The 130,640-nt window shown below is 40.3% G+C and overlaps 2 protein-coding genes across 7 annotated transcripts; one reads left to right on the top strand and one right to left on the bottom strand.

Moving 5' to 3' along the window:
• Positions 1 to 9,045: 9,045 nt before the first annotated feature.
• RAG2 (recombination activating 2) lies at positions 9,046 to 10,629 on the bottom strand (the record flags this gene model as incomplete). Its single annotated transcript, XM_079930132.1, has 1 exon — positions 9,046 to 10,629. One exon carries the CDS (start codon positions 10,627 to 10,629, stop codon positions 9,046 to 9,048), a length of 1,584 nt encoding a protein of 527 aa, XP_079786258.1.
• A 354-nt stretch (positions 10,630 to 10,983) lies between these two features.
• IFTAP (intraflagellar transport associated protein) lies at positions 10,984 to 100,395 on the top strand. 6 transcript variants are annotated; one of them, XR_013829313.1, is made up of 8 exons: positions 10,984 to 11,105; positions 27,719 to 27,873; positions 48,271 to 48,425; positions 49,674 to 49,745; positions 51,036 to 51,102; positions 61,944 to 62,083; positions 85,794 to 85,868; positions 100,296 to 100,395. XR_013829313.1 is itself a non-coding variant. In XM_079928229.1 (8 exons), exons 3-8 carry the CDS (start codon positions 27,732 to 27,734, stop codon positions 70,267 to 70,269), a joined length of 735 nt encoding a protein of 244 aa, XP_079784355.1. In that variant the 5' UTR covers positions 11,032 to 11,105; positions 14,709 to 14,783; positions 27,719 to 27,731; the 3' UTR covers positions 70,270 to 73,125. The 6 variants fall into 6 exon arrangements, 5 of the variants coding, with proteins under 5 accessions (XP_079784354.1, XP_079784357.1, XP_079784358.1 ...); XM_079928229.1 differs by lacking the exons at positions 85,794 to 85,868; positions 100,296 to 100,395 and adding exons at positions 14,709 to 14,783; positions 70,111 to 73,125 and having other exon boundaries at positions 11,032 to 11,105; XM_079928228.1 differs by lacking the exons at positions 85,794 to 85,868; positions 100,296 to 100,395 and adding an exon at positions 70,111 to 73,124.
• The last annotated feature ends 30,245 nt before the right edge of the window (positions 100,396 to 130,640 follow it).

Genomic DNA, 130,640 nt, shown 5'->3' with positions numbered 1-130,640 from the left:
CTGCCTATGGTTGTTTTTGCCCTCACGGTTGAGATTGTAATATACTAGACCCTGGTTTTATATTCAAGTTTTATTTTTGACAATGCCCACTGTAAATGCAGCCACACACTCTAGGGAAATTCACCACAATGAGTGGAGTTTTTGTTTTGTTTTGTTTTGTTTTTAAGTATAGACTGAGACGAGACGTGCAATGCATTTTTCTCCCATGAAACCTGATTCTACAAGTTCTCCTGCCAACCCACTGAGGTGCCCTGCAGGGACCAGTGATAATGGCTGATGAAAATTGATGAATGGTCAGTATGAGGCCAAAAAGTGCTTTGGGATTAATAAATATGTACCAAGAAGCAAGAGCAGGAGGAAAAGATGCCTTTTCCTTCCAGGTGAACTGAAATTTAATTTTGCTTCCATTTGTTTTCACAAAATATAGATGAAGATAAAGATTTTTTTGGTTGAGCTTGTGGGTCTCGCATTAGTTCAAACAGAATTCAGATTACACACAGCTAGGAGGTAGAGTTTGTAAGCACCAGTGGTGGTCGGGAGAATGAATCATCATTTAGATGCAAGTGATTTTTTTTTTTTTTTGCGGTACGCGGGCCTCTCACTGTTGTGGCCTCTCCCATTGCGGAGCACAGGCTCCGGACGCGCAGGCCCAGCGGCCATGGCTCACGGGCCCAACCGCTCCGCGGCATGTGGGATCTTCCCGGACCGGGGCACGAACCCGCGTCCCCTGCATCGGCAGGCGGACTCTCAACCACTGCGCTACCAGGGAAGCCCTGCAAGTGATTTTTGCTTGCAGATATGTATGTGTCTTCAGTTATTGCATGGGAGGCAGTACTATTCTTTCAATGTTAAGAGGTTTTTTAATAAAAGTAGTTATTTTGTCCCTATTTTATTTTTTTCATTTAACCATAGTAATCTACATAAATATATACCTCATTCGTTTTTGGTGAGATTTTTCTTTTTGTGGAATTGCACTTCACTTTATTTTCATACAAATAATTGTAAAGTTTGTTTACTGGCTTCTAAGACTCTTCTTCTTCTTTTTTTCGTGTTTGCTTTAGGAAAAATTCAGGTACCAGGATGCAATTGTTTTATTTGGTGATTTGATGCAAAGGACCTGTATTTTCATGTCAAATGATTTCAATTAAAATATGTGTTTCAATACTTATTTTTATATTTTAATATTTTCATTCCTTATTAATGTTATGGTTATTGTTAACAACTTTATGTTTAAGTATTTGAAATAAAAGTTTAAAATTTGAAAATAGTGAGTATTGTGATTTGTATTCAAATAATAATATTGAGTGCAACATTTAAAAAAATGAAATAACTTTTTTTTGAGGGAAATACAAAATAAATTTGATGATCTTATAATAAAAAGCAACAGAATGGTGACAATGAGTATAATTTATACTACTATAGGAGAGACGATTTGGTTCCAGATACTTAAGGTAAATGTAGGATGTGAAAATGAGTTGTATTTAAACTCCTTTGAGAGTCTGATAAAAATATGACCCTGTTCCCCAGAAAATTCACACATTCATATACCAACATTTTGGTCAGAGTAGTTGACTTGTCCAGGGCCACACAGATAATGGTAGAAGTGAGCTAGAGCCCAGGTTCTTTTGACCAGTTCTTTTCCTAGTGATAACAACAAAAGCAGCAGTAACAACAACAGTAATGATAGCTACCACTGACCAAACAGTGTGGTGGACACTTTGCATATGGTTTTCTCATTGGATCCTTTTGGAGTCAGTACCACTATTTTCTTCATGTTATACACATGGTCCCTGAAGCTTATCTCAGCCAGAAAATGGCAGAACCACGTCTTGGCAATCTTCCCCCTAGTTCTGTCCATCTTACCTTCATACTAGTCTGTCATCTCCACATCATCCGTGAAATTTCAAGTAACTTAGTGCCACTTTCTGGAGACTTCCAAGCTCCCTCCTACTCAGAACACAGATTTAGCCCGGCTGCTTCCATGCAACCATACCAGTTTTTTTAATACAGAAATATGTTTGTACTTGTAGGTAGGTAGCCTGTTCCCCAAAGGCCCTGTTCCTGCAGCCCCTCCCCGTCCCCCAGGATCTCAGATCCAGCATCTAACAAGTTAACTTTTGGCACAGCAGGGAGCCTTAAGGACCTGCTCCTGCACCCTCTTTTTTCACTCATTTTTTTAAAAAACTCCTATTATCCTTGCCTTGTACTATTTTTTCCCAGCTTTATTGAGGTATTATTGACAAATAAAATTGTATTTATTTAAAGTGATGATTTGATATAAATATACATTGTAAAATACTTTTCGCAATCAAGTTAATTAGCTCATCCAGTGCCTCACACAGTTACCTCTTGTGCGTGCGGTGAGAACACTTAAGATCTACGCTTTTAACAAATTTTAAGTGTACAAGGCAGTACAGTGTCATTAATATAGTCACCAAGCTGCACATCAGATCCTCAGAACTTACTCATAACTGAAAGTTTGTACCCTTTGACCAAGTATTTGAACATTACCCCCTGCATTTGAGAATGAAGCATCTTCTCACACTTTAAGGTCCAGCTAATTTCTATATCATTCCCAATACCCTTTGTAACTACTTCAGCCTATTTTTAAAACAAATATTTATAGGATGTCTTCTATGAGCAGGCAACGTGTGTTTGGCACACACCAGAGATATAGCGGTGAACACGGATGGTTTCCGCTCACAAAGAACTGTGTGGAGGTAGACATTGAATCAACTATAAGCCTAACAAATGCATGACTCCACAGTCTAGTATGTGTTATGAAGGAAAAGTACTAGGTACAATCAAAGTACAGTAAGACAATGGAATTTAAACTGGGGAATCAGAGAAGTGTCTCGGAAGAAGGAACCTTTAATGGAGACTGGTAGGATGAGTGGGGTGAGGGCAGGTGAGAGGTGATAGACCTGGGTCAACTTAGCCTATGGGAAGACTGACGTGGGAGAGTGATTGGAGGTGTTTAGGAACTGAAGGAAGGTCTGTGTGGCAGAAGCAGACAGAGAGGAAGAGGGTGCTGCATGAGTCTAGAGAATCAGGCAGATGCCTCAAAATGTAGGACTCTGTGGTTTGGTAAAGACTTTGGATCCTACCCCAAGTGCAAATGGAAACCATTGCGGAGTTTGAGGCAGGTAACTGTTGCAATCCATGTCACGCCAGGAGAGGGACACCAGTGAAATGTTTTTGGAAGGTATTAAATGTGAAAGGATTTCCAAGATTGAGAAGGTTATGCATATAAATTTAAATGATGGGGTAGCTATTTCAAACATTTTTGACATCGGTCACACACTGCCTGCTAATTCATATGTCTCACTCCCTTAGTTAGGTGACTGTGTCCAACTCTAGGCTGGAGAAGATGCAGGGAGATTCTGCAGTATCCTCAACTTGACAGCCTCACCTGTTCATAAAGTTAGCATTTCTTCCCCTGACATTTTCCCTTCTTTTTCACGGAAATTTCTTTTCCTTCCTGGCTTTCAGAATGAGGTATTAGTTCTCTTAGGAATAAGTGGGCTATATTAGATGTTTCCTGACAGAATTAGTTTTGGGAAATGGTAAATTCCAAGACAAAAAGCAATATTCTATGCTGGAATGGAATTTGGTGGCATATAAATAATTTGGAATTCTTGGCACTGTGGATTAGAATGACCGCCTGTTCTATCTAAATATACCATGATATCCATTCTAATCTTGTGTGAACTCTTTTCACTAGAAAAGAGAATAATTTTAACCCAAGACCTCACCTCGTCTCTTTCTGTGAATTTCACCATACTTTTTGTTCCCAAGTTCTATGAGATGTGATAGTTTGATTGATCAAGATATTTAGAACACAGATTTATTTCCATATCTCATCCTTCATTTATTAAAGACTGGAAAGATAGAAGGACAACTGCAGAAGTGAGTACATTTCAGTTCATATACAGTGAGCTTAATTCAAGAAACATTTTCAGAGCAACTATAATGTAACAGAAACCATGCTTGGTACCAAGGATACAAAGTTGCTTTCTAGGAGCCCATTGCCAAATAGAGAAGGCAGGCATATAAATGTCATGTAAGTGGATAAATGCTATGAGGGCAAGCAGTGGGGAAAGCGGGATGGCTTGGCCACAAACGTGAGTGCTTTGCTCTGCTTGGGCTGAAGTCTTCACTGAGAACCTCCAGATTGAATCAAATCTTGAAGGATGGTAATCATTCACCAGGGGAAAGGGTTTTCCTGACGGAAGAAGTTCAGCTTTGATGAGGAATCATGTACAAAATGGGTAAGGGGAGAGGAGGGATGAGCCTAGAGAATCATCCCATTTAATACTGAGGCATTTGGATCTTTTTTCCTCATGGGAGATGGGGAATCACAGGAAAGTTTTCACCTATGTAATGTCATTTTGGGATGATTTCTGTGGTCTCAGAACAGTCAGATGATTGGAGGGGCCATGGTGGAGGCAGGGAGACCAAGTCAGAAAGTTGTTTAAACAGTCTAAACACAAGATAATACAGACAGGGGCAATGAGTCTGCAGAGCATGGGGCTTTGTTTCTACTTTAACAGGACGCTGTTAGTACCCTTCATTATAACTTCCAGGTACTTGTGACTATTTCATCTGGTTGTTTAAATATATGCTATAGCAGGTATTGGCTTCGTGCTTACCACATCCATTTCCCTTTTCTGGGCACACAGTTAAACTATGTTTCCCATTTCCCAGCCCCTTTGCATCTAGGTGGGGACATACAACTAGTTTTTGTTTTTTTGTTTTGTTTTGTTTTTTTAATCAGTGGAATGTCAGAGGAAATAATCTATCACTTGCAGGCTGAAACATTTGCACGAGGGTGTGCCTTCTCTGTGTTCTTTCTTTTCCTTGTATCTGAAGTCTTCAGGATCCAAGATAAAGATGAAGATGGTAAAGTTGCCAAACAGAAAAAGCCTGATTCCCTGGGACACATCTTGGAGGAATGCCACTCAGATGGATAGCTTAATAAGGGAAACCTGCATTGCAACCTGCTTGAGTGAGAAATAAACTTCGTGACAATTTACTGGTGTTTGGGATTTTTTTTGCTAGCACAGCCAGTGTCAATTATCCTGACATACTTATTTTCTTATTCTCATCTATGGGGTCATTCAGAGGTTTGTTGGTTCCATTTATTCTTACATCTCTTGCTTATTCAGTTAGTATAATTTATTCACTCTATTTTACTCTAAATATCTATATCAGTGTTAAGCTAGGCAATGAATAGTTCTCTTTGACTGCCCATACTGGAATACAGATGCAACTCACTGAAGAATTTGATTCAGTTCATTTCAATGACAATTTAAGTGCCTATAATATGCCAGGCATTATGCTAAGTGCTAGGTATACAGAAATTACAAAGTATCCTATACCTTGGGTTGAACTGTGGAGTTGGGAGAACAGTAGAAACCCCAGATAAGCTTGGGGAAGTCAGGAGCAGAGCGAAGGTGCACCTCACTTTCCTGACAGAGTAGAAGAAGCAAGTGACTTTCAGAGGCGAAATGGTGATGAAGTGGTTTAGCCAGAGAAACTTGGGAAGAGGTTCTGTGACCCAGTAAAGGTGCAAGAGCAGGAAGATGTGCCCAGGGGTGGTACAGAAAACAGACAAGTCCTAGATGGTCTCACAGAGAGAACTGTGGCCACGCTGGGAAAGGAAGGGGCAGAAAGATCTCCTCATCATGTGAGCCCAGAAGGGACCTGAAAGCGGCAGAGAGAGAGAGAGAGAGAGAGAGAGAAAGGGAGAGAAGGAGAGAGGGAGGGAGAGAGAGAGTGAGAGCATTCTAGACCTTATAATACCTTGTGGTTAAGGCTGAGGTGCAACCCAGGAGTCATCTTCCAAGCTAACCTCAGGCCAGGTGGGAGTGTGGATGTTGAGAAGCAGCTAGTGAGGCGGGACAATGACCCTAAGTACCAGATACTTCACCCTCACTCGTTCCTACTCTTGACACCTCAGCGTTATATTTCTTCTGGAACTTGGAGAAAAAGTTGGGTGAACACAGAGAGCTCTAAATTTATTAAAGCTAAATTTCCAACGCACAGTAAAAGGGATGCATAATGTAATGTGAGTTGATTTATAGAAAAATAGTTTTATTTCTTGTAACTCTGAGTCTATAAGCAGAGATTTGCAAGCATTACAGCTATTAAGGAGGCGATGGCGCTCGGAGGAGGCTTCCTGGAGGAGAAGCAGGTGTCTGAACTGGGATGTAAAGAGTGGATAGGAATGGGCCAGATGGACTAGGGTATTGGCAGGTGTTATAAAGTACAGGAGGGAAAGAGTGCCCTGCAGAAGGAATGGGTTGCCCCAAGGCCCTGAGTACGCGTGAAACAACTAGGGCTGCTCACCAGAAATGTTATCAGTTCAGCATTTTTGGAGACTGAGCACAAAGTGTGAAGAGAGTAGTAAAACAGAGAGGTAAGCAGTAGGGGACAGGTCAACATGATAGGAATGAAATTGTATGTGATTTTATTGTACTGATGAAAAGCTGGGGGCCCCTGCCCTGCTCACCTCTCCCTGCGTATGCCACTCCTTGCTCCCCTTGTTTACTGTGTGCTCCCCAGACTGATGTACTTTCAGTTCCTCAAACGTGACAAGCTTCATCTCACCCTTTAGACAAACTACTCCTTTTCCACTATGCTTTCCCTCCTCCTAACACATTGAACTCATTTGTACTTGTAGATGAGTAGAGTCCCTTAAAATAGTCACGCTGGAAAGCCATATACTTATTTATTGATATTATTCTTGTGTAAAGCGTTTTGGGACTTACCTTTAGCACTCATTTGTGAGGCATATCAGAAAACCCATTTTGTTATCTCAGACTTCATTTTTGGGCCTAAAGTGCCAATAATACTGAGAGTTACGCCCTACTAGCCTTTGGACATTTGTCTGTTTCCAGAAACCAAATCCATCTCTAACTATTGAGTATCTTCAAAGGAATGAAACATAGGCTCTGACGGTGATTGAAAAGTGAGTCCTAGAAATGTTTTCGGCAAAAGCATTATACCATTGGGATAAGTGAATACTCTTCTAATGTGGTTCATTTGAAAGTTTGCATGTGCTTAGTAGAAAAGAAACCTTATTATCATAAAATCACATCTGGTGGACTCATTGGTGAGATGACTTAAAAGACCTATTTTTACAAAAATTTATGGTAAGTAAAACCAAAGTACTTGCTCTTGACACCCACCCCCCAAAAAAAACAGCTATGCTAATGAGATCTGAGCTTGACTGTAGAACCCAGTGAGTTTATAATTGAATCACTCAGATTACCATATGTTGATCTCACTGATTACAAAAAAAATATGGGTAATTGTTTTTTAGCCACTTGGTCACTGAAGACAAGTCAAAATAAGAGAACGTATATAGTACTTGAGGGAATAACCCTTTTGAACCCTGTGGAGGGTGTCTCAGTTCCAACTTGTGCTACTTCCTACTAATAGATAAAAAATAAAACAGAGAACTCCTGAGAAAATTAAACAGTATCATTTTGCCTGCAACTGGGTAACTACAAATGTTAATAATTGAAATAAATCAATATAAACAGAAGACATTTTCATATTTTATTAGTTTTATATAGGTGATGGAAACAACAAAAATCAAAACAGTGGTACAGCAAATTATTCAAAAGGTATATTCATCAAGCAATTATTCAAAAGCTATATTCATCAAGCAACATTACTGAAACAAAGTGAACATGATTTAATTTTTTCAAACTAATTTCAGTATCTGAAACATGGAACTATTAGCAGAAGAACTTTTGTTCCAGGATTTCATCTCCTGTATGGTTCATATTTCCCCTAAATTTGGCAATAAGAACTTATACACTGTGGACTCTTAGTGAAAACTGATGAATAAGAGGTTATGGTTTAAGCTCTTAGGCTAAAGTGAAATACTTTTCCAGAAAAATATTCCAGGAGGGAAGACATTTGTATCTAAGGTCATCTAATTATCAATTGATGATGCGAAGCCTCAAAATTAACAGTCCTTTTAATTTCAATTCTAGCAAGTATCTAATTGAAACTTAGCAAGCTCACTGATTTTATAATTTTCATTGGCAGCAAACTCCACATATTAACTAGACTCATAAACACACACACATTTCTTTTTTCTCTTTAAAAATCATCTACCTATTAACTTTATCAAATTCTCTAAACTTTTATTATTTGGGTGAGTAATCAATATTACTTGGGGAAATAACCTCTCCATGAGATTTATCTGGTGGTTCTTTCTTAGTGCCCTGTTTCGGAGAGCTAAGAAGCAGTGGACTGCAGTTTTCATTAAATCTCTCAAAGAATTGGTTCAAGTGCCTAGCTCTGGTTCATCATCTGTGGACCATATGATGGGGGGGGGGGTCCTTTGAAGAAAGTGCATGTGGATAGTTTGATAAAATGTAACAAACGATGTAGATTCTTTTTCTCTTCCTTCATGTCAATGGAGATTATTTATTTCTTCCTATCTATCTATCTATCTACCTACCTACCTACCTAGCTCCTCATAGCGTTTTCTGTACATGGGCATAGTCAAGTGGCCATCTTAGAGGTGTACAAAGAACATTTGTGTGGGATACAGGTGATTCAGTCTTAATTTTTGGTCAACTACCAAATTGCTATAGTTCACAAAATAATTTATTTAATTTCTTTGAGTGTTAGTTTCTTTACTAGTTAAATTTGTTTTAACTGCTCTATGGATTATTTGTTATCAAAAGTCCTATAAGGGATATAAGCATAGCTTGATTATTATTACTGCTTCTGTGTTTAAGATCCCTTGAATAAAAAATTCAGATCATAAATTCTCATTAAGATAACTGAGTAAAATATTTTCAAAATATAGGTTATAGGTCCTGTATAGGTCTAAATACAATGACTGTAGTTAGAATTGTATTATAAGCACTTTTCCCTGGCACTTCATTCATATAACTAAAAGAAAACATTAGACATTTTCAATAAACAAAATTAGGAATATAAATTTTATCATTGTTATGATTCTTTAAAATAGGTTTAAAAATTTGATGCACTTGAATCTGAAAGGCTCTTGTTGAACTAATCAAACAACCTTCTAAGAAAGGATTTCTTGGCAGGAGTAATAATTTTCCCAGAACCCTTTTTGTGGAGGGATTTCAGTGGAGGCTTTTTTAAGGGTAGAACTCTTTTGGGGGTTTGCAGTGCTCTTGCTATCTCCACATGCTCGTTGCAATAATATTTGTTGCTTCCTTCTGACAGATGGATGAGTGTGCTTTCTGCCAGATCCATACACTGGGCATGGACCCAATGCCCATCTCCATGAGAGCAGTAAATCATGGCAGGTTTGTTGAGCTCAGTTGAATAAAATGGTACCCAAGTGTTGATATCCACATCACAGGTAGGGCAGCATGTAATCCAATAGCCCGTTTCAGACTCATCTTCCTCATCATCTTCATTATAGGTGTCAAATTCATCATCACCATCAAAACTATTTGCTTCTGCACTGAAACAAAATTCTTCTGAGTCTTCAAAGGGAGTGGAGTCCCCTGGGTCTTCTGTTGATGTCTGACTATTTGTGAATGTTTTCTGATCTTCATTCACATCGTCTTCAGCACATTTCAATGTATAGAAATAGAATGCTTCTGAAACAACCTGTTTATTGTCTCCTGGTATGCCGAGGAAAATAGTTCCATTTCCCATGTTGCTTCCAAACCATATCTTGCTGTGCTTAATATCTGGGGTCCAATCTGGGGTTTCCATCTCACGAATTTCCATCTTGTTGTCCTCAAAAGAGATGATGTTGCAGACCATCCTTTTTTGATTTTCAAGCTGATAGCCACCAACGATAACAAATTCATCATTGCTTATTTGAGTCAGGATTGCACTGGAGACAGAGATTCCTCCTGGCATGACTGTGCAATTCACAGCTGGGCTACCCAGAGGGAGATCAACCCTTATTCTGTATAGGTTGGCAGGGCGGATGTTATTGGCAAGTGAATGGCCTCCTAAAATATAAATGGTATCATTTCTGGCAATGGAGACGTGAAAAGATAGCCCATCCTGAAGTTCTGGAAGAATGTATGATGTAGAACACCCAAATTCAAAATCCACCAAGAAAACATGGGGCAGGCAGTCAGCTACACTGTTCCATTTTTCTGTGGTTCTTTGGGCGGAAGGTATGTATGACCGTCCTCCAAAGAGAACACCCACACTTTTTCCGCGACTATACACCACATCAATGGAATGACCATACCTGCCTTCAGGAACATCTCCTACCAAGTCTTTCTCTGTGCAGCGAAAAGTAACTTTTTTGTTGTTCTTGCAAACAACAGACATGATATAGATCTTATCTGAAAGCTCATTGTTTGGTGTTTTCCCTCCATGGATGATGTACTGATGCTTTTCAGACTCTAAGTTGCCTTTGAATGTGCAAGTGGCTGGGTAACGAAGAGGAGGAAGGTAACAGGAGTCCTTAGAGAAAACTGCAGGCTTCAGTTTGAGATGGTTATGCTTTATATCAAAATGGAAAACTCCAGTGGGGCAGGACCTTTTGGGCCAGCCTTTTTGGCCAAAGAAGAAAACTTGCCCATCAAAATTCATTAATGAGAAGCCTGGTTGAATTAAGGCTATGTTATTACCGACTGTTACCATTTGTAGTGACATATTTTCTGATGGTGGATAGATCTTTTACCTGAAAGAATTACAAAATTTTTTTGCCTTACTACATCCCTTCATATAAAATCACTGTGTTTAGATCCCCTCACACGTAAGATGCATTTTAAGAAAAGAGCTGTCCCACAAGCTCGTAGTGGCCTGAATTCGCAAAATAGCAAAAATTCACGCAGCTAGGTAAGCAAAGAGAAACAGAACCTTCCAGCTTAATACCATTCAAGAAGCTGGGACCCGTTTTAGACATGGACTAGCGTCCCTTAGACTTCTGGGAATTGTAGTCCTTTTCCCTTAAAGATTCGCCGCTTGCCAGCAGAAAGAACTACATTTCCCAGAAATCCGTTCTCTATGGGATGCGTGGCTACGATAGTTTGTCTCTGTGGCTCCGCGAGAGGAGTCTGTTTGAATAGAGACGCCAAAAATGCGAAGTGACTAGATGGGAGCCAAGACGTAAAACTAGGGAAGAAGAGGTGAGAATGGCTGACGCAGACCCAACATCTAGCTTACGGGAAAGCTGCGGCACCGGGAGCGGCGTCAGGCTACCCCCGCCCGGGTGTTGTTGGAGCGTCTCCTGGGGACTCTTATTAACAGGTGACCCAGTAGGAAGCAGGGCTGCTTGTGGCTAGAGCGGGGTTGCCTGGAAACCGCAGCCCGAAGAGACTCCCGGCCCAGGTGTCCTCACGGACTTCTTTGGAGCTCGAGTCAAAATTGCACCCCCGGGCTTCCCTGGTGGCGCAGTGGTTGAGAGTCCGCCTGCCGATTCAGGGCACGCGAGTTCGTGCCCCGGTCCGGGAGGATTCCACATGCCGCGGAGCGGCTAGGCCCGTGAGCCACGGCCGCTGAGCTAGCGCGTCCGGAGCCTGTGCTCCGCAACGGGAGAGGCCGCAACAGTGAGAGGCCCGCGTACCGCCAAAAAAAAAAAAAAAAAAAAAAAAAAAATTGCACCCCCGGGCCTCCTTAGCTTAATGGGGCGGGGGTGTGACGGGGGCACAGAGAATAAAAAGCTATGACTATTTTGCGGAACCGAAAGATTAGTCTCTGAATACCTGGGGTGCAGGGGAGAATTTACCTGATAATGGTTTTTTTACCACTCCTGTATTTAGTCATGGAAACACAGTAATGAGACTTTAGCGGGTACCACGCCAAAGGCCATTTGTTTTCTCAGCTGCTCTTCCGGTTTTTAGAGTTCTTTTAGGGATGCAGAGAAGTTTCCTAAACACCTCTCCTTCTCCCTTCCTCCCCTAGCCCCCACTCCTCCCTCTTTTTGGATAAGAAAATAGAGTTAGTGGCTGTTATTTCAGATCTCTCTTTCCAGCCCCAGAACCTTGGAAGTAATTAGTAATTCTGTTGTAAGCAGGCATTAAGCAAAGAGGTGCCAGAATTATTCAGAATGTAATATTTGTATGATTTTTTAAAACAGGTATTTACTAGATGGAGTAAGCTTGATAAATTTAAATTTTTCTTTTTTTTGCGGTATGCGGGCCTCTCACTGTTGTGGCCTCTCCCGTTGCGGAGCACAGGCTCCGGACGCGCAGGCTCAGCGGCCATGGCTCACGGGCCCAGCCGCTCCGCGGCATGTGGGATCTTCCCTGACCGGGGCACGAACCCGTGTCCCCTGCACTGGCAGGCGGACTCTCAACCACTGCGACACCAGGGAAGCCCGATAAATTTTAATTTTTAGAAAAGTTACTACTTACCTTGGAGAGATGTCAGGAGCCTTAATGGGAAATGCACGCCCTGTTTGCAGAGTGAGGTCCTAGGCACTAAAGATTAAAGGAAACAAAATAGCACAGATTCCTTGACTTTTAAGAGTAAATTGTTAATATGCTTCAAAAACAGTATAAAACAGTGTCTAAGAGTATGGGCTCTGAAGGCTGGCTGGATTCAAATCCTGGCTCTGTCACTTACTGTGTGACCTTGGGCAAGTAATTCAACCTCTTTGTGTCTCAGTTTCCTCATCTGTAAAATGAAATAATAATTTTACCTACCTTACAGGTTGATGTAAGTTGTGGTTAGTAAGTTAATACATGCAAAGCACTTAGGACAGGGCTTTATACACTGTAGGTCATAGCTGTGACGATTATGCTTGAACTTATAAAAAGTAAGGTTGTTAATGCACAGTTACCTGCCAGTCATGGCAGATGATGGATGTTTATAATGTTGGAGATGATTAGAAGGGCTTTAGGATCTGGGAATCTGGTTAGTGGGTGTAGACTGATAATTTTTTAGACTAGTGAGAATTAGATAAACATATACAACAGAAGAGTTGGTGGTAGGTTCAGTTTAAATAACAGGAAATATTTCATTCTTGTTACCCTTTCTCTAACCCCTCATTAAATATGCAGACTCTGAAGTTGGAATGTCTGAGTCCAAATTTGGGCTCTAAAAGTTATTTGCTGTGTAACTATTTGGGGCAAGTTTTTTGTCTCTTTTTTAATCTGCAAAATGGGGATAATATTAGTACCTATTCATTGAGTTATTTTTGAGAATAAATGGGGTGACACATGTAAATCACATAGCACATATGTGATCATATATGCTGGCACATAATAAGTATTGAAGAAATGTTAATTGATGATGTAATTTATTTTTATTCCCCTTGCAAAGGTTCTTTGGACCGTGTGGAGTTTATGGTCAGTCTAATGAGATCTTGGTGGGGCTGTTTGCCTTGAAGATCAGGTGTAATTAATTGCTAATTATTCTCTTCTACTTATGTTTAGCTTACTTGGGAGACTCCTCAAGGTGTGATATTTTAATAATCATCTGTGGGTTATTAAACCAAGTGAGGAACTGGTGAATGAGAAGGATTATTACTAAGGTTATGAAAGCAAGCGTTTTTCTTCCTCAGACCATGGTGGTTTGTAGGTTCAGCAACTTGCCTTGCTTATGAAATAAGCTGGGCAAGTGTTTTATTTACTCGTGGCCTATCCAGGTATACATGAGAGAAGGCATCTGTGCAACTAAGAAAATGCTCTCCATGGGAACTGAAAGGAAGTGTTCTTGGCGCTCAGTTTGGTAAAGGAAAACCATACGCGATTACACTCAGCATGATGTGTGATGATTTTTAGAGAGTTGCTCACGTTTGGGCTGAGGGAGCACCAAAGCCTGCTTGTTGTAAACACCTGTGAAGACTGTTATTGGGATAGAAAGCAAGCTCTACAGAGGTAATGGGTCCCAGATCCCAAGGGGTGACCATACAATAAGAACACTTGCTTTTAAATGGAAAATTAAAAATAAAATGTTTTCATTGTAGCCCGTTGGCTTCATTTTAAAGTTCATAGGGATTTTGGCTTCTCATAAGTGAAAACACTGTTATTGTAGATTAAACAGAAATATTTTCTTGGGCAAGACATAAGGAATACTACCTCTTTTTGTAGCTTATTTTGGGTCCCCAAAGATTTCTGACCTGTTCTCCCTTTGGTGCCCTGCTATTTGGCTCACCTCATAATTTCAGGGCCCTAAAAATAGTGGTAAAGTTGATTACTGTTAAGATGAATTACCTCTTCTTGTAACACAGTTCAAGAATCTGTGTATTTAATTTTTAGATTATTCATTTTAAACTATGGGCAGATGACTTATGTATTTAAAGAATGAACAAGAACATTGAAAGTGTTTTCACATTATTTTGCCATACTTGTTTATTTTGCAATTTTGCTTCACTAACTTAAGTATGTCTTTACAGGAATAGACTATAGTATATTTTCCACGGTTTTACTATGACTCTATTCATCACATCTTGGTTTTTAAAAGGTGACACTAGAACTAAATCTACTGAAGTGGTTTTCTTTAAATAGGCCAGATAAACACAGGCAGATTTGGAAAAAAAAGACACTGTTCTGTGACCGAAAGAAGTTTCAAAGTCAACACATCAAAGATTCTTTATAAAGGTCAGAAATATAGGACCAATAAATTTATACAAGTCTCCCAACCCCATGCTAACATTCCTCAGCAGGGAGATTTTCATTTATTCACTGTGAAGCGAGGGCATAGTTGAGAATCAAAAAAGGGCTAATGATGTAAGGTCTGGGTTTGTAGTTTCCTGTGTCTGAACTGACACTCTTTTCCTTCCAAAGGAAGCTACTGTACTCGGAAGGATTAAATCTTGCTGATCAGTGTTGCCCGTTTTCCTGATTGCTCCAAAAGAGCAGGTAACCTCGTGTAACTGCAGTCTTTTCGTGTACGAACTAACACTCTCTTGCATGGTTAATCAGGTTTGAGGCATACAGTGTTTGACTTTTTTGCTGGCAGTAAAACCAGGATTAGGTCTTCCTTCTGACACTTATGCCAGAGAAGCATTTATGCACTAAGATTAAAATTTCAACACTGATGCCACAGAAATAAAATCCTTGCAGCAGCCTGAGACCAGAAAGCCCCTCTCTCTCCAAATTCTACATCATCCCTTCCCCATCTGGACACCCAGTCCACCTGGAACTAACATACTGCTGAAGGGGGGCATCTTTCCCTTAAAGTTGACAAACGTAGGCTCCCATATTTTAGCTCTGGTAGAAATGAAGTTATTGGACCTACCTGAAGGCCAGGGGCGCAGCTCACCCCTCTCTGAATCTTTGCCGCTAAACCAGGTATTAAATGTCAGCGCTTGGGGAAGATTCACTGACTGCTCACGCTGACTGTGGCCTGCAGAAGGATGACAGTAAAGAGAGTATGTATGTGTGCCTACAGATGTTCCAGTGAACACTGATCTAACGGGAGTAACTGACTGTGACCTTTTTTTTTTTCTTTAGATGGTTAAGGGAGATATCCAACCAGGGTGTACCCTCAAGATTTAACTGTTTCCTTACTGGTGAACAATGGAAACATAATCTATTATCTGTAAAGACCAAAAAAACCACAAAAAACTCGTAAAATCCTGATATATTAAAAACATTTTAGAATGTTTAATATGTTTATTAAGTGTTTATTATTTAAACACTTAATAAACATTAATAATATAATAATGTTTATATAATTAATAAACATTAATAATAATGTTTATTATTTAAACACTAATATTTAATGTTTAAATAATTAACATTATTTTAAAAATACTGTATGATTCGAATGGGAAATTATTTTTACTAAAGCAGAGACTACTAATACGAATATCAGTTATTTTGACTGTGAATTGCTCCTCAGTGGTCTCATTTTCTTTAATGCAAGGCTCAGAAGGAGTTCTGATTATGGGAGGCCTACCACCAACTTTGTGTCAGGGAACTGCTGTGTAACATTGTATAGTGGAATGATTAAGAAAATGGGCTTTAGAGTCAAGCTGACCTGGTTTTCTCTGCCAGCTTTGCCGTTTTCCAGGTGGAGTCATCTTAATCCTTAAGCCTCTTTTTCCCCACCTCTGAAATGGGGATAGAAATATTTACGTCAAAAGATTGTTGCAAAAAGACTAGATGAGATAAAGTCTTTGAAGTGCTTAGCCAAGGGAAATATTCCACAGTGGTCTTAAAAACTATGATAGTAGCCTCCCCATTCCCACTCCAAAGTTTCATAATCAAAGGAAGAATAAACCAAAAGGTTGAGAACAGATGAAAAAGCTGACTTAATTTTTTTTAATAGACCTAAGTTTTTAGAGCAGTTTTAGGTTTGCAGTAAAATTGTGTGGAAGGTACAGAGGGTTCCCATATACCTCGTGCCCCCCACTCACTCATAGCCTCCCTCATTACCAACATCTCCCACCAGAGGTACATTTGTTACAATCGATGAACCTACATTGACACACTATTATCACCCAAAGTTACATTAACATTCACTCTTGGTGTTGTACATTCGATGGCTTTGGACAAATGTATAATGGCGTGTATCTACTATTATAGTATCATGCAGAATAATTTCACTGCCCTAAAAATTTTCTGTGCACCACCTATTTGTTGCTCCCTCCCCTCAATCCATGGTAACCACTGATCTTTTTACTGTTTCCATAGTTTTGCATACTCCAGAACGTCATATAGTTTTCAGATTGGCTTCTTTCACTTAGTAATATACATTTACGTTTCCTCCTAGTCTTTTTATGACTCGATAGCTCATTTCTTTTTAGCTCTGAATAATATTCCATTGTCTGGATATTCCACAGTTTATCTATTGTATTTTCCTACTGAAGGACATCTTGGTTGCTTTCAGGTTTTGGCAATTATGAATAAAGCTGCTGTAAACATCCATGTGCAGGTTTTTGTGTGGACATAAGTTTTCAGCTCCTTTGGGTAAATACCAAGGAGCACTACTGATAATTCATATGGTAAGAGTATGTTTAGTTGTGTTAGAAACCTCCAGACTGTCTTCCAAAGTGGCCGTATGATTTTGCATAACCACCACCAATGAATGAGAGTTCATGTTGCCGTACATCCTAGCCAGCAGTTGGTGTTGTCAGTGTTCTGGATTTTGGCCATTCTAATAGGTGTGTAGTAGTTATCTTGTTTTAATTTTCATTTTCCTCATGACATATGATGCGGAGCATCTTTTCATTTGCTTATTTGTCATCTCTATGTCTTCTTTAGTGAGGTGTCTAGTAAGGCGTTTGGTCCATTTTTAAATCAAGTTGTTTGTCTTCTTATTATTGTATTTTAAGAGTTCTATGTATATTTTGGATAACGGTTCTTTACCAGATGTGTCTTTTGCAAGTATTCTCTGCTATCATGTGGCTTTTCTTTTCATTCTCTTGTCAGTGTCTTTTGTTATTTTATTTTTTTATAGTTTTATTTATTTATTTATTCGGCTGCGTTGGGTCTTCATTGCTGTGCATGGGCTTTCTCTAGTTGCGGTGAGCGGGGGCTTCTCTGTTGCAGCGGGCTTCTTTTTGTGGTGGTTTTTCTTGTTGTGGAGCACGGGCTCTAGGTGCGCAGGCTTCAGTAGTTGCAGCACACAGCCTCAGTAGTTGCAGCACGTGGGCCCTAGAGCTCACGGGCTTCAGTAGTTGTCGCACGTGGGCTTCAGTAGTTGTGGCTCATGGGCTCTAGAGCACAGGCTCAGGAGTTGTGGTGCACGGGCTTAGTTGCTCTGTGGCATGTGGGATCTTCCCGGACCAGGGATCGAACCCGTGTCCCCTGAATTGGCAGGTGGATTCTTAACCACTGTGCCACCAGGGAAGTCCTGTTAGTGTCTTTTGGAGAGTATAAGTTTTTAATTTTTATGAAGTTCAGCTTATCAATTATTTCCTTCATGGATCGTGCCTTTACTGTTATATCTAAAACGTCATTGCCATACCCAAGGTCATCTAGGTTTTCTTCTATGTTATCTTCTAGGAGTTTTATAATTTTTGTTGTTAACACTTACGTCTGTGATCCACTCTGAGTTAATTCTTGTGAAGGGTATAAAGTCTGTGTCTAGATTCCTGTTTTTGCATGTGGATGTCTAGTTGTTCCAGAACCCTTTGTTGAAAAGACTGTCTTTGCTCCATTGTATTGCCTTTGCTCCTTGGTCAAAGATCAGTTAGCTATACTTATGTGGGTCTATTTCTGGGTTCTCTATTCTGTTCCATTGATGTATTTGTATATTCTTTCACCGATACCACACTGTCTTGATTACTGTAGCTGACCTAATTTTAAACAATTCATTAAAAACAGTTACATCAAGAAAAATATATACCATTTATTAAGCCCATTTCCCGACCATAAAACTTTTCATTTCTTTGTGCTCTATTCTAATTTTTTTCCAAATGTATACATATTTTTACTTAGTTATGATAAGAATGTATTTAAATTTTGTTTTATCTTTTTAATGTAACATTATTTCATATATACTATGAAATGTATATTTTATTTCCAAAATTTTTAATAGTTGCCTAAAATTCCATTAAGTAAATATATCTGACCATTCAGTATTGTTGGTCATTTAATCAGGTTCTATGTGGCTTAGATGATAGAATGCAGGGATCAGAGGTAGACAGATTTGGAGTTGGGTCTTAGTTCTGCCAGTTACTAGCTGAATGGCCTTTTTGACCTTCAATTTCCTTATCTCTAAAACAGGGACGATACCTGCCTTACTGGGAGGATTAATGGATATAAACTGTTTTAAAGAGTGTACTCAGTAGATCTTGTGTAATGATGATGGTGCCATAAATATATTTGTGTAAGTGAAGGTTTTCATTTTTTGCCAAATTTTAGGATATATTTTCAGGGTTGACTTTTAAAAAACTGACAAGTAGCTCAGTTGTTTGGCTGATTCTTGGCATTTGGAATGTTGGTCCATGCCTTAAAAAAGTGTCATCATCTCTTCTGTTACTTCCATGATGACTTTTTTTTCTTTGTCTGCAAACGAGTACTGGGTTATTTCTCTAACCTGTTTATGGTGTATAATGATCCTGGCACTTGAGATTCCAGCATCAGTGACAGCTCCACAGTAAATATAAAGTAAGAAATGCAACCTAGAAACCAGGGGTAGGTTTAGGTAAGTGTTTTAGCCTTTGAATTCTACTAACACCAGAAAACAGGCAGTTTTTTGCTAAATGGGTTAGTTGTCTCCTAAAGAGACTGGAAATTACCAACATATTTGGAAATGGATTTTTAAACCCTGAGCCCTTGCCACACATTAAGAGAGCATTAGACTCGCAGTGAGCTCCTTCAGAGCCCCCCGTCTACCAGAGTCCTCAGCATAGAAACTAAATGTGAAGTCATGAACAATATTTATTGAGTATCCACTATGTATAGAGTCATGCGGAGAATTAGGAAAAAAAATCACAGACTCAGCTCTTGCCCTTAAGAAACATGCATGATAGCAGGATGAAGCAACTTTTTGATTGAGGATAAACATGTTTTACATTCTTCCTATGCTCACCCTTTCTTAAAAGTTCACCAAGAAATCACAGTTATAGGGGCAGAGCCAAATTCCTACCGAAATATATGGATTTCTTGTGCCTTAAATCCAAAGACTATGGACAATTAAAGAATACAAGTCAGTGTCATTACAGAGTAGAATAAGTTTTATTCCACAGAGGAGATAAAAAACTTAGTAATGGGATATACTGACATAGTAATTGAATGAAAAGGAAGCATAATTGGAGAAAAATAGAACGTCAGAGGTGGAAGACAGCTTCAAGTCCAGTCCCCTTATACCTACATTCAAACTGCTTAAGGCTAGAAAAGTTAAATAACTTGAAAGGGTAACATAGCTGCAGGGGTGTGTGTACATAGTGGGTGGAGGAGGGCAGGGGAGGAGCACAGTTTTGAGAACTCATGACGGTGTTTCTTAAGAAGTGCAGTGACCTCTCAAGCATTTCCATCCCCATCATATAAATGGAGAAAAAACTTAAATGACATTGTTGCTCAATGGGTTAGCAAGTGTTTGAAATGAGGTCAGTGGCAGCTTTTCATAGCATTCAAATAGGCATAGACAGGGCTTCCCTGGTGGCGCAGTGGTTGAGAGTCCGCCTGCCGATGCAGGGGACACGGGATCGTGCCCTGGTCCGGGAAGATCCCACATGCCGCGGAGCGGTGGGGCCCGTGAGCCATGGCCGCTGAGCCTGCGCGTCCACAGCCTGTACTCCGCAACGGGAGAGGCCTGCGTACCGAAAAAAAAAAAAAAAAAAAAAAAAAAGGCATAGACAATTTTTACTTCTTTAATAAGTGGCTGGTTTTTCAGGAAATAATGTAAATAGTGTGGGAAAGGGAGATGTTTGGCTTGTTGAATGAATCCCATGATAGAAGCCACAATTGAAACTAGCCAAGAGGAGAAAAGAGGAAGGAAAAGGAAATGTATAGAAGGAAGCAATCTACAGTTAGTATGATGGGTTGTCAAGAGAAGAATGTGACAAGTGACTTGTCATTTTTTATTTAAAGTAATGAATTAAATACAGCCACCTGACCAGAATGTTCCGTGATGTAAGGTGGACACTTAGTTGTAAAATAAAATGGAGCAAAATTTCAGAGGTGTTTTACAATGTTGTACTAGAAAGAAAATGCACTTAAAATTTTTATTCTTAGAGAAGGAGGGAATTTGTGTATGTTAATTTCTACCTTTGAGTATAGAAACCATGATGGCAAAAAGAAATTGTTTTTATGTTGGTGTGTGTGTATGTTATGTGGTGTACATCAAGGCAAAATTGCAAATAAAATGCTGAGAGAAAAAAAAAAATGCTGAGAGAAATTGGAAGCTAGGGAAGCACTGTATTACTTCTTAAGGCCCATTTATTATTCCATGGTCATAGGAATTTAGAATCAAAAATAGCTGAGAAATATATTTTAAAATCTTGTTTCTTTTAAGATAACGTCAGATGAAAAGGTCAGCTTTATTTGCAAGATCTGGCATTTCAAAACACTTGGAAATGAATTCCTAAAAGCAGAGTTGATTTAGTTTGGTTGGTCTACACCTGCTCCTAACTAACTGTGCAGGTGTTGCTTTAAAGCAGGCTTTCTGGTTTTGTGAAAGTGCTGTGCACTGTGCATGTGGCCGACAGGCTCCGGAGCTGGAGAAGAAGGGATGATTTTAATTGAGAGTAGATGCCTTTGTGCCACAGTAGTTATGCAGTACAGATAAAATGAGCGATAATGGGACATTGCGTCCCACGGGAAGGTGGGATTGCAATTGAGCTAATAAATCTTTTATGATTGAAATCTTATTGGGTGATTATAGAGCTCTAAAGTTAACTTAGAAACTCTACTGCCTTATGGATTCACAGCTTTATCAGGGGCCTTGAAAAAATGTGCACTGAAAAACTCACTGTTACTGTCTGTAACTCACTGAGGTAGTTGATCACATTTCTGAGGCTAGGAGATCAGTTTTGAATAAGATTGAAATATGTGTATTGTACATTTTTCTTGATAAAATGTATTAGTCTAGAGGTCAGTTAATATGCTTGTAGGAGTTTTGTTAGGGGGTGAAGGTAGGGTATTGACTTGTGATTACACGACTCTTAAATTTTTCAAAAAAGCAAATTAAGAAACAAAAAATGTTAGTGAAAAGGTATCTTTCTGCTTTCAAAAACAATGGATTTTCTGAAATTTGTCTTATGGGTATATCCTTCAGCTTCCATGTCCACAGGTAATTTGCTTTTTAAAAAAACAATAGGGAGTGAGCAGGGAGAGGCAGTTCTGAATGCTTAACTGTTGGCATTTTTGTTTAATGGAATTAATAACTGTGTAGTTGAAAACAGTCTAATAGTTGACCTGCCTCAGTGAGTCAATGCAGACGTTTCTGGGTTGACTTAAACAGCTTGGAGGAAGAGTATATTTTGGGGAAATAAAATTGATTTTATACAGTCTGCTGATGAACAACAGGGCTTAATGAATGATAGCCTCAAGAAACCCCATTGCAGTAACTTGGATGGATGATCAGGAAAGGGGGAAGCAAATATTTCAAGAGGAAAGTTTCTGCTTAAACATGTAATTTTATAGATCAGTATTATTCCCATCCTCCAGAGCTTTCTGCAAGAGGAAAACAATCAACACGCCTGAGTTCCAACATTTCTTGGTAAACTTCTACTGGGTGTCTTCTCTTTCTCTTTTCCTTAAGGTGAGATCTTTTGTCAAGGAAAGAGTAAAACAAAGACATGCGTACTTCTGAGACCTCTGCACAGATGACAATACACAACTTCTGTCTTCTAAAGCTTTGTAATCAACGTTCAGCCCTAAGCCTCTCCTGCCTCCCACAAATGCTTTCCATAATATTCACTGCAGAGGCTGGTACCTAGGGGAGTTTATATGGAAGTCCAGAGGCTTATACTGTCAGCTTTTTCGGTGATAATGGAGAATTCCATGCTTTTTAACGTATTAAAAAAGGCTTGTTGGGAGAAGCTTATAAATTGAAATGCTGTGTATTCTTAGATGCTAGAATGTATGTCTTTACCTCATCCTGATAAACTGTAAAGGAGTTTAGATCCTTTTCTGTTTTGTAAGGTGTTTTGTATTTATGCCTTCCTCTTTTCCTTTGTTTTCTTGTTCCTACTGGTAGATGTCTAAAACAATGGTATATATGCATATGTGTCTGTGTGTGTGTGTGCTTTGTCTCAAGATGTTTTGTATGTTATTGGGGTACAGAATGTGCTTGTAGTCAGACGCATGGATACATCCAACCAGGGTGAGATTGCCGCTTTTTGTTTAAGTTCCTGATGACTTCATGTATGCCTTAAAAGTCATAATCAAGCACATCTCATTACTGTTTATGATATGAGAACCACATAATACTGCTCATCAGTAGAGTCATTAGTTGACAAAAACCTCACTTACAGTTTCTTTACCAGATTCCTTTATTTGTTCTCTGTGATTGGACTAGATGACCTTTAGATTTCTCTCAACTCTGAGAATCTTTGGCAATTTCTGTCCTTGGATTTCGTACTCCTTAATATGATCTAAACGACATAAAAAGTATTATAGGATGCAAAATAGTTGTTGTTCAGTCAAGGCAGAAGCCATCAGTTCACACCGAATCTCTTCTATCATGTCGATAAATCTATACCCGTACAGTATAATTTGGTCTTTTGAGATTTGTCCATTTTCCAAAGTATAAAAGGAGACCTAGCCTTTGAAGTCTCAAGGTTGATGGTTTCATTCCTCAGGCTAGATGAATTCTTTTTAAAATATCCCATTTTACGTTTCACACAGCAGGAGCTTCTTATGAAGAAGAACTATGAGAATTTGAGAATGTGGGCTTTGATAGCCCCTGCACAACTCTTTAAAAATGTGTTATTATTTATTACTTTCAAGCATCAGTGGTAAACCTCACAATTTAAAAAAACACAAACAAACCTTTTTGCAGACTTACACCTTTCTGGGCTGTTAGAAAGCAGGTTATGTACTTTGGGAGGGGACACTAGCTCAGGGTGACTTGTTTCTTAAGGTTTATCACCCTCGTCTCTGACAGTTGTGTTTTGTTTAGCTAAGTCTCATGAAGCAGGGATGTGAAGATAAGCATCAAAGATATGCTACAGCGATGGTGATAATTCCACATACCGAATTTTATAATAATGTCTGTAAAGGAGCAGGTACCCTTTACAGGGACCTTCCTGGGACAGACACCCCCCTCCCCACCCCATGTCCTCTGCCTGCCTCTTGTTTGTAAAAAGGCTCTAGTCTCCTAGATCTTCCCTGAGTTCCAAAGAGCAGATTCAAACAGCTACTAACTAGGGAAGTGAGGGAATTTACAAACAAAGGAAGTACAAGCCCAAGTTAATTTTTTCATGATTGTTATCTTAAACCAATGCCTTGATTTATGACCCCAGACTGTCGGAGATAATGTCCTGTGGGTTCAACCAGCTGGCCCCAAGTGGACCTGAACTTGATGACACGCCAGGATCAATTAAAAACTGAAACTCCTAAACCATCACGGAGGCTCTGAGTATATAATACAATGTTGCAACCATTGCTTTTGCTCTCTCCTAGAAAAAGTTACAAAAGACAGACGTCCCTGCTATTCCCTAGCAGTGGAATGAAGGGTTGACAGTGGGGAATTATAGCCATGGCATCAGCTCCTGAATAAAGCAACTTTTCCGTTTTCACCAACACTTGTCTCTCAAGTATTGGTCTTTCCAGCAGTGAGCAGTCAAACTTGTGTTCAGTACCAGCCTCATCTAGTTACATGTCCTTTCAGAGAGCAGGTGACACTAACCGGCTTGAGTGGTCGTTAGTTTCGTTATTTGTTAGTAAGAAAGGGGACTCCAGGAAGGTTATGTGACTTTCTTGCTAGCTCCCAGTGACTCAGTAAGAAGAGAGCCATGTTCCTAAGGAAGCTTGTGGTCTCCCTGTGAAATTCAGTAGTCAAAGCAGAGCAATACATCCTCCCAGTGGTTCTTCTGGGTGCTGTGACTGTGAAAGTGTTACTTCTGATTTACAAGTGGGCGTTGTTATACATTTAGTTTTAGTTATCATCACAATATGCTCTGGGTCTTTTATGTGGAGCTTTAAGCCTTAAAACAAAACACCAAACCAAAACAAAGAATCCTGTTGTCCAAGCATGTGTGTCTCTCTCTCTCTTCCTTTTTCTGTTTTAGAAAAGTACTTTATGGTAAAAACACAAACTAATGTGAACGGTAACTGAAAAAGCATTGCTTCTTTCTAGAAAACCACTAGGATTTGCATAAACCACTTGACTGTCTGGTAAATGATTATCTGCTCTGTCAGTCTCTGGGGACTTTTAACATGAGGTTATTTATATTTTTATAGATAAGGAAAGTTCTAAATTTGAAGGTGGGTATCTTTTAAACTCTCTAAACAATGACAGCTTGTAAAACTGGATTTTCCAAAAGTCTTTAAAAAGTCAGTAAAAACATAACCTCTCCTGTATTCTGGTAACCACATGAATAAAATTAAAGGCATTGAAAGATTTTGAATTTGTGCTGTGTACAGCCTGTTGATTGTTTGCCTTTTAGTAAAGCTGAGATGTGTTAAGGCTAAATATTCAAAATACACCAATTTGAGAATTGCAAAGGAAGTTTGAAGGAATTTCTATTATCACCCTTAAAGCATCCACAAGAAGGCATTTACAGCAATATAAAACACAACCTGGCTGCTTCTGTTTGATATTTTGCCTGTAGAAGTAGATTACCTGAGAAGCCTTGAGAAAGAGATTGATATAGTACAGTGTTGGAATCTTGCTGGGATGCACTTCTGGAAGAGCAGAAGTGTTTGTAATTAAGTACATGTCCTACTGATAGTAAAATAATAGCCACCTTTGAATTTATCATTATTTATTATTTAGCAACTGAAAGCATAATATATTAAACTATGGGTTACTGAAGCCTGGCAGTATTATAGGTAAATTTGCATACACTATAACTGGTGCTTTTTCCTATATCTAATTTTCAGGTACAAATAGCTTGAAACAGTTTCTTTCACTTTGGGTTGGCACATAGCTACACTTTTTATTTTCACTTGGACTTCTACAATACCATGTTTTATCTAGGGTTGTAATGCATCACGAATTCTCTTGATTGATCTTTGGGTAATATTAGTACCTTCAAAGTCAAAGGGGTCACAGTCAGAACATGTCTTCATGTAGACAAAGGACAGAGTACTAAGAGTGATCCATTATCATCATCATCATCATCACAGCTAACATTTCTTGAGGCCCCATGTATATTCATCTAATCCTCATAGCAATCTTGGGAGGTTCTTGTAGCTTCACAATTCCAGTTTAAAACCCTTGGGGTCAGATGTCTTTCAGAATTCAGAAGTTTTTGGAGTTTAGAAAGGTAATCAGGGCAAATGCCACGTATTGCAGAAAATCTCCAGTGAGATCAGGAAAGCACCTCAAAAGCAAGCCCATTAGTATTTTTTCAGGATATGAATAGTTATACTATTTAAACAGAATAAATAAAAGTCATAAACACTTTCATATTAATTCAGGTCAGGTCTTGCCACTAGGTGACTTTGGGTATCATCTTATGAATACATTTTTGTTTTATTATTTTTTTTTCTGAGCTTTTTGGTAAATACCAAATAAAGTTAATAACAGACACCAGATTTTCACCCTTGTTTTGGAAAAATAGAAGAACATGGTGTCTATACAGTATCAGAGAACCCCTCCTTTTTATTATCCCCCATGAATTACACTGGGTGCTTAGGCTGTCATTATTCTTCTGCTTTGTGTAGATAGTCATTTTTTCTCAAAGCTGTGTAAGAATCATATTTCACACAGAATGAATGGAATTTAACAAGATGAAATATCACAACCAAAAACAAAGTTCAAACTCCGCAGGGATTGAGGTGTTGTGTCTTAGCTGACAAGCATTTAGTTAGCGAAGCAGTCAATGAATGAGCTGACCATGTGAAGCGGCACTAGCATGTGAACGTGATCTTCAGGTATAAAGCAGGAGTGTAACATTTGGAACGTGAGAGTTAGTCAAATCTTAGTGTCTCCAGACCATACCTGGAGTCTTGTCTTCATTTCTGGATGGCATATTTTAAAGGGATGCAGGCACTTGAAATCTTTTCCAGGTAGATTGATCAAAAGGGTGAAAGGACCCAAAGCCATGTCATACAAGGTACAGATATAGTATTGGGCAGGTTTAGTTGAGTCTTTTGCCAGCTTCTAGCAATATCTGACTATAGTACCTGCTGAAATGCATAATTTTAGCTTAAGACTGATGGACTGCCAGCTCTATGCCACCTCCTGAGCTATGAAAAGACATGGACCCTGCCTTTCACGGGCTCTAAGTCTAACAGAGGACACAGAAATGTATATAACTATTTACAATACAATGTGATAAGTGGAACAGTAGACACCGCTTATAAAGAGGCAGCACAGAAATTATGATTTGCTCTTCCTGTGATGATGGGAGATGGGAAGCTAAAGCTTTCAAAGAGAAACTGAATTCTGAACTGGAGTTTGAAAAAGAAATGAAGTGAATGAAATGAGAAGATTGAGAAAGGACAGTATAGGCTTGTTCAAATATTTGAAAGGATATCACGGATAAAAAGGATTGAAATTATTCAGTCCCATCCAGGGACTCAGGACCAGTTGGGGTAGGGTACAGGGAGACAGATTTAGGCTCAGTCTTAGAAGGAGGCTTTAATAGAGCTGTCCAAAGGCTTCTTTGGAACATTCAGAGTTCCCAGTGTCTGGATGTGTTAGAGCACAGACAAGTCAGCTGTTCGGCAGCAATAGTACAATAGTATGGAGGGGTATGTGTGTGTCATGCAATGATTAGAGAAACATAGTGAAGTACTTAAGGGCATGGGTTCTAGGATCACACTTCTAGAACTGACACTTCTGCCTACTGGCTCTGTGATCTGAGCTAGAATTGTTATGAAGTGCTTGGAACAGCACCTGTTACCTAACACGTGCTCAAAAGGAACTAATAAATGTTAGCCACTATTGTTGTCATTGGAAGGGTGGTTGTTTGACATATTCTTTGAAGTTCACCTTACCTTGAAAGATTTTGGGTTTCTGATTGTGTAACTGTGGTGATATTCCTGTGAATTAAGAAGATGGAAATGAGGAACTGAAGCAAAAATAAAATTGTGATAGTTAACAGTTTAGCAGTTGAGATAGGAATAAAACTCTGGTCTCTTGAACTAGGGTTTATTGCTCTACTAACTATCTTGACTTGTCCTTTTAGGGCCTTGGAATTCTTCTACCTACACATCTGGAGTATTTTTAGGAGAGGCTGGTACCGCACAGCTCTCTGTAGCTCATGTTTTTCTTTGTCTTACAGAGAAAGTGGCTTCATGAATAGGAATGCCTGCCGGATACCAGAATTGGAGGTGATGGATGAAGATCGGCACATTGAAGAAGTCTTGGACAAGTTTGTGAATTGTCACGAGCAAACATATGAGGAATTTCTGAGCACTTTCACTCATCTTTCAAAAGGTAAAATGGAGAAGTAAACTTTCTATAGCAGTTGAGACAATGAATTTTATTATAGTTTTATGTCTTTGCTGTCTTTTTCAGAAAGACTATTGAATGAGCATTCATTCATTCTATCTCTTTGATCAGGTGATTCTCATCAGGGCGTTTGCAACTGATGCATGTAAATACTAACATTTTTATCCAATCAGGAGTTGTATTATGGAGTCAGAGCCATTGAATTTGAGAACTTAAGAGGACTTGAGAAATCATTTAGTAGTAATCCCTTCGTTTTATTTTTGAAGAAACACAAGTGCAAAAAAGTGGAGGTTTTTAAAAGCATATTGAAAACATTGAAGCAATCTAGCATAGTGTAGGGTGTGGAGTTACACTGCACACTTTTGGATTCTGCCATAGCCACTTTCTGCCTTGGGGGGAGGTCACTGAGTAAAGAGGGGATAATAATAGTACCTTAAAGGTTGATGAAGGTTATTTGAGATAATCCATGTAAAACTGTTAGCATAGTGGCTAGCACATACATGCTTAATGAAGGCTAGGTATTATTTTATTGTTGTTGTTGTTGTTGTTGTGATGATGATGATGCTATGTTTTCTGTAGAATGGAAATAACCTTTTAGACCAGAGTGATAACTAAAACCCTAAAGGCCAAACCCGTGCTGTGTGTTTCTTGTGATGTGTTTGGTTGCCTCATGCAGTATTGTTGTTTTATTGAGCCAACAGTTATAAGTTGGAAATTTTACATAAAGATCTTGATTTGCTTTTTTTTTTCTGATTAAGTGAGAAGGTCGGTTACCTCTTATTTCCCTGATGGCAATATCAGCTGGAGTTCAGGAGCCCTTGCCATGTGACCTCCCTCGTGTGACACACTCTCTGGCTCTCACACACTCGAAAAACCTGTGTATACCCTGCCTGCTTCCCTCACTTAAGTGGCTCCTGTAGGCATTGAGTTCTTGCTCTCAACCTTGGGATCATGGGATCATGGGATCCACGTTCGGGAGACTGTTGACTCAGCTCTTAAGCGGAGTCCAGTGTGCATCTGGTCATGACAGTCTCAGGATACCTGACTTCATGATTTGAAGTTATAGTTCATGTGTCCTTAAAAAATGTAAAAGAAGGGTAGTTCTAATGAAGAAAAGGAAAAGTGATTCCAACCTGATTCTTTTATTGTGCCAGGTAGTGGGAATATCATTATCTATTTTGTTTACACTTAAGGGAAACAGAAAATTTAGGAAATTCTTGTTAACTTGGGCTGTGAATGATCTATTTTGACATGATATGTGGATCAAATTAATCTTGATAATGGCCAAATCATCTTTTGGTCTATGCACATGGATTTAGGAAGATGCTTGCTTTCTCTGAGCTTAATGATTTAGTTCCATGTTTTCCAGAGCCAAGCATGGCAGTATGAATGGCTGGGGTAGGGTGTGGAAGCAAGGATAAAACTGGCAGAACTAATGCATTTCGGTGTGCCAGTGGCATTTTGATAATCCAGATTATTTCGGAAATTTATTTGTAAGGCGGACTTTATTTTTGTACTCTGAAAGACTAAGAACTCCTTGCAAGGACTTGGATATTCTAAGGAGGTTATGCTGTTTTTGTTTTTGGGATAAGGGGTCTAATTCTTTTTTCAATTTTCTGTATGCTCATTCCATGCCGAGAGAAACTGTTGCAGATGTGGTGACTTCATTTTGAGTTCAGTTTTAGGCCCCAAACTGAGCTGAAATAAATGATGATACAAGTCATATAAACTGCATCTCCAAGCACACTAGTTTTTTCCCTTTCAAAATGTCCCTAGGCGCCAGTTCACATTATAAACTAATGACCTGAAAAAATTCCTCCTACAACAAAGATTTGTGAGTGGAAAAATATGTCTTAAATCAGTAAGTGTCCTTTTTTCCCCCAGAAACATTTAAATACCTTCTGAAAAGCCAAATAGTACTTAGGGTCAAGCCTAAGAGTTGAATGATAGCCAGCAGAATTGATCAGTCAGTGTGTTCTGTCTGTTAGTTCTGTTTGACGGAAGACATGAAAGCTGTTTCTTCAAAGATTTCTCCTTCTTTCCAGCCCTTCATTTGTCTTAGTGTATTTGGTTGTTTTGCTGATATGAAGTGGAATCTTTTCTGTGTTAAACTGGCTATCACCACATATACTTATGTACATTTCTTTAGTAAGTTTAGTATCTCAAGTACATTACCATTTCCACTGATTGTTCTATTTATTTTTATAATAGTTATATGCCAGAATGTTTATGGGATTCATTTTCTTTCCAAGAGTGTTAAAGGGGTCAGTAATCCTATTAAAAATATTTCCCTGGAAAAAATTAAACTATAGCCTTATTGAAGAAATTCACATTACTGCTTCAGATGCTTGGAAAACAGTTGGAAACTGTTAATATTGTACCATAACTGTAACTGTAGTACATTTATGTTGACCATGTTTTGCAGTTTTTTGTTTCTTTTTTTCTTTTTTCCAGTACGCAGGGCTCTCACTGCTGTGGCCTCTCCCATTGCGGAGCACAGGCTCTGGACGCGCAGGCTCAGCGGCCATGGCTCACGGGCCCAGCCGCTCCGCGGCATATGGGATCTTCCCTGACCAGGGCACGAACCCGTGTCCCCTGCATCTGCAGGCGGACTCTCAACCACTGCGCCACCAGGGAAGCTCTTGCAGTTTTTTTAAAAAGCAGCTCTGGTTTTAATAATCACAGTGCATAGTTGATGATGATTCCAGTGTTTTGTCAAAATGTTTAAAGAGACATATTACTTATTAGTTTTAAGCAGACATTTATAATTGAATTCTCAATTAGTGTCATCAGTTCAAGAAAGTAAGACTTAGTTTAAGATTTGTATTAGAAAATCAGCATGCAGGTTTTGGTTTTGTTCATTATCAGTGAAGACATTATATTTTTGACATTATTGTGGATAATGATAAGAGGCTGACTTTCAATCTTTGGTATTTCAGTTTCTTTGTGAATATAATTAATTTATACTGGACTATTTGTCTAAAGGAAAAATGCTTCTTCCTCCTTATCTGTTATGTTTCCATCTTTTTTTAGGTTACAAAAACACAGATATAAATAATTATACTTGATTTTCTGTTAATGCATTCATTCATTTATTCATTCAGTAATCCTCTGTGTCTTGTTATGATCTGAGTTTCTTGTTTTAGATGCTAAGGATTCAAAAACAATTAAGATATAGTTTGTGTTCTCAAGCACTCATAGTCTCACACACACACATACACACACGTACACATACACACACACCATTATTGTTATGATTTTGTGCTTCAGGTAAAATGATTAATTTCCATTAAGGTTGCCAATTTTACCAACTTCAGCTTAAAATGCTTTGGAAATTGAAATGAATCTACTGTGATTTTATGATTAACTCTTAAATAGGACTTCGTATTTCATTCTTAAAATACCTAGGATCCAGATTCCCTAGAATCCAGATTTACCTGTTTCTATATTACCCCATAATAATAGCTTTTTACTCAACTGCCATATTTATCTACCTTAACCTATTTTCTTATGTCGAGATCAAAGATCTTGTTTCTGATTTTGATGTGTAATTTTGTTTCTTGTTTTCTTTATGCTGTTCTCATTTCACTTTCAATACTTCGTGCTTTTAGCATTTTATTGTTCTTTCAACATATATTTGAAAAGAAAAAATCCTGTCATCTCAATCTCCCTTTCTCCCTTCACACTTGTTAATATTTGAATTAAATTCCCCCTTAGGTAGAACATTGTGTGTCTGAATGTTCTGGACAAACGGCTAGGCCTGTGGCTTTATAATCTGGTGGTGGTCTAGTCTTTGATTGTCCCAAACTCTTAGTTTCAAAACCTCTGAATAGGTTTCAGTTTTTCTTAGGTTTTAATAATCTTAATACTCATGAGAGAGTTTGACCTTCTCTTATTGATAAGCAGCTAACATTTGTTAAGTACTAGGTATTATGCTTAGCACTTTACCTGGGTCATCTCAATCTTCGTAATTACCTAGTGAATTTCTTTTTTACATTTTTATTTTTATTATTCTTAACTTACAGATGAGGAAACCAAGGCTTATGGTTAAGTAAATTGCTGTTATGGACTAAATTGTGTCCCTTCAAAATTTATCTGTTGCAGCCCTAACCAGTAAGGCAACTGTATTTGGAGACAGAGCCTTTTAAGAGGTAATTAAGATTAAATGAGGTCATAAAGGTGGGGTCCTAATTCAGTATGACTGGTGTCCTCATAAGAAGAAACACCAGGGATGCCTGTCCACAGAGAAAACACCACAGGAGGACACAGTGAGAAGGCAGCCATTTGCAAGCTAAGGTGAGGGGCCTCAGGAGAAACCAGACCTGCCTACGCCTTGATCTCAGACTTCTAGCCTCCAGAAGTGTGGGAAAATACATTTGTGTTGTTTCAGCCACCTGGTCTGTGTTATTTTGTTATGGCAGCCCTAACAGAATTGCCTAAGGTCATGTAACTAGTTAGTGATGACATTGGATTATGGGCCTAATCATCGTGGCTCCAGAGCCCGTACCCGGAACCATTTTGCTTTTCTGCCTTCCATACGGCATCGGGCAGTTCTCAAGGTCTGGGATTCACTGGCACGTGGATAATGTGAGCCATAGGAATGGATGTGCTACCCCAAAACACTTACACTCTGTACTTCTCCAGAGTGTAAGCTCCATGATGGCTGATTGCTTGGGGGTTTTGTTCACCATTATTATTCTAGTGTCTAAAGCAGTGTTTGGTAATGTAGAATAAATCAATGCTTAATAAATATTTGTTGAATAAATGAAACAAAAAGAAAATAAGAGAATGAAGGATGTCAGAAACACAGATAGGAGGGCCTCAGACCAAACCCTAAAGAACATACACATTTAATGGCTAGGCACAGTAGGAAGAGCCCACCAAAGGATGCCCCGATGTCATGATGCCCCGAGTTTGGATTTGATATACTTTCTAACTGGGAACCATAGTAGAATTTCAACACACACACACACACACACACACACACACACACACACACACGCATACTGCAAGGGATTTTGAAAAATAGAGGCAAAAAAGGAGAGAAGCAACTAGAGTCAGGGAGACTAGCTTAGCTAGGAGGCTGAGCAGAAATGCATATGTGGTTGCAACAGACTCCACTAGGGCCGTGGAGGAGGAAATGGAAAGGAGATAGGGCCGATGCAAGTGAGAGTGACAGTACTTGGTAACAGGTGACTGACAGAGGATTAGGGAAAAGAAACCAAGATGAGTCACAAGTGTTTTACCTGGAGATCCTGAGGCCCACTGAGGCCAAGTGACTTGTTCAAAGTTCTCATTTCAGGAGCCTTTTATTTTTTCCCTTACTGAGTGTATGTTCTGTCAAGAGCTCAGGATCTTGGGCTGGGACTTGGTTTATACTTCTGGACTGATACATTTTGAGTTGTCAGTTCAGCCAAAGGAATATCACCACTCACACTTGACAACTTCTGAAAAATGTAATTAAAAATGAAACTGGTGACAGCACATAAAACAGCATGTTTCCGAAGTTGACATGTCATTTTGGTCCCCAAAGCTATTTTGAATTTGAACATTAGAAATGCATCTTTAAACTTCCAAAGAGGGACAAAGAGTCTTTTCCCCATCTGAAGAATGAATTTAAAATCTGCTGTAGAAAAATACCGCAGAGAAAAATAGAGAAAGCAGCTGGCCCTCTTACCAATTTCAGAGCAGAAAAGGAATTTCAGTAGAGCATAAAAACAGCTTTCTCTCATAAAGAAAACACAACAACAAAAAATAATCCTCGCTGTGCAGCCTTTTGCAGTTGTTTTCTGTCTAGTATTAGATAGAGACCAGCGGGCTTAGCATTGTTTTGACACCCTTGCGACTGGCAGATTGCCTGCCAGCGGAAGTTGGAAATGAACTGACCAGCTTTATGCTTCCAGGTGGCACGTAAGCCACATTTTCTGTGCTGTTGTTATCAGTCATTTAATTCCCTACTGAATATTGAGCGGTGTTTTTAGTTCACTGGCCATTTGCAGTGTCTTTCTGTTTCCTTTTTTACGTTAGCCACATTAAGAAAAAAAGGCAACTTGGGAAGCACTTTTGCAAATATGAGTTTAACAGTAAAGTGCATTATTGAAAATAGCAAGTACAGCAAGTAGCAGTAAACTTGCTTTAACTTAAGATATAGACCACTGGGATGTTAAATTCAAGAGAAATTTGTAGAAGGCATCATATGAGGACTTGGTAATAAAAGCAACTAGGCAATTAAAAAAAAAAACCCACCTAATTAACCTGGTATCCCAGGGGAGAGAATAAGGAAGCAGTTGATTGATTGATTGATTTTTGGGGGGGGGGGTATTGTTGAAAAGACTAAAAGGAGAAGAAAAAAAGCTCATGGTTTTATATTGATCATACATTTAGTAGCTATCTGTATGTTACTTATTTATCACAGAATAACATCAAATATCACATAGAACACTGAAGGAGAAAAAAGTATTGGATGAAGTGAACTACTTTATAGCAGAGTCCTTTGGAAGAAGCATTATCAGCTGTTTAACCTTTTCTTTCTCTTTGGGGGACCAAACTGTCCCCCAGACTGTCATTAAGCAATTTTCATTTGTTTCTCTATTTCTTTTGTCATCACTGAATTACTTCTCTTCGGGAACAAATTGACAAATTATGAAACACAGAAAACTGCTGGTTCAGTTGCAGAAGGAAATTTCCCCGTCTCAAATTATGATGGATTTTGAGCTGATCAAGCCATTTTGTTTTAGAGATATTACCATAAATCTTCAGCCGCAGTTGTTACAATTCATATTAATTTTACACATGAATATTTGGTCCATAGATAGTCATTTGTCTTCTCTGCTGTAATTTAGGTGTAATTGGATAAGGAAAGAAAATGTATTTAAGTATTTACAACATTTTGAATTACAATCATTACATTTATTTTCGGCAGTGTTTTTAACACATATTTTCTTGCAATAAATATCTTTTCTAGTGTATTTTCTCAGTAAAACACACATAAGATATTATGTGAAGTTTTAAATTTGACTTATATCCAAATAAATGAATCATTTTATTTCTCTCTTTATAACTTTTCAATACACACACATATACATATATAGTATATTTTATATGTACATATAAATTCGGTGAACTTTCTTAGGCAAATGGAATTTTGAACTTTTCCAAAACACAAGCAAAGAATTACTGGTAGCCAAAGAAACTTTTAAGATGGTTACTATCAACCTTTAAGTAGCCAATTTAAACAATATTAAGTGCATGCACATTTGTTTCATATGCATTTTTCTTTAATTTTTACTTATTGTTGTCAATATGTTGTTATACTTGATGGAAAAGAGTAAATTACTGGACTTGAAACTGAGGTGGTCATAAGATTGTGTCCTTTGATTCAGTGAATGGGTACATAGTCACATCTGGATGGTTTTAGCAAAATGTTCTTTCAGCCATAGAACAATAATATTTTCTTTGAAACGGTCAGCTAAACACAAAGGGATACAAACAGGAAACTTTATTTTAACCGAACTCATGTCTTCCTTATATGAAAATCCAGCCACAATCAGTCTAGTATGAGATTTTTTTGTGTCTTTTTTTCCTTCCTATTTGGATTCATTCCAGGTGGGATAGATTGAAGTGAACACTAGTTAGCTTACTCTTTTTGCAGCCCATTGCTCCCTTAGCACAGTGAGGAACGATTGTACCATTTTCATGTTCTTTCCGGACTTAGCCTGCCTTTGTATTAGTTTTTGTAGCGTGTGAATCCCTGATTAGAAAAAAGGGATTGTGAATCAAGTACCATTTTCTCTTTTTTTTCCACCTTCTCCAAATTAGGCTTTGTGTGACTTATAGCCAGTCATCTAATTTCGGGGTATTGGGCTTAGTCCCTAATTGTAGTGTCAATCCAGTTCTTGCTAATGTTGAGGTCATTTCTGTATTGACTGTATTCCTGCTATAATTCAGGCATTGAGCTAGAATCTGGGAATACAAGATGAATGAGACAGAAATATGTTGTTCTTATTTATTTCTGTGTGCTGGGTGTTCCAAATGCTCTAGATGTGTGAAGGCACAATAGCAATCTATATGTCTGTAGACTATGTACAGTTACAGGTTGACTGCTCAGGCAATGCATAAAACAGTATCTAGAATATTGCCTTTGGTTTTCGAGTCTCAATTTTAGATTGAATAAACACTTAATACGAGTTGAGAAAAGAGCAATAAGAATACTTAGAACAGCGGATTTAAAGACTTTTTCTTTTTTTTTACTTCAGGGTTTTTTTATATTCAAGGGATGTCTTGGAGCACTCTGAAAAAAACGAGGGAGTGTGAAAGACATGTATAATTTAAGTCTGTTCTTGCATTGCTCTCATATGCCAATGTACGAGTCCTATATTATTACAGATTTATATAGAAGAGGTTATTCTACCTCATAAAGTTTGAAAACTTCTAGGAAGCATTTATTTATAAAGGAGACAGAAGAAAATTACTCCAGCTTTCTCCAACCTATATGAATAAAAGAGGTTGTCTTGAGTAGATGCATCTTTGTGTAGGCAGGCAGAAGGGCATGATCTCAAGGTGAAGGGAAATTTCTTAGGTTGGAGGAATTTAGTTTTATGAAGAATTGAGTATACTGCCCTTATATTTCTTATTTTGTTGTGGGCAGGACCAGTGTAATGGAAAGGATGCTTTTCTAATGTAGGATTCAGAAGACCTGGTCCAGGCATTTATTAACTCTTTGAGACTGCTGTCCTGCCACTTACTCTCTCTGAATCTATAAATCAGGGATAATTCTGTCTGCTTGGTGTCTCATGGTTATGGAGAGAATCAGATGAAATATACATGAAGATACTTGATAAGTTTTAAAGATTTACTCAAGTGTTATGACAATGGGGACTAATTATTATTTAAAAGAGGAACATCAAGGTTAAATATTAAAGAAATCTTGGTTATACAATATAAAAAATGTAAAATACTGTCTACAGTATTTTATATTTTAATAAAATTTTATATATTTCAGTATAGTTTTCCACATCTCTTCATTGAAGTAGTTAAAACCAATTATGTGCAGTATGTATTGTGTAGTATCTATGTATAGTGTGTATTGTGTAGTGTAACACTATACAATGCAGGGAATAATCCTACACCGGCCTCTGGTGGATGGACTAAATAATATGTCTACACATAACCTTCAGGCAAAGGTATTTATGTGCTTTGACAAAGATGAGGTATCAGAAACTTCTTTTTAATTCTGAATTTTTAGATTCTGCTCCACAGAATCTTTACTTGGGACTCTTACCTTAAGTGTATGTAAAGATCACCTGGGAGATGCTTATTAAAATGCAGCTTCCTGGGGATCAGTCCCCCAATTCTGAATTACTAGTTCTAGTGTGCAGCCCAGGAAGCTTGACTTTCAGACCAGCTTTGAGAAACACCCTAAATGAGATTAAGGAGGGGCGAGGGAAGATGGATGAATTCATCAAAATTCTGTGCTTTTGGGCTTCCCTGGTGGCGCAGTGGTTGAGAGTCCGCCTGCCGATGCGGGGGACACGGTTTGTGCCCCGGTCCGGGAAGATCCCATGTGCCGCGGAGCGGCTGGGCCCGTGAGCCATGGCTGCTGAGCCTGCGCTCCGCAACGGGAGAGGCCACAACAGTGAGAGGCCCGCTTACGGCAAAAAAAAATTCTGTGCTTTTGTATATATAGTATTTCTCTAGGAATAAGTTCCATAGCTTTCATGAAATTGTCCACACTCTTCACCCAAAGTGTAAGAACAATTATTTTACTTTAAATATAACTTTAGTTTAATGTCATCATTTTATATTATTTAAAAAAGATACTTTGACAGTGAAAAAGCATGACATGTTACAGGAATGATTTTTTAATTGAAATATAGTTGATTTACAATGTTGTGTTAATTTCTGCTATACAGCAGAGTGACTCAGTTATACACATATATACGTTCTTTTATATTCTTTTCCATTATGGTTTATCCCAGGATATTGAGTATAGTTCCCTGTGCTATACAGTAGGACCTTGTTGTTTATCCATTCTATATATAGTAGTTTGCATCTACTAACTCCAAACTCCCAGTCCATCCCTCTCCCACCCCACTCCCCCTTGGCAACCACAAGTCTGTTCTCTATGTCTGTGAGTCTGTTTCTGTTTCGTAGATAGGTTCACTTGTGCCATATTTTAGATTGCACGTGGAAGTGATATCATATGGTATTTGTCTTTTTCTTTCTGACTTACTTCGCTTAGTATGATAATCTCTAGTTTCAAAAAATATGGAACGTTTCACCCATTTGTGTGACATCTTTGTGCAGGGGCCATGCTAAACTTCTCTGTATTGTTCCAATTTTAGTATCTGTGTTACCAAAGCAAAGCACTACAGGAATGGTTTTACTTTGATCTTGCTAATCTGATACAGAGGCTAGGATATAATAGCTTACAGAATTTTAGGGTGGGCTTTGGTTCAGCATATATTCTGTCCCAAGTCTGAAGGATTATAGTGCATGTGTCTGCAGGCCAAAGTTACCCAATCACAGGGAGATCTGTCTACTTCTACTGTTGCCAGAAGAGTATCTGAGTATTTTGCCATTAGCGAGTACACAGGCAAGAGACTTGGGAGACCACCTGGGCTATGAAGGCATCTTGTTGCACGTACTTCTAGGAGATGGCCCTCCAATAATTTTGTGCTTTTGGTAACTTTTCTGCTCTGTATTTCATACATGAGGGTACTTTGTAATTTTAAAAAATGTACTCAAGTGTAAAATTTTATGATTGGGGTAACTATGATTTAAAAGAGGGACCTCAAAGTTAAATATTAAAGGAAACATGAATCCAAAATATTAAAAAATGTAAGTGTAAAATATCATATATGTATATGTATATTTTTCTTTGGTATTTCTAGGAAAGACTTCTTAAGGAGGAAGGAGATGCATGTATGTGTTCTCCCTGGATTGAGGGTTTGAAGAAAATGCTTTTCACCTTTACAAATGAATGTTTATTTTTTTGTTCATGGTAGGAAAATTAGAAAATACAGAGAGGCACCAAAACACATGCATATACAGATATACAGCAAAACAAAAAACATACTCTTTCTGCAGCAGTAAAATTTTTAACTACTCTGTGGTCATTCAGAATGAAGATTACATTTCTCATTCTCCTTTGCAGTTGGGTATAGTCATTTGACTAAGTATGTGCCAGTAAGAAGTGAGGGGAACTGATATGTGTAACTTCTGGGTCAAATCCTTAAGAAATGTGCCCTGGACTCTTTTAATTCCATTTCCCCTGGCAGGAACTAGGCAGTCATTAGAGCAACTCCTTAGACCCAAAGGTAGAAGCCATGTGCTGATTCCTGGATTCCTGGGTCATCTCATGGAACAGAGCCTGTCTACCTGCCCTAAACTGTTACATGAGAAATAAAATACTTATTTCAGCTGCTCTATTTTGATGCCTCCTTGATATAGTAGCTTAAACCACGCCTTCACTAGTAACAGAGGGAAATAGACGTCCAGGCTTCTTTCTCTTTCTTCATACTCTTGCTTGGAGCAAGGGTGTGGTGGTGCTTCATGCTGGATTATGTGGAGAAGGGTCGTGTCTTAGGAACGGCAGAGCAGAAAGATAGGAGGAGCCTCGGTTCTAGGATGACTTTGTGGAGCAGAGCAACCATATTAGCCCTGAATTATCTACACCTGTACTATTGCATGAGTGAGAAATAGACTTCCATCTTGTTTAACTGATTGTTACTTTGGGTATCTGTTTCATGTAGGCAAACCTATATCTAATTAATAAAGCCATAATCCCGTGTCTTAGAGATAAACCATGAGTGTATTATATGTCCTTCCTGAATTTTTCTGTTGATTAATTTGTATATATGTATACAATTATTAGTTAAGAATATAGACTTGTTGACAACCAGGATTTGAACCTAAGCTCTGCTACTTCCAAATTAGGTGGTCTTAGGAAAGTTATTTAATATCTCTGAGTTTCAGTTTTATTATCTATAAAATGGATGTAATAGGCTCTACCTCATAGGCTGATTCTTAGAATTAAATAATTATCTGTAAAACACACATACACATAGATGTTTGTTTATATTAATAGTACCTGAATTATAGTAAGGGCTCAACCTAATAGTTTCTTTCATTTATATATTCAGCAAATTTATTATAATTATTTTGTAACAGTGTGATCATACTATATACTCTTTTTGTAACTTGCTTTTTCATATAACCTTATGTTATAAACATCTTTCCATGTCAATAAATTTGGTTATTTAACAGTATTTTTCATGACTGCATTGTATGTAATCGTATGGATAGGCCATTATTTATTTAGCCATCCTTTTTGTTGAACACAAGTTATTTCAAATTTTTTGCTTCTATAAATGATGTTATATTGCACATCCTCATTCATACAGTTAATGCTCGTTGAACACCTAGTATGTGTGAAGTGCTGTTCACATAAGTGAAGAAAACAGACAAAGATCATTATCTTCAGGGAATTTGCATCCTGTAAGGGGGAGACAGACAACAAACAATAAACACAACAAATAAGAAAAATATCTGTGTTAGAAAATAGTAATTTCTCTGGGAAAGAAAAATAATACAGTGCAGCGTATGGAGGATCATGAGTGCTGGTAGCAGGGGTGTGAGGTTGCAATTTTATGTAGGGGGATTTGGTTAGGCCTCCGTGGGAAGGTAGACTCCGAGTGAGGATTGGAAGGAAGAGAGGGAGTTAAGCCTGCAGAGACTTGAGGGAAAAGCATTTGAGGCCAAGGGAACAACTAGTGCAGAGGCCTAGTGACAGCAGTGCCTGGCCTGGTTGGGGAATAACGAGAAGGCCAGAGTGACCAGAGTGGCCTGAGCAGGGGTGAGAGGAGGAGAAGCTGAGGTCGGGGGGTGTGGAGGTGGGGGTGGGGGATGAGGCATGGATAGCCTCGTAGGTCCTTGTAATGACTTTGGCTGTATTAGTAGTAGTATTAATTTTTGGTAGCTACATTTTTGCACCCTTCTCATTTGTGGCCTTTGGATAAATTTTTACACATGGAAATGCTCGTTCAAAGATATGAAAAAATGTAAGGCCTTGATTAAGTAAAACTTTTCAGGGGAATAGGTCAGACATTTTTGGCTTTGTAGTGAAATCTTTGCCCACATATTTAATTATTTTTTTGGATACATTCTTAGACATGGAAATGCTGGCTGAAAGATAAGCAGAATGTTATGCCTTTGAGTGAGTAACAGTTTTAAGGGGATAGATTCTGTTTCTCATAGGCAGAAGTCATGTCCTTTAACCTTCCCAATTCCTAGTCTTCCAGCCTAGCGTGGTGCTAAGCACACAGTGAGCTCACTGGGTGGAGTGTAGTGTGTCAGTCTACCTTTCAGTCTTAATCATTACATGTCCTTGGGAATGGGGAAACAACATTTTCCCTTTCAGGAATTGTGAGTAAGTTTCTGATGGAGAGGTCCCTATTCTCCTTAGGCTTACATTTTAGTGGGAAGAGACAGAGCATGGACAATTAAGAAATGTAATTGCAGATGATTTCAGATACATTTGGAGAAGAAAACAGGATCATGTTTCTAAGGCTGTGACCATATGAGACAATAAGATGATCAGAGTTGTAGCTTCAATTACTATATGCATTTTTCCCCTTGCTGGGGTGTGAAGGGAAGCTGGAACTCTGTGGTTGGCCTTTGTGTTGATTTCAGCATGTCGTGGCACCGCGTGGAATTGGATTAGTGATGGTGGTCTTTGGATCCAACTCAGTATTAGAATCAAGGGGGTACCAAATGTGGAAACAATCCAAATGTCCATTAACTGGTGAATGGAAAAACAAAATGTGGTCTATCCAGATAATGGAATAGTTTTTGACGATAAAAAGGAGTGAAATACTGACATATACTACAACATGGATGACCCTCAAAGATGTCATTCTAAGTAGAGAAGTCAGGTACAAAAGACCATGTATCATATGATTGTATTTATATGGAATGTCTAGGAAAGGCATATCTTTAGCTATAAAAAGTAGATTAGTGGCTGCCTGTGTTTGGCAGTAGGAACGGGGAGTGGCTACAGATGAGTACCTGGGACTTTTTGGGGTGATGGAAATGATCTAAAAATGTAATTGTGGTGATGGTTGGACAACTCTATATATTTGTTAAAAATTATTGAATTGTACACTTAAGTGAATTCTATAAATACACCTCACTAAAGCTATGGAGAGGTGGAGCTACTATTCACGGATACCTAGATCCTTACCTCAGTGCTTCACTGGATGAGCATATGGCCTCGTGACTCTGGGTTTGGCTGAAGAACTAGGAGGATGCTGCTTGTCATAAATATTTCCTATTAAGAAAATAAACCATTTGTGCATAGCCTTGAAATTTTTAAGTAGATAAGGACAGTGATACAAAAAGAAACAAGATCCTACTTTGTGTAGACAGTGTCACCCTGTTAGGCATTCTGGGAGCTCAGGGAAGCTGTGCTCAAATACGCTGCATCTGCTCCCACGCTGGACCAGCTCCCTTCTGTGGCCTTGACTAAAGCGGTTGGGAAGGTGAGTTTATATTATGGGATGATATATGTGGCCTCTTTGCACCAACATGTAATCCATTTGACAGGTTGCAAGCATGCTGTAATGTCTACTGCCACCATCACAGAGATTGTTTAGTTGTTGTTGTTGTTTTTAAGTTATCTGGGGCATGCCAAATTAAACTAAAATAATAATACAGATTGCCATGGGAAGATAAGGTGAACATTCTGAGATATCTAGAGGGAGGAAACATAACCGCTTGGAGATAGTGTCTTCATTTCTGTTCTAGAAACACAAAAAGAACCCACATTGTGAGCTGTTTTCTCGTTTCTTAAATCCATCGCTGAGGCTCCCTTTACTTCTCACCTGGATTGCCACAGTAGCGCCATACTTTCTAGTATGAAAGTATCTGAACCACTCTGCCGCCTTCCATCCATTTCATCTTAGAGCACAGCTCTAGTTATGACTCCCAAGGGCCTTGGTGTAGTACAGAGTTTTTGTCAAGCCCTGCAAATAGCGGCCCTTCCATGCATCGCAGAATATGTGCTCCTGCCTTGGTGGTTCTTCCTCAGGCCCCACGTGTTCCCACCTTGGGAGCTTTGTTTGTGCAGTTTTCCCTTTGTGGGATACCTCCTCACAGGGCTCACCTGCTGAAATCGTAGCCGTCTTTCAAAGCCCGGCTCAGACTCCCCATTCCTATATGAAGTCTTCTGTGATTCTCCCAAACCAATTGCGATTTCACCCTTCTCTAACTTTGTGTTCCCTTATATCCTCTGCGTTAGTTGTGTTCTATTTGGGTGGTTTGCATACCTGGCTAAACTTCTTAGTTCGTGGACTCCATAAGGGCAGGGACTGGGTCTTACCCATCTTGGGTCACTTTGCACATAGTTGATGCCCATGATACAACCTGTGGGTTGAATAAGTTGCATAACTCAACTACCACTCAGCTTTTCTCCCTGAAAATAAACTTACAGCAACTTTACACTATCCTCACTTCTTTTTTTCTCTCTGTTACGTGCCTAACACTGGACATTTCAAAATGTCAACTTACTGCTATTGTGTGCCTCATCTTAGACTTTTGACACACTTTTTTTTTTTTCTGAGCTAGGGTTGTGCATTTGTGTCTTGGCAGCTGGAGAGCTATGTCTATGAATAATGAGTCAATTATCATCCAGCCTCGGGGAAAGTACAATTATTCCTGACTGGCCAGGCTAAGGTAATCCTCTCCTCCCTGTGCCCTTTCCAGTGAAGAACATGAAACAGTCGGAATTCAGACCACTGCAAAGGGAATTTAGACAAAACATTTGTCTGCTGAATTTAGCTTCTTTGGACTTATTCTGATTTATGATTGATTGGTTTTTAAATTGCTTATTTAATCCTAAGGACTGTCGCTCCAGGGGAGGCCATATACCAAGGAGTATGTGATTAAGAAGCAGTGGAGTGAAGTAGTTTGGCTGGGCAGATGAAGGGCAAATTTTGTCCAGAGCAACATTGCTTTAGGCTAGGAGTATGATATGAAAATCACCCCCCTGACTTTCAAAGGACCCAGTCTTGTTATAAGCATGATTGCTTATGCCCTATGCTCTTGGCAGGAGGTTTTTGGCAACTACCCAGTGTTGCACAGAATTTTCCCCCCATGAATGTTTCTTTCCTACTTAACAACATATTCAGTATCTCTTCACAACTGAGAACATGCTCTTGATTTGTATTTCTGTTGACCATGGTGCAGAAGAACGGACACTCAGGTGTTGCTGGGAGAATTAGGTCATGAATTCTGATGTTGGTTGTGTTGATCTGTGAGAACTTTCCTGTAAAGTGTAAACTTTCTTCTAAGCTCATGGACACTAGTCTGGCCTTTGAATGGATGAATTTGAATTTTTAAAAAGTTTCTTTCAAAACCGAGTTCTCTGAAACTGACCGCTTTCATCTGGAAGATGTACAGTCAATTTACGATTGGTGTTTAATTTATCGAGGCGTCCATAGTTTCAGCGTTTTGCAGGAGTGTAACCTTTTTCTTTGGCCTGAAATTAGACATTGTAGGTGTAGTTGGTGACCTTGTAAGGGAGATCTGTTGGAAGCTTGTCTGTTTGGTATCAAAAGAAAATTGAAATTCCATTGCTTCAGAATAATGAAACCTTTAGCAAAAAACCTTTGTTTCATGTGTATTGAAGTTTTGACTCAGAAATGCCCAAAGAAACACTCTTTCAGGTCTCAGTAACCGACTTGTTCTCTGAAATATTGCTGTTAGATTTCCAAAGTGTGTTATGTCTGGCACTTATTTCAAAGCAAGGAACATTAGGGATAAGATGAAAAGGTAGAAAAGGACTCTGATGAGAAGCAGAAACAGAAGAAGATGAAACGCACACTTGGGTGGCATGTTTGGATGGCCACCAGGATAACTCTGGGAAGCAGCATCTGGCACTCTAATCAGGCTTTAGGCCACTTCGGATTCTGGGCTGTGCCAACATCTGCCATTTTGTCATTATCATATTGAAAAAGAACTTCTTTCCTATCTTCTGCTGCCAAGAGATTTTTTTTTTTTCGCTGTTTTTTTAAAAAATGATAAAAGCATTTGTAAGAAGCACTTCGGGGCCTTTGGAGTGAAATAGTACTTTCTCTTGTGAAACTGCTTTCAAGGTTTAGAAAGGAGTCTGAAACTGTAGGTTCAGTCAGAGAGGGAACAAGTTCTTTTCTGAATCTTTCCATATTTTAAAAATGAAAGCTTTATGTTTATGAAAGGACGAAGTTTTGAAAGAGTAAACAAGAAGTTGTGTTAGATCTGAGACCTCAACCATCGCTCCACATCAGCATCAGAAGCTGGGACTTCATTACATTTTGCTCTTTATTTTGAAGGAGTTTCATCTGGTTATTTGTCAAATAACCTGGTGTTTTATTGGAAATGGCAGAGGAGCACACTGAGTGATGATAAGAACAAACAGAACTTGTCCTTACGGAACATCTGTTCTTCCCAGACATCACTGTGGTTTTCAAGTATGTAAAGCAATAGATTATTACAGTAGTGTTGTGCTGAGTACACGGCATTTTCTCAGGAAATACTAGGCTTAGGTTGTGCTAAACTTAAAGGATAAGCAAGGAGAACTGAAACTATTCCGCGTCTTATTAGAACAGGGCACTGAGGAATGGCAGGGAGCCACTGGTTGCCTCTAACTTTGATGAAGTTTGAAGGACCCTTTCATTCCTCCTCACTCCTGTTTCCAAGCATCTCCATGCCTGTCTTGCTCCACGCTGCTGCCACTGCTTGTCTCTGCCCTAGGACTGATGATTTTACAGCCATAATTGTGGCTGTAAAAGAGGAAGAAGTCAGGGAGGGTAAACCTAAGACCATTTTGTCCTCACTTCTGTGGCCTGGCATCGTGCTGGTTACTCCAGCAGTGTTCCTGTAACCCTCCCATCACCTTCCTTAATCAGCCCCTCAGCCCCTCCACCCCCAGCAGCCAAGGCGAGTGCTTCATATCAGAGTTTGCAGGGATTTGTTGGGGCACAAGGAAGGGGTCACCCGTCCCTGTAGTAGCTAATTAGGAGTCGTGGGTGCTGGTGCAGGAGGCAGTAGAGAGAGCTGGCCTGAGCTGGTGGTGTTTGCTAATAAAGCCCTTTGAAAGAAAAAGCGGTGCATTTAAATATTTGTGTTTTCCCTCTCTGGCTTACTGAGCTAATGCTGTATTATAGGCTAGGCTACCTTATCTCTTCTCCCCAACAGTATTTCTGTGTTAATGTCCTATAGATATCCCTACAAGTCTTTTTTTTTTTAAATACATTTATGTGTTTATTTATTTGTCTGCGTTGGGTCTTCGTTGCTGCGCGCAGGCTTTCTCTAGTTGCGGCGCGCAGGCTTCTCACTGCAGTGGCTTCTCTTGTCGCGGGGCACAGGCTCTAGGCGCGTGAGCTTCAGTAGTTGTGGCTCGCAGGCTCTAGGGTGCAGGCTCAGTAGATGTGGCGCACGGGCTTAGTTGCTGTGCAGCGTGTGGGATCTTCCTGGACCAGGGCCTGAACCCGTGCCTCCTGCTTTGGCAGGCGGATTCTTAGCCACTGTGCCACCAGGGAAGTCCCCCTACAAGTCTTAATTCTACCAATGATGAGGTATTCAGAAGCAAACACAGGATTCTGGCTGCCTTGCACCAGGCCGAGATCATTAGAACAACAACAATCTTTCCTGATTTTGAAGCCATGCAACCAGTGACTCAAGAGAAACATGCCACTTTGGTGGGTTAGGCTGTTTTGTAACCCCTTCAGTTAGATACCTGACCAGGTTGTTCACAAATAAACCCATGTCTCCAGAATCTTTCCATGGTGGAGTATTGTAAGGGGATGGAACAGGGTGCCCTAATCTGACGGTAGCTTGATTTCTGCCACTTGGCCTCTTTTGAATCCCTTAGTCACTCTTCTAGTGATCCTTGAAGTAGATTCCTGTGTTTTGCTATTGTCATTTGCAGCAAGGGAGTTCTAGTTTTAGTATGTGCCATGCTCCCTGGGTTCTGGTACTGTTGTAAACTTTTCTTCTTTGTCTCCTTTCTGGGCTTTTTAAAATTTCTTTTTTTTTTCTGCTTTATTCTTCTATGCTCTAAGAACCCTTTCCCTTCATTTACTGTACTGTTCTAAGTTGCACGGCAGTGAGTGCTGGATTAGGAAGGCCTGGGTTCACATCCCCACTCTGCTACTTACCAGCTGTGTAACTTTGAACAAATTATTTAATCTCTCTGTAGGCCTTGGTTTCTTCACCTGTAAAATGGGGATACTAACAGTACCTACCTCTAGGCTTGTTGTGAGGCTTAAATGAGATTTATGAGATGCATAATAAAAGACAGTCTGACCCTCAAGTAAATGTTAACTCTTATTTATTTTAATATTGCTGCTAATATTAAAAATAATTTTATGGCTTAAACCACTGCCCCAGTGTAATCGACTACCAGCTCTTTACCTATTGCTGTGATCTCTCTCCCACATTTTAGCCTACATTTGCAGCTGCCTCTGGGACATTTCCCTCACAGTTTCCACTGGCACCTCAAGTGCAGCATGGACAAAAGTTAATTCATTCTCTCTCATCTGAATTTGTCCCCCACATTTCTGTTAATGGCATCATGTTATAATTTTCTCTTAATTTAGGATGAATCTTAGACTCTTTCCTTATCCTAAGGACATAATCATGAATGTGCAAAGATTTAACACAAACGTATTCATTGTGTATAGTTTTAAATAGTTGAGAATAGGAATTGGTTAAATAAACTATGTTAAATATATACGGTGGAATTCTCTATAATCATTAAAATTATGCAGAATATGCAATAGTATGAAAAAAATATTGCTCTCAAGTTGACTTATAATATGGTATGTACAGTACAATTCCATTTGACTTTTAGAAGTTTATGGGTGAATAGATAAAAGATGAGAAAAATAGCCACTGAAAAAATTTTGTTGCAGCTTTTCTGTCTTGTAGGATTATGAGTGATATTCTAATTTTAATCTTTTTCTTTTACAAATTTTCTAAAATCATCCATACATTGCCTCCATATTTTTTTAAAAAAACCTCAAATTTAGAAAAAAAATGAGATCGGTAATGTCCAAGAGTCTTGCAAATACTTTATTGACCTCTTAACAATGGCTGAGAACAGTGCTGGATACAAACTTATAAATGTTTGTTGAATAGTGAATGAAATAGTGTTATCTTTCTATGCATTTTTAGAAATAACTTTATAGGTTAAGAGTGTTTAATGCTTCAAGCATTCAGTTTGTAGATTTTTTTGAAAAGTATTTTTTTTGTTTGTTTGGAAGAAAGATTCTCAATAAACACAAAATAAACTAGACTGGATGTGGTGGGTGTTTTCTAATATTATGTAATTTATCATTTCAGATAATGTGACCAAAAGAGGAGCCTTTGGAATCAATTCTTCAGAAAACAATTTTCCTTCAGTAAAATTTACTCAGAGAAATGAACCAAATGATCACCATCTTAGCAATAAAGCCATCTTTCTTCGTACTTCGTCACAGTGTTCAGAAGAGGAACAGGTAATACCATAGCACATTTACGGAAACAGAAAAAAAATTTTTTCATGAATTAAAAAAAAAGAAAGAGACCATAATAAGAAACATCGGACAACTATTGGATCAGTAACTCAGATTCCTAATTTTAGAAGGAGTGCCTTTGGGATACTTTACTGAAAATCATCATTACATTTCATGATTTCAACAGCCAACTTTTATGATAGTAACTTAATTATCCCCAATTTTTGTTAAAAACCTCTTAAGGATCTGCCATCTACAGATTTTTCTTGAAATTATGTCTATATTTTAGCTTGTCCTCTGGGACAAAAGAGTTCCTTTTTGTAATTCTCTGTGTAAATGAGAGTTTCTTTTACCTGTCCTGGATTCATGTCCTTCAGACTTAAAGTAGAATATGTTATCTTGGTTCTTCCAAGATTTGGTCAATAAATAAATGTTAGATGCTCTCTTCCTAATCTTCAAGACTTCATAGACTATATTCACATTCTCTTTAGCTATGGTTTTTAACTATCGAGGAATCCTAGTGGAAGCTGTTCTATTTTTTAAGCCATTTGAGTTTCTACTTTCTATCTCATCGTGTATTCCCTGTGATATTGTGGACAGAATTGTATATGAGATTATGGTTTTATGCAAGGGAGAAAAATCTCCATGTTAGAAGTGTGTTTATATACAGCGAAGGGCTATAATTCTTTAATTCTATAACTTATTTCCAGTGAGGTGATTATGGGACAAGAACTTTTCTTTCTAGAGGATTCACTGTCTACTGGCCATCATTGGCAATTGGAATTACATTTTCTATTGAGTCTTTAACCAGTGTGTGAGAGGCAAAGAATTGTTCCACGGTATTTTTTCCTAGTAACTTGAAAATGTTGTATTAGCATTCTCTGATTTGTCCTTCAGCGGCTCATTGGGGTGGGATGGGACGGGGGCTGGGGTAATGAGGTGCGGAGTGTTCATATTTTACACATGAAAAAATTGGGGTTAAATAATTTACCCTAGGTTACACTGTAGATGAGTCTAGAAGACAGAAGTAGAAGTCAGACCTCCTGGAACCTATTCCCTGATGGCTGCTATGACTTAGTGAATCTGCTGTCACTAAGGTGTCATGGTTTGTCACGCATAGCTAATTAACAGAAAGCGGAAAGGGAATTTTAGTGCCTGAAGGGCTACAACATCAGCTCCTTTATTTTCACTTGTTTCATCTTCCCATCAATATGTCCTCAATGTTGTTTGTTTGTTTGTTTGTTTTTCCAGATAGTGATGGATGAAGGCCAAAAAGTTGGCAGTTCCTTTCAGGGTGATCTGAATCGGGCAGGAAAGGTGAAGGTAAGGCATGATTCGATTTTATTCCATGGCCAAAACCCAGAAAGAGCATAAAAACCTCACAGGACTCATTTGCTGTCTGTCATACAAATTTGGAGAATTCAGCAGATTTTGTCTATATGCTTTAAAAAAAAAAAGTGGTGTTTGATTATCTTAAACTGTCCTTGGTGGCCTGGGTTCTGGATCTTTTTTCCTCAAAGCTTTACAAATGGAAGGGGTGCTTCAATAGAGAAACGTGACTCTCGTCCTGACAATATAACAGATTCTCAAGTTTTAGTACTGAAACCATCATATGGAAGATAAATTTTTGCTGTCCCTTGGAAGTCAAAAAATAACTGTAGTTATGTACTTCCAAGTATGGAAGCTCCAAGCCATGGTCTGGCAGGTAGAGAGTGGGGAAGAAAGACCCAGGCTGTGTTTTGAATTCCAATGATGAGATCTAAATTTATAATTTTATGGTATTTTGTTATGTACATGTTTTAGGTCATAAGCATAAAAGGCATTTTGACATCATGCCTTTACTAGATCTGCCTTCGGGTGCCAGTGGTGAAATCATTTGTTTATTCACACTCTTTGATATTCACCTGAGATGAATCCGTTCATGTCTGAAGTGCTACCATTTTGTTAATCTAAAATGTCTCATTGTCAGCTTGCAGTGGAAAGCAACATTGAAATGCTGCTACTGTCTGTAAAGGTCATTTGCTCTGCTTTTTACCTTTGAAGTAATTTTCAGTTTTATTTGCTCAAAAGAGAGAACACTTGATTTTTTGCTCTGTTCACCTCTCTTGTGATTACCTGGGGCAGGATGATTTTGTCTTGAATGAACCTTCTCCCCTGCTTTCTGTAGTTTCTACTCTCTCTTTGGAGTTTAAAGCGCACTGTTGTGAGAATAGCCAGACCCACCACCATCATTTGCTTGAGGAGCAAAAGCAATAAAAGAAAACCAAAAAATAGAAACATTGTTTCAGACTGTCTTGATGGTGGTATATATTCTGGGATAGAATCAGGAACAAAAACTTTTCAAAAACTTCCCAGACTGTTTTTTCCCTTTCAGTATAGAGATCTTACTGTGGTGCCTGTGAAATCCCGGCCAACTTCCAGATTTAGTGCTTCTTTCAGATGTCTCTGGGAAAGCACAGTGAACACAAAGATCTCTATCTGGGACTCAAAAGTTAATGAGAAAAGGAGATTCATTTGCTCACTTGAGTGTTGTGGAAGTGGATTCACTGATTCTTAATTGCATATTTTTCTCTAGGTCTAATTTGCATAAAGATGATGTTAATCCTTTTCTAGGTAGACAACTTCCTTGATTTAGAAGATTTGGACTTGGATGAAGAGATTAAGCCCCAAATGAGTAAGAGTATGCTTTCTGTTTCCTTTCTACCACTGCTTGACCTTTTTCTCTACAAATAAGACTTTAGACAGCTTTTCTTTTCTTTCTTTCTTTTTTTGGGGGGCAATCCTTACCTCTGCTTTCCCTAAGATAGGAAAAACTGGAGTCCTGCAGTCTCTTTTTTGATAATAAAGATTTCAGCTGAAAGGTCATACAAAACTTGTTGAAGGTTGTAATGTCTTTGGTCTTAAATGAAGGAAAGGTGTTCTTCCTCCCACCCCCCACCCCCATTTACCATGTGATTGATTTTTGGATAATTGTCTCAGAGTCATTTAAGTCAAACCCTTATTTCTTAGAAGCACCATGTTGTAAATTGAGATTATTTTTGAGTGCTACTTAAAATATCAGTTGATCATAAAAATTATGAGAATTGATCATAAAATAAACAAAAAAATAAAATCAGAATCTTTGCTTTTATAAATATTTATTAATATGTAAACCAAACAATTAAAACTAAAGATATAGTGTGAATGTTTTTTCTGGGGCTTTCTCTGAGGTGTATGTAGATGAGGCCTTTTCCTTTCTTGGTTAACGTTTCTGTGTAAGACTAGGTATCCTTTGTTGCTCAAAGGGGCTTTGAAATATGTTCAAAATTTGAGTTACTTGTTTTGAAAACTCTCATTCCTAATTTAATGTGTAAGAATATCTCAAAATTAGTTGAATGTTAGGGAAGGGGCAGTTTCCATGGGGTTTTGGTTGTTGGTGCTTGATTGTGTTTACAGTCCTTAGGTGGTCATAAACAGCGACTATGGTCATTATTGTTGGGGAAGGGGGCTTCTTTATAATCACACAGGAGTTAAAGTGCAGGGTGTAGTTGCTTGGGGGATGGCCACTGTCTGTGAACTGACCGTATAAGCCTCTGCTTTGGCTTCTCTGCCTGAATTTGAGAGGCTTTGGTAATTGGAAGCAATTAACATTTTTATACTGCTTCCAAACATCACACTACTCTGTTGAAGGCACTGTTACTCAAGCACTCTATTAACCAGTAGACTTCGCACATTTTTTTCCGTACTTGCTTGGTTCAAGGGAGATCAGAGATCTAACAGAATCACAGAGGTTCTCTTAACTTTAATGCCTTAGGCAGCTCTGAATTTCTTTATTAGAGCAGTTTAGAGGCTCTGATTGGATTAGAAGGGATTGCTGAGGATTTATGAGGAAGCCAAATTTGTAGAGCAAGCCCACTCTTTCTGGGTTTTGGGTGATTTGGGGAAAGGGAACAGATTCCTGGGTCCTGTTCCTAAGAAAGAGTCTAATTCAGAAGGTCTTTTGTGGCATCTAGTGATCTGCATCTTTAACCACTACCCCAGGGGATTCTGATATGGTTCATCTGTGGGTGATACTTGGAGTCTGCACGTATACCTTTGCAACATAAAATTAATTTCATAGGAGGGCACAAAAGTGCACAGGTTGAACATTTTTGTGATGGTTTAAACTTCTTGCTTTCTGCCAGTAATGAGAAGGTCTGTATACTGACATAATCCTGCATAGCCAGCGAATTTGATTTTGGTTGTATCAATATTTTAAATTAGTCTTCTTACCTTTTCCATTATTTTCACATTGTTTTCTTTAAACTTTTTTTTTTTTTTTGGCTGCGTTGGGTCTTTCTCTAGTTGAGGTGCACGGGGGGCTACTCTTCGCTGTGGTGCATGTGCTTCTCATTGCGGTGGCTTCCCTTGTTGTGAGGCATGGGCTCTAGGTGTGCAGGCTCCAATAGTTGCAGCACACAGGCTCAGTAGTTGTGGCACCCAGGCCCGAGAGCGCACAGGCTTCAGTAGTTGCAGCGGGCAGGCTCAGTAGTTGCGGCTCATGGGCTCTAGAGTGCAGGCTCAGTAGTTGCGGCTCATGGGCTCTAGAGCGCAGGGTCAGTAGTTGTGGCACACAGGCTTAGTTGCTCTGCAGCATGTGCGATCTTCCCTGACCAGGGATCAAACCTGTGTCCTCTGCGTTGGCAGATGAATTCTCAACCACTGTACCACCAGGGAAGTCCCTCTTTAACCATCTTTTAAGTTTTTTTTTTTTTTTTTTTTACCAGATCTGTTTCTGTTGTTTAAAAAATTGCAAAGAAATGTCTCACTAGTATGATTTTTCTGGAAATGAGGTAACAGGTAGTTTTGCATTTGTGTGTATAAAAGCTTACTGAGGCTGAACCAAGTCTCAGTGGACTTGGATGAGCTAGTCAGGACCTTCCCAGGTGTAAAATAATGTGAAAAGCCAAGGCTAAAAAGCAACCTAGACTTCAGTGATCTATTCCAATTACCAAAAAGACCACCAAGCTTCACAATTTTCATAATGCACAATCTGGGTCATTTGAAAGGAAAGAAAAAAGAAATAGTTGTGCCAGGGTGAATTTTAGATTGTGTCTGATTTGTATGACACTTAAGGAATGGGAGCAGAAGGCGAATATTTATATCAGATGGGAAACGTGACATTTTAAACAGGCAAGTTGCTTGTATAATTTTGGCAGCTGAGGGGTTTACTGATTAGATTCTGTTGTTATTGTTTAAGCAACAGATTTGCTTGGGGCAACAAGGAAGTGAGTTGCGAACTTTATTTGTTCACCTTTTTCATTTTCATAAATATTTTCCAAGATTCAGGCGCTTGTTTCTGTCCTGATATTTGGCTTATTGTTTTGGCAGCCCAGGTGGAGACAGTTTTTCCAAGCAGACAACTCAGTGCCGTGCTATTGACCAGTTGTTGGAGGGAACCTTGGCCACAGAGTTTGGTGCCCTGTGTTTATTTGATGTCACATTAACGATTTTTTCCTCCTTTGAGATAAGATAGTTAACCTGATGGTTAGTTACTGTCATGCTCCAGACTGTTACCCGGAAAGATTATTGTTTGGAATAGGTATTAGTTATTATGCTTTGGCCATTGGAGTAGGAAGAATCTTCTGGTCGTCTTTATTTTTTACCCCCTCAGTTGGACCAGCATGTTCTCTGGATGAGTGCAGAAGGTCAAAGAGATTTTTTGAGGCCTAGTTTTCAGAATTATACTGTCTTATACAAGTTTCTTGACCAGTGGGTATACTTATGCTATGGTTGATTGTGTTGGATGAAAATGGGCAACTGATTCCTGCTCAAAGATTGGCAGCCTTATTTGATTTTCATTTTCAGTCTCTCCAGTACTCCCAGTTCTAATGAAGGCATCACTTTCTCTGTCTCTCCCTCTTTTTTAAAAAAATTCTTTCCTTATCTGCAACTTTAAGGCTTTATGTAGACTATGAATGACCTGGACTCTTATTCAAAGATATTTAACAACTGTGACTGGATCCTGGAATAAAATAAAGAATAAAACAGATCTGGTTCCTGTCCTTGGAAATTCATAGTTTATTGGAAGAATCAGACATATCACAAATATATAATTACATATGCTCTAGATCTCATGAGAGCATATGGCAGGGGAATTTAATTTGTCCATGGATCAGAGAAAGTGCTGAGAGCCTGAGATCTAAAGGATGAGTAATTATTAACTGGGTGAGGGGTGGGTACGAGCATAGGAACAGCATAAGAACAGTGTGTGTAAAGGTCCTGAGCTAGGAGAAGATGGCATATTTCAGCCAACATAGAGTTTAGGCATTTCATTTACTTTCCACTTGGGACTGTTAAAAATCATTCTTTCATTGCTTCGAAGATCACTAAAAGATCATTGAGAGGGAAAAATCCTTGCTTCAAAATGTTCCTCTATTGCTGTTCCTCCAATTTTTTTTTTTAATGTGCAAACTTATCCATCTATTAAATTCAAACTTGAAAGCCATATCAACCACAAAGGCAAATGCTTCCACTCCATTCCTGAGAAGGAAACAGAATTGGGATGATAATTCCACCCTTTCAATAATTCCTCTATTTATTTCTCCCCAAGGGTAAAGGAAGGCATTATCTAATTGGAGAGATTAGGGAAAAAAACTGATGTGTATGGATGAGACATTTTGTTTCTTCTTTTGGGTTCATGCTGTTTGGAAGGTGTATGTCCTCTCTTCTGTGCCTGTGTCACCTTTCTTATAGTAGACACACTTTAAAAGGGGCCCAGGTCTGCCTTACATGGTGGTTTTCAACCTGAGAGATACATTGGAATCACTTGAGGAGCTTAAAGAAAAACGACAATACCTGGATCCTGCCTTTGGAGATCCTTTCCCAGTAGTCTGGTGTTTGTCGTGGGCATTGGCAGTATTTAAAGCTTCCCAGGTGACTCTAACATGCATTTGAAGCTGAGAACCATCTCTAGACAGATGTCTGGAGGTATCACTCTCTGAGCCCCTACTCTAAGGGCTCTAGGGATATGAAGAGGATCTCCTTATACCTGGCTGGATTCATGTCATCTGTGCAGACTCCCTGTCAGGTGGGGTAGTCCAAGGTCTAGACTTGGAAGGAAAGTTTGATAAGTAAGAGGGCAAATTGTGACTGCAGGACAAGCTCTATTTTCAAAGTCAGCTCTATTAGTTATAAAGCTCATATTTTGATCCCCATCTTTTTGACTCCTGTATGGATTTTTCTTTTATTTCTGTATTTAAAGTAGAGGGATATGATTTATTATCACCGTCAAATGCCAACTCCGCCCATGAAGTAACTCTTCCCTGACCTTCCTGACCTTCCCCTTGGATGGGCAGTAATCTTCCTCTGTTTACATTTCCACTTTTATTTATTTTGCAGTTATTTTTTTTCTCAAAGTAAGTTTTCATTAATGTGTCTCTTGAAAGTGGCATATGGTTTATTCATATGCATGTACACACACACACATACACACACAAATAAAACTTCATCTTTTAATTGGTGAGTTTAATCCATTTACATTTAATGTAGCTGCTGATATATTTGGCTTTAAATCTCTTATCTTACTATTTTGTTCTCTATTTGTCCGGCCAGTTATATGTGCTTCACTCATTTTTTGCCTATTTTGGAGTAATTGAGTATTATCATATTATTGTTTCATTGCCCTTATTTTTGCTGGGTAGAGAATTCTAGGTTTGTAATTATTTTTTTTTCAGAATTTTTAAGACGTTATTCTATTCTGTTATGGTGTTAATTTTTCCTCTGTTGAAAACTGTCGAAAGACCAAGTGTCAATCTGATGGTTGCACATTGGAAGGTAATATGTTTTTTACCTCATTTGACTACTTTTATGATTTTCTCTTTGTTTTTGTTTGTCAGTAATTTCACTATGCCCTGGCATTGTTAACTTTGTATTTGTTCTGTTTGGGGTTTGTAGATTCTTGTAAATGTTAGGAAATTCTCAGTTCTTATGTCTTCAAATATTACCTGTGCCCAGACTTTTCACCATGTCCCACATGTCATTTACGCTCTTTCCTGCATTTTCCATCCTTTTTTATTTCCTTTCTTTCTTCAGTCCAAATATGTTCTACTATCTATGTTCTAGTTCAGTAATACTTTCTTGAATTGTATCAAATATGATGTTAAAGCCATCAATATTTCAGTTATTATAGTTTTCAAGAGGTCTGGAATATCTATTTTTATAGATTTTAGTTCCCTGCCAAAATTTTCCATTTTTGTAATATATTTATTGGAATATATTAATTATTTTAAAGTTCCTGTCTCATAATTCCAATAACTGAGGTGTCCTGTGAGTCCATTTATATTATTTTCCCTTTTGATCTGGTGTCTTTGTATACCTGGTAATTTTTGTTTGAATGCTGAACATTGTATATAAAATATTACATAGGCTCTGGATGATTATCTTAATCTTGTTTTAGAAAAGCTTCTCTTCAACATTTTGTTAGAAGTTAGAGTAGTCATAGGTTATCTTAATCCAATGTGGGATTGAGCTGATTTGGTAACTGGGTTTCAGGCTTTATGAGGGCTGCTCTACTTCTAGTTCTTGCTTACTGCTAGGGTGTAGCCCTTCAAGGTAAATCACAGCCCCTCCTTCTTGGAGATCCCAAACTCTATTTTTTATCTTCACAGCACTGTGAACCTGCTGGTAGTTCTGCTAAGCTTCTCAGCCTCTTAATCTATTTCTTCTTCACTTCTTGGTTTTTCAGCCTCTGCTTACAAATCAGTAAATGACATAAGTTGAAAAACAGCTTAGACTCTTAGATTCACTTTCACTACTTTCCTTCTCTCCAGGATCTTGGCCCCTCAAGTTCTGGACTTCCCTGGTAGCTCTCTAATGCCTTTAAGTAGTTGATTTTTTATCATTTATTCAGCTTTTCTAATGTTCTTGGTGGGAGGGTCAGACTCATATTAAATGTGGTCTGGGAGCTCCTTGGAAAACCCCAAGGTCTGAAGGTCAAGTAAGTTGACGTTTGCACTGATGTTGCAAAAGCAATGATGGGTAAAGATGCTAGTAACTTAGTGTGAATCTAGGTAGAAGCACCAAACTATACTAGTAGTCACTGTAATCTTCACTGTCCTGAATTTGTAATTAAAGCAAATGCCAGTTTCCATTGCAAATGTCCTTGATGAAGTGGTAAAAATTATTAATTTTATTAAACCTTGAGGCTTGAGTACACCTCGTCTGCTGCATACTGAAATACAACAGTTGGATTTCACATATACATGAAATACATGAAAATTTTTTCATGGAAAAAATGAAAAACACTTTTTCATGAAAAAACACTTGTGCAATTGAGGGGTGTGCTGAACTTGTTTTGTTTCGTTTTTTCTTTCATGGGTCAACGTTTTTACTTGAAAGAATGACTGACAAAGTATAGTTCTCAAAAAGGAATGAAGTGAGCCCGTCTCTACAAGACAACAGCTGACAGTATTCATTGCCAATGATAAAATTGGCAATGGGTCAAGTGAAAATTGGATTTTTGGAAAACTTACATCCAGTACTGTGAGCTTGAGAGCTTCCCAATATTTAAAGCCTTTTCTGATAAAATTGGTAATGTTAACTAATGTGATTTTTATATTGCATAATGAAATATGTCAACATTTGAAAGATCTGCATAACACAGTGAACCACCATTTTCCAAATAACCAATATATGATGTTACAAAATCATGCACAGGAGCGCAATCCATTCAACATGTAAGATAGACCAATGGATTTTAACATAAGAGTATGAAAAATTTACTGAAAGGGTTTCATATTGCACATTGAAATTATTTTTAAAAACTTTATCATTTGTCAATATCTAGTGTGTATCAAAGAATAATATCCCCAGTTATATAAAAAGAGTATTAAAATAGTCCTCCCCTTTCCAGCTACATATCTGTGTGAGACTAGAGTTTCTTCATTTTCATCAACTGAAACAGCATATTCCAAAAATTCAATGCAGAAGCAAATATAGAATCCAGCGTTCTTCTATTTAAGACAGACATTTAAAAGATTCAGACAATGTAAAACAATGCTTCTCTTCTATTTTCTTTGTTTTTGGAAAAGAGGTTTTTTAAATAAAAATATTTATTTTAATATATGATAGTATTATTTTAATGATTCAATAAGCAAATATTTGAAATTTTAATTTCTAATATGGTAAATATTGATAGATATCACTCCCATAAACAAAAGCTCTTTGGGGTCTTCAAAAAATTTTAAGAAAAAGAACCACCTGATATAAACTATCAGAGCTGGAAGCTATGTGCAGAGGAGGCCTGAGGGCATTTCTTATCTGTATCCTTTTTGGTCTTGAGGAACACCCAAAATTTCAGGAAATTTTGGCCATTTCTACATGGCAACAAAGGAATGGATTGGTTAATTTTTATAAATATGACAGGCAGACTAAATATTATTGTCTAGATTATCAGATGTCAGGTAGATGGCTTACTTTTTAATGTTGTATTAAATTACATGATTATAGCCTTTGACTTGCTGGTCATTGGCTAAATGCAGAAAGACAAATGGCACAAACACATAGTTTATAAACGTTGGACGTTCTTGTCAGGTAGTTGAGAAAGAGGTTGAAATGCTTTCAACCAGGCTTGCCATCCAACATCAAGATTCGTTTTTCGAGAGTTGCCTTAACTCTACAAAGCACATCAGTCAAGATGGTGGTATTTAGCTAGGAGGAAACTAATTGTTTTGGAAACAATAAGGTCAGATGAAGCGTCTTAAAGATAAGATTTCAGTTGGGAAAGCTTTGCAGAGAACTTCAGAAATTCCATTCCCCATCATCAATGAATACAATCATTTTCCCCCTGAGAGAATGAATATTTAAATAACCCATCAGTGATTATAAAATGGCTAAAAGATAACTTGTGTCTTCTTTATAACTTGTGTCTTATCAGACTATTCGTGTGCATCTTGGTTTCACTCTTTTATAAATCTGTCCTATTTAGAGTTAAAGCAGTTCAATTTTTGTGTTGACTATTGTCTGATTTTATGTATAAAAATCCTACTCCTGTAAAAAAAAATTTAGTTTTTGAGGGAAAGGACTATACATATTTTGCATCATTCACAATGTCCTGTGGATAGGTAGACTCTTCATACTTGCTGTTCAGTTTAAAAGTTGAGATGCAGGAAATTAATTTCCTTTCTGCAAGTATGTGCTGACAATTTACTATATATAAGGTGTCATGTTAGGCTCCAACAGCTATGCGTTTGTGCATTTTACCTTTACACTGGAGAAACAAATGACAGGAATGGGAAATGCAGTGGATACTGAGTCATATTGTTTTGAAAGAATTGTACCCATGGCAGTGGAATTCTTATGAAATAAACCATTTTTGTTGAAAACCCTACCTTCTTCGCAAACATATGAAGGATGTGAAGAGTTTCAGCAAAGGAATTACAGAGTTGTCCCTCTTGGTGCACAGTACTGTCCATCAGATTTTAAATAGTTCTGAAAGCAGAATTGATTGTGATTTCACACTCAAAGGGATGTCTGCACTGGCAGCCAATGGGGATGGTAGATATTGGTTTTCACATTAAGAGGCTTGAACCTTTCTCTTCTTGCCTGTCTTGTTGGCAGGCCCCTAACCAGTGAGGGAGGTTAGCTTTGGACTCATAAAGGAATACTTTAGAAAGCCACTTTTTCCACCAACCTTATTGAATTTAAAAATATTACTTCTCTGGGACTTCCCTGGTGGCGCAGTGGTTAAGAATCTGCCTGCCAGTTCAGGGGACACGGGTTCAATCCCTGGTCCGGGAAGATCTCACATGCCGTGGGGCAACTAAGCCCGTGCGCCACAACTACTGAGCCCACGTGCTGCAATTACTGAAGCCCACGCGCCTAGAGCCCGTGCTCCGCAACAGAAGCCACCACAATGAGAAGCCTGGACTCTCAATGAAGAGTAGCCCCTGCTCCCCGCAATTAGAGAAAGCCCACACGCGGCAGCAAAGACCCAACGCAGCCAAAATAAATAAATTAGTTAATTTTAGAAAATTTAAAAAAGAAATATATATTAAAAAATATTACTTCTGGTTATAAAATTGTAAAATGCCCTGAACACTTACTAATCACGCTAATGTGCTATCGTAGTGACATTTCTTGGCCCTGAGTTTGGAGGTACAATCTGATAGATTTTAAATAATATATGTGGTGAAAGTGCTTACTTAAAAGTAAGTTCATGATGTGGCATCATGAGCTAGGAGCATGGGCTCCGCAGACAGACTGCAGCTGTGGCGCCGTGAGTGAGGTGGCTGGGGTGACTCTCAGTGTTAGAGCTCATTGCCTCTAAAAGAGGAAATAACAGAGTTGTTGAGAGGATTGGCGGAGTTAATGCATGTAAAATGCCGGCTATTATTATTGTTTTTATTTCTCCTAATTAATCAGGTCATATTCTATGATTTCAATAATTAATCATAGTAGAACTTCCTTCTTCACCATCCCCCTGCCCACGTGCTCAGTTTCTAGGCTGTTTGCCATGTTCCCTGTTGCTGAAGTCTTAAGAATTTTGTAATCATGTCTTTTGTGGAGGTGATAGCTGTAGTGGTGAGAGACGTATTTCAAATAAGTTTCAGTTTTTGAATATCAATACCTGCTCAGTTATCTCCCCATACATGCTGCCCTTGGCAACAACCAAGGCATGCCTGTTGTTAATTAATCACTTCCACTGAGAACTTAATTAGTGTTTTAATTAGGATCATCATTGAATAGCAGGCAGCAGCATCTTGCGCCAGCTGCAAGTTATTGGTCGCAGCCCTTCTGGTCCTGCGAAAACTTAGACGGAGGAGGGATCCTGTTGTGCTTCTGTTTGTTTTTGTCTTCAGAGAAAGCTGCGAAAGGTCATCAGTTGTTTGTGATGCATCGATGTTCTGTCACACGTGCAAAAATAAGGAAACACATCCACTTCTAATGGTCGATCAGAAAACCAAGATTGGCTTTTGAATTCTTGTGATTGTGTTAAACAAGCCGGAAACACATTGTTGTTGTTGTTTGCATGCGTTGAGAAGTGGGCCATGCGTTCTGAGTATGACAGAGTATTTCATTTTTCTGCTGGAAGTTAAAGTTCCTTCCTTCTGGCATCATTGTTTTTTAATATGTTTTTTTGAAATATTGCCATATTGTTACAGGATGAAATCAGCACTCCATTTTCTTTCTCTTCACCCCCTCAGGAAAATATGGCAAAATGAGGCAAAAGTAGCATCTTCTTGACTTACTTTCCTGTAGAAGTAGAATTGGGTTGAGGGTGAGAGGCGTGATCAAGTTATTCCGAAAACAACATTTCTCCCAGACCTTTTGGATGGATTGTAACATTGCAACTATAAAATAAAAGCCAACGCACTGACGACTTCTATTTTATAGAAAGGAGAATCCCTGAGTCAAGTTCCCAAGTGAGGACAGGCAATGTGAAATGGACCTGCTTCACTTGAGCATGTTTGCTCATTTTTTTGACTATCATAGACTTTTAGGTGACTTAGGTCAATTGTGGACTTGGTGAAGGGATCAAGTGAAATATTTTGTATTCGACAGATTTGCTGCTGCTTCCAGGAGAGGTGGAGCAGGACAGGAGCATGAGTGTTCCTTCTTACATTCCTTCCGTGGCCCAGCCTCTTACCTCTGGAGTGAAGCCAAGGCCCACTGGAAAAGGAGCAGGGGAACAAAGGGAAGAGGTACTCCACAGGGAATTCAATCCTCTTGAAATTGCCTTGATTTTGTAACTAGTCCTTTCAGAGTAATGCCACTACACCCTTGTGCTTCTGTATTTTTCTGAGATTTGGGAAGATTTACAGTTCAGGTTGCTTAATTGGGTCCCTCTCACTGCCATCTCTCTCTAATGTGTATAATCCCTTTTAAACACACAGAGAGAGCAATAATGTTTTTACGTGGAAACTATGTTTGTGTCATGATGTTCGCCATGCTACAGGGACAGTGCTACTTGGGGACTCCGCAAGAGAAAGGATGGAAAGTTTTCTTATCTCCTTTAGTCTGCACTGGCCACTTTTCTTTTTATTATTGTTTCCAAGGTCCTAAAAACATTTTTCATTAGTTAAGGTAAGGCCAGGCTGCTATAGTAGGCAATCCCAACAATAAATCAGTGGCTGAAAGGAGACAGAAGTTTATTTCTCTCATGTGGCAGTCTGTAGAGAGCCTTTAAAATGAGCAGGTGCTTCTGTGCCCTGGGGTTACCAGGGCCCAGGTTCCTTCTCTCTGGATCTCCACTGAACCTCAGGACATTGTCCTCATGTGCATATTCCAAGTCAGGTCACTGTCCTACCTGCAGGGGCAAGGGATGAGAATGTGGGAGCAGCAAGTTCCCCCAGGGCTTAGGACTCAGGGCTCTTCATCTCTGCTCACATTCCATTGGCAACCACTTAGTCACATGTTCCTATCTGGTCACTGGGGAGGCTGGGAAATGTCATCTAGACATGCGCTTCACCAGCACAGGAGAATGGAATCTGCCACATGTTAACGCCCCCAAATGCACAACTTGAAAGCCATCTTTCACCATCATTTGCAACTCATCTACATATACTTAACAAGCATGTGCCAACCAAGGCTGCTGATGGTGCTGGGTAGTGACCTTTATCACCTTTATTACTCTAGCATGAAAGGGGATGGGGCACAAGAAGTTGTTAAGGGCTCTTTATTATTGCTTCCTAATAAAAACACTAGGGTGTTCCGTGATTATTTAGTTGTTTGGGTACTAGTCTTGTCACTTGATGTTATGGAAGCAGTCATTGAATCAGAAGTAATCCACACATTTCAATTTTAAATTGCCCTTTTCTCATAGAACTTTTGTTCACTGACATCACAGAAGTCTATCTAGGATGCTTGCAGACTTATATTAAACCCCAAATTGTTTACCAGATAAACTTGCGGAGATAGCCACTTTTCAACGTGCTTTTTGAATTATAGATTGCTTTCCCTGAGTATTAAGAAACTATAATTACAAGGTGATTTCTAGCAGGAATCAGTTTCTTTTAAAGACTTGTTCATGTTCTTGACTTCAGTTGTGACCATACAAATTATTGGACCAGTCAGTGGTCAGTGGCACCTAGTGCCATTATAGAAATTGTTACAAAATGGTTTTAGTTGATGGGTTAAAAAAAAAGAATGATTTCTGGAATCAATCATATAGCCAGTAAAATGCTAGTTAAAACCCTGTGTATGGTTGTATCTTTAAAAGGAGTATAAATTTCTTCCCAGAGAATGTGAACATTTTTCAGTGTTCGAATCAAAATGATATGAACAATTTTTGTGTTGGCAAAAATGAGACATAGATGAATAATTTGCTGCTTTTTAAAGATCCAGAGTAATATTTTGGGTGGGATTTTAACTTCTAACCACTATTTGTTAGAGAAATGTTTCAGAATGTCTAGAGTCACAATACCACACCAACTCTGCCTTGGTTTAATAGTATTAATCTTATTTTAAAATACCCAATGTAGGTAAAAGAACATAATCACCAATTTCCAGCACATGCAACGGGCTGTTTTGGGTGAGAGATGGTAGTTGCTTTCTGTGATGTCAATCTCAAAAGAGGAAACTTATCCTGGATGTCCTGACTTCCTCTTAATTGCCTAATGAGAATCCGTAACTTCCTCATATGGACTGGACCTATTTAATTTTTTTCCTAATTTTATCGCTGCTTTTATACATGTGCATTTCCTCCTTACAGTCAAACGTTTTTCAAGAGCCTTCCACTTTCCCTTTGTGAATAACTTCTTGCCGTAGTTACTCTATTTTGCTGAATTTTGGAAGTTTTGAACAACTTTACTGAACAAAAAGAATTCACATTAAGAAGATGAAAAATTGTGAGTTCTTGTCCTACTTCCCAAAATATAGAAGAGGTCATTGAAGAAACTTTTGTAGTATTTTAATGGGAGATTGCCTGTTTTTCCAATTCAAAATGGGACTCTAGGGCTTCCCTGGTGGCACAGTGGTTGAGAGTCCACCTGCCGATGCAGGGGACACGGGTTCGTGCCCCGGTCCGGGAGGATCCCACATGCCGCGGAGCGGCTGGGCCCGTGAGCCATGGCCGCTGAGCCTGCGTGTCCAGAGCCTGTGCTCCGCAACGGGAGAGGCCACAGCAGTGAGAGGCCCGCATACTGCCAAAAAAAAAAAAAAAAAAAATGGGACTCTAAAATTTTTCACCTGTATAGACAGTTTATTTATCATATTACTGTGTAAGATAACCTACAGCTAAATGCTACTATTATTGATTTGAGCATTAGTTCTATTTCCTTTAATTTGCCTACATGGTACTGTGAATGAAAATGATTCCTTCTGTAATAGTGTCCCTCTTACAATAAATCATGTGAGCAATTTTAAGAAAACTAGCAATTTTCTAATAGTGTACAAATTCTGTTCCCTCAGAGACTACAAAAAGATTTCAATTAGATTTGAAATTAGACGCCTGAAATCCACGTGTTTCTCTCAGCTCCTTAGGCAAAAATAACAAGTTAATAACTTAATTCACAGTTGTTTTCTGTTTCGTCGCAGGGGATTTGGTGTTCCATTGCACGAATTCTGCTCTTTGAAATAAGTCAGAAGTTCAGTTTGCAATCTAAAAAACTTGGAGCCTTATATCTTAGAACCTCAAAATGAACCTAACTTGAAAGAAGAGAATTCCCAAAGTACGCCACAGTAGCCAACAGCTGAAATGCATAAATAGAACTGCAGCTTTACAGTATTTGAAAAGTTGTCATTTTGAAGATCACAGTGATGTGTTCTGAACTGCAGTGTACATCAGGGTTCACTTTGAATTACGTATATGCCCCTTGTCTTACAAGACCCTACATTCACTCGTGTGTGTCTCTATAAGGTTATTTAATTAAAATGCAAAAAAGTCGCAACTAGTGCCGAATTCAGTGCTTTGCGTATAGGAGACATGCAATAAGTATTGAATGAACAAATAATCAGGAAACTTTCCTCGCTATAGGGAGTGATTTTCTGGTATAATAAGATGGTTAGGGTCCTTGTCTCTTTCCTTCTCTATTGGTTCATTGCCCTCAACGTGTAAACATGTTTAAGTCTCTCCCATCCTTAACAAAATGAAAGAAAACTAAAGAAAAAACAACCTTCCCTTTACCTCGGACCCCCCTTGGCTATTGTCTAGTCTTTTTTCTCCCTTTTCATACAGACTTCAGAAACCCAACAGACTCGACTCCTCTAGTTGACTCTGCTTCCTTTCCCCTCACTCCTCATTCAGTTCATTGCAAAATGCCCTTGGTCTAATCACCTGCCTGGACATATTCAGAATAAAGGTACTTTATCATTGCCAATCATCCCAATGGACAATTTTCAGCCTTTATTTTAATGGGACTGTCTACTGTGTTTTTTACCATTGATTTTCCCTGACACACATGGTCCACTGGTTCTCTCTTCCCAGCTCTTCTCAGATTCTTTGTGTATTTCTCTGAGTGTTCTTTCCCTGCCTCCTTTGGGGGTTTTCCCTCCATGCTTCCCTTAGGAGTTGGTATTCCTCAGGGTTCCATGCTAAACCTACAGCTCTTCCCGCTTGCATACTTGGATCTGTTTTCATCTATAGGTTACTACCTTTTGTGCTTATGTCTCCAAATCTGTATCTCCAGCTTCAGACCTTTTGCTGAGCTTCAGGTTTGTGGGTTCAATTGCCTGTTGACAATTCTATCTGGATTCCTTGAGGTACATTCAAATCAACATGTTAAAAACTGAGCTTCCCTTCCATATCCAGATCAGTCATCAAGTGCTGTTAATTTCACTTTCTAATATTTTAAAATATCTGCTCTCAATGCCCTGTTCTCATTATCTTGTCTGGACTGCTTCAGCAGGCTCCCGACTAGTCTCCTGACTCCCAATCTACCCTCTGTTCAGCCTTCAGAGTGATCTTTCTTGATGTACCCTCCAAGAGGGCAGGGTCTCCTCCTGTTCTCTGCACGCCTGTGTCTCATTGTAGGTGCTCAGTTAACATTTGAATGAAGGAAGGAATTTATTTGAAATGCACAGATACCAAGTATCTACCTGCTTTCAAAAAATCCTTCAGCAACTTTTCGTCATCTCTGGGAAAAGTAGCATATAAGACCTGCCATGATCTGGCACCATCTTCGTCTCTTGCCACTCCCTACCTGACATTTTCTGCTCTGACAACACTGAACTACTCGCAGATACACATATGTGAAATTCTGTGTGTTTCTGACTTGGCCTGTTCATGAGACCTGCTTTTGTCTGCAAAGCTCGTCTTCCCTCAACCTTGTTAAATAATATTACCCTTGAAGATTCTGCTTAGACAGCACCTCTTCCAGAAAGCCTCCTCTGAATCCTTCCCAGTGCCTTCCAACCTGGGCTGGGTTAGGTGTTCCTTCTCTGTTCCTGTCACCCTCTAACTATACCATGTGTATGTGTACTTACTACATTTTACTACAATGATCTGTTGATGTGTCTATCTCATTTCTCTGTGATTTCATACAAGTCTGCATCCTTGTATCCTCAGCACCTACACAGTGCCTAGACTTTAATAAACTTTGTGGAAAGAATGGAATATATCTGAATGATTGCAGGAGACTATTCCTCTGACATTTTGATCCAGAGATGTACTGGCCACCTTGCAGTATAGAGAGACAGTGATACCCCCAAAATGTTTTAAAAGGTCTTGAGTATCATATTTTGGCATTGCAGATATGAAATTATTATTATTCTTCGTTTCTTGCTTTTATATTTCAGCATTTAACTGATTGCCTAAGGAATTAATCTAACAATGATAGCTGCTGTTAATAAGTCAGTTTCTAAGTGAAGACATTTATAAGTATATTTTTATATTTTTAAGTGTATTGTAAATGAATAATTATTGTGTTGGCCTCATATGTTTATTGGCTAGCTAGAAACTTATTTCTTGTTGCTGTTTCGGTTAATAACAAATGACTGATGAAGGAAATCATGCTCCACAATAGAGAAAAATTTCAGTGTATGAAAAAGAACTTAAAGGAAAATAAAAAACTTTTCACTTAAGGATAAATTTCTATATCTCTAGTTCCATACTGTTGGATATTACGGCCGAAAGGTGTATGGGGACCGTGGGGAAGGGAGAGGAGTAAGAAGGTGGTGGGTTGGACCCTATCTGGGAGAAAGGACTAACTTGGTCACAGGAGTCAGCCCTCGTCAGAGAGTCTGGAAGTTCAGCATACAAGCCGTAGTCTGTCTGCGTTGCTGATAAAAGGTGGGTCCTGAGTGGGGTGATGAGTGGGGAGGTGAGTAGGGTTTTCTGGAGATTGGCCACACTCAGCTGAGGCTAAGTTAAGCTTCAGCACTTTACCCTCTGTGCTCCTTTAGCCCTTTTTGCATCCCTCTGTTGGGGAGCATGGAGCATGATAATGAAATCACTCATTTACTTCCGTCTTCTCCCTGAAGTTATGAAACCTCGTGGGCACAGATTTTGCTTCTTTTCATCCTTGTGTTCCCGGTGTCTAATTCACATTAAGCACTCAGTGAGTGTTTACGGAGTGAACACGTAGAGGGCAGGGAGGTCGGCATGTGAGGGTTGCTCGGGCTGGGTGAGGGAGCGGGGAGGATGGTATGATGGTCTCGCTGGGATTTTAGCTCAGCAAAGGGATTTGTCTAATTTGAACCTGCTTTCCAGCCTCAGAGGGAGCTGGGTGAAGGCAAAGTGACCGCATCTAGTGAGAGTGGCTAGTAAGGTCTAGGCAGGTTTTAGAGACCTCAGGATAGGGTTCAAAGTCCTAGTGCAATGGGCAGCCTGAAACTTGGTGGACATGTGGATGGCAGGTCTTCAACCAGGTGTCCACGGGCAGTAAGAATCCCTTCAGACCGAAGCACTGGCAGAGAGGGGGCTCTTTCTCGTCTTCTGCCAGGACCAGGCCTGCAAACCTCAGCGCTTACTGCTGGATAGAGTTAGAGACGGCGAGGATGCTTCTGTTCAGGAAATGAGCATACTGTGTCCTTGTGTCTGTGTTTCTTCATTTGAGCTGGTCTTAGCCATATTACCCCCACTGTCACTTTGTGGTGACAATAAATTTAATCTTCAGAAAGTGACCTAAATGGACAGATTAGCCACTCGGCAGACTGAGTCGCTTCCAGGGTACAGCTGCTCTTTTAAAGATAGTCATGGTATTATGTGGATCCTCGAGTGCATTTTTTTTTCTCTTTTTTTTTTTGAGTGCATTTTTTTATGATAGGCTGTGAGAATTTTTTAGCTTATTTAGAAAATATCTTTTCTCCCAAAGAGCTATGACTCGGCTTAGTGAAAACTTCAAGGTCGATCTTTACTGGTGTTTTTGTTGCGAAGGTGAAGCTTTATCTACAGGTCGCCCGGGATTCAAATCTTGCTTCTCTTCCTTACTAACTGTGTAGCCTTGGCAAGTTACTTAACCTTTCAGAGCTTTGTAAGATGGGTTGTTTGAAGATTACTGCTAATGCCTGCACGGTTCCTAGTCCTGGGGCTGGCGCGTGGTGGGGACTCACTCAGTGGCAGCTCCCATCATTACCTTTGTCAGGAAAGCACACAGACACTTTCTAACAAAGAGGAAGTGAGCAAGTCTCTGAAATTTGTTCTCGTGCTGGTTTTACCGAGAAAGGATGATAGATGGCTGGGTGTTTGCTATTAGCACTGCACACCCAACTACAAGATGCAGCTTGCTAAACAGATAGGAGATATCTACTTTTCATGTTTTGGGGTGTTTTGTTTTGTTTTTTTGCACCTTTGGTAACAGTACACAGTTGCTGAGCTAGATGCTCCATTTTCAAGAACATTGCAAAAGCCACTAAATGAGATCATTTTCCATGCAAGAATATTGAAAGCTGATTATAGCGTCAGGGCATTTTTTTCATTCTTGCATAAGCCATCCTTTTCAATTATTTCAGCATCACCATACATAATAGAGAGCGACACAGAGGTGCTGGGTGATTTCACTGTATCACACACCATTTGCTTTTGGAGAGGCCTTTTAAGAGGTGATACAGTGAGATTTAAGGCATTAAATCTCTTTTGTTTATTGGAAAATATGCTTTTTTTAATCTACCTTCCTTTAGGAAGTCTTTAAAATTGACAGATTATGAATAAGTAGATACAAAATTATTACATCTCTTTGCAGCTACTCTGAGTTGCAGATAAATTCTGTAATATTTAAAAAATTCTTGGTAGGAAGAAAGGATCCTGGACTTTTTAATTTAGGGTGCTACTATGTGTTTTAATTCCTGCTGCTATTGGCCCAAGTATTATCTGAAGAAGTAAGTATATTAAGCAGAGAGTATTTTTATCTTTGAAAATGATGTTTTATTGCTACAGGTCTTTTTTAGTAAATGGTAAAAGTGTCCTTAAGGTTGACCAAAATCTTAAGGTATATTTTCTCACATTTGAATATAACTCTTTGTTTTTCCATATGCCTGTAGCCCTAACACTACAAATGGTAAAAATGTAATGAATGTGTGCAAGAGAGACTTTCTGATTCCTCTTGCCGTGGGCAGAATTAGTTAATGATATTAATTCAGATGCAGGATGGTACAAATGGGGCATATTAAGAGGCTTAAATTAGGTCAAATTGAATAATTGAATTTATTCCTTTACTTAAAAACAGCTTAATCAGCTCAGAGTGCTGAACTCTAAAAAAAGTTTAATTAAATATTAATAGAGAGTTTATGTTTTCAACTTTATCTTCATTTACAATGATTATATGTTATTTTCCTCCTTTGTTACCTTTTATAGATAGTCGGAGGTGAAGTTCGGCCCTTCTCACTTGATGAAGAATTTGATTATGACGCTGTGATGCTAACCCCCAAGTTCACTCCTGCAGAGGTAGATACCATCAAAGAGCTATGCAAGCAAAAGAGAAAGAGCACAGACTTAGAGAAACCCCGGGACTGATCCACCAAGACATCTTCGTGTTTATTTTTATTTTGTTCTTATTCGAGCGACATTAGAATAAAATATATACCTACTATAATCCCTTTTGTGGAAATTTGTGTGTGCGTTGATTTATCAGAGTTATTTGTCAGTAGGGAGATGAAACTTTACAGGGTTTTATGAGACTCTACCCTTACAGAGTTCTCTTCTGTCACATGGCTGCATCCATGGCTGGTCGGGGGAGATGGAGGTGGCAAATGGGGACAGGAAGCAGTGCCTAACGAAGGGTCCATCTGATGAGAGTGCGGAAACTAGGTAGTGTGGGGTATTGTAACAAAGACTGGAAATTTCATCCCGCCTCCTTGGGGAGGAAGGGCAATTGAACATGCAAAACACAAAGAACTGACTATGTGATAGGTCATGGTCTCAGGTGTCCAGAGATAGTGGTATGAATGTGAGTGCTGAGAGGTTGGGCGTCTAGGATTGATTGGGAAAAGACTTTACTGAAAAAGAAAGCATCTGAGAATTGATTATATGTCATATATTAAATTCTTGCACTTTGTTATTGCTGTTCAGCCATGTGTGAGGAAAGTTACAAAGTACAAGGAATGATCTCTATTTCCAGAAGTTTACAGTATCATTTGAGAAGGCAAGGCACGGATAGAGAAGACAACTAGAGAATGTAGAAACTATTAGGAAGTGCTAATTGTGTAAAATACCCACGAGTGCTTTAAAGGGAGGAGAAAAAGTGGTGAAGGCACAGACGAAGGGGGAATAGTGTGTACGAAGTAACTTTTATCATTGAAGGAATCAGTAACATCAAATGTACTTAGTCTTTTTTTTCTTTGACTGTATATATTTTATTTCTATTTTTTCTTTTCCATTATGGTTTATTATAGGATACTGAATATCGTTCCCTGTGCTATATAGTAGGACCTTGCTTATCCATTCTGTATATCAGGGGTCCCCAACCCCCGGGCCATGGACCAGTATCCATCTGTGGCCTGTTAGGATCCGGGCCGCACAGCAGGAAGTGAACAGTGGGCAGGTGAGCAAACAAAGCTTCATCTGTATTTACAGCCGCTCCCCATCGCTCGCATTATCGCCTGAGCTCTGCCTCCTGTTAGATCAGCGGCGGCATTAGATTCTCATAGGAGCGCGAACCCTACTGTGAACTGCACACACGAGGGGTCTAGGTTGTGAGCTCCTTATGAGAATCTAATGCCTGATGATCTGGGGTGGAGCTGAGGCGGTGATGCCAGCACTGGGGAGCGGCTGCAAATACAGATTATCATTAGCGGAGAGGTTTGACTGCACAGAGACCATAATAAATCAATTGCTTGCAGACTCATATCAAAACCCTATCAGTGAGTGGCAAGTGAAAACAAGCTCAGGGCTCCCACTGGTTCTGCATTATGGTGAATTGTATAATTATTTCATTATATATTACAATGTAATAATAGCAGAAATAAAGTGCACAATAAATGTAATGTGCTTGAATCATCCCCAAACCATCCCCTCCCATCCTAGTCTGTGGAAAAATTGTCTTCCACGAAACTGGTCCCTGGTGCCAAAAATGTTGGGGACTGCTGCTGTATATAATAGTTTGCATCTGCTAATCCCAAACTCCCCATCCATTCCTCCCCTGCCCCCCCCCAACACCCTGGCAACCACAAGTCTGTTGTCTATGTCTGTGAGTCTGTTTCTGTTTCCTAGATAAGTTCATTTGTGTCATATATTAGATTCCACATATAAGTGATATCATATGGTTATTTGTCTTTCTCTTTCTGACTTGGTTCACTTAGTATGATAATCTCTAGGTCCATCCATTGTTGCTGCAGATGACATTACTTCATTCTTTTTTATGGCTGAGTAGTATTCCATTATATATATATATATATACCATATCTTCTTTATCTATTCATCTGTTGATAGACATTTAGGCTGTTTCCATATCTTGGCTATTGTCAATGGTACTGCTGTGAACGTTGCGATGCGTGTATCCTTTTGAATTATAATTTTGTCTAGATATATGCCCAGGAGTGGGATTTCAGGATCATGTGGCAACTCTATTTTTCGTTTTTTGAGGAACCACCATACTGTTTTCCATACCAGCTGCACCAATTTCAAATGTACTTAGTCTTAATTAGTTTTCATACAGGCCTGTGCTTGTGTGTGTGTATATATTCATAAAAAGTGCCATTTATATTCCTTACAAAAAACGCTCTTGATTTAATATTGCTGTAGTCAGGTGGTTTCCACATCTATTTTTCTTTGTCTAGTCAAAAGACTTTCACAAAACACCATTTATGTGCCAAGCCTATGCTAGGCAATGGGGAGGATACAAGTAAATTAGACATGGTCTGACATAGTGGGGAAGACAAATGTATAAACAAATAATTATGGTAGAGCTGCCTATGCTAGGCAATGGGGAGGATACAAGTAAATTAGACATGGTCTGACATAGTGGGGAAGACAAATGTATAAACAAATAATTATGGTAGAGTTGCACTGTCCAACATCATAGCCACTAGCCACTAGTGTGACTGAGGAACTGATTTTTAAATGTTAATTTTATTTTCATTTAAAATATAAAGTTGATATTTGATGCACTTATTATAAAACTCTCAAGTCCATTTGGAACAACTTGGGTATGTGAATCTGCTTTTTCAGTTGTAAATTTTATGACATCTAAATACAGATCATTTACTTTTGATGACAACTTAGTGTCTAAAATATGCTATAAATGTAAAATGCACATTGGATTTCAAAGAATTAATATGAAAAATTATAGACTGTTGTTTCTGTATTGATTACATGTTGAAATGATAATATTTTGGGTCTATCTGGTTAAATAAAATATATTATTAAAAATTACCAATTTCTTTTTACCTTTTTAATGAGGCTACTAGAACATTTAAAATTACACGTGTGGCTTGTGTATTTTTATTTGACAGCACTGCTGTAGAGTGTAATGAGTTTTGTAAGCGTAATGTGTACTAAGAGGTACTGGGCAAAGCAAGTTGGAGTTATTGAATTATGCCTTGGAGAGCTGGAGAATCTTCAAAGAGGAGGCGACATTTGAGGCTGGCCAGGAAGAATCAGTAGGACTTTTTGATTGGAGGCTATTAGAATAGTTTGTGTGGGAGATAAGAGCCAGAATTAAGGCAGTGTAAGTGGATGTGGAAGGTATGGATTTGATTAGAGATTTGGATGTAGAACTAGCAAGGATTTTTGATTGATGCAATGAGGGGACAAGGGAGCAACTGTGAGGTTAAAACAAGATTTTAGCATGCAATCTATACACACATGCTGACTTGAGGAGACAACTGCATTGTGACATAATTGTTCGTAAGACCAGAGGATCTCTTTTGACTCAATATATATACACATAGCATTTTGGTATTTTAGATGAAGAAAGACTTCACCATTTTTAAGACATCCCAATTCTATGTACTTAAATAGTTTTATAATAGAAGAAACAAAACTAAGTATTCAAAAAGAATTACACTTTGGTGGAGTATTCCATTAACTAGGCAGGGTAGATGGCAGGTGAACGTTACTGTAGAGCATTCTATCTGTAGAGTTGGTGTATTATTGGCTTCATTCCTTTTGGAAATTTTTAAAAATAAATTTAATTTATTTATTTTTGGGTGCATTGGGTCTTCGTTGCCGTGTGCAGGCTTCTCATTGCAGTGGCTTCTCTTGTGGAGCACAGACTTTAGGTGTGCGGGCTTCAGTAGTTGTGGTATGTGTGCTCAGTAGCTGTGGCTCGTGGGCTCTAGAGCGTAGGCTCTGTAGTTGTGCACAGGCTTAGTTGCTCCGTGGCATGTGGGATGTTCCCGGACCAGGGCTGGAACCCGTGTCCCCTGCATTGGCAGGCAGATTCTTCACCACTGCGCCACCAGGGAAGTCCCCCGCTTTGGAAATTTTTGATTCCTACATTATTTGGGGCAACTGTGCATTACAGCAAAAGTGACACTGGAAAATGGGTCCCTTAAGGCCTTTGGATGAAATAGTTTTGTCTCAACCATACCATTACTCTTCCCCTAACTAGCAAATACTCCTCTATGACTTTCAGCTTTATGGATCCCTTGAATCAATGTGAATGGTTTATTTTACGTTGGCTGGCAAACGCTAACCAAATGCCTTTAGAAGAAGCCTGAGCTTGTATTCATAGATAATGCTTACCCGGATTAGGTAGTGGCATTGAGGATAAGAAAGAGTAGAAGATAAGGAGAAGCTCCTGCATGTATACACCAAAATGGGAGGGAAGAAAAAAAGGGTATCTTGAAATAAGGTAGCAGTTACAACATGAACAAACTTGAGTGGAGAAAATTTCACTCCAAGCCTGCAGTACCAGCCCTAGCTTGTTCAGTGTGGTGGCACACCAAGCAATCTTATTCCTTCAGCATCCATCTTATGGGGAGTTTTGCACGAGAAGGAGAAGAAATACTTAGACCTGATATTGAACTTCCTTGATTCCTTCATCAAGAAATTTCTTTTCCCTTGAATGAGATAGAGCTGTATCCTCATTTAAAAGAATAAATTTTCCTTATGTGCTAGGTAATTGTGTGGATGAATTAAAATATGAAAAAGACACAAAAAATTTTCATTTCGTTGGCTTTTTCTTGGAGGTTGAAGGTACCTGAGTACAATAGCATGGGAAATGACATGAAAGAGACAATCTTAGAATTTCCTAGAAAAATATTTCTCCATATGTGGAAGAGAAATCGATACTTTTCACCCTGGCCTACCCAGCCCTTACACCCTATGGCCCCTACTTACCTCTCCAATCTCATCCTGTACCTTCTTCCTCATTTTTTATTATGTTCTAACAAGTTCGTATTCTTTTTTGTTTTTCAAGCACTCCACCTTATTTCCACCTTAGCTCGCACTCTTCTTTCTGATTGGCCTTCCCAAGTCTTGGTGTAGCTGGGTCCTTCTCATTATTCAGGTCTCAGGTGAAATGTGTCTCCCCAGTCTCTCTCTTGATCACCCTATCTAATCCTGTTCTTACAACCTTCACTCCTTCCCGGTTTATCCCATTATCTTACCTTGTCTGTGTCTTATCTGACTCTCCCATTAGATCATAAACTGCAAGAGGGCATGGACCTCCTCTGTCTTTTTATTGCTTTGTCCCCAACACCTGAAAAGGACCTGCAATAAAGTAGGTGTTCAATAAATATTTACTGAATGAATCACACCTAAAGTATGAGCTTATTAGTTTGAAGAACCCAGAGGTCCATTTCATTGATTCAGTTTAGTTAGACATGTACTGAGCACTTTTGGTATATATTCTTACTTCTTAGACTCATGACAATCCGGTGGCCCATGCAAATTTGGGAAGCCTCACCTGATTGGCTTGAACTGTTCCATCCAATCTGTTCCTTCTTTTCCTTGCCGTAACTCCATGGAAAATTCAGAGACTCTTGGTTCACATGGAAACTTGACCCACTTCTCAGTTGTTCTTTTGAAACCTTGTTACGACTTCTTAGCATTAAAAACCCTATTGAGGAGCCATTCCTGTGATACAATACTGATATTGCCAACATTCTACATTAAAAAGTGTGGACTGATGACTAAAGGAAAACTGGAAAGGGAAAAAGAAAACCGAACTTCAAGAGTGAGGTAGGAAGGAGAAAAATTCCATTTTGGTAGCTGCCTGTAAAGCAGAAGCCTTTACCATTCATTCAAAAATGTTAATGTTCATAAGAGTCATCACATTTTAGAGGTGGTCTTAAAGCCTAATTCCCTCATTTTCATTACACTTTTATTTATTTTGAGTGTCATGTAAGCCACAAGAGGTTTTTCAACAGAGGAGAGACATAATCTGACTTACATTCGGGGGGAGATGGTGGAAAGGGGGTAGGGCTGTATTGTATTGGGGGAAGACTCCACTGGAGGGACGTGTGTGCCAGGTTATATTGTTCTCTCTCTGGACGTTTCTATGATTTGGTTATCCCCAGTATTCTGAAAATTTACGATGATCTGTGTTGACACAGGTCTATTTTCATTTTTTGTCCTGGGCACTCAGTAGCCTTTTAGTCGGGAAAGCTACATCCTTAGTTCTGGGAAATTGTCTTGAATTATTTTTTGATGACTTGCTTCCTTCCATTTCCTCTTTTCTTTCTTTCTAGAATGTTCGCTGTTTGGATATTGAACTTCTTAGATGCTACTACAATGTTTTCGTACTCTCTTCTGTTTTCTTTCCTTTGCTCTGTTTTCTGAGGTTTTCCTCAACTTTATCTTCCACATTTTTATTGCAAGGTGTGTATTATTTTCTTTTTTGAATTTTGTATTATTTTTAAATCTGCTAAATAGTAAAGCCAATTCCATGAAAAGCAAACACACACCAAGAAACCACATCCAGAGTGATCAGGACAGCATGCCGGAGCTGCATCAGGGCTAGACGATTAGAACCGAGAGAGTGAAGGTAGCAGCTCATCCTTGATAAGGATGAGCATGGTGCCCCTTGATGGGAAGCACTTGTGTTCATGAGGCTGAATGAATGAGCCGTAAGAGATGGAGATTCCAAGAGGGACTTGGGTATTCCCAGCGTGTTGTAGAAAGCGTCGGGTGTGAACAAGTGGAGGCTAGGTAAGCTCTAGGATCCCTAACACTGAGAGAGGGAAGTGATGCATTAGGTGCTGGGTCTTTGGCTGGGTTGCCTTTGGAATGTACGGGGCATTCATGTATTAGGCACTCCATCCTCTAAAGCAGCTCCTTTTTCTCTTCCTGATGTTCCTGTTTTTGGCACCACATTGGTTGCCAGAGGCTATTATTTTGGCCTCTGCGCTACCTTTTCGTTCCAATCTCTCCTCTGTACCCCCCTGGCCATTATTCAAGACTTCATTTTTGCTTATCTCCTCTAGGAAGCCTTCCTACTTCCCAATTAGTCTCTAAATGCCTCTATTCTTTCCATCCTGGCTTGTTTTACGCATTGTTTTCATATTCATCTTAATGTTACTATCTTATTTCAAAACTACTACTAGCTGCTCATTGCCTACTGATTATTAAAAACTCAATTTAGCATCCAAGGCTCTATTCCCTTGTACCCCCACGATACAGACAAAACTGACTACACGTGGTTCCCAAATTTGCCTCCCACCTTCACGCTTTTCTTCTTACTGTTCTTTCTTTCTGGATGGTCACCCTTCATTTCTGCCCAGTGAATTTCTCCTCATCCTTTAAGATGCACCAGGTATAATTTCATCTTCCCCAGAACCTGGATATCACTTTGTAACACTGTTGCTACTTGTCACATTCTGCCTTGTGTACATGTTCCCCCCTCACTGGAACCCACCCCCCTCACCGACTCCAAAGACAAACACCAAATCTCATTCATTCTTGCATCTTTAGGAAGCACTGTCTCTTATGTATTATGGTTCTTATCTGGCTTCATTTACTTACAAAATCCAGGAAGAGTGCCACAAAAATGGATCCCATTAAGATTTATTCATTCAACTAATGTTTATCTACTGTCTGGTTCTTTTGTTACGTTTTGTTTTTAGAAACAAATAGTTAATGTCATGATTTGTTAATCCATTGAATTTATGATAAAGAAAAGAAATGCAAAATGTCTGCACAAGCTGCACCAGAATGTTGATTTATTGAGAGAACAATCAGAAAAAGTAATTCCATCCAGTACAAAAATGAGAGGGAAAAAAAGACCCAACAATATGATTCTAATGTAAGTGAATTTTGCATGAGGGAATGTATGAAGACATTTTAGTATCAAAATAATGGCAAGTCAGTAATAAAGGTTATGGTACATGATAAATAATTATAATACTTTGCATCACTATAAAAATGTGCAGTCTTTCTAAAGAGATTTTTGTTGTTGGTTCCACTTCAGATGGTAGTAGATTATCTCCATTGTGTGCATTTAGAATATTGACATCCCTGTTAAGATTAAAAAAGTAAATCCAATAACTCTCCAAATTGTGTTAATATTGGCTATATTCTCAGAAGAAATTAGCATGAATTTTAGTTTAGGTTAAAAAGTATTTTCAAGGGATGGCTTATGTGCAAGTGGTGGTAATGGTGCATGAAGTAATTAGGGTGTTTAACAACCATGCAGAAAAAACTGCTAATTCTTTTTATTTTTACCCACAAAGATGGGAAAACCTGGAAAGTATCTGAATCACAGACATATTGGGGCATTTTGGGGGGAAAAAAACCATGATATCAGATATCTTTGCAAAAATGATTTCCTAAGTCCTTTGGGTTTAAGAAGGTCATTGTCTTGAACTTATAGAGGACTTAGCTTGAAAAATAAAGGTCAACTGATTCCTGAGGAGACTTTAGTTTCCAGAGAGCAGTTTATGCTTTTCTTTAAATGCTTTGGTTATAGTATTATCCTGTTATTGATGTATTGACTCTAATGACTTCTGATGACTTGATGTTTTTATATCTATCTATATATATATGATATATATTTCATGTGTATATATATTTATATTATTTTGCAGTGAATCCAACTTATTTTCAAATGTGAATGAAATCCACAGTTTGGTTAGTCTGTGTTACCTTTTTGTTTTGCTAAAATTGAGTTTGCTAACTTTTCTCTGGGGGAAAAAACCTGCAGCATTTGTTTCTTCAGCTCTATTCCTGTTATTGTTCTGCCCTGTGAGCTTTGCTTATAGCATCGGTTTCTGCTTCCCCCGATCCCACCGAGCATAAGTGTAACAGAGAGAGGTACATGTTGGTGGATGTTTCGTGTTTGAACAGCTGAACACCTGGCTACTGCTATGCAGGTGCCCAGAACTCTGGAGGAGGGGCTGTCAGTTAAGACAAACAAGAAGAATATGTGCAAGTTGCAGATGAGGGCTTGGGTATTGGACTTGAGATGTTTCTGTGTTCAAAACAATAAGGAAATGTGAGTCCCTTACAAGTCAGGGACTGAGTAAAGTGCTGGTCAGAGTATTTCTGGAAAATTTCTTCACTTACATAATGACTTCTGTATTTGTTGGCCTAAATGAGTCTACCATGTCCTGTTTAGTTATGGTACTCAATTTTCAAGGATCACAAAGGGTTTCATACAGATGGTACCCAAAGTGATCACTTCTCATTATGGTGAAATTAAGCTCTAATATGCTATATATCAAACAAATAACCTGTCCAATGCCATCACCATAGTTTAGAATGAGAAATGAATTACATTTTGCTAAAAGTGTGCTCCCATATTCATTTCCCCCAAATTTGACAGCCATTACATTTTAAGTAATAATTAATCAAAATAGAAAGTATTAAGAAAACACTAAGCGTCAACTGAGTGTTTACCGCATGTTCACCATCATATTAGATGAGATGTGGGAGAAGAAAAATGAATGGCTAAATACTTAGTAACATCACAGAGAGGCCAGTTTTGACACAGGAAAGAGAAGTCAGTGCAGTATCCTGGGGAGCCCAGTGGTGACCTAGTACTACCCTAGCTAGACTCATTGCTTCAAATAAGTTATTGACATTCCATAGCTAAGGGGAGAAGTAAATAGACCTTACTTTCTAGAAGTTGAGCCCCGTGTTCTTTTGGGGAGAGATGGCTCATCCGGATGATGTGGCATCAGTGGCACATGCCAGTATCTGTATGTATTTCCCTGCCCATCCCCCTCCCCCGTCAGACACTACACCACAGATGGCACGTGTTCATCTTGCAGTGGTGAAGGGTTGACATCAAAAGCAAAGAAACCCTTGAAACCCATCCCTCTGGGCCCCCAAGAGCAGCTTCCCCCCACCACAGCGATGAAAGCCGGAGATAAGAGGGGCATTCCCACCACTGTGCTCTCGTGGGCCGCTGACAGTTAACGCAGGTGGGCGTAAGGGGCTGCCTGTCTTTTGAAGGTCGTCTGTTGAACTAGAAGGCCACCTCCCTGGGGTCAGTGGCCTGCTTTGGCCCAGGAGCTGCTCTGAGAGTAGCCAGGTGGTGAATACCTGCCCGTATTTTCAGAAGACCAGAGGTGGCTGTCAAGAACTCCTCTGTCATTCGAATGCAAGGCGGTGAGCCTTTGCGATGAGTGGCCGTTGCAGGGGCCACCTTGATTCTTGTTTTTTCAGAAGTCCAATTCGATTGCTGAGCAGCTGGCTCATCTACCTCCTCCCATCAGCTAGACGGGAGGGAGGCTGGCTCTGTTCAACACAGGGTGAGCACAGCTAAAGTGCAGAAGAAGAGGAGCAAGCGTGAAATGAGTCTGCCATTCACCAAGCAAATGTCATTTGGCTTAAACTGGACTCTGCCATTTTATCTTGACCCACAACCCAGCACAACTCATCGTAATACATTATCACATACAAGATAGTTGGCTCATTAATAATACCCCAGGAAGGAGACAGGAGTAAACAATGAAAACTCCCACACATTAGCACCATAATGTACTACAATATTTTTCCTTCTTTTCCTCAAAATCCTCCATGTAATTAAATCCCAAGTAAGTCAGCAAACAAATCCCTCAGCTTCTTTTATTGCACTTTTGTTTTTTGGAGTGAATTTGTGATTTTTCATACTAGGGAGCAACTAAGCACAAGCTCCTGGATGGCTCTGAAAGTTTTCCTACAGACAATAAATATTTATTGAGTGCTTCTGATAAGCAAGGGCACTGGCTCTCTGGAGTTGCAGCAGCAAAGACAGAATGCGTATTGCTGATAACTGCTGTGATGAATGCCAACCTGGATGAAGTGAAAGAGAGCATTTGGGTGAAAAGGGAAAACCTCGTTAAGGAGGTTACAGGTAAGCTGAGACCATAGTGGCAAGATGGGGCCAGGCTTGCAATGACCAGGACAAAGTGTGTTCCTTTTTGAGCCAATAGCTAGGACAAGACCCTAAAGTGGGAAAAGCTTGATGACCAGAGAAACGTAAGGAAAGCCTGCGTGGCTGGACTGTAATGAGAGAAAGCAAGGGTTGGTGGAGATGACTGAGGCAGGTAGGGTGGTCCTGAGATTGTATGATACTGGAGGTTATGGTAGGGAGTTGGATTTTAATCTCTGTGCTGCAGGAAGCCATGGAGGTTTTATTTGAAGTCTTTGATGTGCTTTATATTTTAAGAGATCAACTCTGCTTGCTGGTGTTGAGATGGGGTCAGGAGAAGAAGCAAGATGACCCGCTATGTGGCTGGTTTTGCAGTCATTCAAGTGGGGGGCGATGGTGGCTTGGGTGTTAATAGCAAAGGTGGAGAGAATGGGTGGATTCAGGACCTATAGTGGAGATGGGGTTGATGGGACTAAGTGAGGGATTACATACGGGGAGGCTGAGTGGATGAGAAGACTTGAGGCTGAATACTAAATTTATGCTTCACAGTTTTCTCTTCCAACCTCTGAGGGTTAAAGCTAGGGTAAAGAAAAACATGTTGATGGGGGCTTGAGATGTGTCTGGAACTTCCAAACATAACACTATGATATAGTAGGAGGTTTCATTCTTTATGAAACATCATCTTTCTGACTTGTGATACTTCTCAAGCCAAGTGCTATTTTCCCTCTTTTCCAGTTGAAACCTGTGGATTATTTAATTACACTCTCACTTTGCAATAGCCCAGCCTCATTCTCATTCATCTCAGCATCTGAAAGAGGTTTTAAGCCCGTCATCTAAATATCAGTGGTGGCCACAGCACCTAGCATAGACCTGGAAATTGCCTAATAAATGTCTGGAATTGAATTGAAAAGGGATTTAGGGCGATGCCTCTCTGTGTGGTCTGTAGTCCCACGTGGTTCTGTGAACTGTTTGTTACAAGTCCCTGGCAAGAAAAGTCTGGAAATAAGAGCAAACATTTAGAAGCTTTTATAGCAAATTGAAATTGCTGTGACATCCAAGCCGCATTTCATTTTTCCAGTAATTTACTTTTATTCTGTTTTATAAAATAGCCATCTAAGATGTACTGGAAATTATCAGACAAAAAGACGAAACTGGGTTTTCACACCCAAACAGTTTTTTTTTTTTTTTGCGGTACGCGGGCCTCTCAATGTTGTGGCCTCTCCCGTTGCGGGGCACAGACTCCGGACGCGCAGGCTCAGCGGCCATGGCTCACGGGCCCAGCCGCTCCGCGGCATGTGGGATCTTCCCGGACCAGGGCACGAACCCGTGTCCCTTGCATCGGCAGGCGGACTCTCAACCACTGCGCCACCAGGGAAGCCCCATTTGGAGATATTTTAAATGAGATAACTAAGTGATAATCTCACTTAAAATAATAAAGTTGCCCATCCATAGTTCTCGAAGCTGATCCACATCAGAATCGCCTGAGGGCAGATTTGCAGATTCTGACTCATTAGGACTGGGGAGAAGTTTAGGAACCTGTATTTTTAAAAAAATAAAGATAATATTTTAGACTTAGGTAACAATTTGTGCCAGACACTGTTCTAGGAGCTTTCCCCACATTAACTCATTTAATCCTTATAAAACCCTATAAGGTGGATACAGATATTATCTCTATTTTACAAATGAGGAAATCAAGCCATGGAGTAACTTCTTAAGGTCACAGAGCCAGTATTAGAAACTGATTGGGGTGTGAGGGTGGTGTCTGTCTAGAGGGTAGCACTTGGGAAAAGTGTTGCAGGTGCTGGTGGCCTTGGGGATGGCAGGTATGGGGACTGTATAGCCCAACTCTCTCACCCTCTGGGTGGTTATCCATTTCACTTGGAAAGATTGGGCCACTGACATTTTCAGAGTTATTTCCTTATGCTAAGATGATTGCGTTCTTCATTTTTTCTGGGCATAGTAATATAGTTGTCCATTTAGGGCATTTTGACTTATTTCCCCCAGTAGGCTCTTCTTGCCCTTCTATTTCCTATTAGCTCTCCTCTGCCCCCCGTGAAGTGCTTGTCTTTATCAGACAAATGCTTCTATCTTGAGTCTCCAAATAAAGTGAAGGAAATGGAAATAATATGTATGTCCTAGTGACACTTTATGAATGAAGAAATAGTGATTTTTAAAGATCTAGAGTTTAAATGATTAACATTAGTGTAACTAACACAGTATATTACAGATAATTTTATTTATTTTCACCTCAACTGAAGAAGAATGATGGTATTAAAGCTATGATTAATTCTATGGTGATGGCTGAATTGTGGGCCACCTGAAAACAAGATGAAATTTTAAAAGGCCTTAATGTAAAGTCCTTCACTTAGATCCAGACATCCAGGGACACAAGTTTCTAGAAGTATTTCCTGGAGTCATTTCTAGAAATAAAGCTGTTTAAAAAATTAGAGCTAGCATAAATTAGCATTTACTATTTTTCGGGCACCGTTATAAGTTCTTTAAATATTTGAGCTCATTTAGTCTCTCCAACAACCCTATGGATAGGTACTATTATTACTAGAAGTTTACAGATGAGACCATTGAGGCACAGAGAGGTTGCATAACTTGCCCAAAGTTGCACAGCTGACAAGTGGCAGAGCTGGGATTCTAACCCAGGTGTCCTGGCTCCAGAGTCTGGGCTCTGAACCCCCCTTACTGGATTTTGGCTGGGATTATATCAACTCACTGTGGTAATGTCGGTAATCCGGTGCTGACCAGAATTTAAATTGTCATTTTCTGTGTCCTTCATTAATTTAAAAAAATGCGGAACAAAGGATTGTTAATAAGCGCTATGAGCTTATTATTAATTAGCATGATGTTTCAATACATCGACTCCATGGAGGTTCAGGGAAGGGTACAATAAAAAGGATCCTTAATTGTGAAGATATTGGGCAAACGTGGGTGATGACTGCTCATGGGACCATAATGTTGCCCTCTGCAATATTTCTATGTCGGAGGGGGGTTCACTGGAGGGACTCAGGAGTAAATTTAAGGGGCCATGGAAATGCGAACATAGAGATCTGGGACTGGGAGAGTTTTTACAATCCCCATTTGCAATGGAGGCATCTGTGTCTGCTGTCTCAATAAGGCTCTTACTTGACTTTCAATAGAGGGGACCAATCCTCTTTATGGAAGTGAATATTGCAGGTGAACAGTTTTGTTTTGTTTTCCCAGTGAATCCAAGACGAGCAAACATGGCCAGCAGTTTTCTCTCCATAACCCTACCTGGCCTGTTAAAATACACAGCTCCAAGCTTTACTGAAAGAACATGTTTTCATCATTTTTTTTGCCCTCTTCTGACTCGTCAAAGGAATTCTGGCCAAGAGTTCCAGGAACTCTGAATGTAGCTGCTGCAGGTCCATAACAAATTCACTAAGTGCCCCATTGTCCCCTGTAGCCTGGGCGCTCTTTTTGGTGGAAAGTGTAATCTCCTTTGAAGAGTTTTTTTCAAAACTCTGCTGAGTTATTTCGGAAAACCCAGTCTCTTAGAATCCTTATCTGAAACACTAAAAAAGATATGAAAATCAATTAACTTCACATATGAAAAAATTCTTCATATGTTTTATCTTCCTTTACATAGTTTCTTGATTATGTTTGGAAATAAATTGCCTTGATTATAAATTGGATGGAAAGGAATGTCTTTTAATTAATTTGAAACATGCTGTCATGTTGCTGATTTGTACCATAGAATGAGAAACTGAGTTGAGAGCTATAAGTCGTTCTGATAGGAGTGAGCTGCAGTTGTATTTTTATTTTATTTTTGGCTGAGTGGTGGACTCGGAGCTCTGCTTTCTTAAAGGGACAGACTGAAAAATCTGTCCTTTGTTTGGAAGTCAGGCTGAGTTTTATTGGCTTTTGGTTGCCTGAGAATTTGTGAGAGCATTTTACAAACTTCTCCTGTTTTCTTTCTGTTTTTAAAAAATGATAACAAGAAATTACCAAGGTCATAAGCCGAGACACTGGCAACTACAAAGAAGAACTTTGAATGACGGAGCTGGACAGAGCAATTATGTAACAATCTCTTATGGCTAAACTTTATTAAGGGTATTATCTCATTTAATTGTAACTCACTTTAAGCTGCGGAAACTTCTCAGAGAGGTTAAATAACTTAACCAAGGTCACTCTGTTAGTTCACAGTTCAGCCAGATCTGTTTGATTTCAAATCTATGCTCTTAATTGTTCAGGTCTTGGGATCTTAGGAATCTGGGGACTTCTTGTATGATTAGTGGTCAATGCTAAATTGCTAACATTAATCTTAAGTGGTGTAAATAACAAAATATACCTTGTAAGATATATATGATGGTTAGTCTATAAGTCTACCTGGGAGGTTTTTTTTTTTTTTTAACCTGTGAGTTTTAATGTAGGGACTTAGATACCAGATAGCCTTTTGTTTGTTTGCTCATAATTGTCTTAGTACGATGGTATTCAAATTTAGGGTTGATAAAAGATTTAATGCAATAGAAAGTATTATCGATCTTTATTATGAGGCCATTATTCATTGCTGTGGCATTCTATAAATTTAAGTAAAAGTATAGGAAGTATTTATATCTAGGATTTAAAATACATGTGTTAAAAAAAAAGAAACTGAATATACCCAGTGACCAAATCTCTGAATATTTTGCTGATAGAAATAGAATAGATAATGTACAGGGATGAATTTACACCAATGTCAAAGATACCCATTGTTTTAAAAAACATTTTGTATCCTTACTTTGGAAATCACTGGAAAAATCCTGAACCATTTTTGTTTTTTTCTTAACAGAAGCCATAGTTTTAAAAGAAGACTTACTCCATCCAAGAAAACTTTTACAGATGACAGGAGGGCCTGGAGGTATAGGTATGTTATCAAACCAGAGGTTTACTATACTTTGGGACATATTGAAAAGATGTTTAAACATCTTCCAAAACCTGTAATTGATTAATACATGAGTTACATAATCCTCATTTTTTAGATGGAGAAACCAAAGTCTATAATAGTTAATCAATCATGTTAAAGATTATCCAGAATATTCCAGAATTATCCCTCCTTCCTGATGTTAATTGCTATTTGGTTTTTCTTCAATTCAAGACAATTAAATAGCATTCAGATGGGTTTAATTCTTATATTAATTCCATGGTGCAACATTAAGATATTTTAAAAATCACAAATGTACTAATTATTCAATACAGAAAGTTTGGAGTATAAGAAAAATAACACATAGGAAATACAAAACTTCCTGCCAACCCAGAAAACCTCTCCACAAAGATAGAAGAGAAAAAAACAGTTTTATTAACTGAATGAGCATTAAACAAGAACGTGATGCACAGCCATTAATGCAGGCAATCCATTAAGAGATTACAGAAACAGAAAGAAATCTCACCATTTTGTATAGCCAAGCGGATACAACCTGTTCCATACACGTTCTCAAGATAAACGATGACTAGTACTCAAATGAGAGGACTTGACAGCACTATTTGCCACACATAGTTCGCCTTATAGTTGGGATAACCATCTGTGTCTGCTAGTTGCCTGTACCCAAAGGAAAAGTAAATTTCTCATATCTTCATGACAGGAGGTAAGTTTGCAACATGAATCCCGGAAGGTAGGCTCCTGTCCTCCCAGGAAACTGAGAGTTAGGGGCCCTATCTTTCTTTCTTTCTTTCTTTTTTAACGTCTTTATTGGAGTATAACTGCTTTACAGTGTTGTGTTAGTTTCTGCTTTATAACAAAGTGAATCAGCAATACATATACATATATCCCCATACCTCTTCCCTCTTGCGTCTCCCTCCCTCCCACCCTCCCTATCCCACCCCTCCAGGTGGTCACAAAGCACCGAGCTGATCTCCCTGTGCTAGGTGGCTGCTTCCCACCAGCTATCTATTTTATATTTGGTAGTGTATATATGTCCATGCCACTCTCTCACTTCGTCCCAGCTTACCCTTCCCCATCCCCATGTCCCCATGTCCTCAAGTCCATTCTCTACGTCTGCATCTTTATTCCTGTCCTGCCCCTAGGTTCTTCAGAACTTTTTTTTTTTTTTTTTTAGATTCCATACATATATATGTGTTAGCATATGGTATTTGTTTTTCTCTTTCTGACTTACTTCACTCTGTGTGACAGACTCTAGGTCCATCCACCTCATTACAAATAACTCAATTTCGTTTCTTTTTATGGCTGAGTAATCGTCCATTATGTATATGTGCCACATCTTCTTTATCCATTCATCTGTTGATGGACGCTTAGGTTGCTTCCATGTCCTTCCTGACTATTGTAAATAGAGCTACAATGAACATTGTGGTACATGACTCTTTTTGAATTATGGTTTTCTCAGGGTATATCTTGCATTCCTATACACTAATGATGAAAAATCTGAAAGAAAAATTAAGGAAACACTTTCATTTACCATTGCAACAAAAAGAATAAAATACCTAGGAATAAACCTACCTAAGGAGACAAAAGACCTGTATGCAGAAAACTATAAGACACTGATGAAAGAAATTAAAGATGATACAAACAGATGGAGAGATATACCATGTTCTTGGATTGGAAGAATCAACATTGTGAAAATGACTCTACTACCCAAAGCAATCTACAGATTCAATGCAATCGCTATCAAACTACCAATGGCATTTTTCACAGAACTAGAGCAAAAAATTTCACTATTGGTATGGAAACACAAAAGACCCCGAATAGCCAAAGCAATCTTGAGAAAGAAAAACAGAGCTGGAGGAATCAGGTTCCAGACTTCAGACTATACTACAAAGCTACAGTAATAAAGGCAGTATGGTACTGGTACAAAAACAGATATATAGATAAATGGAACAGGATAGAAAGCCCAGAGATAAACCCACACACATATGGTCACCTTTTTTTTAATAAAGGAGGCAAGAATATACAATGGAGAAAAGACAGCCTCTTCAATAAGTGGTGCTGGGAAAACTGGACAGCTACCTGTAAAAGAATGAAATTAGAACACTCCCTAACACCATACACAAAAATAAACTCAAAATGGATTAAAGACCTAAATGTAAAGCCAGACACTATAAAACTCTTAGAGGAAAACATAGGCAGAAGACTTTATGACATAAATCACAGCTCTATCTTTCTTGATAATTACTTTTTAAAGAGATGGCTCCCTGATCCTCGAGGAAACATCCCTGGATTGTAAAATTGGCAAGAGGCTTATTTAGCTTCTAAAAAATTTACATACATTTCGAGGAGGCAGAGAAAGAGCTTACAGTGATGAGTTTTAAGGTAAATGCTCAAAGAAAAAAGGGAGTTGGAGGAAGGTGTCTTTCCATTTTCTTTGCCTCAGGGTGAATTGATTATTTTTCTTATTTCTTATTTGTATTCACCTTTACAACACCAGTATCAGCATCGCCTAAGATTTCGATTTCTAAACGTTACTCTTTTTCATGCTCTGTTTGGCTTATTAAATGTTGATGTTAATCTTAAAAGCATAAACACACACACACACACACACACACGCACGCACACACACACACACACGTGATCCAGAGTAATTACTGGCAATATTTAGTTCTGTCCTTTTAAGTCTTCTCTCTGTGAAAGTTGACTTAAAAAAAATCTATGTGTACCATTCTCTTAAGAGGTCTTACTGACCTCTTAAGAGAGAGGTCAGGTGGAGCAGACAAGTGAAAATCACTTGATGTGAGATTTCTTTTTCAGTAGACTATATTTCACATATAGAAGCCTGCACAGGAATGAGACATTTTGCATAGCATTTAATTAGTGGCTGTTTGCTTGGTCAAGCTTTATGTGACCCGTGCAGTAACCAACATAATTATGGGCACAAATTGCATATGCAAAATTGAGACCCAGTAGATGTCCTCATCTACTCCCCTGTTCCCCTGGGGAACTGATGGTTCCTGACAATAGGGTTGTCTGCAGACACTAGCATGCAGTGGTTGCTTGCTTTCTCTCTGCTTCAGTGCTTTTCTTTCAAACAGCAGATAGATTAAAAAAAAAAAAAAGAAGAAGAAGAAACTCACAATACCAGAGGAAGAAGGAAATCAGGGGTCAGGAGGGTACCTTCTTTTTTTTTAAAAAAATATTTATTTATTTTATTTTATCTTTGGCTGTGTCGGGTCTTAGTTGAGGCATGCGGGATCTTTTGTTGCAGCGTGCAGGCTTCTCTCTAGTTGTGGTGTGCGGGGTTTCTCTCTCTAGTTGAGGCACGCGGGCTTAGTTGCCCCGCAGCATGTGGGATGGGATCTTAGTTCCCCAGCCAGGGATCGAACCCACGTCCCCTGTATTGGAAGGTGGATTTTTTACCACTGGACCACCAGAGAAGTCCCGAGAGTGGCTTCTGAACTGGCAGCTGGAGCACTTTATAGCCCTCACCACCCATTTGTGCAAGTCAGGTCTTTCCTTTGATTATTCGCAAGTCTCTCTTACCATTAGACTGAAAGTTCCCTGAGGTGGCGGCCATGTCTTATGTCTCTTCTGTACTTCCTGTATCCTTTCTCAAATGCTGAGAATGTAGCAGGTATTCAGTAAGGATCTGGAGGATTTAGCTGAAGAGCTGGGGTAGTACAACAAGGGGATATATTGAAATGTTTTTTTATTTTACACTTCCCTCCATGTAATCATCTCCCTAGTTTACTTGAGGCATCTTCCTACCTCTTAGAAAGGTTACAACAGGGGTGCAAAGGGAAAGAAGGAGCTAATATTCCAGGTTTGGTATTTAAAGTAGTATGTTTGATTCTGCAGTAAGATAAGACATTTTTCCAGAGGGGAAAAGAAGTCTAGGGCTCCTTTCATAGGAGTTCCTCTCACTCCCAGCTTACCGAGAGGAGGCCTCAATGGATCAAAGCATAAAGATTTTCCAAGTGTAGAGGCACCTCCTTCTGCCTAGGACAGGTAGGGCACAAGACTTGATGTCCAGAAGGAGGATAATTTATAGAGGTAATGGAAAATCCGTGGTCTACTCCTCTGGCATGGGGGATGGGGAGAAGAGGAGGGGAGACAGGAAGTGAAGAAGGGGTGAGATCTCCTTTCTTCTGGGCCTGAGCCCTGGGGATGGGAAGAGTGTGTGTGTGTGTGTGTGTGTGAGTGTGTGTGTGTGTAACCAGCAGTAAGTTGGGATTCTGGGTGTAGATTTGTTTCTCAGGCTGCCTTGGCAGGAACCTGTGGACAGCTTCATCAGAAGACACTGGTCAGCACAGCCAGGTTAGGCCTAGGAGGGCCTGCTTCTTCTGAACCAGGCTTAATTCTCAAGTGACTGAAAGGGACCTAGGATTTCCTCACGTCTGCAGGGCCGGCCACTGAATTTTGCAGAGCCTGTCTGGGGAGCCTGGGCCGCTTTGGTGGGCAGAGGAGCCAGTGTTGCTGAGGACAGCAGGGCAGTGCTTCCTGGCCAAGTCTCAGGGGTGTGTCCACTGTGCCACCAGGAACTGAGGTCAGGCGAGTCCAACAGACCCTGAGTGATGCCAGCAACAGACTCAGAGGCACCAGCAGAATGTCCAGAGCATAGGTTCATGACTCAGTGGTCTCCAGTCCAGGGGTCAACCCAGCCTGGGCCCTCCGCAGCAGATGCTGGCTGACATCTCAAGGACCCCGGCCATCTCCCCTCTGCCCCCATGAGGTCACAAAGCCACACCCTTCCTTTCCGGCTTTAAGGTGCCACCTTAGGAGGAGCAGAGGAAAGGGAGGTGCAGACTCTGAAACAGCATGTATCCAAGCCATCCCAGCCGAGATGGGATACCAAACAAGACTAAATTACTAGGCTGGACAAACCTTTCATTTTCTTCTCCTGCCATCAGCCTGGTGAAGGTCTTCAAGGGAAGCAGATCAATTACAGAGGAATAAAAGGCTCTTGGTTTCTGTACATCTGAGTATAGTGTAAGTGAATATTGATCCTGCTACACGGTGTGGGTGTGTTTTATGTTTCTTTAAATGCTCTGGGAATGAACATGTCCTAGCTTTCTCTGTAAGCTCCAAAGTTAGACCTCTGTTGATATAGGTGTCAGCAGGAAGCAGTGCCTCCCAAGGTGGAGGGACGGGGGGAGGAAAGCTTCCCGGTTGCTTCAGGTGAGGTGAGAGTGAGCTGCGAGAACTAGTGCGATGGTTTGACCAAAGCTGCTGGCCAGCAGATCTGAGCAGACAAGCAAATGTGCTTATTCTCTTAGAAAATACCCCTACTCTGCCTTCACATGGTCAGCCCAAATGCCTCATTTTGCATTAAATGTCAACTCATCTCCAGGGACAAAGATAAAAGCCACTTTGAATTTACCTATTTAAACGAGAAAACTCCAAATCTGTCAGCCATACTATGGGAGCAAAACAGATTCTCCATCACCGCTGCAAATAATGAGGTTTCCAGACAAGAACTGTGTGTGTGAGTGTGTGTGTTTGTGTGTGTGTATTTAGTTTTGAAGGCAGCATTTAAAAAGACCAAAGTTCTACTCCTAACCTGGGAATTAGCAGTAGCACGGACCTGGAGGACCTAGCCAGGGCTTGGTGTGCGGTAGGGCCATCAGTAATAGGGGGAAACTGTAAAAATCAGGGCAACCAGATTTTTCTTCATCAGAAGTATGCTGGTTGAAAGGGGTAGAGGGCTACCACCCTGTGCCAAGAGCTTGACATCTTTTCGTGCAATATCTCATTTAGTCCTTTTACTAGCCCCGTGAACTAGAGATTTATGTATTGATTCTATTGAAAAGAGAACTTAAGCTTCAAGAGTCCTACCCAGGTCCCCAGTTGGCGGGTGAGAAGGTTTGAATTCGAACCTAGATCTGATTTAAGACTTACTCCTTCTGCTACCCCTTACTGCCTCCTTTTGGGAGAGGTGAGAAAATCTCTCAGGGGGAGCCAACAGTTACACTTTGTACTTCTTTATAGAACAGATCTCATCTGTAATTTTTTTTTTGAGGGGGGGGCACGGGGGCCTCTCACTGTTGTGGCCTCTCCCGTTGCGGAGCACAGGCTCCGGACGCGCAGGTTCAGCGGCCATGGCTCACGGGCCCAGCCGCTCCACGGCATGTGGGATCTTCCCGGACCGGGGCACGAACCCATGTCCCCTGCATCGGCAGGCGGACTCTCAACAACTGCGCCACCAGGGAAGCCCTTGTAATTTTTTAAATTAAGTGTTTTCCTTCCTGGATGTGAGCAACATGAGAGCTGGGGCCATGTCTGTTTTGTGTATTATCAGTAACACATGACTTACGCCTGGCACATAGTACATGCTCAGTTTTCGTTAGTTGATTGTAAGTAACCATACGATATTGGAACCCTAAAGGTACACTAATGCAAGTTTTAGGGATTGTTCTTTGCAAATAAGCTTCCTGAGATATATCGTTAACTTATTTAGGAAAATAATTCTTTTTTTCCCTAAAGTTACAGATGGTTTGTGAGAGTTTTTGATGTTCATACTAACTAAAAACTCCTACATGATTAATAGAGAGATAAGAAATGTCCAAGAACAGGCAAGTCAACTGCTGAAGTGATCATTGTTAGTTTTCTGAATCTCCCGTCTTTTTCCTTCTCTTTCTTTTTTTCCCTCTTACAGACCAGGATAAAAGTTGGTTCCTAGTGGTTGGACGTGGGCTTTGTGAAACCTAGAGACACATAACGGGAATGGGACCTATACTTTGAGTTCAGGGGGGCACCATTGAATGGCCAGCAGCTGAGATTCAGGAATGTGCGGAAATTAAGCTGCAGTCAAACAATAGCTGCTAACAAGAAAGGAACACAGTGGGGAGAGAACAGAATGAATTGAAGGAGAGGTGAATATGGGGGTTCCTAGGGTTACCTGATTACCCAGGCACTACAGCACTTTTTTTTTTTTTTTTACTACTGCGCTTTCTGATTAATACTTTGTGTCCATCTGGAAGAAGGCCTTATCTCTCCTCTTCTAGCTGAATTCTAAGCTGAAAATGCAAAAGTTAAGCTTGTTGGGAGGCCCAGGAAGCAGTGCATCTATTTCAATGAGGATGAATATTACTTCTGTCCCAGCCATTTGCATCTGGGAACCACATGGTGGTAGTGTTGCATCATTCCTTGTGAAAGCTTAACCCACAGCCCCATCTCGGGTAAATTCAATTGCTAAGCAATAAAATTGGGAGATGCAGGATGGTGTTGGTTTAACCAGCAAACATTATACTTGCATTTGGTACCACTGATTGTGTTTTCCGTGATAAAATATAGCACACTCTGGGAAAAGTAATACATTTTCACCCCTTGTTAGACTGCTTGCGTAATTCAAGCAAGTAACAAATGTGGACACTGTCTGAAATCCAGTCACATAGGCTCAGTTGTCCCCAAGATCAAACTAATTAGTTTTATTCTATCCAGCCAACACCTGCTTGAGAAGAACATTTAATGTCATAAAACAAACCACCCACCAAAACGTAAGTAAACTGTGAAAGGCCCACACATCAATGTCATGTCGCCAAGCTCAGCTTTGAAACAAAGCCTTACAACCTACCCTGGTGGGTTCTCTTGGAGGAAACTCTATTTTCTAATCTAAGCATCTCCATTAAAAATTATGTTCAGAGTTGTGAAATGTTCCTAAGCAAATGATATTGTTGGGCATCTTTTTCCTCTGCATTAGGAACAGTCTCTGAGGACACGTTCAGGGTTGAGTTCTTTCAGCAGATTCTTTTTTTTTTTAATCGAAGTTAGTTGATTTACAATGTTGTATTAATTTCTGCTGTACAGCAAAGTGGTTCAGTTATACATATATATACATTCTTTTTTTAAATATCCTTTTCCATTATGGTTTATCATAGGATATTGATTATAGTTCCCCATGCTATACAGTAGGACCTTGTTGTTTATACACTCTATATATAAAAGCTTACATCTGCTAACCCTAACCTCCCATTCTATCCCTCCTGCAACCCCTCCCCTGAGACAACCACCAGTCTGTTCTCTATGTCCATGATTTTCAGCAGATTCTTGAGTCCTCAGATTTCTGAGAGTGTTTGAGGAAAAGATTAAAGTGAAATTATGTGGTAGAATCAGATGCCACAGGGTTTGGAGTCTTGCGAAGTATGATGGACTTAGGTCAAGTACTGAATACGTTTCAGTGCTTTTTAAGTGAGGGTACACGTGTTAGAATTGTTTGATCTAGAAAAGGTCCAGGTAAAAATGAGTTGTCTTGGGGGGGGGGGGTTAAGGGAAAGAATGCCACTAGATCAGTGAGTGGTTCTCTGATTTTAGCAGGCATCAGAATCACCTGGAGCACTTATATCACAGATTCCCGGCCCCCACCCCCAGACTGTCTGATGCAGTAGGTCCTGGGTGGCACCTGAGAACTTGTATTTCTAACAAGTATTCTCAGCTGTCTGTCCAAGTGCAACATTTTGAGAATCCGTACTCAAGACCTATTTTTCCTAAAGAACAGGCAGCTGGTGATTCTTATTTAGGTGCTTTGCAGAGAATGTTGAGAAACATTAACTCAACAGAACGAAAGGCTTGCTTTAGGATCCAAAGATGCGAGTTCAAATACAAACACCATAACTTAGGCAGTGGATGAATAGAAGGAGTGACATAACCTCTTAGAACCTCAATTTGTCATCTAGCAAATAAGACTGTACTCAGATGTCAGGATTTGAGTCCTGGCTCCGCTAGTTACTATGTGACTTCATGCAAAATACTTAGCCATTCTGAGTCTGATTCCTTACGAGTTAAAAAGAGAGATCTTTATTTCAGAGCTGTTTCGGGAATAATCATTTATTGTTAAAGATTTGCTAATCCCTCGCTCCTTTTTATTTTTCCTTCCTTAGTTAATTTATGTACCTGAAAGCACTTTATGAAATATAAGACATCATAGAAATGTTAGTTAATATTTTACAGAGAAATTGCTTTAGGAGAAGCCTTCCTGGGTCCCTAAGATGACCTGTTTTCGTTGACCAGCCTAGTGAATTCAGATAGAGTGGCTATTCTCGTTTCATGGTCTCACATTTATTCGACTGAAATCACAGGACAAACCTAAAGTTTGCATATGTAGTTCAGGTTGCAGGAGGGAGCACTAATAACTTCTGGAATCTTCTCCAGATTGGGTTGGTCAGCTATTTCCCTCTTTCAGCTCCCATTTTAAAAGATAGGAATAAAGACTGAAGAGCGGGATGACTCAGTGCAGCTTGGCTGAGAGAATGGGGGTCAGCTGGGGGAAGAGATCTTGTTGGAGCTTTTTTCCTGTCTCAGGAGAGGTGGGTGCCCAAGCAGAATTTCCACATTATTGCTGTGTCTAATTGAGGTCAATATGACTTGAAAAAAAAAAATTTGGTCAGTTGAACGTTGATTGAAGATGTTAAAGACCTAATTCTGTTTCTGCCTGTAACTAGTTGTGTAACCGTGGGTTAGTCATTTCCCTTCACAAAGCCTCAGTTTGCCCATGGACAAAATGACGGGTTTGCATGAGATCAGGTTTCTTAAATAGCACTCTGTAGATGGGATGCACGGACCACCCCAAACTCCAAAGCTTTTATCAGATTCCTAAAGGGGTCTATCGCACTAAAAATTTTAACCTCAGGTTTTATTGTTAACCTCAAGTCTAGCCTTGCAACTCTGCCTGTGCTGCCAAATAACCATTATGGCTGGGTTTTTCATTGAACAAGTCAAAGAGGTCAACTAGCTCTTTTGGTATTGTAGAGATACTGCCTATGGGTCAAACCAGTAGGGGAAATTAACCTTTTAAGCAATGGTGAAAGAATGGAAAAAGATCAATGGTAAAGGAAAGGATAAAGCCATAGAAAGGCTTCTTGGTGCTTTGTAGCAGCAGCTGTGTAAATGTACTGCTGTGTAAGGGGCTACAGAAACTGGGCTTATCAGTATACTTAGAATTGACCAGATTTCAAGTGATGGCTACTCACTAAGTCAATTCACCTGAGATTGATGGATAAACTAGAATGCCAATGTGATTATTTACAACAAGAGAGAACTCCTGCCTGTGCCTGGATGGCCCCTTTACCAGGCATTGAGCTGAGTTATCAATCAGCAGATTGTTGAATAAGGATTCAAAGCAAAAGGATGCAGATAGCTTTGAAGAATATTTCTTTTGGGTCAAGGTAAGGTTCCATTGTGCCAATTTCATTGATTATGCATCAGAAAGCACTCGGTAGACTTTTTGCTTTCTCCTGTTCCGTGTTGATTTATTTGGTTTGCTTTTCAGTGGGCACCCTTGTTCTTTGGGGGCATACTTCACTTTGTCCCCAAGGTACTGCCTAAAAAGCCAGTTATTTTCCTTATTGAATGAAAGGATCATCTTGTGCAAACCCAGTTAAGTTGATGAGATACAGAGCATGCTTTTCTATTCACAACATCCTTTAGGTTGTTGACCCACGTAGCAAGCAAGTTGAGTGTCTAACTTCATTTACCACAATGATACACATCATTCTTCTTGAGTTTCTAGTAACTATTTCAATGCAACCGAGGCTTTTGTTCAAATACACTTTTTGTCAGTTCTCACTATAAGAGCCTGTAGCTGAAAGAAGCCTCTTATCTAGTTCTTGGCATCTTCTCTGTTTACCAAGAGAGGAGACTGACTGCTCATTCCTTTACCAACTTGTCAGAAGAACAACCTTTTAGCAGTTTGGGGATGATTGTATTCACTTCATGCACACCACACAGGCATAATGAGATCATCAGGGCGCTCCTGCAGATCCTTGCCCACCTGAACAGGCATTTTGTAAATTAAATCAGTAGTTGTCACAGAGTTCTAAACATTCTGCCTTTCAGAGAGAGAGGCAAACACACTGTAAGTGTACTTCTTCGCAAGCAAGGCTGATGTAGGAAAGCAAGCATTTCTACAAAACAGTCAAGACATTTTCACTGTTCCAGTTGATCTCCTCACTAATTCTCCCCTAGAATACCTACATTACGATTTGACTTGTGAAAAATTATTTACCCAGAGCTTGTCAGAAGCATATACACTGTATAAAGGGAAACACTGAGTTGGAATTCATGCTGCCTCATTCTTGGGATGCTAGTGATGCAAAATCAGTGGCAGAAAATTTCAGTAACTCAATCCTGCAGAATAGGATGCCAGCTACAGTCAGACTCCTCAACCTCTTATTTCCACACAATTGTCCACAGTTTTATCAATGCCAAGCAGGAGGTACAGATATGAAACTTGCTTTCTCCGACCCTCCTTCCTCTTTTGCCTTGTTTTCCACCCTTGGTGGTGGTCCTGCCCCAGCTACTCAGGTCATTGCCTCCAGCTACTCTCTTTCAATTCTCTATAAACTCCAGTGCCCTAGAAAAATGGCTCAATTAATCTAGACTTATCTGAGACATAAATGATTGACCATAGTTTGATATGTGATCCATCCTACATGATATTTGCCTTTTAATAGGAAAAACCCAAAGGAATACATTTCTGGTCCTAAAATTTCAGATTACAGCAAAATGGTAGGTCAAGTGTCGGGGCGCTGTAGTGGGAGCCAAGGATGCGTTTCTTGAGTCCCAAGAAAGCACATCCCCTTAAATCAGACCTTGTGTCATATTTCTACGCCTGAATTCTCTATCCTTGTTTCTTACTGTGCAATTGATATAAAAACACAATGGTCACTGCCACTCCTTCGAGATCAAGCATGCATTAACCTGTGGGGTCGTTTTATAGTAATTAAGTGATAAACCCTCTCTGAGGTGGTGCGCCATGTCGAAGGCTTTGGTAGTTGATTAGCAGGGGAGTGAAACTGAAGAGTTTAATCAACCACCAAAGTTGTTAGTTTCAAGTTTACGCTAGCACCACATTTGCAAATGTGTATCAAAGAAAGGAAGGAAGGGAAGGAGGGAAGGAAAGAAGGCAGGAAGGGAGGAAAAGATTTCCATCCACTGACATGTAGCACATGTGCTTTTCCGGTTTCATTGCAGGTTGGAGCAGATTTGGGCTACATTTCTCAATCCCAGCGCCGGGCTGTGCTGCCAGCTGACCTCATTCAAGGCTCTGGGCTCAGCTGGGGAGTGAGTGAGCAATGCTAATAAGGAGGCCAAGATCAGAATTTCCTTAAGGGTGGAGCCGGTTGGCTTTGTCCCTAGTCAGAGACTGCTCTAACCTCTCTCTCAGCCATACTGTAATCATTAGTTCCAAGGTAACAAGGATGAGAATATATGGATATATCTCTATGACACATCCCAGTGTTTGGAAACATATCCAAAAGATAAAGTCTGTCGATAGCGTTGTAGTACTATTATTGCTGTATGTAAAGGATAACACCTCCCTCCTTCCTCCCTCATTCCTTCACTTGTCCAATGTTTATTATAGCTCATACTCTTTTCTGGGGTTGGTGCTGAGGGAAATACTAAGACCAATACAAGGTAATTCCTGACCTCAAAGAGTTTACAGTAAAGTGGGGTAGAAGCCTCCATACTGTTCTCCATAATGGCGGTAACATTTTACATTTCCACCAGTAGTGTACCAAGGTCCCCTTTTCCCCACATCCATGCCAACACTTGTTACCTCTTTTTTTTTTTTTTTTAAATAATATCTATCCTAACAGGTCTGAGGTTATATTTCATTGGGGTTGTGGTTTGCATTTCCCTGATGATTAATGATGTTGAGCACCTTTTCATATTCCTTTGGCCAAGTTTATGTCATCATTGGAGAAATGCCTGTTCAGGTCCTTTGCCCAGTTTTAAATTTGGCTGTGGAGTTGTAGGATTTTCTTATACTTTTACATGTTAACTATACCTCAATAAAGTGATTTAAAGAGTGGGGGGAGTCTAGAAAACTAATATTTACAGTGCTTTTTCATGTATGTTGTATTAAGGAGAGTGTAATTGATTATTTCTGGGGGGAACCATAGAAGGCTTTTAGAGGAGATATCTGCTGAGTTGAATCATGAAAAATGGATAAGAGTTAGCCAGGTGGATTGGTGGAAATCTGGGATACTCCAGCTGGAAGTAACAACACCACACATAGGAATACTTAGAGCAAAATGGCAATAGCGTGTGGCTTTCTGTGGCTAAAGTGTAGGTGATGGGTAAGTGCAGTGATAGGAGATTAGACTGAAAAAGTGGGTAGGGGTCAGGAGGGTGTTTCTGGGCCATACAAAGAACTTTGAAATATACCTCTCTGGCAGTAGGGAGCCTTAAAATCTAATCTGGAAAAATATTTAATCTGTGGTCAAATCAAAATTTTAGAACAAGCCCTATGCTAGCACTACAGACAGCAGATTGGAGACAAAATTGGTAGCGTGACCCAGTAGGAAAGCTGATGTCATGGTGCAGGTGAGAGATGACAGGTGCAGGTGAGGGTCCAAACTCAGACAGTTGCAGTGAGTATGGAGGGCAGGGGACAGCTTTGGAAGATAATTAGTAAATTGGTATAACCTGATTAACTGTAGATGCATGGGGGTTATTGGAGAAAGAGTAGAAAAAGCTCTTACAAAAGGAGACAGAAGACCTTGAGGATATTCTTTCCAAAGATGGGGGAACTACCTCTCTCTCAGAGAGTCAGCACTTTCAGAGAGTATGGCTGCCATGGGAGGGAGTTCTGGGTGGGGCCTGATGGGGAAGTCTGCATGAGGCCCCCAGATGCTTGGGTGCTGGGGAGGAGACAATAAAAACAGGCAGGAGAGCTGGGAGCCTCGACTGAAGAATGGAGAATAGTGCCCCTTACATTTGTCACAGACCAACCCGAGGTGGCTCTTCAGGACAGATCTTTAACAGTAGTAATAATAGCAGCAATAAACTACATAGCTCTAAGCACTTTATGTACATTGGTGCATTAATGATCAGGAACCTGAGCACAGAGAGGTTGATAACTTGTCTGAGGTAGAGCTAGTAAGTAGTAGAGCTTTGAATCTAGGCAGCCTGGCTCCAGGATCCGTGTGTTATCCCTCAGCTGTCTCCCAAATGACTGGCAAGAGAGGGCACGAGTCCGTAAAACCCTGGATTGTGTCTGTTTCTTTATGCCAGCGATTCCAAAGTGAGTCACTCCAATTTGATGTGTACTTTAAAATAGAGAGAGGGAAGGATACTGTCCTTGTGTCCTTGAATTCAGGTGAGAGTGAGTGAGGAGGGAGATCACTTTGAGTCAAAAGGTTCTGGGATGCCTACCCTACTGGCTGGAACTTCGGAGGATGAATTGACCACATTGAGGGAATTCTGTCTTTTTAAAATTTACTAAAAAAATTTTTTTTGGCTGTGCTGTATGGCATGTGGGATCTTAATTCCCCGACTAGGAATCGAACCTGTGCCCCCTGCAGTGGCAGCATGGAGTCTTAACCACTGGACCTCCAGGGAATTCCCAAGGGAATGCTGTCTTAGCCAGTCTAAAGGTGATGTTATTGAACCTGTGTCTTTCCTCATCAGCCTGCTTCTGGAAGTGGTGGGCAGCTGAAGCCAAGATGACAAAGGAGAAGATTAGAGGTACCGGAGACCTAACCAAGCCATGGATCTGGAAGATGAAAAGGTGAGCCTTGTTTGAAATTGCATCTCCTGGGCCCACTTCAGTGCCTGAGCTTTCAGACAGAATTGTGGCACACACACTTTTCTTTATTTTAAAAGGTAAAACACTGATTGTTCTCGAGACAGGAAACTCACCTTAGCTGTGAACTAATGTCCCAGTTGAATGTAGGGATCACTGTCTCCATGGCTTCTAACCCCGGGCAATGTTTTATTGCAATTACCTGTACCACCAGTTGCTATAGTTACCTATTGTCTATGCGTCAAGAGGAGAAATATCTAGCTAGGCTAGCTAGCAGGAGAGAAACAGGTACTACCGTCTGACAAAAAAAGAGTGGGACACGCAGAAAAAATATCTTTATCCACCCAGTGGCAAGTTTTAGAACATCTACCCTATTCAGAGGCCAGTGATCTTGTATCTCCACCCCCCTTTCCTATGGGAACCACCCCAGTTCACAGCGGTGAGCCCAGACGAGTCAGGTGTGAAACAGGTGACCACATCGCCATGGTTATAACTAATTGGACCATGGTGAACACCTGACCTCAGCTGGGACCATCAGATTCTCACCCTGGAAATAGGTCCTGAAGTTTTTCTAGCCAGTCTGGATAAACAGCAGGACCTTCCTAGGGAAGCTTGGCAGTCTAGGGACCATTTTCTATCCTGTGGAATGAGGAGAAGAGAAAAGAGGTGTGTAGAGAGAGAATATGCCTGTTTGCAGAGAGAGCAGGGAGGAGAAGGAGAGTATCCTGAGAGTTTTTCAGTTTCTGGTTCCTTCCTTCTTGAGGCGTGATTGTTTTTATGCCTCAGAGTTTTTTCTTACGTTTTTTTGTTATTTTGGTTTTTTGTTTTTGTTTTTTTTGCGGTATGCGGGCCTCTCACTGTTGTGGCCTCTCCCGTTGCGGAGCACAGGCTCTGCACACGCAGGCTGAGTGGCCATGGCTCACGGGCGCAGCTGCTCCGCGGCATGTGGGATCTTCCCGGACCGGGACACGAACCCGTGTCCCCTGCATCAGCAGGTGGACTCTCATCCACTGTGCCACCAGGGAAGCCCCCGTTTTTTTCTTTTGATGATTATGATGATGATTTGCTCACACTGGCATGAATTAGTTTCTATTACTTGTCACTAAACACTTAAACTCTGCTCTAATATAGACTATCCTCAAGACCACCCTTATGGGATGAATTGTGTCCCCTCCCCTCAAACTTATATGTTGAAGTCCTAACACTCAGGACCTCAGAATGTGATAGTATTTGGAGTTAGGGTGTTTAAAGAGGTAATTAGGTTAATATGAGATCATTTGGGTGGCCCTTAATCCGATATGACTGGCATCCTTATAAGAGGAGATTAGGACACAGACAGACACTGAGGGAAGTTCATGTGGAGACACAGAGAGAGGGTGGCCATCTACAAGCCAAAGACAGAGGCCCTCAGGAGGGACCAAGCCTTCTGACACTTTGATCTTGAACTTCTAGCCGCCAGAATTGTGAGAAAATAAACTTCTGTTGTTTATGCCACCCAGTCTGTGGCGGTTTGTTATGGCAGCTGTAGCAAACTAATACAACCACTCTCCAAGATATGAGACTCTAATTCCTCCTCCCGGACGCGCAGGCTCAGCGGCCATGGCTCACGGGCACAGCCGCTCCGCGGCATGTGGGATCCTCCCAGACCGGGGCACAAACCCGCATCCCCAGGCAGACTCTCAACCACTGCGCCACCAGGGAAGCCTAATGCTGATTCTTTTCTTAATGGTGACCCTTCAAGAAAGCAGCAAAAAGATCTTTTACTTTGGCTAAGAAGTAAGCCAACAACTGGCATTGAAGGACCCTGAAGGAGTACAGCTCTGAAGGAATATATCTTCTTAATGCTCTTGTTTGGCTTAAATGAAAAGTGTTCGGCTTCATGTCTTCCCAAGGAAAGGTGTCTGCTAAGCTTTAATTTTACATGGGAAAATGATTGTTTTTTACTAATTGGAATAAATGGGAACTCTTTCTTCATTTATACTCAGGTGAAAACAAAGTGAGTCAATTTGCAGAAAGTACAAGGGCTTGCAGATTCTCCCAGTGCCCTTGAGTTCTGAGGTCAGGGTATGAAAAGGCTTTTCCATCAATTATCATTGCATTAGAGAATTATGTAGAGAAAAGTGTCCAGGTCCAGCTTTTAATCAGGAACAAGGTGTTCAGGGAAATTCTTTTGAGATTTCCAAAAAAAAAAAAAAACAAAACTGAGAGGAGAGGTGAAGGCCAAGAGTGAATAGAAAAAGAAAAAGATGTTGATTCAACTGAACTTCAGTGCTGTTTAAAAGGTCACCAAGCAGAGGCAAGGTGCAAAGGAAATGGGAATAGTTTGTAGACTCAGCTAACACAATACCTGCTAATAGAAATAGGCACCGAAAGAATTCTGGCATTTGTGTGTGTGCTTCAGGGCAGTTTCTCTTTTTTTTGGGGGGGGGGGTACACGGGCCTCTCACTGTTGTGGCCTCTCTGGACGCGCAGGCTCAGCAGACATGGCTCACGGACCCAGCCGCTCCGCGGCATGTGGGATCTTCCCAGACCGGGGCACGAACCCGTGTCCCCTGCATCGGCAGGCGGACTCTCAACCACTGTACCCCCAGGGAAGCCCAGGGCAGTTTTTCTTGATAGGAGGCAAATGGAGGGACTTTGGGGCATTTTGTGATGTTCTCATGTTTCTGAGGAATAGCATCTATTCTGTGGTTACCACTAGAATAGACGTGGCAAGTAAGTTTAAACTCATATGCAGATCTGAATATTTGGAACATTATCTCCCTGGAGGATTGTGTTGAGATAGATTCTGAGGATACATTCAGATTCAGTAGGAAAGGGTATCAGTTAGGGGTGAGTCATGAATGAATACATGAATGCTGTCCATATGCCACCCATGAGACCAAAAGTCACAAATCGATGGTCCATGGAACAAATGGGGACTGTAAGAGGTTTTTCTTGGCCCAGGTGGTCTTCTGAAAAAAAAATCTGAGCTAGACATTTAGAAGTACAGAGATTTCATTAGGAAAAAAAAACCCTTACAGTTTCAGTTTCTCTTAAAAATTGTTAACTCCAGCAATATTGGTTATTTCCACATGACAGTAGGATGGAGCTGGGCAGTGACTCAGTTTAAACATGGCCCCTACAGACACTGGGGTGTGTGACTACAGGTTAATTAGGTCTGCTCTGGGCTCAAGATCATGTGGCTGCAGATCAAGGAAGTGGCCAGTAGATGGCGATATAAATCAGAAAGGATTGAAATTTTAAGACCATCCCCGCCAAAGGGGCAGAGAAACGGGCAGGCAAGTGTGGCAAAGGCAGACGGTCATTTAGCAGGGTTTGTAAAAACAATACCACGTCCCACAGCATTTCTAAAATAAGTTGGGAGGGCTTCCCTGGTGGCGCAGTGGTTGAGAGTCCGCCTGCCGATTCAGGGGATGCGGGTTCGTGCCCCGGTCCGGGAAGATCCCACATGCCGCGGGGCGGCTGGGCCCGTGAGCCATGGCCGCTGAGCCTGCGCGACCGGAGCCTGTGCTCCGCAGCGGGAGAGGCCACGTCAGTGAGAGGCCCGCGAACCACACAAAAAAAAAAAAAAAAAAAAAGGAAAACTTAGCAGTGGTTATTTCTGGAGAATAAAATGATAGGGAACTTTTCTAATGCATATATTTCTCCAATAAAAAAATAAAATAACTGGGGAATGCAGTCTTTTCTGGAGGGGTTGGCAGCCTCAAGTTCTACAAGGATGGAGCTGTGACTGGTAAAAACTGAATTCTGGAGAAATCTTTCCTGCTCTACTTATGCTACTCTGGACATCACCTTTTATGGGTTGAAAAGTGAGATATTTCATCAAACTATTTTATTTAACAATTTTTTAATGGAATCAACAGTACAGACTAAACCACTCCTCTGAACTCCAGAGCTGCATGTTCAACTGTCTACATACCATCCTCACAGTGTCAAAAATACTTCAAACATACGTGTCCAAAATGAAACTTATTTCCTCCCCAAATCTGCTCCTTCCCGTCTATCTCAGGGAATAGCACTTCCCTCCATTCAGTTTTGAAAAACAGGGACCTCTTGCTCACTACCTGCTTCCTTCCCAGCCTGGCCCAAACATTATAAAGCCCTGGTAATTCTGCCCCTGAATATCTGTTGACTCTGCCCCCTTCTCTTTGGCCCTACTGCTCTCAGAGTCCTCACTTCCATCACTTTTTGCAAAAAACAATGGCAAAGGCCTCACTGGTCTCTCACACCCCTCTCACACCACTTCAAACTTTTTTTCACGGCAACCATGGTCACCCTTATAAAACCCCAAATTGATCATGTCCCCTCCCTGCGTCACATAGTCCAGAGGCTTCCTACTGTTCTCCAGACGTAAGACCCACTTCTTTGCACACACACACATCCTCACAACGTCTTGGATTTTGCTTCTTACATGCCCCACGTAGCTTGTCACCTTCCTTTCTCTTAGCAAATCCATCTTCATAGGAAAGCAGATCAGCCCAAAAAGGACTATGTGTTAACTTCATCTCTGATTTATACAACCAGCAGGTTTTTATTTTATTTATTTATTTAATTTTTGCAGAGAAGTAAATTTACTTACCTTAGCTACTTAAAAAGGGATGTTACTATGTCTGTGGCTTTGAGCAGAGGTACTGGAGGGTTTCCAATTTGTACTATAATAACACACTTGGGGGAGTCATCCTGAAGAGCAGGAATCCAGCCTTTGTAGAAGTGAAGATACCAACTAGGATTTCAGACACCAAAGAAGCCTAGGTCCTGGCTGGCAATTATTCTTAATAAAGATTTGTTGATGCTGATGGTGTCAGAAACTGAATTGGACACGAGGCATACAATAATAATTTAGACATGGTTCCTATTCCTAAGTGGCATAAAATTTAGTGGAAGAGGACTAGAGAATTTTGGAGAATTAGACTTCAGAGAAGTGACACTTAATCTAGGTGTTGACGGATGATTAGGAGTTTTCTGAGGCAAAAAAATGTTTTCTCAGAAAGGAATTTTGAATGGAAGAAGGAGAAAGAAAAAACCACAGAGGCCCAAAGGAGTATTTGTTGATTAAATGATCGGTTGTTTGGAATGAGTAGAGCTTAGGACACACAGGGGCAAGTTTCTGGAGACGAACTTGGTGGGGTAGGCTGTGTTGAGAATGATGCTAAGAAATTTGGACCCGATTTTAGATGCTAGGGAATGACTGAAAGTGTTAGGCAAAGGGGTAGCTTGATTAGACTTGTATTTTGGAAAGATAAAGTGGAAACTGTCTGGAGGGCAGATAGAGGTGGGGTGAGTCTGGACTCAGAGGGAACAGTTGATAGAAGATTCTGGATAGTTCAAGTGAGAGTGTGACAAGGGTCTGAATGTGGAGGGAGAGGATGGATTCAAGAGATATTTCAGGGAAACAATGGGCAGGACTTAGTGACCAAAAATAAAGAGCCCTGGTCCGGGAAGATCCCACATGCCGCGGAGCAACTAAGCCCATGTGCCACAACTACTGAGCCTGCACTCTAGAGCCCGCGAGCCACAACTACCGAAGCCTGCGCACCTAGAGCCTGTGCTCCGCAACAAGAGAGGCCACCGCAATGGGAAGCTGGTGCACCGCAATGAAGAGTAGCTCCTGCTCACCAAAACTAGAGAAAGCCGACACGCAGCAATGAAGACTTAACGCAGCCATAAATAAATAAATTTATTTTTAAAAAAAGAGCTCGGAAAGTAGACGATTTCAAGTTCACTTACTTGGTGGTTACTCTGTGCCAGCACTGTACTAAGCATGAGAGATTAAAAAAAAAAAAAATAAGGAATGGTTCCCATGTTTCAGTAGCTGGAAGGAGAGGCAAGTATGATAATGAATACATCCAATGCAATGTCATGCATGTAATGATAGACATGTGTATAGAAATAGTACATGGGAGGCTGCCAAGAATGATTCTAAGTTTTCTAGCTCTGGTGACTTGGTGGATGTTGATGTGTCTTTGAATAGGAGAGGAAAAATGGAAGAGGTATAGGTTTCTAGAGGTCTTCAATGCATTGGTTTTGATGTTCACGAGGCAATTGGAACTTAAGATAGTCTAGCAATTGTCAGGCACAGTCTAGCTCACCTTGGATTTGCAAGAGTTACAGAAAAAGAAAAAAATAGTAGCTGTCTATAAAAAACACTGCTGGCATGATGTTTCTCCTTTTAAATGTTTTTGTTATGAATATAAAGAAAGAGACTATTAATTGCCTCTTTACTTCCCACAGTCCTGATTTAGGTTTAAAAAATTCTTCCTACACTAATTACAAGGGCTCTGTCTATTCACCCTGAAAACTTAGTTCATTGTTATTTTTTAAAATAGAAATAGCACCAAAGGCTAAACTCATTTTTATTTTGTAGGCAAGAGGATGATATCCTAAGAGGGCCTCATAATCAGAGTTGCCTTCTAAAGGTCAGATGACCTATACTTTTACAGTGACCTATACCTGATATGGGTTCAACAGTAATTTATGGGTAGGTAGGGATTCATGCAAAATATTTCATAGTTTGCAAAGATTCATGAAACAGCCAAGTGTAATTACATTAACTTAACCAACTATCTGGAAACTAAGTTTAACAAAAGGTAGAAAAGAGGATAATACCAAAACTAACTTAAAGACTATTCTAAACTATGTAATTCTTCTTTCTTTTTTTTTTTTTTGGATAGAAAAACTCTTCCAGGGAGCTCAAAGAATTTGGCCAATGCTGTTCCAGTTTTAACACTCATCTGGAGCCTGTAATATGCTAGTTCACCAGAGAGCAATCATAACATGATGTTAGGAATCAAGGATGACTTATGTAGGTCTTCTGTGCAATAGTGGGAGAGATGTTTTAGGCATCACTGTGTTCAGGAGGAAAGAGTGTAACTTGGAAATGAGCATAAACAGAACCAGGACATCACTTGATGTGAGCATGAAAAGGGCACCTGAGGCCACCTGTGTTAGCAAGGAACAGTGGTTCTCAGTCTTTTGAATTTCACTGACATACGGAACGCTGGGGTTTTGGGGGCAAGTAACCTTTTATTTTGCCAATACAAAGCCTGTTATCTACTATTACTCTAAGTTATGAAAGTACATTAAAACAATTTTATTGGCCTATAGTTGATTTACAGTGTTGTGTTAGTTTCAGGCGTACAGCAAAGTGAATCAGTTATACATATACATATATTCACTCTTTGTTTTTTTTTTTTTAGATTCTTTTCCCATATAGGCCATTACAGAGTATTGAGTAGAGTTCCCTGTGCTATACAGCAGGTTCTTATTAGTTATCTATTTCATATATAGTACTGTGTATATATCAATCTCAATCTCCCAATTTATCCCCCACCCCCATCCCCTGGTAACCATAAGTTTGTTTTCTACATCCCTGACTCTACTTGTGTTTTGCAAATAAGTTCATTTGTACCCTTTTTTTAGATTCCACATATAAGTGATATCATATGATATTTGTCTTCCTGTGTCTGACTTACTTCACTCAGTATGACAATCTCTAGGTCCATCCATATTGCTGCAAATGTCATTATTTTGTTCTTTCTTTACCAGTGAGTGCCAGGACCTGCCCTGCTGTCCCGGGAGCGCGCGAATAACTCCTCCCAGTAAAAAAGAAAGGACGTTTTTAACATCCAAGTGTTGGAAGGACACTGGGGCAGTGACTGCCCTGCATTCAGCACAAGCCACAGACGGACTACAGTTCCCAGCGTACCTTGCAGTTACACGGGCCCTGGGGATAGGGCAGAAGTGAGGCTCACTGCTCGCGGCCCTGGCCGGTAAAAACCCCCACAATCCTCCTCACTTTCATCCCCCACAATCCTCCTCACTCTCATCCTCCACGTGTGGAGGCAGGTGCTAAGCTTCCCGCGAAAGACCGGGTTCCCGGGTAGTGGCTGAGTCACAGGGTAGCTGGAGCCGGAGTGCCCACAAGGCCATGTGGAAGGCCACTGTCAACCCGGAATATTTTCACTGGATTCTGAGTGGGCGAGTGTGGAGCCGTAACTGACTTCTGAGGAGGGGACGGTGGCCTGCAGTGTGCTACTGATATCTCTGGGAGCTTGGTGAGGCTCCTTCTGGGAAAGAGGAAGTAAACTGGAAGCCGGAACCAACTGCTTCTAGAACTAGCAGCTGCCGCCAGGTAAGAAGTGGTGCTCAGGTGACATTGATGGGTGTAGCAAAACAAAGCAACCCACAAAAACATGAAAAAACAAGCAAAACCCCCAGACAAGCCCATGAAGGAGCACATCCCTTATTCCTCCTCCAGCCTTGCAGGCCCCTTGTGGGACCTCGTACTGTTAGAACCTTCAGGAAATAGCCATTAAAGCATAGTGTGGTTTGCTGAATTCCAGCTCCAGCGTCATAAAGCTGAGTATGAGAGGTGGGTTTTGAGAAGAGATACAATAGCTTAATTACCAGCCCAGTAAGAAGTATACTTTTATTGCAATAAACCACCAAGATATTTGTGACAGTAGCTAATCAAAACAGATCCCCAAAAGAAATTTAAATTGAACAAATTTAATTTCACAAAACGCCGTTTTTTTATCTTTTCTTATTTCAGTAAGGATTTGGTGAAAATCCACCTCCTGATGCTGTTCTTGGGGAGGTGTGTGGAAGCCCTGGGGTTTTGAGGGCAAGTAACCTTTTAATTTGCCAATACAAAACCTATCATGTGCTATTACTCTGATGGCTCCATCCTTTCCTCCAAGTGTTTGTTCTGTTCTCAGATGTTCACAAAATCGTGGGTGTGAGTGTTGGGTGTGGGAATGGAAGGATGAATTTTGGTTGGGGGCAAGAACAAGATGAAGTGATGGTTTAGTACCAGTTTCCTTTGGGCTCCTTGGATTGGGTTTAAATTCCTCTGGTTAGAGGAGTAGGAGTAAAAACTGACTTGTTTCTTGTGAGAAATCCTGTTGAGGGAGTGTGTTCATCAGTTAAAAAATAATCAAGTAAACAAGACCAGGGAGTCCATCAGCAATGGCATCTACAAGGAGAGATCTAGCTTTCAGTGGCTGGAACCAGGTGGGGTTCAGGACTGTGTAACCAACCTTATACTAAGGTGTTTAGCAGGGTAACAGGGAATCTGGGTCTCTCATACTTTGGTCCAAGGGTACTTGGTATGGTAATGGGGCATCAGAGGAGAAGCTCAGACAGGAAGGGTCCAGGGATGTGTTGTGGTCCATGCGCGGTTGGAAGAAGAATTTCCAGACATGAAGTATTTTAGAAAAGAGTGAGTTTCTTGAGAACAAAGAGCAGAGTTACTGAGGGGCACTGCAAACACAGTGGGGTGACTTCCTGATAGACCAGGGAGAGCCCGACCCCCTTTGTGGACTAGTGGCCAACTTTTATAGCCTTAAGACAAAGAAAATTCCTGCTGGCAGGATGGCATTAGGTGATTGGTCAGGATGCTACAAGGTTGCTACATGCTGAATATTTTACCTAATATGGAGTCGGGGCGCTGTCCGGTTTAGATTAGGAGAGCCCATGGCAACAGTTGCTATGGGGGCTTGGTTGATTCCGGGGTTTTTGTCCTGTGTCCTTGACGTAGGGTGTCCTTGATGTACGGCTCCGCAGGATGCTGTGTGTCCTGAGGTTCGAGGATTGTCCTGGGAACTGGGCAGTGTAGGAGCCTCAAGCAGCTCCAGGGAAGCCTGGTGGCTGTGGTTGGACACTGCTTCCCGGGATTGGAAACCTTACTTAACTCAGCATGATGATGTTTATAGTCCCAATAGCTTTCTTCCTTGTAATCATGGCCTGCTGGGGTTTCCAGAGTCACCTACAAAAATGCAAAGAAAAAGGCATTTCGTTATAACTGGCAATTTTATTATCATCAGGAAGTCAAGGAGAGAGAGCAGCTTGATGTCTCAAGCTTTGGAGCCAGGTGGGTAGCACCCACAGGAGGGAAGACTCTTCACGTGAAAACTTGTGACAACCACAGGTAGCACCTGCAGCCTGCTACTGCCTCAGGCCTTCCACAGGCCGGGCCTGCATCACACTTCTGAGTATCAAATCGCCTAACTCATACATACCGCAGGGAAACATGCAGGATTGTTAGGCTGTCTTAGCAGAGCTGTCTGCACTAACAGAAGGCGTAAGGCATTTGTCTGAAGACTTGTAGGGCCATGAAATAACTCTGCCTCGTAACTACCAAATCCCAAGTAGAGGAAAGGCTATGGATGCAATTTCAAGATTGTCCCCAAATTGCTTTATGGTGTCAGTTGTTCCTACTCACTTTATGGTTTCTGCCTTCTGTTGCACTCCTCAGCCCTCACACTCAAGGTGCCTGTCAGTCATGACCCACTTCCATGATTCTGTGGAAGCAGGGTGACACAGAGGTTAGGAGTCCTGGGTTGTGACATTTGGACTTAGGCCCTTTAAGCCTCAGCTTTCTTGCCTGGAGAATGAATTTCATAAGAGCCTGTCTCTTATAGGGTTGTTAGTGAAACGATGCATGTAAATGGCCACATAGTAAGCGTTGGACAAATATGAACTGTTATTATCACATTCTCATTGCCCATACTGGAGTGTATGCTCCATGAGGACAAGAGATACTCTTAATTATCACCAGGTCATCACCCAGTCTGTAGCACATAACAAGGAACCAGTGATAGTTCAGTGATGTGCTTACCGGGACCATTTCAGGCCGTACCTGTCTCTAAGCTCTCTCCTAAAAGCTGGAGATCTGGAGGCCTCTCTTCCACGACAGAAGCATACATTATAAAATAAAAGCTGTGAAAGTGAAACCTAACATTTTAGTACAACATAATATTTCTTAGTGTATACTGCTAGTACATTATGCTGAACTACTTACTGTTTTTAAGGGTCACCAATGTTTTTAATCTTAGCAATACTACAGTTGTTTTAACCTGTAGGTGAACAAGAGCCACTTGACTTGCTTGTTACAATGCAGACTCCTGGGCTCTATCCCTGGAGGTTTTGGTTCATAGGTCTGAAGTTCTGTTTTTTTTTTTTTTTTTTTTTGCGGTACGCGGGCGTCTCACTGTTGTGGCCTCTCCCATTGCGGAGCACAGGCTCCGGACACGCAGGCTCAGCGGCCACGGCTCACGGGCCTAGCCGCTCCGCGGCATGTGGGATCTTCCTCTACCAGGGCACGAATCCGTGTCCCCTGCATCGGCAGGCGGACTCTCAACCACTGCGCCACCAGGGAAGCCCTGAAGTTCTGTTTTTAAAAAGCTCTTCAGGTATATCTGACGTAGGAGGGTCTTGGACTAAACTTTGAGAAATACCTCTCAGTTCACTAACTTACAAGCTGAATTGTGCATCTGAAAAGCCATCTCCCATCATCAGTTGGACCACTAAAGTCACTGTGGGAACAAGGGGTTGAACATCCACAGTGAGCGTGGGAAGAGCTGAGGAAGTGAAAGTCTGGCAGGGGAGGTCGGAGAACCAGAGAAACAGTAACTGAACATGATAGCCTGAAGCACTGGTCCAGGCGAGCAGGCCACGGCTTGGAGGAAATCCCACAACCTGTGGGTGGCCATCTGCCCACGGGGACCTGCAGAGGGGGCTGCTAGAGAAATCTGGGGCAGCTGCTGGCTCTGGAGATTGGCTTGGGGCTGCTCTTGTTTGGTGGGTCCTCATTAGAAAGAGCAGCCGGAGGCTGGATCCCACCAGTCCCGCCTACATCCGTCGCATCTTCCCGCTGTGACCTGAGAATATGACTTCATTTCTTCCATAAGTTCCTCTTTTTGACAACTCTAGCCCACATCTGTACAGGGAAGAGGCTCCTGGGGAACAAAGTTTCCAGCTGTAGGCAAAGGGACACAGAACACTCTGACACATCGAAATGTGCTAACGTGCTAAGGATCACACACCCATGCTCTCCATCCTGCTGCCCCAGGTCTCTGAGTGCTGGCCTTCACCCCAGCTCTTGAGTTCCTGTGTATCTCAACTGCGCTGTGGAGAGGATTCCAACCTCTTTATCAGGGAGAAGTTGCAGATCTGAGTATATTTGGCATGTCGGAAGAACCTGCACTCTGAGCTGCAGCCTGGAGCCAGCCTGCGGCCTTAAAGAAATAAAAGATGATAGATGTAGACATAACATGAATGAAAGATGTTTAGATTCATATCATTAGGAAAATTAGCATTTCGGTGCTCAGCTAATCATACACGCAAACAGAAAATCATATATGTTAGGTCTATCTCAAGACAGACATCCCAAGCAGCCTCAAAAATGGTCTCTCCAGGCCTGGTGGAATCCTGTTTGCCGGGCAGAGGTGGAGGATGCCTTTAGAAGGAGGAATCACGGCCCCTAAAATCTCAGGTCATAATCCCTGGCACCTGTAAATGTTACCTTATGGGTCCACATGGAATATATTATAAAAATTTGTAATTTTTGAAGCATTTGTAAACTATTTTACAAATGGAAAATGGGTCTTTGCAGATGTGGTAAAGTTAAGGATCTTGAGATGGGGAGCTTATCCTGGATTACTGGGTGGGCTCTAAACGCCATCGTAAGTGTCCTTGTTAGAGAGAGGCAGAGGGAGATCTGGCACAGAGACAGAAAGGGAGGAGGGAGAGACAGAGTGATGCAGCCACAAATCCAGGAATGCCAGCAGCCACCATAAGCTGCAGAGACAAGGGGCAGGTTATCCCTTAGAGCCTCGGAGGGAACACTGCCCTGCTGACACCTTGATTTTAGCCCAGTGACACTGACTTCGGAATTCTGGCCTCCAGTACTGTGAGAGAATACATTTATGTTATTTTTAAGCTGCCAAGTTTGGGGTGATTTCTACAGCAGCCACAGGAAACTGATATAATATCCCTTTTCCAGCTCATCTTCCCCTCCACTGCCCATTTGCAGGGGAGCTCCCTGCTCGCAGGAATAGTGGGGCTGGTGGTGGCAGGGGGAGGGTGAGACCTCTTGAGTCCATCGCAGGGGAAAGTTGGCTTTCTGGCACTTTACAATACAAGGTAAAGCTTTGAACTTATTTCTTTTGTAGAGGCAAGTTTTATAGGTAGTGTTCTCCACTATATTAGAAAAACCTTTCTGTTCAGTATTAAACCAAGTGTCCTTCAGTCCTCCAGTCCTAGGCTGTTTCTTTACTGGATAAATAGAATAACTCAAGCCCTTGTCTTGCATAGTTGCAGGACATGGTGCCCTCTGGAGTTTTAGGAGTGGTTCCTTGTCACCTCCCTCTGAACAGTCAGTGATGGCTCTGTTCATCTTCCATTGCTGTCTGATATCTCCTTCTGCAGGCTGCTGTCATCTTTTGTGCTTCTGGGTAAGAACCACAATCCTTCCTTCATTTCCATGGCATTTGACCAAGAATGAGGGGAAGTTTCATCCTTTTTGATAGTATTACTGCCCACATCTTCTGGGACCTTGGATTAGTTTCCTAGGACTGCCATAACAAAGTACCACAGACTGGGTGGCTTAAACAATAGAAATTTATTAAAGGTCTAGAAACTAGAAGTCTGAGATCAAGGTGTCAGCAGGGTTGGTTTCTTCTGAGGCCTCTCTCCTTGGCTTGTAAATGGCCGTCTTCTTGCTGAGTCTTCACATGGTCTTCCCTCTCTGTCTATGTCTTCGTTTCCTTTTCACCAGTCATATTGGATTAGGGCTCACCCTAATGACCCCATTTTAACTCAGATACCTCCTTAAAGACCATCTCTCCAAATACAGTCACATTCTGGGGTCCTGGGGGTTAGGGCTTCAACATATGAATTTTTGGGGGGACACAATTCAGTCCATAATATAGCGTAACTTCCTGTACTGAGGTAATTCTTATGAAGGGCTTAGTATGGTGCTGGGCACACATAGTAAGCACTATATAAACAGAGTTACTTAATAATAGCACAGTTATTTCTGTTCTCTCATGCATCCACAAAACCATCATAATTATACATATACATACTGTGTCTATTATACATGTATAAATACAAATACACACACATTTCTATGGTATCTTCCTTGGTAAATTTTTTGTGATTTCGTTCAGGTAATATTTCTGGGTGGTTTGCTTTCCAATTCTCAGAACCCTTGGTGATATCTAAAATATAGGGCAAACCCTCTTAATTTTCATTCATTCATTCAACAAAACCTTATTGAGGATGCTGTGCTGGCCTCTGGGTTATAATGTTGACTAAGATTGTGAAGTCACAATTCAGTTTAAACGTCATAGTGAGGCAAGTACAATGTACCAGGGGGAGCTGCAGGAAGGGCCCTGTGATAGAGAAAGCTTGTTCACAAATTCTTTGACTTCTATATCGTCTCCCCTTGAATCTGGACTGGTTCTGAGACTGTGCCTGCTATCAGAATATGGAAAAAGTGATGCCTCACCCAAGCTTTAAAGAGGTAGCAACATCCTCTCTTGGAATGCCTGCTCTAGTGGAAGCCAGCCGCCAGGTAATGGGTCCACTGTCCTGAGACTGGCACGCTGTGAGGAAGCACAGGATAGCTAGGTGGAGAGCCTGTGGGAAGAGGGAGACCCATGAGCTCTGGTTATCCAGCCATTCCAGCCAGGTGCCAACATCTGAGTGAAGAAGCCATCTCAGATACTTCAACCCCAGCTTGTATAACATAGAGAAGAACCTAGGAATTCAACTGGAATTCAGAACCCAGGCCTCAGACATGTGACCCCAGGCAAGTTGTCCTAGTCAATTCCAGTTATTCAAGCCATCCTATAGCCATTCCAGCTCTGGTGTGTACAGAGTCCCAACTTGCAAAATGGTGAACTTTATAAAATGGTGGCTATTGTACTAAGTTTGGGGATGCTCTGCTAGGTAGCAGAAGGTAACTGGAACAGGGCCCTAAATTAGACCTGGAGGATAATTAAGAAATCCTTTATATCACAAGTCCAACATTAAAAACACAGAGCACATAAAGACACAGAATTCTCAGACAACGACTGTCTGCAAACTCCATTCTCTTCTGTCCCGTGTGAAGGCTGTAGGTGAGGCCTCTTCAGGCCTCAGGCTTCCAGGCCTTGCTCTGTTGATGAACTCCATGGAAAGTGCTGATTTTGATCCTTATATAAAAGTGCTACCTGTATGGGGCCCACTGGTCTCCTGAGGGCTGGGACTGCAGTTTTCTACGGTGGCCACCCTCCAACGGCTCCCTGGGTCGTTACTGCAGGATGCTTATTCAGCCTTTTTTCCACCCATGGTTCCATGCCATGGAATGCTACCTGATTTTGCTACCTAATCTGCTTTGCCAGAGGTCCTGCCCTTCTCTTGTCTCACTAATTATTTTTTTCTGTCCAAAGTTACCTTTTTGCATTCCTGGGTCCAAAGATCCCTTGAACCTTTATTTCTCCAACTCTCCATCATGGCAGAAAAGCAGAAAAGCAGCATAGTAGAGAGAGATTCAGGGTGCAGGCCCTGGAGTCAGACTGCCTGTGTTTGAAGTCTGATTCTGCCTCTTACAGTGTAACCTTGCAGCTTCTGTGCTTCCATTTCCTCAACTACAAAGTGAGGGAAATGGTAGTGCCTGCCTCACAGGGTCAGTTGAGGATAAAAGAGATCACTCCTGTTAAATGCACAGAACAGTGCTTGCATGTAGCAAATGTCCAGTAAATGTTGTTGACTTTTATTATTCATAATATGCATCTTGTAGTATGGTACTTACCTGCCTGTTTTGGGGTCTGCTCACTAGATTCTAAATTCCTTGAGGACAGGTGGTGTCTTGAGCACTCTCACCTCCCTGATGCCCTGTACAATGTGTGATGTGTTAGACATTCAGTAACTGCTTCTTGGATGAGTCAGTGCCACAAAAACAACCGAAAGACAGTGTTCTATCAGTGGAAGGTCAATGACATCTTCATAGGAGAAAGGCAGCAAAAGTTGGACAGCAGCTTGACTTTGTAGAACATACTCTATCATTCCAAGAAACAATAGGACACAAAGTTGATTGGGTGGATACATGTGAAACAACCGTATTCTTATGTGTGGTTTGCATATATGGTTTACCATTATTGCTGTGCTCTTAAGGTGCTTGAGAATGGAAAACAGTAACGATCGGGTACCTGAAGAAATTGGGGTGTAGGAATCTTGACCCTGAAACACCTTGATTATTTGTGGAGTGGCTGCATAAATGAATGGAGAACTATTTAGTTATACATGGGATCCACTTGGTTTAAGAAAGGATTTAAAGTGGCATACAGAGACCCATATAATAATTCAATAAGATAAAGTGAAGTGGGGGAATTTGAGTCCTAAGAAAACGTAGGTTAAAAGCTAGATGAAGCTGGGAGTGACGTTTCTCCCCGAAATGCTTGCTGTGCTGTCCTATACGTTTTCTAGAGGTGGGTTACAAATTTGAAGCTGCACTTTCTACTGGATTTTATGTGGAAAACATAATACAACCAATTACATGAGTCACGCTCTGGCATAATAATGCTAACAGCTAGCATTTATCAAGTGCTTACTTGGTACCAGCTGCGTCTCTAAGTGCTTTGCGTGCATTAACTCGTAATCCTCATGTTGATCCTAGAAGGTAGGTACTTAGCCCCAGTCACGCAGCTGATTCACAGTTTTGAAACAAGGCATCTTGGCTCCGTGCTTTTAAAACCTACCTTGTTTAAAACAAGAATAGCTAGATCTCATATTAAGAACTTGGAAGACATTTTTCTGGTTGGTTCTTGAATTTTTGTGGGACTGTCATCTGAGAAATAGAGGAGACCGTCCAATCAGAAAAGGAAATTGATTGCATGCCCAGCTAAGGTAGTGCTCAAAGCTGACCCCAAATTAGCAGCATCAGCCTCACCTGGGCACTTGCGAGAAATGGGAATTCTTGGTCCTCTTCTCAGGTCTGTTGCATCAGAAGCTCTAGGGGTGGGGCTCAGAAGTGAGCATTTTAACAAGGTTTCCAGGAACTCCTGATACGCGCTCAAGTTTGAGAACTCCTGCTCTAAGGGGAAATAAGCCTGTGGTATAGAAGATGTCTGGCTTCTTATGACCTTGGTGAAGAGCTTCAGGAGGCAGAATGGCTCATGAAAGCATCTTGTCAGCCTCGGAGACCAGACGGATTGGACTCCTATACTCACTATTCTAGAAAACTAGGAGATACTGTAAAAACCAGTGACAATGTTTCTGACTAATCCATCAGGTCAGAGGGAAAAAAATGCAATAATCATAGTAATGCCTCCTCATACAAGCCAGCAATGCGGTTTGACAAAGTGCTTTCCTTATATTTTCTCGTAAGAGTCTCACAACGCCAATGTGAATTAGAGATTCTAATATTGAGATTTTACTGGTGAAGAATTAGGGGCTCGGGCTCGGGGAATTTGCTTTTCTCAAGGTCATGTGACTGATACATCTCAGAGCTGGAACTTGAGTCTAATTTCTTCTACCTCTGACTGTTTCTCAACACTTCCCTCTTCTCTCCACCTCCAGCCCTGTCCAGTGTCTTTCACCTGGGCTATTACAGTGACTTCCTTGCTCGTGTCCCTGCGTTTACTCTTATCCCTCTCCAGTCTATTCTTAAGTCATTCATTTAACATTTTTTTGGTGGGGGGGCACTGGGGAGTTGGCACCTTTTGTGTGCCAGGTATTTAGTGCTGAATTAGAGCCGTGATCAAAGTCACAGAGCTGGTACTCACAGAGCTGGCATGGCAGCAACAGGGATCCTCTTAGGATTTTAATACAGTTCATATTGCTTTTTTAAGAAAATATTTTATTGAAGTATAGTTGATTTACAATGTTGTGTTAATTTCTGCTGTATAGCAAAGTGATCAGTTATACGTATATACACATTCTTTTTCATATTCTTTTCCGATACGGTTTATCACAGGATTTTGAACATAGTTCCCTGTGCTATACAGTAGGGCCTTGTTGTTTATCCATTCCATATATGATAGTTTGCATCTGCTAACTCCCAACCCATCCCTCTCCTACCCCTCTGCCCCCTGGCAACCACAGTCTGTTATCTGTGTCTGTGAGTCTGTTTCTGCTTTGTAGATATGTTCATTTTTGTCACATTTTAGATTCCACATATAAGTGATATCATATGGTATTCGTCTTTCTCTTTCTGACTTGATTCACTTAGTATGATAATCTCTAGGTCCATCCATTGTTGCTGCAGATGACATTACTTCATTCTTTTTTATGGCTGAGTAATATTCCACTGTATATATGTACCACATCTTCTTTATCCATTCTTCTGTCGATGGACACTTAGGTTGCTTCCATGGCTATTGTGAATAGTGCTGCTGTGAGCATAGGGTGCATGTATCTTTTTTTCCTTATAGTTTTCTCCAGATATATGCCCAGGAGTGGGATTTCTGGATCATATGGCAACTCTATTTTTAGTTTTTTGAGGAACCTCCATACTGGTACCTCACTGTAGTTTTGATTTGCATTTCTCTAATAATTAGGGATGTTCAACATCTCTTCATGTGCCTCTTGGCTATCTGTATAGATCATGTTGCTTTTGTGTTTGAAATTGTTTCAGGCCTTCCCATTATACTTAGAACACAATTCAGATACCATGCCATGGCCAACGGCCTTCCTCCTGTGTCCCTGTCCTCTCGCTGGTCTAATCTTCAGCTCTCCCTCTTGCTCCCCAAGCTCCAGCCACACTGGCTGACTCTCAGCTCCTGGAATACTCCAAGGATTTCCCCAACTCTGGATCTTTGAACATCCCTTTCCACTGCCTGGATTGCTCTTCTCCTTGGTCCGTGCATATCCAAACTCTTCTCATCATTTAGGTCTTAAACTAAATGCCACCTCTTCAGAGAGGCCTTTCCCACCTGTCGTAGGTCGGTTGGGCTTCTATAACAAAATACCACAGACTGGGAAGCTTATAGTCAACAGAAATTTATTTCTTAAAATGCTGGAGGCTAGAAGTCTGAGATCCGGGTGCCAGTATGGTCTGGAGAGGGTCCTCTTCCTGGTTCATAGCTGACTCCTTCTTACTGTGTCCTGACATGGCGGAAGGGATGAGAGATCTCTGTGGGGGTCTCTTTTATAAGAACACTAATGTCATGTACGAGGGCTCCACCCTCATGACCTCCTCCCCAAAGCCCCACTTCCTGATACCATCATATTGGGTACAGGATTTCAACATATGAATTTTGGGGAGACACGAACATTTAGACCGTAGCACCGTCCAACATGAAATATTCAAGACAGCTTCTTTCCTCAGTTGTTGTCACCTGGCTGGAAGAGCTGAATAACCAGAGCTCACTGGGCCTCTTCCCACAGCCTCTCCACACAGCCAACTTGAGCTTTCTCACAGCATGGCAGCCTCAGGGACAGTCAGACCCATTACATGGCAGCTGGCTTTCCCTAGAGCATGCATTCTAGAGAAGATACTGCTACTCTTCAAAGGCTGGGTGAAGCATCACTTTTGTCATATTCTGCTGGTCAACACAGTCTCAGAACCAGACCAGATTGAAGGGAAGAGGACACAGACATCTCTCAGTGAGTGGGGGGCAATGTCAAAGAGTTTGTGGACAAGCTTATTCTATCGCAGGCTCCTTCCTACAGCCTCTACTTTCACACTGTATTTGCTTCACCATGATATTTAAACTGAACTGTAATTGCACAGTCTTAGTCAACATTATAACCCTAGAGGGCAACACTGCACTCTCAGAACATTTTTGTTGAATGAATGAATGAAAATTAAGAGGGTTTGCCTTACATTTTAGATATCCGCAAGGATTCCAGGAGACAGGAACCAGGACACAAAGCTCCATGAAGGACCACGTCTGTCTTGTTCACTCTTGCTTCCTCTGCAGGTGGCAGAGGAATATTTTATGTTTTACATGGCTGTTTGTTTAATGAATGAGTGAATGCATGCATGAGCCTAGTTCCACTGCCCTTTCAGTGGCACCAGAGCCGATTGTTTGTCTTCGAACCTCAAGCCTTTTTTTCTGCATCTGCTGCAGAGCCACCTCCATCTTTGTCTTCTTAAACCTCAAGCCCCAGGGACTCAATAGAGTCACTGCCCGCCCCCCCCCCCACCCCAGCACCATACACCGTACTTCCCACACGAATCCTACGATCCTTGAAGCAGGAGTAGAATACTGTGAGTTTTAGAATTCATTCAGCTGAGTAGAAAGTGTCTTCAAAACTAAGAGGCCTCTCAGCTATAATATTTAGGCTTTTGGAGCTTATTCAGCCTTTTCTTATATGGGTACATTGGAAGACAGGAAGTTGGAGCAGGATGTGGGAAAAGCTCTATATACGTGAGGTTCTTCTCTCTGTGCCCAGAAGAAATGCAAAGGGGGACTATGTGAACATCATAGGAGTTACTGAGAGGCTCAGAATTAGAGTCAATTCCTGTCTTGGTATTTTGCTTTTCAGCTCAACAAGATGATTTATTGTTGAGGCTTTTTACTCTGGTGAGTTTACTTTGAGTACTTTGGATTCAGAGTTTGCTTACAGGGGACCAAGTCAATTGCCTGTAAAGTAAAGGATTCCTCTGAATCTTTATCTTTGGTTTAAACTTCCCTTCTGAGCTTCGGACCTTTATATCAGACTGCCAACCATAGATCTCACTGGATATCCCACAGCTCTTTCAAACTGCACTTGCCCAAAATAGAATTTATTTTCCGTTCCCAGAAATGAGTTCTTCTTTCTGTAGATCCCATCAGGATCAAAGGCACCACCCTCCAAGCAGTCAGTCTTGACCTGTGGACGCCATCCTCCAAGCTTCCCTAATATTGATGGTAATGGATAATGGGTAATGTTAGCTTCCTATTGCCAGGTACTGTGCTAAGTGTTTTGTGTGCTTTAACTCTCTTAGTCATCACGTTGCCTGCGACTCAGATGATGTTGTTCTCTCCATTTTACAGACGGGGAAACTGAGGTGATTGCAAAAGTATCCAAACATCCCTCTTGCCTCCTATACCTCTCCATCCTACCACATGGCAGCCTGACTCATCTTTTAAACATGCAGATCTGATTGTGTCATTCCCTTCCTTAACAAGCTTCACTGGCTCCCCACCATCCTCAGAATACAGCCCAAATCCCTTAGTCAGGAGCACCGGGCCCTTCATGACCTGGTCACTGAGCTCCCATCCATTCCTAGCTGTTCCTACCTGCCTTCCTCCCCCATGTGCTAGCCATGCTGGATACTTGCAATCTCTTGAAATACGCGTAGTTTTCCTAGGCTCATTTGATTCTTCACTCATTCTACAAATACTTTCGGGGAGCCCACCTTCTGCCACGCCTCTCCTAGGCACTGGTGATGCAACTGTGAACAAAACAGATCAAACCCCTGCCCTCGTAGTTAGACAATACACAGGTGAATAGCTAATACATGTATAACATCATAATCCTGAGTGCTATGTAGAGAAATAAAGCAGGGCAACGGGCTAGAGAGTGATAGGAGGGCGCTAGTGTATGTAGGACTGTCTAAGAAGGCACTTTGCAAAGGCGTTTGCAAAGGAGCTTGCCTGGAAGGTTTGAAGAACATCAAGAAGGTCAGTGTGGCTGAAATGGTGAACACTGAAGGAGGGAAGTCTCTGATACAGCATGCATCCGTCATGTAAGGTCCCCAGACGGCGGCAAGGACTTTGGATTTTATTCCAGGTGTGATAGGAAGCTGCTGGAAGTTTGAGGTCAGGGAGGGATGGAATCTGACATTTTAAAAGGATCATGAGAACAGTTGTGTGACTGCCAGGCAGCCCACGGTGGGGCCAGAGTGGAAGCAGGGGGAACATAGGAGGCTCTCGTGTATCTAGTTCCCATTTCAGGGATGCTCATTCCCCAGCCCCCTCTCCACCTTCGTCTGGTGACAACTATCCCGTTTTCTATACTCATCTCAAGGGTATCCCTACACAAAAAACATTCCTCAGTTCTCCTCTTCTCCACCCTCCTGACACAGAGTCGTATCTTTCTTTCGCAGTGCTGAATTTCACTATTTTGCAGTTATTTATGTGTATGTCTAACTTTCCTAACAGGCTGTGAACTCCTTACGGGAAGAACCTATTTTTACTTTTCCTTGTGTTTCTAGATCCCCGTCATGGCACCTGATACTTGATAGCACTCAAAAAGGGTTTGATGAAGAAATGAACAGCTTGTTTGGCTAACACTAAACATTCAAAGCTTATTTGGTTGAACAAAGGGAAGCTTTACAGAATTTTGTTCAGTCAAAATGGGCTGCGTCCATATAGGCTAGCTTTAGCATATAATGAGCACAGATTTCAGAAATGGTTGTACAAACTGGATTTGTGGGGTCATGGAGCAGTCCCTTTGATTACAGTGCCATCTGTTGGAAAGAGCTCAAGGCTGTTAGCTCGCTTAGCCAACCTTCGTGCACAATTTCCATCACCTCTCGCAGTGGGCTGAAATGCAGCCAGTATCAGACAAACAGAACCAGAAATCACACATTTTTGTTTCAGGTTTTCAAGTACTTCTGCAAAACTCGCTTCAGCTTCCTGAGGGTGGAGGATGTGACTTATGGCTCCTCAGAATACTCATTTGTCGAATGGCCTTCAGTTGGCTTTGTGCCTCACCTAAAATAAACCTAATATAAGAAAATCTTTTTTTTTTAATACGAATGACTGAAAGCTGATTTATTTGATGAATGAATTAAATCATTATAGGATTCCTTTAACTAACAAGGTTCTTTAATGCATTTAAAATGATGCAATTTGTTAAAAAAAACCAAACATTTACGTGCAACCTCTAAGGGTCCTTCAGCAATTAGATTTCAGCAATTCTAACTCCGACCGTTTCCATCAACAGTAGTTACTGGGTACCCGTGCTGTGGGAAGCACAAAAGAGTAGAAAAGACCAGATTCTGGCTCTCAGTCTAGTCCTGCAGTGTCTGAAATGTAGCCCCTAGTCATATGTGGCTGTTGAGCTCTTGAAATGTGGCTAATGCAGCTGAAGAATGGAATTTTAAATTCAATTCAATTATAATTAATTAAAATGTAAAAAACTGATACTTGATTCAGCTACTCGAAAAGATGTAAGTATGTGTGGAACAACTTGGGTACATGGATTTGCTCTTTCAGCTATAAATTTTATGAACCCTAAGTACAGATCAAGTATGTCTGATGAAAATTTAGTGTACCGATTAAAATGTATTTTATAAACACTGATTTTGAAGACATTAGTACAAAAGGATGTAAAATTTCTCATTATTGCTTTTTTATACTGATGACGTGGAGATAATATATTGGATGCCTTACGTTAAAATATGTTAAATTGATTTCACCAGTTTACTTTACTTTTTGAATGTGACTATTCTAAACTGCATACGTGGTTCATGTTATATTTCTAGTGAACAGCGCTGACAGTCTGTGCTAGGGATGCCTGCTGCCTCTACCACACATATCCTGTTCGATGTGAAACCACACAGCCTAAATGGGGCAACCCAATGCACTAGTAACCCTGGCTTATGATCTCACTTAATTACGCAAGGGTTGAACAGCCAGGGTTAAGAACCAAGTTTTATTATTTGATTACTTGTGTGGTCCCTGATGTAGACTCTGTCTTTATGGATATAAAAAAAACATCCGAAATGCTCCACCACCCCTCTTCCCTCTTTTTTTTTTTTTAACATCTTTATTGGAGTATAATTTCTTTACAGTGGTGTGCTAGTTTCCGCTTTATAACAAAGTGAATCAGCTATACATATACATATAACCCCATATCTCTTCCTCTTGCATCTCCCTCCCACCCTCCCTATCCCACCCCTCTAGGTGGTCACAGAGCACCAAACTGATCTCCCTGTGCTATGTGGCTGCTTCCCACTAGCTATCTGTTTTACATTTGGTAGTGTATATATGTCCATGCCACTCTCTCACTTCCTGCCAGCTTACCCTTCCCCCTCCCAGTGTCCTCAAGTCCTTTCTCTACATCTGCATCTTTATTCCTGTCCTGCCCTAGGTTCTTCAGGACCTTTTTTTTTAGATTCCATATATATGTGTTAGAATAAAGTATTTGTTTTTCTGTTTCTGACTTACTTCACTCTGTATGACAGACTCTACGTCCATCCACCTCACTACAAATAACTCAATTTGGTTTCTTTTTATGGCTCAGTAAAAATATTCCATTGTATATATGTGCCACATCTTTAACCATTCATCTGTCGATGGACACTTAGGTTGCCCCTATGTCCTGGCTATTGTAAATAGAGCTGCAGTGAACATTGTGGTACATGACTCTTTATGAATTATGGTTTTCTCAGGGTATATGCCCAGTGGTGGGATTGCTGGGTCGTATGGTAGTTCTATTTTTAGATTTTTAAGGAACCTCCATACTGTTCTCCATACTAGCTGTATCAATTTACATTGCCACCTACAGTGCAGGAGGGTTCCTTTTCTCCACATCCTCTCCAACATTTATTGTTTGTAGATTTTTTGATGATGGCCATTCTGACCAGTGTGAGGTGATACCTCATTGTAGTTTTGATTTGCATTTCTCTAATGATTAGTGATGTTGAACATCCTTTCCTGTGTTTGTTGGTGATCTGCATATCTTCTTTGGAGAAATGTCTATTTAGGTCGTCTGCCCATTTTTGGATTGGTTGTTTGTTTTTTGATATTGAGCTGCATGAGCTGCTTGTATATTTTGGAGATTAATCCTTTGTTGCTTCATTTGCAAATATTTTCTCCCATTCGGAGGGGTGTCTTTTCGTCTTGTTTATGGTTTCCTTTGCTGTACAAAAGCTTTTAAGTTTCATTAGGCCCAATTTGTTTATTTTTGTTTTTATTTCCATTTCTCTAGGAGGTGGGTCAAAAAGGATATTGCTGTGATTTAAGTCATAGAGTATTCTGCCTATGTTTTCCTCTAAGAGTTTTATAGTGTCTGGCCTTACATTTAGGTCTTTAATCCTTTTTAAGTTTATTTTTGTGTATGGTGTTAGGAAGTGTTCTAATTTCATTCTTTTACATATAGCTGTCCAGTTTTCCCAGCACCACTCACTGAGGAGGCTGTCTTTTCCCCATTGTATATTCTTGCCGCCTTTGTCAAAAATAAGGTGACCATGTGTGCGTGGGTTTATCTCTGGGCTTTCTATCCTGTTCCATTGATCTCTGTTTCTGTTTTTGTGCCAGTTCCATACTGTCTTGATTACTGTAGCTTTGCAGTATAGTCTGAAGTCCAGGAGCCTGATTCCTCCAGCTCTGTTTTTCTTTCTCAAGATTGCTTTGGCTAGTTGGGGTCTTCTGTGTTTCCATACGAATTGTGAAATTTTTTGTTTTAGTTCTGTGAAAAATGCCATTGGTAGTTTGATAGGGATTGCATTGAATCTGTAGATTGCTTTGGGTAGTATAGTCATTTCCACAATGTTGATTCTTCCAATCCAAGAACATGGTATATCTCTCCATCTGTTGGTATCATCTTTAATTTCTTTCATCAGTGTCTTATTTTTTCTGCATACAGGTCTTTTGTCTCCTTAGGTAGGTTTATTCCTAGGTATTTTATTCTTTTTGTTGCAATGGTAAATGGGAGTGTTTCCTTAATTTCTCTTTCCGATTTTTCGTTGTTAGTGTATAGGAATGCAAGAGATTTCTGTGCATTAATTTTGTATCCTGCTCCTTTAGCAAATTCATTGATTAGCTCTAGTAGTTTTCTGGTAACATCTTTAGGATTCTCTATGTATAGTATCATGTCATCTGCAAACAGTGACAGTTTTACTTCTTTTCTGATTTGATTCCTTTAATTTCTTTTTCTTCTCTGATTGCTGTGGCTAAAACTTCCAAAACTATGCTAAATAATGGTGGCGAGAGTGGACAACCTTGGCTTTTTCCTGATCATAGAGGAAATGGTTTCAATTTTTCACCTTTGAGAACGATGTTGGCTGTGGGTTTGTCATATATGGTCTTTATTATGTTGAGGTAAGTTCCCTCTATGCCTACTTTCTGGAGGGTTTTTATCATAAATGGGTGTTGAATTTTGTCAAAAGCTTTTTCTGCATCTATTGAGATGACCATATGGTTTTTCTCCTTCAGTTTCTTAATATGGTTTATCACATTGATTGATTTGCGTTTATTGAAGACTGCTTGCATTCCTGGGATCAACCCCTTTTGATCATGGTGTATGATCCTTTTAATGTTCTGTTGGATTCTGTCTGCTAGTATTTTGTTGAGGATTTTTGCATCTATGTTCATCAGTGATATTGGCCTGTAGTTTTCTTTTTTGTGTGACGTCTTTGTCTGGTGTTGGTATCAGGGTGATGGTGGCCTCTTAGAATAAGTTTGGGAGTGTTCCTCCCTCTGCTATATTTTGGAAGAGTTTGAGAAGGATAGGTGTTAGCTCTTCTCTAAATGTTTGATAGAATTTGCCTATGAAGCCATCTGGTCCTTGGCTTTTGTTTGTTGGAATATTTTTCATCACAGTCTCAATTTCAGTGCTTGTGATTGGTCTGTTTATGATATCTATTTCTTCCTGGTTCAGTCTCGGAAGGTTGTGCTTTTCTAAGAATTTGTCCATTTATTCCAGGTTGTCCATTTTATTGGCATATAGTTGCTTGTACTAATCTCTCATGATCTTTTGTATTTCTGCAGTATCAGTTGTTACTTCTCCTTTTTCATTTCTAGTTCTATTGATTTGAGTCTTCTCCCTTTTTTCCTTGATGAGTCTGGCTAATGGTTTATCAACTTTGTTTATCTTCTTATCAACTTTGTTCATCCTCTCAAAGAACCGGCTTTTAGTTTTATTGATCTTTGCTATCATTTCCTTCATTTCTTTTTCATTTATTTCTGATCTGATCTTTATGATGTCTTTCCTTCTGCTAACTTTGGGGTTTTTTTGTTCTTCTTTCTCTAATTGCTATAGGTGTGAGGCTGGGTTGTTTATTTGAGGTTTTTCTTGTTTCTTGAGGTAGGATTTTATTCCTATAAACTTCCCTCTTAGAAACGCTTTTGCCACATCCCATAGGTTTTGGGTCTGTGTGTCTTCACTGTCATTTGTTTCTAGGTATTTTTTTGATTTCCTTAGTGATCTCTTGGTTATTTGCTAGCGTATTATTTAGCCTCCATGTGTGTGTAGATTTTACAGATTTTTTCCTGTACTTAATATCTAGTCTTATAGTGTTGTTGTTGGAAAAGATACTTGATACGATTTCAGTTTTCTTAAAATTACCAGGGTTTATTTGTGACCCAAGATATGGTCTCTCCTAGAGAATGTTCCATGAGCACTTGAGAAGAAAGTGTATTCTGTTGTTTTTGGATGGAATGTCCTATAAATATCAATCAAGTCCATCTTGTTTAATGTGTCATTTAAAGCTTCTGTTTCCTTATTTATTTTCATTTTGGATGATCTGTCCATTGGTGAAAGTGGGATGTTAAAGTCCCTTACTATGATTTAATTACTCTCGATTTCCCCTTTTATGACTGTTAGCATTTGCCTTATTATATTGAGGTGCTCCTATGTTGGGTGCATAAATATTAACAATTGTTATATCTTCTTCTTGGATTGATCCCTTGATCATTATGTAGTGTACTTCTTTGTCTCTTGTAATAGTCCTTAGTTTAAAGTCTATTTTGTCAGATATGAGAATTGCTACTCCATTTTTCTTTTGATTTCCATTTGCATGGAGTACCTTTTTCCATCCTCTCATTTTCAGTCTGTATGTGTCCCTAGGTCTGAGGTGGGTCTCTTGTAGACAGCATATGTACGAGTCTTGTTTTGGTATCCATTCATCCAGTATGTCTTTTGGGTGGAGCATTTAATCCAATTACATTTAAGGTAATTATGGATATGTATGTTCCTATTGCCATTTTCTTAATTGTTTTGGGTTTGTTTTGGTAGGCCTTTTCCTTCTCTTGTGTTTCCTGCCTAGAGAATTTCCTTTAGCATTTGTTGTAAAGCTGGTTTGGTGGTGCTGAATTCTCTTAACTTTCGCTTATCTGTAATGTTTTTAATTTCTCCATCGAATCTGAATGAGATGCTTGCTGGGTAGAGTAATCTTGGTTGTAGGTTTTTCCCTTTCATCACTTTAAATATGTCCTGCCACTCCCTTTTGGCTTGCAGAGTTTCTCCTGAAAGATCAGCTGTTAACCTTATGGGGATTCCATTGTATGTTATTTGTTTTTTTTTTTCCCTTGCTGCTTTTAGTATTTTTTCTTTGTATTTAATTTTTGATAGTTTGATTAATATGTGTCTTGGCGTGTTTCTCCTTGGATTTATCCTGTATGGGACTCTCTGTGCTTCCTGGACTTGATTGACTATTTCCTTTCCCATATTAGGGATGTTTTCAACTATAATCTCTTCAAATATTTTCTCAACCCTTTCTTTTTCTCTTCTTCTTCTGGGACCCCTATAATTCGAATGTTGGTATGTTTAGTGTTGTCCCAGAGGTCTCTGAGACTGTCCTCAAGTCTTTTCATTCTTTTTTCTTTTTTCTGCTCTGCGGTAGTTATTTCCACTATTTTATCTTACAGGTCACTTATCTGTTCTTCTGCCTCAGTTATTCTGCTATTGATTCCTTCTAGTGAATTTTTAATTTCATTTATTGTGTTGATCATCACTGTTTGTTTGCTCTTTAGTTCTTCTCGGTCCTTGTTAAACATTTCTTGTAATTTCTCCATTCTATTTCCAAGATTTTGGATCATCTTTACTATCATTACACTGAATTTTTTTTCAGGTAAACTGCCTATTTCCTCTTCATTTGTTTGGTCTGGTGGGTTTTTTCCTTGCTCCTTCATCTGCTGTGTGTTTCTCTGTCTTCTCATTTTGCTTAAGTTACTGTGTTTGGGGTCTGCTTTTCATAGGCTGCAGGTTTGTAGTTCCCGTTTTTTTTGGTGCCTGCTCCTAGTGGCTAAGGTTGGTTCAGTGGGTTGTGTAGGCTTCCTGGTGGAGGGGACTGGTGCCCATGTTCTGGTGGATGATACTGGGTCTTGTCTTTCTGGTGCACAGGACTGCATCCAGTAGTGTGTCTTGGGGTGTCTGTGACCTTATTATGATTTTAGGCAGCCTCTCTGCTAATGGATGGAGTTGTGTTCCTGTCTTGCTAGTTTTTTGGCATAGGGTGTCCAGCACTGTAGCTTGCTGGTTGTTGAGTGGAGCTGGGTCTTAGCATTGAGATGGAGGTCTCTGGGAGAGCTTTCACTGTTTGATGTGACGTGGAGCCAGGAGGTCTCTGTGGACCAATGTCCTGAAGTCGTCTCTCCCACCTCAGAGGCTCAGGCCTGACACGCAGCTGGAGCACCAAGACCGTGTCAGCCACACGGCTCAGAGGAAAAGGGAGAAAAAAAGAAAGAAAGAAAAAATAAAATAATTAAAGTAAAAAATTAAAGCTTATTAAAGGGCTTCCCTGGTGGCGCAATGGTTGAGAATCTGCCTGCCAATGCAGGGGACACGGGTTCGAGCCCTGGTCTGGGAAGGTCCCACATGCCGTGGAGCGACTAGGTCTGTGAGCCACAACTGCTGAGCCTGTGCGTCTGGAGCTTGTGCTCCACAACAGGAGAGGCCACGACAGTGAGAGGCCCGCACACCGCGATGAAGAGTGGCTCCCGCTCGCTGCAACTAGAGAAAGCCCACACACAGAAACGAAGGCCCAACACAGCCAAAAATAAATAAATAAATAAATAAAATTAAAAGAAAAAGGAAAGCAAGGATGTTTAAAAAAAAAACTTATGGGGCTTCCCTGGTGGCGCAGTGGTTGAGAGTCCGCCTGCCGATGCAGGGGACACGGGTTCGTGCCCCGGTCTGGGAGGATCCCACATGCCACGGAGCGGCTGGGCCCGTGAGCCATGGCCACTGAGCCTGCACGTCCGGAGCCTGTACTCCGCAACGGGAGAGGCCACAGCAGTGAGAGGCCCACATACCGCAAAAAAAAAAACCAAAAAACAAAAACATTAAAAATAAAAAATTAAAAAGTAATAAAAAAGAAAAAAAAAAAAGAAGAGAGCACCCAAACCAAAAACAAATTGACCAGTGATAACGAGCTCTAAAAACTATACTAAAAAAAATAAAAACAAAAAACAAAAAAAATGGACAGACAGAACCATACGACAAATGGTAAAACACAGCTATACAGACAAAATCACACAAAGAAGCATACACATACCCACTCACAAAAAGAAAAAAAAATGTTATTTAAAAAAAAGAAAAAAGGAAGGGAGCAAGCAAATCAATAAACAAATCTACCTATGATAATAAACTCTAAATACTAAACTAAGATTAACATAAAACCAGAAACAAATTAGATGCAGAAAGCAAACCCCATTTCTACGGTTCCTCCCAAAGTCCACCGATTCAATTTTGGGGTGATTTGTTGCCTCTTCAGGTATTCCACTGATGCAGGGTACATCAGGTTGATTGTGGAGATTTAATCCGCTGCTCCTGAGGCTGCTGGGAGAGATTTCCCTTTC

Source organism: Stenella coeruleoalba, assembly GCF_951394435.1.
Source record: "Stenella coeruleoalba genome assembly, chromosome: 8".
In the NCBI taxonomy this organism is placed as follows: domain Eukaryota; kingdom Metazoa; phylum Chordata; class Mammalia; order Artiodactyla; family Delphinidae; genus Stenella; species Stenella coeruleoalba.
This window is presented reverse-complemented; position numbering and strand designations above follow the sequence as displayed.

Bases quoted from the DNA above. Each gene is read 5' to 3' on its own strand.
- IFTAP (XM_079928229.1), top strand. From the start codon at position 27,732: ATGAATAGGAATGCCTGCCGGATACCAGAATTGGAGGTGATGGATGAA. The intron at 48,426-49,673 runs GTAATACCATAG...TTGTTTTTCCAG, and splicing joins AGTGTTCAGAAGAGGAACAG to ATAGTGATGGATGAAGGCCA. The intron at 51,103-61,943 runs GTATGCTTTCTG...TGTATTCGACAG, and splicing joins TAAGCCCCAAATGAGTAAGA to ATTTGCTGCTGCTTCCAGGA.